A 117,712-nucleotide genomic window follows, 5' to 3' on the forward strand; every position below is an offset into this window, starting at 1 on the left:
TTCAAGTTAGCCCTTTAATTTCTTTATTAGTTTAAGACATACATAGATCTTTTAAGTTAGACATTGAAATCTTTATCTTCCATAGCGTCTCTTGCTTTCTAAAGCCATCCTCAAGGTGAGGCTTTCTTCTAATTGTTTATAGGCATGTAATGCTCAAACAATCTTTCGAGTTAGAATTTGAAATCTTTATCTTCCATAAAGTCTCTTGCTTTCTAAAAACATGCTCCATGTGAGGCTCAAACTCATAACCTCGGCATTGCTCAGCTGCTCGTACTGCCTTGTAAGTACCGCGCGCTAACCAATTGAGCCACTGGAGCTTCTAAACCCAAACATAATCCAAAATCCATGTGGGGTTTATAGCCACTGGAGCTATTATGATGAGGCTGATTCAGTTTTAAAACAATCTTTCAAGCTAGCCCTTTAATACTTTAAGATATACATAACAACGGAACAATAAATGTTTGTTTTTTTTGCATTATTTCATGATCATTCTTCGAATGGATGACGGCAACTTGATGCTCGGACAAACTTTTAAGGTAGACACTGAAATCTTTAACTTCCATAACGTTTCTTGCTTTCAAAAACCATGCTCCAAGTGAGGCCCGAACTCACAACCTAGGCATTGCTCAGCTGCGTACTGCCTTATAAATACCGCGTGCTCACCGATTCCGTCACTGGAACTTCTAAACAGGAACATATACCAAATTTCATGTGTAGATTATAGCCACTGGAGATTTTATCATGAGGGTGAATCAGTTTCAAAACTTTCAAATTAGCCCTTTAATACTTTACAAGTTAAAGACATACTAATGGATGACGGCAATGTGATGTTCAGATGAACTTTTAAGTTTGACATTGAAAAAGTTATCTTCCATAGCGTCTCTTGCTTTTTAAATGCATGCACCAGACACAGCTTGAACTCTCAACCGCGGCATTGCTCAGCTGTGTACTGCCTTATAAGTACCGCACGCTAACCAATTGGGCCACTGGAGCTTTACCGAAATCCGTGTGTAGATTATAGCCGCTGGAGCTATTATCATGAGGGTGAATCATTTTTAGAACAATATTTCAAGTTAGCCCTTTAATACTTTAAGACATAGGCCTACATAGAACATTATATGTGTTTTTTGGATTATTCCGTGATCATTCTTCTAATGGATGACGGCAATGTGATGTTCAGATGATCTTTTAAGTTAGACATTGAAATCTTTATTTTCCATACCGTCTCTTGCTTTCTAAAGTCATCCTCCAGGTGAGGCTTGAATTTCTGTGAATTCTTCTAATTGTTTAAAGCCATGTAATGATCAAACATCTTTCTAGTTAGAATTTGAAATGTTTATCTACCATAATATGGAGGTAGTTTTGTTTCTTTATTATTCAATCAAAAAATATATTTTCAATTAAAAAAACCTTCACTTCAATAAAAGAAAAACTTTTCAATCAAAGAAAAAAAGTATTTGAATCCAAAAATATATTTGAGAGTCAAAAAAATACATTTGAACACTGCTTTTCTTTGATTGAAAATGTTTTCTTTGATAGAAGTCCGTTTTGTTTTGTTTAAAGCAACCTTTTTAATTGAAGTACATTTTTTTTTTGATTGGACCATATAATAGGTAGGACATTTGCTTCTTTATCATTCAATCAAAATAGAAGTTGCTTCAAACAAACAAACAACAGAATCAATAAAAAAGTCACTTCAATGAAAAGATAAACATTTTCAAATATAGAAAATCGTTTTTGAATGCAAATAAAATATTTGAGACTCCAAAAATTGCATTTGAACACTTTTTTTTTTTAATTGAAAATGTTCTCTTTGATTGAAGTAATCTTTTTTGTGCTTGGGCCATACATGGGTAGGACATTTGTGTCTTACTCATTCAATTCCAAAAAAGTTGTTTCAATCAAAAAAAATATTTTCAATCAAAGAAAAAACTGTTCAAATGCAAAAAAAAATTACCCCGTGAATATAAAAATGATGTAATGTTTATTTAACCAGGAATATTAGACATGAATTTACATTTGATTTATTAAAATAAATTTTCTTTTAAACTCAAAAAGACTTTGCCTTCTCATTTCAGAACACCACTGATACAGATTGTGCCTTTCCATTGAAGATATTCATTTAAGTCTCCTTAGAGAGAAGATTAGCACACATGCTACAGATTGTGCACCTCAACGGAAGATGGCCATCCAATGTCATATCAGATAATTTTCTAAAAAGAAACAGATACATAAACAGATAATGACTTTGCTGTACACCTCTTTGCATGATAACAGACCGAATAACATTTACTTTAGAAATGAACAAATAAAATATTATTTTACCATTATTCTAGTCAGTATTTCCTGACTGAGAGTGTAAAAATTCTACCCTGCATATTGCATTTCTTCAAGATAATCATGTACCTGCAGCAAAACAATCCAAGGTTTTGAGGACAAACTATTCATTGTCTCTGGATACATAAACATTTTAGTCCACATTATGTTCTCCATTTTTCATCTTTTCTCTGGCAAATGTGTTCCCACACTACTTGATTTATGTTGACGTCAGGGCTGTATGGTGGCATTATGATACTGGTTGTTACATCTCCAGATGTCTGCTTTAAGCAGGCTTTATAAATGTGTTTTCAGTGTGCTTGGGGTCACTGTCATTATAATTGATAAAGTTTTCAGACATTTTTTAGACAGATGTAATGTAGAATAAAATATATTTATATTTTATAGCATTAATCTTTGTAATAGAACACAACTATGTATCACATAAACTATTGATTGACATCAGTGTACTTCATAGCACTTTCTGCCAGGTGCAATATTTAATAGACTTCTTATAGTGGTAACTTGTGCATTGATGATTTTCTCTAGTTTGACCATCACTTTTTTTGCAATTATTTGTGACCGGACGAAGAAGGAGATGATTTGAAATACAGTCTTTAGTACAATAGCAAACTCAGGAATAATAACCATGTTCAAAACAAACAATAACCGAGCAAGGACTGAACTGAACAGGGAGTAGCCTATATATATATATATATATACTGTTACCTCCGAAGACATATTGCTGTTTTTTTTTCTCTTTCCCTGTGTGTGAGGATGTGCGTGCTACTGTTTTCTTTCCCCCCAATCTCTCTTTCTCTCTTGCAAGTGGTTCCGCCTTGATTGGACGAGTTTGAGACGTACCCACGGATTGGCAGACTGGAGTGGAGCATCCAATTGAAATATGCCAGGGATGCTGACGTGGCAGACAGAGATGTTGTTTGTGTGTTGTAGTTACTGAGAGAGTGTACTGGTGTAGTTGGTTTGTGATCAGTGATCTGTAAATTGTGTATATGCTTGGCATGATTTTTTCTCCAAACAAGTTCAGCGGAAATGCCGCCTTGCAGCTAATTCTAAAGATTTCATTGGTCATGTCATTCACTGTACTGATTGGCTACACCAAACACTGATCCCTAAACCTACACATCACTGTAACATTAACCAATGAAATTAGCTGCAGGGTGGTATTTCCGCTGAACTGGTTTAGGATGGAAATCACGCAAATGCTTACCAATTATTATTTACTTTTGAAAAGCATCTTAATTTTTACCTCGTCCCTAGTGTTTTCATCCGTTTATAGTGTTCCTTTAGTTTCTTTATTGTGTCAGTTGTGTTGTAGCCTGGCTCCACCTTCCTAAGTACTTCTGCTCAATAGTCATTTTCCTTCAGTACTTCGTCTGGGTTTGTGGTATATTCGCGTGTTTTCTCTGGCCAATTTTTTACCGGTCCAATCAGCGAACAGAGGGAGTGGCTGAGAATGATGACGTTGAGGTCATGCGCTAGTTTGCATCGTCATGCGTAACGACCAAACGTTAGCGATTGGTTATGGCAGACCAGAGTGGCTCTGGGCAGATCCAATAGTTTTAAACTTCAACAGAGTACCCGCCTTCATGGAAGTTAACGCTTGTCAATGGGGAGTGGCCAGACTCTGTACAAATTAAATGTAGGAGAGTCTGGTAGGACCAGGCTAGTTGTGGCGCCCTTTTTCTGTAAATATTGTGGTAGGGGTTGGGTGCCATTTTTCTTTTTTGTATTTCTCCTGTGTTTTGGATAGCCAGGGAGTGAGATAAGACAAGTATTTAATTTTTTATATATATTTTTATATTTAGTTGTAATTGGGTTCAGTCAGTGGCCGTTTTATTCGTTGTTTTGGCCTTGCCAAAACCTGAAGATTTAGCTTCATTTTTGTTCTTGATGAAATTGAAAAAAAAAAAACTGAAAAAAAAAGACCCAGTTTGATCGGATTTTCAGACCTTTTTATTAATGTCTCCTCCCTGACCTTAGACCAGGGTCGTAACAATACACAGTAAACGAGGGAACTAAACAGAAACAACTGAACAATGATAAACTAATCAGTAACCATAGAAACTAACGAGAACTCATACAGACAGGAGAGGAACTAACTAAACAGAAGATAATCATGACAACCGCGACCTGAGCTGATGACCCGAGACAAATAATTTTTTTACAGGTCAAGCATGCAGTGTACAGACAGGGGCATTAAATTAATGCAGGGTCCTATGACCCATTTTACATCTACTATTTTTCATTTACAATTAAATTACAGACCATAAAAATAAGCATATCTGCCTTGTTTGATATCACCATTGAAAATCACATGCAAATATCATAGCTGTATAGATAACATACATGTAACTGACTGTATTATCAACTGCCAAACATTTAATAAATCCAACTTGATTCTTTGGTGAGTTTTTACCATTGCAACTATCCAATCACACACTGCTCACCATAATGGTGAATTCAAAATTACCACAAAATTTTCCCACATTGTTTTGAACTATGCTGTATTTTTATTTTTTGTTTTGTTTTGTGCATATTGCAAATAGCATAATTAATAAAAATAAATATGTCATTTTATATGGAAAGGTTAATGATTTATTGACAATGTATTTTAGTTTTGTTTGTGTTTCGTTTTCATTCTTTTTCTGTTTGCTACTTATCTCCATTAGTTACTGATTACATTCACCTGTTGTGCATTTAGTTTCCTCATTACTCCCTGTGGATTTAAGCTCTTAGTTTCCTCACTTCATTGTTCTGTATCATTTCAGTTTGCATGGTTGTCTATATGTCTCCTGAGATTTGTGATTCTTTTGAATATCCCAATTCGTTATGCGCCTGCAGTCAGAAAAAATTGGGTAAGGTTAATTTGTAATAATTTATTGTGAAGAATTTTACTGGAACATTGACACATTGATTTTACATTGAGCACTAGTTTTGACTCATTTCAATCATAATCAGATTTATTCCACTGTTGGAATTAATCTAGAAAATTTTATGTATTTCTGGGGACATCTCTGACTTCACCTGCATCGTACAACAGCGTAGTGCTGGCATTCTAAGATTTGTCAGAGTGATTCAGAATCTTGTAACATTAAATATAAACAAGTTCAATCTAAAAAACTGGGAAAATGTCAGAATTGTGCAATTTTTTTCTCTGCAGATAAGGACCATTTGAAATCCAGTTACTGTTTACAAAAGTTGTGCATGACACAGCAGACTAAAACTCATTATGAGGCAATATGACCACTCCTGTGTTTGCAGTAGAATCCTGATTCCAACAACAGCCCAATATAAACTCTTAAATGCCCAAGTCTTAAATGCTTGACATGTTTACAGTTGTTTTCCTCTCTGTACATGAACTCAAACTATAAGTGATTGCAGTTATTGCTGACAAAGCTCACCAGGGTCATTTAGACTGTGTATTTTCCTACTTAAAGTTGAGTATGTCCTCGGGGCAAATGTGATTTTATTGAGTATTCTTAATGAAGAACAATAATCTGTAAACACTCTGATGGAGTCATTATCTGGCAAGATAAATAATCATTCACATATCATTCACAGGGTCTTGATCAAGCTTTTACTAGTAAACTCTGTATTTAAATATGCTGTTGAGGATATCTACTGTTAGCAACATGTAGTAATAATGGAGAAATTTTAAAATCGGAAAATTGCTATGAGAATGGGACCCAACACTAAAACACTTAAACTAAAGCCTCTTTCACACAGAGATTCCGGAAAATACACGGATAAAGTGACCCGGGATTTGACCCGGGTTCGTTTGATTTTGGTTCATTCACACTGCCAATGATTTTCCGGAATCAGAGAGTGCGTTCACACACAACCCGTAAAAATCCCGTAAAGACCCGTGACATCAATGTGACATGTAATGTCTCAGCAGCCTCTATAGTTTGCTTATGAGCTGCGAAACCACGCTTGTGCATTTTTTTCTCTGATTCGCAGTGCTTTAAGTCGGCCGGTACGCGCCGGTACTCCCCAGCTAACAGGGAACGTTCCCAGAACATTGGCTAACGTTCTCTGAAGGTTCTCTCAAAGTTATCAAAAAACGTTCTTGCAGTAACGTTATTATAACGTTGTGCTAACGTTATATGTTATTGATAAACGTTCTAAAAACGTTAGCAATAAAACGTTATATTCTACCGTTGTTAGTGGAACGTTTTAAAAACGTTATTACATTAAAAAACATATTATTCATTACAAATTTTTCATACATCTTTTTCTTAAGCAAATCAACTTCAGAAACATAATTTGTATATCCAGTGACACAATAAACTGAAAAACTGTTTTTCGTTAAAATATTTTTTATGGTCAGAAAAAAAACAGATTTTAAAATAATTATGTATTCAACAGGAAATAATTCAACAACTACAGTCAATTATAAATGTGGTTTTACCTTAAAAAATAAAATAATAAGATGTCAAAAAACAAAACAAAATCACCATTATTTATTAGGCTATATTTTACTTAATTGTGCAATATTTAAAAAGTAGATAAGGCTAATAGGAAAATAAACTTAGGGCTTTAAAAACATATAAGAAACAGTGTTTTTAATAACTTTTGGGATTACAGTAAAGGAAAAAACACGGAATATGTTTTATCTGATCATTCCCCATCCGTAGCGTGATAGGATGGGCGTGGTTTTGGAGTGCACGGCCCATCAATCAATCACAGCTGAACAGACGGACAACTTAGACGGCAGCTTTCATGCAAGTTGAGTGCATTTTGCTTGTTATATGAATTAAACACTTTTATCACAATGCTGATTAACTTATTTGCATGTTTCTAACATTCTAATGTTGCTAACATTCTCTCAAAGTTCTATCAAAGTTACCTAAAACGTTAGCATGTGCCAACGTTATATGTCATTGATAAACGTTCTAAAAACGTTAGCATTAAAACGTTATTCTTACTTGTTAGTGGAACGTTTTAAAAACGTTACTAAATTAAAAAAATATTAGTAATTACAAATTAGTCATACAGCTTTTTTCTTCTGCAAAACAACTTAAGAAATTTGTATATATAGTGACACAATGCACTGAAAAACTTTTTTTTGTTGTTAAAATATTAGTTTATGGGCAGAAAAAAAATCCCAGGTATAAAATAATTATGTATTCAAAAGGAAATGAATAAAAGTCAATTATAAATGTGGTTTTGCCTTTAAAAAAAGTATATTATATTGCATATAATATACTTACATATATTTATATTTATATATTTATATTTATATATTTATATTTATATTTTTATATTTATATTTTTATATTTTTTTATATTATATAACATATATTTATATTTATATATTTTTATATTTATAATATACATTTATATTTATATTATAAATTATATTTATAATATACTTATATATATTTATATATATACTTTTTATAGTATATATATAATATACTATAAAAAAGTATATTATATTATATTATATTATATAATTAATTGTGCAATACTTAAAAAGTAGAAAATACAATAGGAAAATAAACTTAGGGGCTTTCAAAATATTAAAAACAGCGTTTTTAATAACTTTTGCAATTACAGTAAAGGAGAAAACACGGAATGTGTTATATCCATAGACTGTATGGTTATATCTGATCATTCCTCACATCCGTACGTTTAGCCTGATAGGATGGGCGTGGTTTTGCAGCGCACGGCCCGTCAATCAATCACAGCTGAATAGGACAGGCGTTGGAACTCTATCAGAGACGGAGACGGCAGCTTTGAGGTAAGTTGGATGAATTTCGCGAGTTGTATGAATAAAATACTGTTATTAGTGTTGCTACCGTTACTGTGTTATTAAAGTTAACTAGATCAATATTAAAAATTACATTTGATGTAACGTTATTTATTTAGATTAACTTTTTCGCAGTGTCCTTTAGTTCACTTTTTCAATATAAGTTAGCTAAACTGATTTTCATTAGAACGCATTCTTGAGATTCAAAAGTAAATCAGCTAATGTTAGCTCGATTAGCCAAGCATTTTCCCCTCCAGTTTTCGGTTTCATGGGTCAAGTTCGTCCTATTGAAATCTGTATTTGTAATTTTATCGTGTAAGTTGGCCGTAGTGTTTGCAAGCTCAGACGGCATCTTGAACACTGCGTTCTTCCCTCCATGCAATCAAGTCTGGCGCCTCCTGTTTGTGCCGCGGATTCCCAAAATGCTTTGCGTTCACCACTGGCAATACGTCACGATGACGTCACATTAGCAATCTCTATAGGGAAACAAGAGGGTTAAACTCAAGAAAAACATTAATGTTGTCTCTACATCACTCCCCAGAATAAAATGCTCCAGTAAATGTCGTCTTTGCACATTATGCGTTAATATTTAGCAGAAATTGCTGCGAATATAATGACATTGTCCTGCTTAAACTCATTTAGTTCAAAAGATTGAGCGCAGAGTTGTTTCGAAAATTGAGAGCTACATGAACCACGTGATCAAAGTTCGTCGCAACTTTCGCTTTCAACGGCTCTGCCATCACTGCAGCTGCAGAGGCTCCGGTAACCATAGAAACTCGCGCCTAGAACTGCACCAAGCCACACAAATACAAATTATAACGCAATTTGAGCAAGTGAGACAACAGTGTTGTTTGAAATATGCTATTTAACTGAGTTCGTTAAGCAGTTTTTGAGATTTCAGTATTTCCCAATTCAAATAGATAGTACTTAGTCTTCGATGCGAAATACTGACGATTGTCCATTAAATTTACGTTACTGTTGTCAAGTGCTGATCCAAAGACCAAGCTTGGAGATATCCTTCCGTTTTTAAAAGGTCACATATATGTGACCCAGCTAACAATTTTAGGTTATTAGAACGTTTCCATAACGTTCCCATTAAGTTATGAAAACGTTATTTCTGAATGTTCTAGGAACGTTAAAAACGTCCAGTTTTTTAGACGTTGTATTAACGTTATTTCTTGGTTAGGAGAACGTTATTAAAAACGTTATTAGAACGTTCAATTATTTCATTATATAAACGTTGTATTAACGTTATTGATTTGTTATAGAACGTTATTCAAAACGTTATTAGAACGTTCAATTATCTCGTTATATAAACGTTGCATTAACGTTATTGCTTGGTTATAAGAACATTATTCAAAACGTTATTAGAACGTTCAATTATCTTGTTATATAAACATTGTATTAACGTTCTTGCTTGGTTATAATAACGTTATTCAAACGGTATTAGAACGTTCAATTATCCCGTTATATAAACGTTATCTTAATGTTTTCTAAGATTATGAAAAACGTTCTTAAAACGTTCCATTCACTTATTTAAACTCTCAATGTTTTTGCATATAATGTATATCATACATGATAATCATTTTATGAAAGCACCTTAAACGTAAGAACCATTCAGATTTTAAAATTAAGACAAAAAGATAATTATTGTAAAAACAAAAAGACCTATGAATCATGTCTATAATATGTGTAATGTAGTCCACTGAAGGCGAGATGAAGTGAACCAAAGTGTAGTTTATTCCAAGATACAGACACAAATGAAACAGACTTGGGTTTAATTGAAAAATGAAATTAACATGAAAATAAACCTGGACTAAACATAGAACAAACTGTGATTAAACTTCAAAATAATGAAACATGAAACAAAACCTAAAACTAGACATGACAATAAAAAAATAAAAACTATTTAAATGGCATTATCCACGTCAGCTCCACTTCCGCCACATCGGACTGGACTGGAATGAACCCTGAGAGAAACTCTGGAGATATTGCAGGGAGAAAAGAAAACAGTGTTGTATTAAAGTGTGGCAAGATTAGTATAAAATCACTGGGATGCTGTACTTGCTCATGCAGAAGATCTCACTTGATTTTCTTACCATTTACAAACAGTTTAATTTGCTTTGGAATATTGGGAGAAAACATGAAGATATGAGACAAGCTCTCTGCTCTTTGTCCCAAAGCCCTCTCAAAGCTCAGAGTCAGATGCTACTAAATTTCTATTGCTTTCCAAGGACTCAAGGACTTTTTATTGTTTCTATTTTAACGCACTCTTAAAGTTTGAATTACATTAATGAGCCAAAACTTCAATCTAATGATAACCTTGTTTAAATCAACCATTTATAAGTTTTATTGTTTAAATTTAAGGCTGGTTTCTGCTGTAAAACATGGACTCACGATGCCTTGACAGTGAACAATACTGGCTTTTGTGACAAAACGTGTTTAGGGTTCAGAACGTGCAATATGTGGAGAATAATGCACGGTTCAGTTCATTTTTTTTTTAAACATGGCATTTATCAGTTTTTGCAAATTAACTCTTCAAATAAACTAGTGTTTTCTGAGTTTTGGCTGTAAAGATGAAGCTGATCTCCGCAGTATAGTGGCTGCGCCTTTAGAGAGAAATGTACCCTTCATACAGATTACATAATCAGAGAGTATTTATTTTCTATTCAAATTGGTTCATTTAAAAGTAGACATTTCAAGATTTCTATAGATATATTTCTCGTGTCTGTGAGGCAAGCAGCCTATAAGCTGAGTTTCGGTTCATTTATGTGACGCACTGCAGTTCAGAGACCAAGACGACAGAGATCAGATCCTGTTTGTTTACTTTATATTACAAAAGCACAGCGTTTTGTTATTGTCAATGTGCACAAATAAAAGTACTGTAACTGTTTCGAATGATGTCTATACGACCAAAAATTAGTATTTTAAGTTCTTTCCAATTTTATCAGGAAAAAATGCAAGTGATCTGCATGAACACTTGGATATGCGCCAATAATACTGCACATTTATCAAGGTTAACATTAGAGTGAATGGCCATGTAAAGTTGCTAACTAGAGGCTACTAGTTTCAAATAAGCCAAATTTGAGGTTGGTGAATGATAGCTGAAGGTTTGGATTTCCTGGATTTGACTTTGCCACTTCCTGTGGACCTTTTTTTCAGTGACTAACAGATGAATTAAAGTTTAGTCGACTATTAGGGGGCATGAGTTACATACAACTTGTTTATCCATAAGCATGAGTCTACAGGTTTTCCCCCCGCTTGCCTTTACATGTATTAACATAATCCTCCCAACAATTTTGCACATTTGCATTTTATAAACTATACATTGATTGAAAACAGAAAGACACCGACCTGTGATAAGACTGATCACTGACCTGATCACGTTGATGTGGTGCAAATTTAAGCGTCTCCGATATCAGCTCCTCAAATAGTCTGTCTTCTCCAACCTTAGAATGTGTGTGATGACAGGCATCTAAAAAAGTCACACATACATACAAGATCAATTTAAGATACACTGGTTAACAGAGTATACATTGTTTCAATTTAATCTATTAAAAATGATTCACATTACAATAACTTAACCTAATTCTCCCTCTGAGAGCTGTTTAAAAAGTCAGGGCTCATAAATTTTAGGTGATTTATAACGCCTCTTAAGTAGACTTATTTTTTTTTCTTTATAAAAATGCTCATAAAACTCCAAAAGACAACACAAAGTCACTAAAAATATTAATTTAGCCATCATATACTACACAAATTGTAATATAATTAATAAACATTAGAAAAAATATTTTAAATGGTCATTAATGGATCAGAATTATCGCACAAATATTATTAAGTAAAAAATAATAAATTTGAAAAATAATAAAAATAAAAATAAAAATATATTAAAAAAATATTGAACTAAAATAAAGTAACTTACATTTATTGAATTGATGAAAAGGTACACTTAAGGTGTTTGGTCACTTGACCACCAAGGAGTATGAGTGTTTGACCCAATTATCGTATAGAGATCGCTAAGACATGTGACCAACTGGGCGCCGACGTCATCAGAACGCAAAGAATTATGGGTATGTTTGGCCCGTTAACATGGGCTGGCATAGCAGGCTAGTGTTCTGGCATGAAAAAATAAAAATAGCGTGAAAAACAGAATAGGCTAATCCTACTAAATGCAGCGGGCTAAAGAAAACATTGTCGGACCATACCAGAAAACTGTCGTCCGTTCAAAAGTAATGTTTAAAGCACCACACTCCTCGCTCTCTCTCATCTATCTGCATGCAGTCAGAATTCATGTCAAGAGAGACGCGATCGAACTGTGTGTGTGTGTGTGTGTGTGTGTGTGTGAGAGAGAGAGAGAGAGAGAGAGAGAGAGAGAGAGAGAGAGGCACGGGCGCGATCGAACAGTTGAAACATAAAAAAACATACTCCGTCATTTTGTTCATAGAGGTTATCATTCAAACTGCAAAGTGTTTACTTATATTTGTGTAACTTACACTCGCAAAAAAACACAACATTGTGCTTTTCTCACACTCTAAACTCTTGTCAAACTGTAACCTACAACTGTCACCCAACCAAACACACAGTTTTAAAAGCAAAATATTTATCCAACCCCATTTCAAAACAGTCTGTGGGTTACATCTTTTGGACATTAATCATATCGGATTGGTTTTCATTTCTTTTCTTCAGAGCAGTTACATATTCTACATTGATTAAAAAAAATCAAATGTGTTTTTAATGGTTGTATAATTTTATACTGTTAGAAATGGAAATGAAATGGTCCAAACGAAAAGTGCCCCAAATCTTGGTCCTTTATTATGAACAGATAATACAATACACCAGCGCTGGTTGGAGTAGAAGCTCAACCCAATATCCTTTGTCTAGGGTTTATATAGTGAAAGTCTTAAACAAAAGAATACAAGTCTAACCAATAAAATCAAACATTACATCATAGATATCATAGACGTTATATAACAGCTTCTTAATATGGGCCATATCCTGTTAGATTTCCACAGGATCCTTAGGATCCTAGGAGCTTTTCAAACACACAATGTATAGAAGTGGAACGAACATAGAGAGAGAAAAAGAGAGAGAAAGAGAAAGGAGGGGTGAGCAATCTTCTATTAATGAATACCAGATGTTTAACATACACACAAAAGGAAAGATGTACAGACGTGGCAGTTTTGCTGCCTAGTATAAAAATCATACATAGTTTGATACATTGTTTTGTATGCTGAAGGAGAAAGATATTTCTAACATATACGAAAATCAATTATTTAGCATTCAGATGAGAATAAAGTTAGGGTTCATTAAAATTAAGGAAAACAAATATATTGATCCGTTCTTATAGGATAATTCAGGTATTTAGCACTTTGAGTCTATTTTCTAGTTTGTTTTGGATGAACTAAGTTAGAGTGATGGGTAGAATGTTGACGATGGGTCCTGTCTCGACTTTTTGAATCTTTTAGAATCGCCTCTGACCGCTTCAGAGTGAGTGTCTACGAGCATACACAAACATGTCCTTAAAACAACACTTAACGCTGGTTTTCAAAACTGTGCAAGAAGGACTATTGCAATTTATATAACACAGCAGGTATCAGCACCGCCACTTCCAAATATAGCTCTTGAGCGTACCGCCACCTTTCCGTGCGCCCAGAACGTGCTTTTAGCGTACCGGTACGCTCATTTGCACATCTGTTTTAATCCTTTGGCTGCGCTGTCGCTTTTCAGAGCGCCCTTCACAATGCACGCTTCCTAATTCATCCCACCGAGAGCAAAGACTACATTACCCATACACCCTTGAGTTTTTCAAGTGAAAAGAGCATGCGTCGCTTTTGCCGCTGTCAGTAGCTACGTTTACATGGACACAATTGGAATGAAATCAATACGATTGATGAATCTGAACAAGGTGTTTACATGAATGATAAATAAAGTAATCGGGTTGATGTGCGCGTTTATATGTCACAAGTTTCAAATCGGATCTGATTTTTTGACATGCACAAACTGCACGAATATACAGAGTTTCCCGCTGTTCGCGCATAAATATTCTCCTCTATAGGTTCTTTATTTGTTTTAAATAGCAGACGTAATATTAATTCGTCTCTGGTCATAATTTAGAGCATATTAACCGTTTTGCCGTGCTGATCACGAAGTAAAAATGCCCCTCCCCGCGGCCAAAACCAGGCGGATGAGATGATCTGTGGATGAGAATCCACAACAAGGACTGGTGGGACGTTGTCCTGCTTCACTTCACATACGCGCGAGTAAAATGAGAATTTTAGAATGACGGGAAGCTTATTAATATGACACTTTATTCAACAGGAAAAACAGCTCGTTCCGCGCGTTATAGGATACTCATTATGTTTATTTAACGTCATTGCACATGTGCAGTCCTTTCAGTTTCGGTTTTCAATCAAGTGTTTATGTTCTCTCGATCGGATTACATAAGGGATAAACGACCCCTTTCAATCCGATCGAAATGTCATTCGGATCGAGCTCAATCGGATCGATTAAGGTTACATGAGGGGTTTTTAGTCCGATCAAGCAGTCAATCCATTATAAGTGTTCATGTGTCAATCATGGTGTCAACTCAACGTGGTCCGGAGAGGGTGTGTGAAACGGGTAAAGAAATGAATGAACCATAGCAAGACTCATGTTTATGTTCTACTGTTCTATGGTTATTATGTTATTATGTTTAATAATTAATTTTATGTAGCCTACATTTTGTTCAAAATGTTTTCAATACCCTTTTGCACATTTTATTTATGTTCAGTAGCTCTTTCTAGCTCAAGCAAATCCACAATTAAATTATTGTTTATAAGGTCGTCTGTTGACTGTGTATATATATATATATATATATATATATATATATATATATATATATATATATATATATATAACCCCTTCAATATAGTTGTTGTTACCTCAGGGGAGGAGGGGAGTCAGCAAAAAAAATAAAAATAATAATAATAATAATAGAGTACCGGCACCTGTTTTTGGCCACTTAAAGCACTGCTGATTCGTTCATAAACTAGCACATTACGTACCGTTTCACTAGCTTGCTTTCACTTCACTTCAGCGTCATCATTAGGACACGGCATAGGTTACGGCTTATGTTCACACAGCGCGCGTTCCGGGACTGATCCCGGCAATGTTACTAGGTCCCCAACCCGGGATCAATCCCGGCATCAATCCCGGGTCGTGTTTGCGTTCACACAGAAGGTGTTCTGGCAATTTCCCGGCATTTTCCCTGGATCAACGTGCTGTGTGAAAGGGGCTTAAGAGTTCAAAGATAAACTCAACATGAACATGACTTGAATAGCCATAACTTTATTTTTTGCATTAATCAGTGATGCTTTACAATTGGCCTCACTGCCTCTAGCAGCCGTTTCATAGTCTGATGGTTCTTGATTGGATCCTCTGATATGTTTGCCAGATGGTTAGAGTGAAAAGAGTCTGTGATGGGTGAATGTGGTCCTTAAGGAATGATCCATCTTCATCTACATCGAGTAGATGTCCTGGGTGCAGAATCTGCTACAATTTGCATTTCAAAATGAAACATCTGCCTTTAGAAGCTGTGATAAAACCACTTGTTGAAGTTGGCTATTTGTTAGCTTGCTAAGCCTTTTGTGGAGAAAAAAGAGGCACTGCCATTCTTTTTCGAGTATGAAGCTAATGGTGACTTTTTTCTGGTTATTTAACAATAATTGAATCCAGATCATTTACTTGAGAAGAAAATTTACTTGAGACTTTTCTTAGAACGTGTCTTTAATGTCAGTATATATTTTTTCTTACTGCAAGTGAAAAAAATATGTCAGTGTAGAATAAGAAATAATTATTCATATATAGTATAGGATCTGTTGAAAACATAAAAACGCATGCAGTGTTGCCTAATTTATCATGGTTTAAGGAATTTTAGCTAAAAAAAAATGTATTGCAGTGTGTTGACTGAACAGCAGGAATATTAAGTGTCAATAAAGACAGCTGGCAGCGGATTGGCATGTGCCTTCAGATGAATGTCTCCATGAGTATCCTTATGGCCCCATGTAATTCAACCAGTGTCCTCAACATTTTCTCTGGCAGTAGAATATACTGTACACCAATGAGACAAGCTCACTCAAAACAGACATTTTACTTTCAGACGTTACAGTGAAAGGAGTTGCAGAACGTTTGGAGCCGCATGTGACATCTGACATCAATTATATTCTGTACTATATTCACGCTGTTTGGGTCATGCACCTTTGGAATATGGTCAGAACAACCAAACATCTTCACAATTTTTGCACATTTCATAATTAATTTTTACCCAACACAATGTCTTTATTAAAAAAAAATGTAAAGTACAAAATAAATAAAGTATGTCTATATGGTTGTTCCTGGAATAATGAACCAATAATTTATACATAATCTGATACAGACATAAGCAAATATTTTTTCTAGTTTCCAATTACGTCTCAAACTGATACTAGAAAGAACAGTCTGCGTATTTAACTGATAAAACTGAAAAAGGAAATTAAAATGAAAATGAAAAAATATTACCAAAGCTGAGTGGAAAAATATAAGCAGACATGAGTCTCACTCAGCCAGTGGCGGTTCTAGAGGGGGGGCCAGGGGGGCCCGTGCCCCTGTGACAACAAGCTTGGCCCCCCTTGTGGCCCCCCTAAATGTGGAGTGTGAAATAATTTTTACAAAACTGTTTTTTTTTTTGCTATCGTTGTTTTCGTTGTATGCATATTATTTTTTTATTATTCTATCTTTGTGGATTTGCTTGTTCACGTGACAATTCGCATCACATTCGCGGGAATCGCGGCAGAATAACGTCTGTCTCCTGCATGCGAGAGAGGAGAGAAGGAGAAAGCTGGTAAATGTCAGTTCAGTTGCAAGTTCATTCTTTATGTGCGTATCGGGTGTGCGATGTGTATTGTCTATTATGAAATTGTAATCAATGTTTTAACTGTATACGATGCACTGTGAGCTGACATCGCATCAGTGGCGGTTCTAGACCATTTCAACTGGGGGGGCCAAGCTGGGGCCAGTTGTACTGTTAGAGGGGCCAGTTACATTTAGACCTTATTGTTGTCATATAATTTTCTGCACTGCACTGCAGGCATTAACAGGCAAAATACCATGTTTATAATCATTCAACAATGTATTTGCTTTCCATTATATTTTTACATTTGCATTACATATTCAGTATTAGTCACAGTAACTGTAATTGACATGATGTCCTTCTTTCTCTTCATTTTGGTGAGAACTATAGAGCAAAAGCAATGGGGACCAAGAAGCTTATTAATTCATTTACTGAAAATAACTGACTTGCTAGGTAACTGTCTAACCGTTTACAGGGTTCCTGCACACTTTTCAAAGTCAAATTTAAGGCTTTTTAAGACCTGAAGAAATCAAAATTCATACCGTACATTAGGGGTGTGCAATATTGACAAAAATATTTCTCAATATTTTCAATGTTTTGTTGATAATTAGATGATATTTTACTGATTGTGTTTTTGTGCTGGTGCCATGGCTGGTTTAGCCCTGTTGTTGACAGCAGACTCACAAAGATATTCATATTTTTTAATATTCTATGCAGTGGTCAGTTAACAGCAGGGACCGAAATTCATTTTTTAATTAATTTTTAATTAATTTAATTTGCCACCTTAAATCGATTTCCAGGGGCATTTTCACCTATATATGGACATTCTTTCTGAACTTATTTAGAGTTATGAATCACCTTTTATGTCAAATACTAACATTCAAATTATACAGTAATTATACTTATTTATAGAATAATACTTAATTATACAATAATTATACAGTACCACTGTTACCAGTCAAATTAATTCATTCAATCAAAATCCATGTTTGCAGTGCAGAGGTGACACAGAAGCGGCATTAATATATTTACACTCCATTTACAATTGCATAAATAAAGCTATGAGATTTTTTTTAAATCAATATTTAAACATGAAATGATTTCTAATTTTAACGTTTTAATTAAAGGGTACTTTAAATATGAAACTAAAACCGCCAGTAGGCGGCGGAAAGTCACATAAGTGAGTTGAGGGATTCATTCATTCAACCGATTCGTTCAAACGGCTGATTCATTCGGTAAAGGAGCAAGTGATTCGTTCAAAACGCGGATTTCAGTCAATAAATCATCGCTGTCTGTTGCATTGAGACTCTGCTACGGTTTCATTTTGAAATTCTAGTCGGCGAAATAAAGGGAAAACAAACAATATTGACAATATTGTGTCTAAAAAGTAACTCATGTTAACTTAATTTAACTGTTGTATAACATCAATATCACAGTTGCAATTGTGCACGGGAAAACAGCACTCTTGCTGATTTGATATTCTAATATAAGAACATAATATGATATAAATATAAGACATAAACTAATTTGGGGACATAGCCTACCTATGAACCGCACACAGCAGTGAAAGGACGAGAGACAAATGCGATGACAGCTCACAGTGCCTCGTACATAGTTAAAACAAGTATTACAATATTTTAATAGACAATACACATCGCACACCCGATACGCACATAAAGAATGAACTTGCAACTGACCAGCTTTCTCCTTCTCTCCTCTCTCGCGTGCAGGAGACAGGCGTTATTCTGCCGCGATTCCCGCGAATGTGATGCAAATTGTCACGTGAACAAGCAAATCCACAAAGATAGAATAATAAAAAAAATTATATGCATATAACGATAACAAAGATAGCAAAAAACAGTTTTGTAAAAATTATTTCACACTCCACATTTAGGGGGGCCACAAGGGGGGCCAAACTTGTTGTCACAGGGGCACGGGCCCCCCTGGCCCCCCCTCTAGAACCGCCACTGCATCGCATTTGTCTCTCTTCCTTTCACTGCTGTGTGCGGTTCATAGATAGGTAGGCTATGTCCCCAAATTAGTTTATGTCTTATATTTATATCATATTATGTTCTTATATTAGAATATCACATCAGCAAGAGTGCTGTTTTCCCGTGCACAATTGCAACTTTGATATTGATCTTATACAACAGTTAAATTAACAATAAGTTAACATTGGGCGTTACATTTTAGACACAATATTGTCAATATTGTTTGTTTTCCCTTTATTTCGCCGACTAGAATTTCAAAATGAAATCGTAGCAGAGTCTCAATGCAACAGACAGCGATGATTTCTTGACTGAAATCCGCGTTTTGAAGGAATCACTTGCTTCTTTCCCGAATGAATCAGCCGTTTGAACGAATCGGTTGAATGAATGAATCCTTCAACTCACTTATTACAGTGACTTGCCGCCGCCTACTGGCGGTTTTAGTTTCATATTTAAAGTACCCTTTAATTAAAACGTTAAAATTTGAAATAATTTCATGTTTAAATATTGATTTTAAAAAAATCTCATAGCTTTATTTATGCAATTGTGAATGGAGTGTAAATATATTAATGCCACTTCTGTGTCTCCTTTAGACTGCAAAGATGGATTTTGATTAAATGATTTAATTTGACTGGTAACAGTGGTACGGTATAATTATTGTATAATTAAGTATTATTGTATAAATAAGTATAATTACTGTCTAATTTGTATGTTAGTATTTGACATAAAAGGTGATTCATAACTCTAAATACGTTTAGAAAGAATGTCCATATATAGGTGAAAATGCCCCTGGAAATCAATTTAAGGTGGCAAATTAAATTAATTAAAAATTAATTAAAAAATGAATTTCGGTCCCTGCTGTTAACTGACCACTGCATAGAATATTAAAAAATATGAATATCTTTGTGAGTCTGCTGTCAACAACAGGGCTAAACCAGCCATGGCACCAGCACAAAAACACAATCAGTAAAATATCATCTAATCATCAAAAAAACATTGAAAATATTGAGATATATTTTTGTCAATATTGCACACTAATGTACGGTATGAATTTTGATTTCTTCAGGTTTTAAAAAGCCTTAAATTCGATTTTACAAAATTGAGAAAGAAGGACATCATGTCAGTTACTGTGACTAATACTGAATATGTAATGCAAATGTAAAAATATAATGGAAATGCAAATACATTGTTGAATGATTATAAACATGGTATTTTGCCTGTTAATGCCTGCAGTGCAGTGCAGAAAATGATATGACAACAATAAGGTCTAAATGCAACTGGCCCCTCTAACAGCACAACTGGCCCCAGCTTGGCCCCCCCAGTTGAAATGGTCTAGAACCGCCACTGCACTCAGCCTTGGCTTTGTTCACACTGGTGTTTTGACTTTTCATCTCCCTCCCACCAGACAAGAACCACACTATTTATTAAAGCTGTATGCCGTTCTTATTTACAAACAAACACCCGCATGCTCAATGATGATGATGTGATGGTCAGATTTTCAGAGACAAAATCTTATCGAATGACATGGTCATCAGTTGTAAAGTATGAAAACAACAAATATACTACACACCATCTGTCTGACGTGTCTCGCTGGGATGACACCAGGGTCACCTTCAGAAGTAGTGCGGGAAAACCACTGAAACATTCACTGAATTTACCTGATCTGAATCATTTACATTTATCGTTACTGTTCAAAGTGACTTATGAGGAATACAAGTGATTCTTTTTTTTTAGGTTGATTTAATATTATTTAATAATATTTAATAATTATAATAAAAATAATAGGCTACTTAATTGAATAAAATCAGTTAAATTATGTTACCACATGAAGAATAGATTTATCAATCGCAAAAACAAAAATGTATGTTTTACAGTATTGTTCAAGACCCTGTGATGAGGGAAACCCAATAAACCCCACCACCAGAAAAAAATCTGAGCCCCTGTACAGATTATGTTGTTTTTTTGTTTTGTACTGGTATTACCAGTTTAGCTCACCTCCAAAACAAGTTTTCTTGCCGCCTATCTTTCAATCTTCTCAGGTCTTTAACTCTATGAGGCTAAGAGGCATGACAGTAAAACAGTGAAATATGATCAGTGGGATGCAGTGGTGGCAGATGGATGAGCTAGTGTCCAGTCAGGTGGACATACGAGATTGGAGGCGACAGGAGGAGTTGGGCTCCATGATTTAAAGATGAGTGTTAAAGTAAGATTCCAAGAAGTCCAGCTTATTCTCCAGAGGTATCACTTATTATTGCACTGTCGAGAAGAACACCTGGGAACAAACCTGTGAAGTTGAAGAAAGGACAGACAGAAAAAAAAGTGAGAGAGAGGGAGAGCTAGTCTGAGTTAATTTCCAGGAGAATAAAGTTGCCAAAAAAGTGACTATTTCAGGTTTTCCGAACACTCCCTCTTCTTCCATTGTTTAACAAACAGTTTGTCATGTTTTAGCAGTGCTTAAATGCTCCATGGTTAAGCCAATCATTGTCATCCTGTCATTTTCCTCCAGAGCGATTAGTCACCCGACATATACGACAATAACGTATACCAGACAAGAAATGTTCTTCATGAGCATAATCAAATGCTTTCAATATTTTTTTATATAATTAAAATATGGGAACAAATAACACTGCACTAACCTTTTTTCCGGCTTTCTCACATCTTCAAAAATTTCATGTTGATTTTATTAAATGTTGATACATTTAGATTATAAATATATATATGGAATATTGAATATATAATTTTGCACTTTAAACAAGTTATTTTTTCGCCAACTAAAATTTTATTAAATTGAGTAAAATTGCCTGAAAATAATACAATATTGACTAAATATATTTTTATCAAAATGAAAAAATATATAACTACAAAAAAAAATGAACACTAAATCTGGGAAATAAAAACTTTTTTAACAGAAAAAAATACAAGGCACAAACGCTCAAAAGCTCATTTAGCCTCTGGGTCATCTGAGGGCCGCTTTCTCTGAAAGAAAAGACAGCTGACCTCCTGTTGGTTTACCTCTGAGAGAAATACCAATTACCGAACATATCACCGTCCATATAACAGCGCCGTCAACACCCTAAGCCTCATGACATCAGCATGTTAACTCCGTTTTCCATTATACCCTGAGCTACACAAGCACACACATAAGCCCACACTACCAAAGGTGCCATGTTTATGATGCTATTGTGACCCAGGGGTCTCAAAGGATTCTTCAAAAGCGTGCATGGGGGAGGGAGGGAATTAGAGCAGATAGAACTGAAGTACTTCATCTCCTGTGTCTAACCACACCACTGTGAAAGGAGCTATGAAAAACCCAACACTAATCAAAGTGCATCGACTGTACGTGCTGCATTAATGCACACTGCAAATTGCCCTGAGAAATTATAGATTTGAAAATAGGCTCTTTCACTGCCACTAGAAACAAAGGGGAGAGAAATGAAAGAGGGCTATTTTCTGAGGATGAGGCTTTTTTGATTGCTGTCAGTGGGCAGGAAGGGTCTTGGTTTGATTCATGACTGGCATAAAACAGTGGCAAATTCACACGAAATACCTGATATTTCATTACAGTGCGATAAGTTTAACCCCTGTGGTGACTATAAATGAAACATGCTGTTGACATTCTATAGTCACAATTAAAGTGTGGAAAAAATAAGAAAATTTATGGAAATGCAAATTGAAGGTATAGGAAATTGTGCATTGCTGTTGTGCTTGTGGTAGATTTTTCCCTAAACCTAACTAGGTACCTGGAACCTAATTACCTGGGGCGTCAAGTCGACACCCAAGCGTCTTCAAGTCGACACTTAATACTTTATACTCTAGCTCTGGGTCTCCAAGTCGACAACTGGCCTCGAGTCCTGAACCTCTCACGTCTTGCTTCTCTAACTAACTTGTTTTATCTAACCTGCTGCGCAGCAGTAATAAACAAACAGACTTAAGCAAATTTCCTTTAAATGCTTTAATAATGCATAATTAGTTTTCAACTAAAGGGGAAACATACATCTCAAATTCAAAAGCATATGAATGTTGTTCCTGCAAGAAAAACAAATAAAAAAATCCATCAGGGGGTCCATTTATGGAGCTTCCTGTTTTCCACTGTAAATGTTTCTCTTTGTAAGCTTTGGATAGGGGGGCTGAAATGCAAATTTATGCACAACTGTCTGCCTGCATGCAGAGGTTCTTGGTTCTAGGTTCGACTCCAGCGGCCTCAAATACCTGTTTGCTGCTCAACGGTGCCTTTTTTTATAGCTGCCTTTTTTTATAGCTGCCTTTTTAACACAATTAAATTGTTTGACAGAAATTTCCATATTGTATGAGAACTGTGACTTGCTTAATAATGTGGAACATTATTTTCCCGTCAAACAGGGAATTCCAGTCATTTATTTTCCCGTATTTTGAATTACGCATTGCAACATCATTAATATTTATGAACAACAGTAGAACTGATATATTTATGAACAACAGTAGAACTGATATATTTATGAACAACAGTAGAACTGATATTTTTCTGACATTAATTTTTTATATTATTTTGAAGGGCATTATGACAAATACGATTGTTTACGTATACATGCAACATTTAGCTGTAAATTAATCATGAATGTAAGCTAGCTAACAATGTACATTTATGTTGAAATATAATTAAATTACGGGTTGTTTTTTCAAAACATCTATTGCGTGTCATTATATGAGTTGGCGTGATATATGTTTCACACTGCAACATAGTGAGCATCGATGCTCCCTGGTTTTCAAGGGTGCATTGTGGGACTTTTTAGGGAGCAAACATTTCAGTGCATAGGAAGGATTTTCAGATTGAGACAGTGCCCTAAGGAGCTGATTTAGATGCACCGCATTTATGATTCATATAATTGGGCATATAGTGAATTAGCTAAATCAACACAGGCAGCATATAAAACTAAATGGTGCAATCAGCAGGCACAATTGATAATGAATTCCTCCTCTGTCTGCTTTACAATACCCCTGCCAAAAGGTCAAACCTAAATGGACATTTTTTTTCATCTTCCACCTAAAAAACATTAGTTATTATGACTAGACAGGGAGACAATTAGCTGTCAAAATTAGTCTAATGCAGAGCACAAATACTTTTCTACTAGAAATTAATGTCAGCACACTTTCTCTACCTTAGCCTCCCCTTCTATTAAAACAAATTAAATTGCTTTTGTATTAACCAGTGAATATGAGTCATCATGGACGTCTGCACACCATCTCTCTGTGTCTCTCTCTCTCTCTCTCTCTCTCTCTCTCTCTCTCTCTCTCTCTCTCTCTCTCTCTCTCTCTCTCTCTCTCTCTCTCTCTCTGTCTGTCAGACATACTATGCTCAAAAGAATATCACTAATTATCACCTTAATTTATGACTAAGTATAAAGAAAGTTTGATCCAAAACAAAAAGTAATTCATTTACTCTTTCATTTAAGACATATTCAATTCCAATGGCAATAAATGTGGCATGTGGATAAAAATAAATTCACATTCAATCCTTTCCAAGAACTATCGAGCTGTTATTTTTCACTCCTTATCTCTTGCACATCAAGTGTGAAGTTTTATACTGAAGTCAGAGTTATTACAGTATAGAACAATTTTTCAATCCCTCATTATCTTCTTTCAGACCATTTCCTTTATTCTGCAACTAATATATTATTGTAGTCATTTATTTAAATATTATTGTAGTCATTTATTTTAAAACTGACAAAAATATTTGTAAAGTAAGAACAACAACTTTTCTCTTTTTTTCATTGAACACACAGGGATGGTAAATGTTAAAGGAATAGTTCACCCAAAAATGAAGCTCTTCCAAGCTTTATAATGGCAGTGAATAGCTGTTTCTGTTTTGAAGTCCATATAAGTGCGAACATCCATCATAAAAGTGCTCCACACGGCTCCAGGGGGTTAATAAAGGCCTTATAAAGTGAAGCTATGCATTTAAGGAAAATATCCATTTTTAAAACTTTATAAAGTAAAATAACTAGCTTCTAGCCAAACAAACATACAGATTCGACTTAAGTCTAAGCGCAACTTATGCGAGCAATGTGATGTACTGCTGAATGTGATGTACTAGTCACAAGTTGCGTAAGTTGCGCATTAGAGGCAAGTAGAGTGTGTATGGCCATTTGGCCAGAAGCTAGAATTTTACTTTGTAATGTGTTAAAAATTAATATTTTTCTTACACAAACACTTTGCTTCATTAACCCCCCAAGAGCTGTGTGGAGCACTCTTATGATGGATGGATGCACTTTTATGGACTTCAAAACAGAAACAGCAATTCATTGCCATTATAAAGCTGGGAAGAGCCAGGATATTTTTAATTTAAATACAATTGTATTCGTCTGAAATAAGAATGTCATATAAACCTATGACTTGAGGGTGAGTTAATCATGGTCTAATTTTCTTTTTTGGGTGAACTATCCCTTTAAGTAGTAAAAAGGTTTTGTCTCATTACCAAAATTTTACAATGGACATTAAGTGTCAACCAAACAAAGAGTCAACCATTTGAGAGCGCTCAAATCACTCACACATGCACCGTCGTCGTACGAACATAAATATTGGGCTGCACGCAGACGTCCATAGACCCTCCTGATGACAAAAACTATGTAACGAGGACTCGAACCATCGTGGAACGAAGGTGGCTGAAGTATAGCTGGGGCTTAATATTACATTGTTAATGCATAAATATGCTATCTGTGACATGACCAGACTAGACCAGTTACTCATTTTGGGCCAAGCCACACCAGTTGAGAACCCCTGCTATTAATTATTTATGGTTTGTCATTAACAGGTTTACTTGCTCAAAAATAAGAAGACCATGTCCAGACTAATGCGATAAGAAAGTTTCAAATCGCTGTAACACATTGTTGCATCTTCCTTGACCTTGTAGATTAGTTTAATAAGGTCATGACATTGAAACTCCACCTGGCTGATTCTAGTAACATTATTGCTTGTCTTTCTAATGTAGTAGGCTATATCAGTTATACATTTCCTTGAATCAGTTTCCTGAGAAACAGTTCATAATAAGGAACAGACATTTCCAGACCAACAAAGGTGGAGACATAGAAGATGTGATATTGTGTTTGAAGAGGCCAACTTTCAAGAGGAGAAGAAATGACCACTTCTGATGAAAGCAGAATGGGTGGCTTTTTTACTGAAAAAGGATGGGGAAATATGTGTTTATGGATTTACACTCCCTATCCAGTAAAGCATGATGACATTTAGCCTTTATGAAAAAAGACCACCACAGAAATTTGTGTGATTGTTTGTAACACACTGAGACATGTGTTGTGAACGAAAATCTGTTTGGTTTTCATTTTCACATTATAAACTGTTGCTGGGGATCGAAATTCACATTAATTGAAAATTCCAATAGCCATTCGTTATTTCAAACTATGGTAAACATGTATACTGTAACCTTGATGCTGGACTGACTGTTGAAATGTCAACTGTTGAGATTAATTACCATGGAAATTCAGGTTTAACAGAACTGACATTCAACATCACATATTACATTCATTGTAAAAAAAAAAGAAAAAAAGATGTGCTTCTGACAACAACACAGTGAAGATTAGAAGACCTAAAACATTTGGTTATTCAATTAAACAGTGTGATAAGCGCCACATGAAAAAAATATTTCAAAATTTTAATTAATCAAAGGACTGTATGTACATCCTTTCTTTCCACTGAGTTGATAAGAGAACACGCATTTATAGATTTTGATTGCTTTACATGTGCTTTATAAAGGCACGGACCAAATAGAGCCTTTCATGCAGAGAGGAAGGTGGCATGAAAAAAGAGCAAACAAAGATTTTAACAAAAAAAATGAGATGTTTGAGTTTCTCAAAAGACTTGACATCAAAAGAAAGAGTCAAGGAGAAGAGAATGAGATATTGAGAGAGGGCAAGTGATTATTACACCTCTCTGGGGTTCTGACTGACTTCAGAACTGACTTCATTTTAACACCATGTCAGTCATTGTTCATACGTTCACTCTCCTTTATTTCTTTCAAGTCTTAATCTTATTTTAATTCCTGAAGATTTCCATTGACAGACAATGACCGACAATATTAGACAGCCACAATTAACCAGAGACACAGAGAGGATCAATGCAAGTGATCAAAGCAGATATTTTTACAATCTCCTGTCAGCTCTTGAGCCTGATGAAAGAGCTCGGAACATTGTCACCGGCTCTTTCTTGTTTGACCTGAAAATTGAAGTGAAGCAGATAAATTCACCCAGTACTTTGAAAATGTCATTGAGTGATTGCCTAACTATATTATAGCCCTGTTCCTTCCTAACACCACTTTTTCCAGCATTTCTGTGGGAAACTCAGTGGGAATGCTTTTTAGCCCATGCACCACTCAAGTGTATGTTTTATATTTTTAGCTCATTTTTATTCCTGGCCAAGTGTTTCAAGGCTGGTTTCTCAGTGTTCAGCAATGCATTCAAGATCTTACCTTGTGCAAACATTTCAAAAAAGTTTGAATATCTGCAGATCAGCCTTTGTGCTGTACATCAGCAGAGAGATTTTATTCAAATTTCTTAGCAATTTCTTAGCTGTTCGCTATAATTCTCTGCCATGTTCTTTTTAACTTTTTACTAGAATTATTTCAGGATGTAAGCACCAGTGAAATCATGAATCTTTCAAAGGCAAATATGTTATATTGTAGTTTTAAATGGCTTACAGAACAGATTAAATTATGGGTAATAATCTTTGGAAAACCCTCTCAACCAAATGTTTGAGATGTCTCCAAATCTGAGGGGGGAAAGACCATTTCAATTTGCTCTAAGTTTTGTCTCACTGCTGTCTAGAAAAATATTAAACAATAACCTTGAGAAGAAAGGGTTAAAATATTCAATAAATAAGTAAAAAGTCAAAGATCTGTATTTCTCTTTTAATATGATTATAATATTACCAAGTCATGTGTAAACAAACTTTGTGTTTAGTTAAAATTCTGACCTCCCAGCTCTCACCACAGCTGCAGACTCAATTCATACTTTGCCTTGTTTAAAATAAAATTGTATTTATGGCATGTATTTCACAGCTTTAATGAACTGTGCTGCCCTTTGCATAGCTATCATTTTCGCAGTAAACATAAGATGACATTCACAAAAAATGTGTAATAACTGAGAAAATTGACATCAAATAGACATAAAACAAACACTTTTGTAAAAAGCAAACAATGGCTATGTTCACATAATCATTGTTCAGAAATGACAACTATACACTTTACTTGTCCTGTGCATACAACAGCAGACAGGAGTGGATCAAATAATGTAACCAAAGTCAATCCTCTTATCTAACTCGCAATAATGCCAGTAACTATTCCGATAGAGTTCTTAGGGGTGGGCAAAATGGCAAAAATATCATATCATGATTTTTTCAGGAAAATCACGATTCACGATTTTTATCAGGATTCTTTTTCATGTTGGTTTTACTATTTTGCAAGTGACTGAGCATTCAAGCCAAACTAATGCCCCTATTTTAAAAACAAAGGTACAACATATAATGGTATCAAAATACAACAAAAAAAAAAGGAATGGCAGACATTTAGGCTGAATGATTTAGGCCAAAAAAATGTGTCATTTTCTTTGTTATTAAAAGATAAGAACAAAGATACACATTACATATACACAACACAACATATAATATGCAAATGAAATAAACAGTGCAGACGGCATGGACATGGACACCGGCACGGACTCTGGCACGGACACCGGCACCAGCATGGGCACACCGGCACAGACATTGACACGGACACAACGGTAAGGACACACTGTCACCGCCAACAACTTCGACACATCAAAAGAATGAAAACATGAGGGATATTTATACACTAAGGCTAATGACTAACGAGAAACACTTGTGAACAATCAAGACAGTCAACCAATAAGAATATGACACAAAAGACTATAGAGTGTTTGCACTTACGTCACGATTTCGTTAGTTACCCGAATGCGTGGCCATACTGGAGATACTCGGATGTAAACAACAGCATGGACTGCACTATTTATGAACTACTGAACACATTGTTACTCTAATTTATGATGTCTAAACTACGGGAAAAACACATGGAAGCTGCGGAATCATATAGAGAAGGACTTAGTAAGCAGAAAAGAGCGCAGAATTTTGACGAACTAAAGTTAATATGAGGTAAAGATCCGAACAAGCTAGCTTCTCTAGCCCTTACCGCTATTCCTCCTTCTATTTCTTATCCCGACATAGGCTACGTTCAGATTGTCAGTCCAAAAAAAGCACATGAAATCTGTTTCAAGCTACATCCATATGTGGTTTGAAATCCTATTCAAATCACATATCAGGAAATCCGTTTCAGTCTGAACGTTCTGATCGGATTTCGCGTGGTATGTGACTTTCTCACGCCACGTAAAATGTAAACGTCAGAGGTTGTTAAAGGGAACATGCTGAAAGTCGCTGTCGAAAACGGCGCAGATAAGAGCGTGGAAAAAAAGCTTTACATACCAGCCTCCTACAGTTCTACAGCTCAAGACACAGGAGTCCAGCGCGGCGGCTACACATTTCCATGTTGTAAATAAGACAACATCTCTATTGCAAATGCAAACCCCTCCATCAACGCAACATCATTGCCATATTGCCAAAGAGCTGCATGAACACACGACTCGGAACTGAACAGTTGCGATACACGGTGTGGACATCATTTTAGATCAGATTCCAATCGGATACAAAGATATTCGACTTTAAACTGACAGTGTGAATGTAGCCATAGTTAACTACTTTACGTCAACATTTTAGCCATAGTCAACGCTTCATTTACACATGTGGCTGATGCTGTGCTTCTCTCAACCACAAACGCCTTCTTTCATCCGTTTTTTGCACTCTTCTCTTTAACTTTTGGCAGTCTAAAGAACTCAAAATGTTTTTTACCGGTCTGACCGATTAGTACAGACCAAAACACAACCATTTTTCAGCAGCAATAATTGATGTTTTATTAACAAGGTTCGGGAGGAACACGTTCTAATGATCAAACAATCAAGTCATTCCATCCAGCTGTCAGCAATCAGTAATCAACAGGTCCACTCAATCAGCACGAGAAAAGCCTATAAATATACTCAGTCGACTCACCCATATTCCTCGACAGTTTTCAGCATTTGGTTTACCGCTTTGCTACGATGTCCCAAATGCAGCTTTCACCATCCGATGACGAGCTTAACCATGTTCCGGTTTCTCCGGCGCCATCAGCTGGCCCCAGGACAACCTCTCCACCTGATACCGCCTACGAGCCCCACGTTTCATCTCGCGGGCGCCGGTCTGCGCAAGCAACCCCTCGCACGCCAAGACGCCGAGGTTTACCCTCACCTCCACCGGCAAGGACTCCAGCTTCCTCCCCGGCGTCCTCCTATCGTTCGGCCGTACAAACGATAACGCCTATTGGGAAGTGGACAGTTTTGAGTCTGAGACAAGCTCTGATAAACTCTGATATTCAGCCCTCGCGCAGGATGACTAAAGCACAACTATACAACTTATACGTTACCTTGCAATCATCAAATCTCTCTCCTAAATCCACCCCAGGTTCCAAGGCGGCCAGCAGGCCGGGAAATTCTCGTGAGGCCCCGAATTCGCCTCGCCCGACTCCGCCACCTTCCCGTGCAAGATTCGGTTTGCCGCGCCCTTCAGCCCGCAGCGCCAGGATTTCTGCGAGCCTGGGTCGCACTCCAGATTCCACCGCCACGAGACCTCACTCGCCTCCCGCTTCAGCTGAGCTTTTCAGCACGGCGCTTCCCGCCGCAGCACCATACACATCTGGGTGCCGGCTCACCCTCTGCCTCCCAGTTTTTTCCTCCTGCTGTTTCTAACTCTTTTTCTCTGCAGTGGCCTCCGGCTCCCGTAGCAGACGCTAGCGTGAGGCTGCCTCCGCTAGCGGTGCAGGCTCAAACTTTCCACCATCTTCCTGCGACTACTGCTAACCCCTCCCATTTTCAGTGGCCTGCAGCTCAAGCAAGTGTGAGACCGCATCCGCTTGCAACACAAGCTCAGGCTTCTCATTCATTTCCTCCTTTTCCCCCTCATGCTTTTCTCAATTTCCATTCTCAAGCCCCACAGGCCGACCTAAGCGTGAGGCTGCCTCCACCGATAGTCGCAGCCCAGGCTTCTCTCCAATACAGCTCTGTCTTAAATGCCAAATCACAATATTCTCTTTTCACAGCTACCCCGATGCCAGTCCCACCAAACGCCGTCGCTCTGGAGCCTCCCCCAGTGACTCAAAACATCCGAGCACAGATTCTGGCAGGTGCGGATGTAGACCTTTCACATTTACTTTCTCTGCTTCCCGTATCCGATTCTAACCGTCAGTTAGACTGCCACGACGTAGATCCCGCAGTCGACCTGATAAAAAACGTGGGTCGGGGTGCCTGGCTCGCAAAAATTGACATCACTTCAGCTTTTAAAGTGATGCCCATCCACCCGGATTCATGGCACTTATTCGGAGTGCGCTGGCATGGGAAATTCTAATTCGCCGTACGCTTAACTTTTGGATGCAAAAGCATCCCCAAAATTTTTGACATGCTATCTGAAGCCATTTGCTGGATCTTGTCAAACAATTACGCAATTCCTCACCTCATTCACCTGCTGGACGATTTTCTAATAATTTCGCCTCCCGGTTGCATTCCAGCAGCCCAAATCCTCACAGTTCAAAGAGTATTTTCCAAGCTCGGAATCCCCATCGCCCAGGAAAAAACCATGGGTCCCGCCACATCCATCGAGTTCCTTGGCATTAATCTAGATTCAGTTAAATACCAGGCCTCCCTGCCCAAGGAGAAAATCGATAGAATAATCCTCATCTCATCTACCCTCGTAGACAGTTCAAAGTTTTCCAAACGCGAACTCCTATCCATGCTCGGCCACTTAAACTTCGTCATGCGCATTATTCCACAAGGCCGCCCTTTCATTTCTCATCTCCTCTCTCTCGCGTCTTCAGTTCACGCACTAGAGGATCTCATTTCCCTAACTCCAGCATGCCGCGACGAACTCAGGCTATGGATAACTTTCCTTAAACAGTGGAATGGCCTATCCTTTTTCTATAAAAGGATCTAATTTCCTCCCCCATCGACATCCAGCTGTTCACAGATGCAGCCCCCTCAGTCGGCTTTGGGGGGTTCTGCCAAGGACGCTGGTTCGCGTCTACGTGCCCCCCCCCCCCCAAATACAGGACACACTACAGTCCTCCGCATTATTCGAGCTCTACCCTCTCGTAGTAGCAGCCTTCCTGTGGGGGAAAGAATGGACTGCTAGCAGTATCGTAGTGCATTGTGACAATGAAGCTACAGTCCAGTGCATTAATAAAGGCCGTTCCCATTCACACGCACTGATGCCACTTCTAAGACGTCTAATCTGGATTTCAGCATGTGATCAATTTATCTTAATTGCTAAACACATCCCCGGGTCAAAAAACCAAATTGCCGACTCTCTGTCTCGCTTTATGTTTCAGAAATTCATGATGCTGGCTCCAGAGGCAGACAAGCTACCAACTCCAGTACCTCATTATTCGAAATTAATATTCCCATAACCCACCCGCAAAAATCCCTCCTCAACATATCGCTCGACACCATTCTCCAAGCAGTTTCCCCCAGAACTCTTCAATCCTATGTGACCGCATGGAGATGTTTTAAAGCCTTCCACCTTTCTTATAACACGCCATTCCCTGATTTTTCCCTCCTTACAATTACCTCCTTCATCTCTTACCTTAACAGCGTTAAGATCCTCCAAGTCGGGTCCATCAAAAGTTACTTAAGCGGCATCCAATTTTTTCACAAATTGATTCAAGGCGCCCCCTCACCGGAGATAAATAATTCACAAACCTCCCTCTTAATTAAAGGCATCCAACGATCCCAACACACCCGCCCGGACACCAGACAACCCATAACGTTAAATATTCTTACTAAATGCATTCATACCCTCCGCACAGGCTACCGATCCCTTAATACCTCTCGCACACTCGACGCCATGTTTATTCTAGCTTTTTTTTTGGTTTCCTAAGAAGCTCTGAACTGGCTATCACTTCCAGATTCGACCCAAAAATCCACCCAAGCATCTCAGATCTGTCAGTGCTTGACAGCGAAACTATCTCTTTTCTGATCAAACAAAGCAAAACAGACCAAACCAAAAAAGGCCACTTCATATATATTTTCAACCTCTCGTCACCAATTCAACCTTTCCGAACCATACTAGCATACCTCCAACTGAGAAACTCTCATGCTAAATAACATCTTGAACCCCTGTTCATAGACGACTGTAACAAACCCATGACACGCTTTTGGTTCCAAAAACACCTAAAATCTGTTCTCCAACTATCAGGCATCCCAGCAGAGAATTTCTCCAGCCATTCCTTCCGCATCGGGGCAGCAACCTCAGCAGCCCAAAAAGGCCTCTCCCAGCAACAGATCCAAGCGCTTGGAAGATGGTCCTCAGACGCGTTCCAAACCTATATCAGAACTAATCGTTTCCATATCAAAAAAGCCCACCAAATCCTCATTGGTAAAAAAAAATGTTTTTAAAAATTGAGTATCCATGTCTTCTCTTTCTCCATCCAGCGAGTATTGATCTCCCAGCGGACACAGCGAGAGCCTTCCAGGTCGAGCATTCATGTCTTCTCTTTCTCCGTCCAGCGAGTATTGATCTCCCAGCGGACACACCGAGAGCCTTCCCGGTCGAGCTTCTATGTCTTCTCTTTCTCCGTCCAGCGAGTATTGATCTCCCAGCGGACACAGAGAGAGACTTCCCGGTCGAGCATCCATGTCTTCAATTTCTCCGTCCAGCGAGTATTGATCTCCCAGCGGACCCAGAGACAGCCTTCCCAGTCGAGTATTTATATTTTCTCTTTCTCCGTCCAGCTTGTATTGATCTCCCAGCGGACCCAGAGACAGCCTTCCCGGTCGAATATTTATTTCGTCTCTTTCTCCGTCCAGCGAGTATTGATCTCCCAGCGGACCCAGAGACAGCCTTCCCGATCGAGTACTTATATCTTCTCTTTCTCCGTCCAGCGAGTATTGATCTCCCAGCGTACACAGCGAGAGTTCCCCAGGTCAAGCATCTTCATCTCCTCCTCCTCCGTCTAGTGAGTATTGATCTCCCAGCGGACGTAGCCAAACCCTCCCAGTCAAGCATCTATGCTTTTCTCTTTCCTGACTGGTGAGGCTTACCCTTTCCGATGCCGTGACCATTGCCACAAGAACCCTCCCGTTCGAACATCCATACTTACCCGTCCGACACCGTTAGCATTGAACTCTCGTCGGACACTGCGGGAGCTCTCCCAGCCAAACAACCAGGCTCTCCTTGAAATGCCAGCCCACCAATCTCTGCTCGGAGCTCGGAGCCCTCCCCCCGGACAGCACGCCAAATACGCATAACCATTTATTCTCTGATCATTTGTATGTGTGAACTAGTGAATTGATGTTTTATTAACAAGGTTCGGGAGGAACACGTCCTAATGATCAAACAATCAAGTCATTCCAGCCTGCTGTCAGCAATCAGTAATCAACAGGTCCACTCAATCAGCACGAGTAAAGCCTATAAATATACTCAGTCGACTCGTCCATATTCCTCGACAGTTTTCAGCATCCCTCCACCACCCCATCTCCTCACACTTGCCTAGTTATCTTCCTAAACAGAGATACGGGGGGAGTGCTCTGGGTTCGGGCCCAATTTCCGAGCTCGGAGCCCTCCCCCGGACAGCACGCCAAATACGCATAACCATTTATTCTCTGATCATTTGTAAGTGTGAACTCGTGAATCAGCCAAATATGCAAGTCCGTTCAGTTCAGTGTCATTGTTTATGTTCAGTGCCTCCAAAATGTCCGACTTCCGGATTGATGACGTGTAGTGAAAACCCTCTATAGGGAAGCACAAGACATAATCACATGATGGCAAGGGAAGCACATGGCAAACAGAAAAGATGTCTAAGAGAATTTGAACTGTGGTGTAGATCTAGGCACTGTCCCAAATGGCGCACTTCATGTGGACTTTCGGTCTCGTGGACTTAAATTACGCGTGCTCGCTGAGTGTGCGAGTCTGTCGGCCGTCCCATTCATAATTTTAATGCTCTGAAGTGTGCCCAGCAGCGCCCCCTTTCTACCCTTGAAGCGGTCTTCCACGAAGCTCCACACACTTTAACTACCCAGGAATCCTTGCGAAAGGCCAGACAACGGATGGGAGAAGATTTCGCTCATGTACATTTTACCAGTTATTACCTACAGTTTATGCAAACATTATGGTCATCGACCAGTGGTTGATGTCTCAAACATAGGCCACTAATAGCGCGCTGAATAATACGATCGCATTAAGAATCATTAAATAAATAGAACTGAATGTCAGGGTTTTACTGAGTCATATGTAACAACAACAATAGGCAGTTCCTGTCCATAACAACAACCAGACCGTCTTCTTATTTCCGGCGTGACGATCGAGTCTGTCCCAAAAATACCTCTCAATGTGCCCTCGTGGACTCGCGCCAAGGGCCCTATAGGTCTGCACTACATGATGTCACCAAAGTGTGGACTCTGAGGAAGTCCACAAGTCCGGAGTGTGCCATCTGGGACAGGGCCCTAATAGTGACAGGGACACCAGCACAGACATCGACACGAACTCTGACACGGACACCGACATGGACACGGATCATTTAGTCTCTTAAGAATTTTTAAACCCAAATAAGTTTCTTTTTTCTGTTGAACAAAATTAACTTTTGTGAATTGCATCCCGTGAGTGTGACTCGATCTCTGCGATAACGTGATGTGAATGTACGTTGCGAATGTTGGGACGGAGGCACCATAACTGCAACTGATATAATGCACACGATACTACGATATTTCTTCATTTTTATTGTCCATGATCAAAAATCGTGATTTCGCACACCCCTAGATAAAATAATACCTAATTAATAATTTAATAATAATTTGGTTCTATTTTTTTCTATTACTTTATTTTCCCAAACATAATTTTGTCTCATTCTACTATTGACGGCTAAGTGTGCTGTTATTAAAATCTTTTATTAAACATAATCCATAACATGTCACTGTAAAAATATATATGATCAATAAGTTATGACAACATATGTTTTACATTGCTTTAACTCATCAAAATAAGTTAAGTCATGTAGGTAACTGTCTGGGTTAGACAGGTCAATTTAGCTCAAAAGGAATTATTAATTAATTTATAGGGAATCTTAAAAGAATCACTTAAACGGCTCGCAAATGACTCGTCTAGCGTTCATTTGAACGGGCCGTAACTATCAGCTCTAAAACGGACATAAATATCCAAACTATAGTGAAACACTATTTGTTAGCAAGGTAACTTAGATCAGCAGTTTAAGACATTAAATCTGTAAGCACATAACACAAGACAATTATCTTTAAAATATAAACAAAACTTTATTTATTATTCTAAAACATAAAACTAATATCTAAAAAAAAAACACGCACTCACACTTTCATACGAGTTGCAGAAAGAAAGATAGTGAGGAAAGAAAATGAGTTCAAGATAGTGAAATCCCAAGTTTCTATATGCACTTATAAGACATGACCTGAACGAACCATCAATCATTAATTTAACCCTTCTATCGTTTCTTAGGCGGGTTATTCAATTTTATCTCAATGTGCCAGTTAAGCTAAGAGTCTGGAGGTATACTTGCGTTTGTCTGTGCGTTTCTTTGGGATTCCTTTTGTCGGCGTAAAAGGGTGTTTCCCGGGTTCGTTGACTGGCGGGTTCTCGTGCCTGAATAGATGTCTCTGGGCAGCCAATCACGTGGTGTGTTGGCGATGGATGAAAGTCTTTGAAGTTGGAAAGCGGGCTTTGCAGTCGAATCATTTAAACGAAACTTTGCAGCAAAACTTAACTTAGAATCGAGACTTTCAACGGAAAAGAAAGATAAAGCTAAGAACAGAAAGAAAAATGAGACGAGAGTAGTTATAGATGGCTTGAATGAAGCTGTTTAACCCATGGATGTTCTTCTGATCTTGTTTGGGTTCTTTTGTCTGCTGGTCTACATGGTTACTCGTCTGTCCGGTTGATCATGGCTTCTCCATGACTTCTGTAAATCTGCTCTAGCGAACAAATTCACAAACCAAACCTCAACCCAACTTAACAAAACTCTACAACAAAACTTTACTTGCTTTTTCGGGTCCTAAGATTTTAAACTCAATGGTTTGTCCAACCTCTTAGATGAGTTCTGACCAATTAGGCACTGTCTTTATTTGGGAGGTGGCATTCTCTTCACCTCTCATCGTAAATCATGCGTTATCTGTGATCTCCTTACTCTTCAGCTCTAGCAGAGATTTCGGGGGGAACAGTTTAGACATTATTCCTATTATTAAAAAACACAAAACATTATACACAGATTTCAATCAAGCCATCTTCTGAATTAAGAACATATGATCGTATTGATAGGAATCAAGACACACTTTCATTCATACGTCTAATAGTTATAACAATTACATGACTTGTATGTGATCTAAGCCTAATAGACACATACAGAGGTTGTAGATACAATATAGGATTATGTAGTTGAACAATGTTTGATTAGAAGTCCGTCAATAATTGTTTTGGGATGATTTTATGTATTTTTAAATGTAAAGTCTCGGTCTCTGTGGTTTTAAGAGATTTCACCCTGGTGTCGTTCAGGGGTCCTTAAGAAGGAGGTGGTCTGTTTTAAATCCTTTGTCTTGGGATCAAACAATCTCTGCTGTTATCTTGGTGGGTCCCGAGCCGTGCCGTCACTGAATCAATCAGTCTTTTTCAAACTATCTAACTTTGACCAATTCTTCCTCTATTTGAGCTCTCTTTGAAACTTTCATGGTCGTAAAGTTTTTTAGCTGTGACTGGCTGGAGCCCACTCCATTTATGGCCCGAGATTAGACTGGTGTTTTGGGGATCTGGAATGTTGAGTTTTGTGTGGAATTATATTTGAATGAATCACCTGGATGATTGTGTTTGGTTTGCCCTCAATTCCTACAGTCATTTTCAACTTTTTTTATATGTTATACAAAATTGGGCATAAATTGATGTTTTAATGCAAGATTTATTAATATGTCACACTTAGTTTCCATAAGTACAGTTCTCAGATTAGTGACACACTTACTGTATGTCAAACACTTAACAATAACAAACTAGTTGTCGACTGTTTCACTCACACAGCACATACTAACCAATCTCGCTCTTCCTCAAAATTTGGTTGTGAATTCATTATGGTTACACAATGCAATTCACCCGTTCAAAACTAACCAAACTGTGTCTGGACATAAGCACATTACACTCCAAACAGGACTTATGACTGTATTATTCATCTGTAAACATAGCAATGAGGGTTCAGTTCATCATTAATGAAATCTAGTGCATCATCAGAAAGATGCATTATGGGACATGCAGGAGCCTTGATTCTCTCAATATAAAAGCTTGGACAGAATTGGTGTGGAAAATTCAAATAGCTCTTATGACATCAAAACACATAACTCCCTCCAAGCATGAAATTGAACAAGTCATTATGTATTGTATACGGCCCGTTAAATAGCGGAAATACAGGATGAATATACAATAGGGTAAATTGGGAAGAGCAACAAATTCTACAGAGTTGCATGAGTGAGAGGAATGTGGTTCCTTCCTGCTTGTAGTATAGTTATAAATAATATATTCATTCTGACTAAAATGTTTAAAGCAACCTGAGAAAGCTATAACACTGAGAAGTTGATTTAGTGGTATTTCCAGCTGTGAAAGGCTTTGTAGAAAAGTAGCGAAATCAAATTTGTTTTGCTATTCTATTTGTTTTCCCACTCATTGCTCTGTTATCAGAGATATGACAGAACTCACAAGAGCTAAATCAATAGAAGGATAGATCAAACTTCACAGAAGAATTAAATTGTTTATTTGACATCCTTTCTTTGATCTAAAGTTCATTTCACCCACTGCTTTTCAGCAGACCATGAACCCCTGACTTTGAACCCCTGATTGTTTGTTTATTCCATTTTTTAAGTAATTTTTAAGTACTATTTTAAAAATATGCAAATAAAAAAATTCAACACAAGGTTTTAGCCAATCAAGGCTTCTAACTTGACGTAAACTCCTGTAAACTATGCACATTTCAGAAAGATAAAAGCAAGGCAAGGCAATTTTATTTATATAGCACATTTCAGCAGAAGATCAATCCAAGGTGCTTTACAAAAACATAAAATATGAAAACAACATTTAAACAGATTAAATAAAAGAATAAAAGTTACAATACCATACAAGGAATAAATGAATTAAGAATAAGAAACATTAAAAAGATAGGTCTTCAACCTTGATTTGAAAGAGCTAAGAGTTGTTGCGGACTTACAGTTATCAGGGAGTTTGTTCCAAATATATGGAGCATAATAACTGAACGCTGCTTCCCCCTTTTTAGTTCTAATTCTGGGGACAGCAAGCAAACCTTTCCCAGATGATCTGAGAGGTCTAGGTGTCTATAGCTATAGGAGGTCTATAGCTTACAAGCAGATCCGAAAAGTAGCAAGGTCCTAAGCCATTTAGTGATTTGTAAACCAGCAGAAGTACTTTAAAATCAATTCTTTGTGACACAGGAAGCCAGTGCAAAGATCTTAAAACCGGAGTAATGTGATCCATCCTCCTGGTTCTTGTTAGGACCCGAGGAGTGGCATTTTGAATAAGCTGCAACTGTCTAATAGACTCTTTCGAGAGGCCTATAAAAACACTGTTACAATAGTCCAGTCTACTAAAAATAAAGGCATGGACAAGTTTTTCCAAATCATGTTGGCACATAAGTCCTTTAACCCTTGATATATTTTTAAGATGGTAGTAAGCAGACTTTGTTACTGGCTTAATATGATGGTTAAAATTCAGGTCTGGGTCTATAATTACACCCAGATTTCTGGCTTTATCAGTTGTTTTGAGCATTATTGTTTTTTCAAGATAAGTGCTGACTTTTAGGCATTCGTCTTTTGCTCCAAAAACAATCACCTCAGTTTTATTCTCATTTAATTTAAAAAAACATCCAATATTTAATTTGCTCAATGCACCTACCCATATCTTGTATTGGCCTATAATCCCCGGGTGACAAGGTTATGTAGAGTTGTGTATCGTCCGCATAGCTGTGATAGCTAATATTGTTATCTTCCATAATTTTAGCAAGGGGAAGCATGTAGATATTGAACAGTAGAGGTCCCAGGATGGAACCTTGGGGAACATCCACACATCATACTTGTATGCTCAGACGCAAAACTACCTATGGACACATAGTAGTTTCTGTTCTTTAAGTAGGATTCAAACCACTTTAGTACTGAGCCGGATAGGCCTATCCAGTTTTCTAATCGGTTTAATAGAATGTCATGATCGACGGTATCAAAAGCGGCACTGAAATCTAGCAAAACTAGAACTGAGGTTTTGCCACTATCTTTGTTTAGGTGAATATCATTAAAAACCCTAACAAGAGCTGTACTATGTACTATGATGTGGTCGGAAGCCCGACTGGAAGGCATCTAAGATATTGTTAACGGAGAAAAATAGGTTTAGTTTTTGAAAAAACACTTTTTCAATTATTTTACTTAAAAATGGAAGATTTGATATCGTTCGATAGTTATCCATTAGTGACATATCTAAGTTGTTCTGTTTACGAGTGGCTTAATTACTGCAGTTTTTAGGGCCTGTGGGAAGATACCTGCCTGAAGAGACATAATCTGTAGAAGGTCAGAAACCAAACAGTTTGAGACATTTTTAAAAAGGTTTGAAATTCTGTCATATGAGAGTTGATTTCGCCAGGGTAGTTAGAAATAACATACTCTACATTTGATAAGGAGGCACTAACTGATTGTCTGATTTTCTGAATTTTTTCACTGAAAAATGTGGCAAAGTCATTGCAGGCCTTGGTGGATAATAGGTAAGGTGCTATTGCTATAGGGGGGTTTGTTAATCTATCGACTGTAGCAAACAAAGCACATGCATTGTTATTGTTTTTTGCAATAGTATCAGAGAAGAAAGACCGCCTTGCATTCCTAAGTTCCAGATTATAAATGTGAAGTCTCTCTTTATAGGCACCAAATTGGGCTTGGAGATTTGTTTTCCGCCATTTGCGTTCTGCTATTCGACACTCTCGTTTTCCAGATCTTAGGGGTGGGTCATTTCTCCATGGAGATCTTTTTTTACTTTTTTACTAGACACAACTTTGACCCTAATGGGGGCAATTGCATCAATAACACTTGTAACTTTACAATTAAAATTATCAACAAATTCAGTGATTGAGGTCCCAGACACGGCGGGAGTGTTGGAGAAAAGGTGAGTGAATGATTCACTTGTACTTTCAGTGATGTATAGTTTTCTTACTGTCTTTGTTTGAACGCAGTTACACACCGAAATAACAGTGTTGACAAAAACACAGAAATGATCGGAGAGAGCAACATCTGTCACTACAACCTTGGGAGTGTTCAAACCTTTAGATATAATCAAATCAAGAGTGTGACCTTTAATGTGAGTGGGCTCTGCCACATGCTAAAGAGCATGTAAAGCTCTGTATATCATGCCTGTTTCTCTGATGCCCGAAAAGACAACGAATAATATGCAGTATAAGACACCTATTCTTCTAGGGGGAATAAATAAAAAAATGACTAATGCAAAGATAAAAACAAATAGATTAGCAGATCATATTTCATGCTTTTAAGAAAAACACATCTCAGTTCATTTCTATAGCTTTTCCCTGGCTTTATATATCAATTATATAGATTTCATTCACCAAATATAATAGTAATAGGTTTATTTTAAGTAAACTGTCAGCTTGAATGACAACTAAGTGTTGAGCGATATTTGAGTTCTGTGTTTGGTACAAACACTGAACTCAATCCTTCAAATGTTGACTACCATCTGCTGGTCATGGTAGTATATAACAAGACAACCTCTCTTGCCAAAAGCCAGACCACAAAAATAGGGGTGAGAGCAAACAAACAAAACAATAAAAAGAAATACATCTTTAGTTGACATAATAATGCAACAATTATACAATAAGAATACATTGTTACAGAAATTATGCCATGTCAATTTAATATTGTCTGCTTAAAAAAGCAGTGTGATTTCATATTGTATTACTCTTTTTGTAACTGAATGTTGCATGTTTTGCGGTTTCAAGCACTCCATTTGTAGGGCAGTATTTGTATGCCTGGCCTGTCAAATTCAATTTAATAATGTGAGCAGAGTTTTTACTGTCCAATCTCTCTTTTCTGTCATGAAGGTATAGCAAAAAACAAACAAAAAAACTAATTTTCTTTCTTATATTTTATCGCACAAAACAATAATTATATCATATTTTTATATGTTATTGCACAAAACAATAATTGTATCATATTTTAATTGTCATTCTAATTAAATTATATTTTAATTTATGCTGATTTGGCATCCATTCTGCTGATTAATAGCATGAGTTATTACTGATTATGAGTTTAAAACACTTTTTTGCAGCAGCTGAACTCTTGTTGTATTTGCAAGAGTAGATCTGATTTATCAGAATAAAATATCCATGACAGTCTGGCACACTAAGTAAAAGATAAATTAACCCTTTTTTTAAGAAGTGTCTACCGTAGGCCTACATCAGAAATATTTCATTCTATTCTTGAAGATGGTTCATCAGTGCCCAATTATTTGCAAGGTTATTAAAAAGTGGATGAAAAGAGCTTGCTCGCCTCCAAAAGGTTTGTCTTTGGGCCAATGCAGCATTCTCAATGTTCTGCTAGCCGTGGCATTGAGGCCATTTCGTTTCATTTCATATAATATCCAATATTAAAATTACTCTTAAACTACTATCCTCTACGAAAAGAAGTTTATTCAAGTGTGCTATATACTCCCTTTAAACTAAAAATAAGAAATTATACTTTCAGTCTACTTTTTATGTACTTCTCAGAAATATATGTAATTCTCAGAAATATACTTAAAATTGCACTTAAATTTTTTTCACACTCTTGAAAGATAGACCTTTAGATAGAGATAAAGATAGACCTTTAAAAATTATGGAAAAATGTCAATCTCTGTGTAAAATTGCACAAATACCTACCTAAAGACACACTGTCAGTTGATGTTGGAAATATCAGTAATATCTATATCTATCACAGAGCCTTTAAAAGAGTATGATAAGACTAAGTAATAAATATGCTAATAAAAAATAAAAATAAAGGGGCTAGTGTATGGTTATTGCAACATAAAATTGCAACATAACCCGTTTGTTACAGAAAATTAGAGCATAAACCCAACAGCTAAATTTTGAGTGCAGAATTTTAACATTTTGTAAATTCGGTATGACTGAGCAAACAAAATAAAGAATGTGTAAATACTTAATCACAAAAGAGAGTCACAAATTCACTGATGATGACTAGCTTTAATTGAGTCTGCTGAGTCAACATCAGCATCTGTCTTTAGGTATCTTCAGGTGACTCTCACAAGCCTCTGTGTCTTGTGGTGTCCATCACCAGTCCCAGTGTCTTCAGGTGACCCACACCGTACCCAAGGTCTTCCGGTGACCCTCACCGTCCACAGCGTCTTCCGGTGACCTTCACCTGCCCTAGTGTCTTCTGGTGACCCACACCGTCCACAGCATCTTCCGGTGACCCAAACCGTCCCCAGCGTCTTCCGGTGACCCACACCGTCCACAGCATCTTCCGGTGACCCGCACCTGCCCCAGCATCTTCCGGTGACTCACACCGTACCCAGCGTCTTCCGGTAACCCACACCGTCCACAGCATCTTCCGGTGACCCAAACCGTCCCCAGCGTCTTCCGGTAACTCACACCGTACCCAGCGTCTTCTGGTGACCCACACCTTCCACATCATCTTTCAGTGACCCAAACCGTCCCCAGCGTCTTCCGGTGACTCACACCGTACCCAACGTCGTCCGGTGACCCACACCGTCCACAGCATCTTCCGGTGACCCAAACCGTCCCCAGCGTCTTCCGGTGACCTTCACCTGCCCCAGCGTCTTCCGGTGACCCAAACCATCCCCAGCGTCTTCCGGTAACTCACACCGTCCCCAGCGTCTTCCGGTGACCTTCACCCGCCCCAGCGTCTTCCGGTGACCCAAACCATCCCCAGCGTCTTCCGGTAACTCACACCGTACCCAGCGTCTTCCGGTGACCCTCACCTTCCACATCATCTTCCGGTGACCCAAACTGTCCCCAGCGTCTTCTGGTGACTCACACCGTACCCAACGTCGTCCGGTGACCCACACCGTCCACAGCATCTTCCGGTGACCCAAACCGTCCCCAGCGTCTTCCGGTGACCTTCACCTGCCCCAGCATCTTCCGGTGACCCAAACCGTCCACAGCACCTTCCGGTAACTCACACCGTACCCATCGTCTTCCGGTGACCTTCACCTGCCCCAGCGTCTTCCGGTGACCCGCACCATACCCATCGTCTTCCGGTGACCTTCACCTGCCCCAGCGTCTTCCGGTGACCCGCACCATACCCAGCGTCTTCCGGTGACCCAAACCTTCCCTAGCATCTTCCAGTGACTCACACTGTACCCAGCGTCTTCCGGTGACTCACATCATTCACAGCATCTTCCGGTGACCCACACCATACCCAGCTTTGTATATTTACACTATAGCTTTATTAACGGTTTACAGAATTAAGCAGAAGAGTGAGTATATACACACTTCTGCTCTCTTCATCCCTCTGACAAAGAATTTTCGACCTCAAGTCTTTCACTTGTTGCTCTAAGCACTGCAGCATTACACACATCGCCAAATCCATCCTCAACAACCAAACAATTGTTGAGTTTTTTTTTTAATAATTAAATGTCAGTCCTTATATGTTAAAAAAAGTCAAAAAGCTTTTCTTGGTTTTTAATTTTATTTGACCGTTTTAATAAAAAAAAAAAGAGTTTTAATGTTAATTTTTATATGGCCCATTCACTCAAAATCAAACAGCAAAACATGTACTTGAAAACAAATAAAATTAAACAAAACAATTACTGACTGTGACAAACAGGGGGTGTATCACAGAAAGATCCTAACTTTGAAATCTTATATGTTTGGTAACAATGGCAATTTCAGTTAGAACCTCAATTTGGAAAAAAGCTATTACAGAATGACATTTCTTAAGTGCATAATTGTATACAGATATGGAAAGGGTATTACAGACGCTTTAACTGTCTTAACTTTAGGACAAACCCACTGGTGTCCTAACTTTAGAATTATGTGAAAGCCAACAGTAAAATTCACATAATAGCCCTGTCCGAGAATGGTGTCACATTTATTAATGTAACAAAGATGAAGAACAGCGATGTTTGATAGTGGAAAGACTTTTTAAACACTCAAATGATGTGCTGCACTTTGACTTCTGTACGAATACGAATTTGTAATATATCCTAAATTAACCTGTCAGATCTTAACTAAAGACTTAATACGCCCCTGCAGAAGATTTACTTAGATAATAATCCAAATAATTACAAATAAAAGAAAAACAAATGAGATATTGCTGAAGTATACAAAAGTACAAAACAAACATGGGCAAAAAGTGACTTTGTATAAAAATAAAAATAAATTGTAGATGCATGTTAATGAAGTTGAGCTTGAAAAGGACTGGTCACCTAAGTCTGAGGTGTGGTGACATCAGCAACACCTGATACTGTCCATCAGCCAATCCCAGCTCTTCATCACACACATTCTTTTTCATTTCTGTTTCACACTTCATTTCTTTTTTTTTTTTTTTTTTTTTCTTTTTTTGCAGATGATGGCTGGGAAGTTTTGCTTTCTTTACACTTAAGGAAATAGTCCGAAAAATCAGATAGTTATACAATGTGGAAAATGCACTTTAAGAAAACAGACATCCACAAAGTAAAAGACTAGCTTCAGGCTCAGGAGCAGCAGACACCGGCTCAGGAGCAGCAGACACCGGCTCAGGAGCAGCAGACACCGGCTCAGGAGCAGCCACAAGAACTGTAGTAGTCACAAATACAGAAACAAACACAGGCACTGGCTCTGGAACAGGCACTGGCTCTGGAACAGGCACTGGCTCTGGAACAGGCACTGGCTCTGGAACAGGCACTGGCTCTCGAACAGGCACTGGCTCTCGAACAGGCACTGGCTCTCGAACAGGCACTGGCTCTGGAACAGGCACTGGCTCTGGAACAGGCACTGGCTCTCGAACAGGCACTGGCTCTCGAACAGGCACTGGCTCTCGAACAGGCACTGGCTCTCGAACAGGCACTGGCTCTCGAACAGGCATTGGCTCAGCCTCCGGCTCTGGAACAGGCATTGGCTCAGCCTCCGGCTCTGGAACAGGCATTGGCTCAGCCTCCGGCTCTGGAACGGCCATTGGCTCTGCCTCAAGCTCCGGCTCTGGAACAGCAGACACTGGTTCCGGCTCTGGAACAGCAGACACGGGCATGTCCAGGATCCGAGCCAGACGCTCCAGATAGTCCAGGTCCAGGAAGGCGGACGGAACGTGAACAGACTCTCGCTGGGCGGACGGAACGTGAACAGACTCTCGCTGGGCGGACGGAACGTGAACAGACTCTCGCTGGGCAGACGGAACGTGAACAGACTCTCGCTGGGCAGACGGAACGTGAACAGACTCTCGCTGGGCAGACGTGACGTGAACAGACTCTCGCTGGGCAGACGTGACGTGAGCAGTCTCTCGCTGGGCAGACGTGAGCAGTCTCTCGCTGGGCAGACGTGAGCAGTCTCTCGCTGGGCAGACGTGAGCAGTCTCTCGCTGGGCAGACGTGAGCAGTCTCTCGCTGGGCAGACGTGAGCAGTCTCTCGCTGGGCAGACGTGAGCAGTCTCTCGCTGGGCAGACGTGAGCAGTCTCTCGCTGGGCAGACGTGAGCAGTCTCTCGCTGGGCAGACGTGAGCAGTCTCTCGCTGGGCAGACGTGAGCAGTCTCTCGCTGGGCAGACGTGAGCAGTCTCTCGCTGGGCAGACGTGAGCAGTCTCTCGCTGGGCAGACGTGAGCAGTCTCTCGCTGGGCAGACGTGAGCAGTCTCTCGCTGGGCAGACGTGAGCAGTCTCTCGCTGGGCAGACGTGAGCAGTCTCTCGCTGGGCAGACGTGAGCAGTCTCTCGCTGGGCAGACGTGAGCAGTCTCTCGCTGGGCAGACGTGAGCAGTCTCTCGCTGGGCAGACGTGAGCAGTCTCTCGCTGGGCAGACGTGAGCAGTCTCTCGCTGGGCAGACGTGAGCAGTCTCTCGCTGGGCAGACGTGAGCAGTCTCTCGCTGGGCAGACGTGAGCAGTCTCTCGCTGGGCAGACGTGAGCAGTCTCTCGCTGGGCAGACGTGAGCAGTCTCTCGCTGGGCAGACGTGAGCAGTCTCTCGCTGGGCAGACGTGAGCAGTCTCTCGCTGGGCAGACGTGAGCAGTCTCTCGCTGGGCAGACGTGAGCAGTCTCTCGCTGGGCAGACGTGAGCAGTCTCTCGCTGGGCAGACGTGAGCAGTCTCTCGCTGGGCAGACGTGAGCAGTCTCTCGCTGGGCAGACGTGAGCAGTCTCTCGCTGGGCAGACGTGAGCAGTCTCTCGCTGGGCAGACGTGAGCAGTCTCTCGCTGGGCAGACGTGAGCAGTCTCTCGCTGGGCAGACGTGAGCAGTCTCTCGCTGGGCAGACGTGAGCAGTCTCTCGCTGGGCAGACGTGAGCAGTCTCTCGCTGGGCAGACGTGAGCAGTCTCTCGCTGGGCAGACGTGAGCAGTCTCTCGCTGGGCAGACGTGAGCAGTCTCTCGCTGGGCAGACGTGAGCAGTCTCTCGCTGGGCAGACGTGAGCAGTCTCTCGCTGGGCAGACGTGAGCAGTCTCTCGCTGGGCAGACGTGAGCAGTCTCTCGCTGGGCAGACGTGAGCAGTCTCTCGCTGGGCAGACGTGACGTGAACAGTCTCTCGCTGGGCAGACGTGAACAGTCTCTCGCTGGGCAGACGTGAACAGTCTCTCGCTGGGCAGACGTGAACAGTCTCTCGCTGGGCAGACGTGAACAGTCTCTCGCTGGGCAGACGTGAACAGTCTCTCGCTGGGCAGACGTGAACAGTCTCTCGCTGGGCAGACGTGAACAGTCTCTCGCTGGGCAGACGTGAACAGTCTCTCGCTGGGCAGACGTGAACAGTCTCTCGCTGGGCAGACGTGAACAGTCTCTCGCTGGGCAGACGTGAACAGTCTCTCGCTGGGCAGACGTGAACAGTCTCTCGCTGGGCAGACGTGAACAGTCTCTCGCTGGGCAGACGTGAACAGTCTCTCGCTGGGCAGACGTGAACAGTCTCTCGCTGGGCAGACGTGAACAGTCTCTCGCTGGGCAGACGTGAACAGTCTCTCGCTGGGCAGACGTGAACAGTCTCTCGCTGGGCAGACGTGAACAGTCTCTCGCTGGGCAGACGTGAACAGTCTCTCGCTGGGCAGACGTGAACAGTCTCTCGCTGGGCAGACGTGAACAGTCTCTCGCTGGGCAGACGTGAACAGTCTCTCGCTGGGCAGACGTGAACAGTCTCTCGCTGGGCAGACGTGAACAGTCTCTCGCTGGGCAGACGTGAACAGTCTCTCGCTGGGCAGACGTGAACAGTCTCTCGCTGGGCAGACGTGAACAGTCTCTCGCTGGGCAGACGTGAACAGTCTCTCGCTGGGCAGACGTGAACAGTCTCTCGCTGGGCAGACGTGAACAGTCTCTCTCTGGGCAGACGTGAACAGTCTCTCGCTGGGCAGACGTGAACAGTCTCTCGCTGGGCAGACGTGAACAGTCTCTCGCTGGGCAGACGTGAACTGTCTCTCGCTGGGCAGACGTGAACAGTCTCTCGCTGGGCAGACGTGAACAGTCTCTCGCTGGGCAGACGTGAACAGTCTCTCGCTGGGCAGACGTGAACAGTCTCTCGCTGGGCAGACGTGAACAGTCTCTCGCTGGGCAGACGTGAACAGTCTCTCGCTGGGCAGACGTGAACAGTCTCTCGCTGGGCAGACGGAACGTGAACAGTCTCTCGCTGGGCAGACGGAACGTGAACAGTCTCTCGCTGGGCAGACGGAACGTGAACAGTCTCTCGCTGGGCAGACGGAACGTGAACAGTCTCTCGCTGGGCAGACGGAACGTGAACAGTCTCTCGCTGGGCAGACGGAACGTGAACAGTCTCTCGCTGGGCAGACGGAACGTGAACAGTCTCTCGCTGGGCAGACGGAACGTGAACAGTCTCTCGCTGGGCAGACGGAACGTGAACAGTCTCTCGCTGGGCAGACGGAACGTGAACAGTCTCTCGCTGGGCAGACGGAACGTGAACAGTCTCTCGCTGGGCAGACGGAACGTGAACAGTCTCTCGCTTGGCAGACGGAACGTGAACAGTCTCTCGCTGGGCAGACGGAACGTGAACAGTCTCTCGCTGGGCAGACGGAACGTGAACAGTCTCTCGCTGGGCAGACGGAACGTGAACAGTCTCTCGCTGGGCAGACGGAACGTGAACAGTCTCTCGCTGGGCAGACGGAACGTGAACAGTCTCTCGCTGGGCAGACGGAACGTGAACAGTCTCTCGCTGGGCAGACGGAACGTGAACAGTCTCTCGCTGGGCAGACGGAACGTGAACAGTCTCTCGCTGGGCAGACGGAACGTGAACAGTCTCTGACTGGGCAGACGGAACGTGAACATTCTCTGACTGGGCAGACGGGACGTGAACAGTCTCTGACTGGGTAGACGGGACGTGAACAGGCTCTCGACCACCTCCTCCACTGCGACCTCCACGGGTCCCGCGAAACTTGACTAATCGGGTCCCCTTAAAAAACTCCCTTCTCTCCCACTCGGTGGCTGGGGAAGAGATATTGAGAAACATACCGCTGGATCTTGTGACGACGGAGTCCTTCTGTCACGACAAGCACACACAAGGAATTCAGTGATCCAATAGCGGCCTTTATTTAAAGGGTAATCCGTACTCACAACAGTCCAGGCAAAGGTCAAAATCCAGAAAAGGCAATCCAATAACAAGAAGACATACACAAGGAACCGACTCGAACAGCAAACAGAAGTGTGGGGACAATAACAAGGACTCCGTGATACATACTGAAACAGACAGGGTTATATACACAGGGAATCGACAATGATAATGGGGAATTGGCTGAGTGCAATGATCAGTGATAAGGAACAGCTGAGTGCAATGATGAGACAAAGGATCGTGGGAAATGTAGTTCATAAGTGAAGGACACCGTGGGAAAGGAGGACATCTAGTGGACATCAGGGGAACACAAGCCCAACACTGTGACAGTTTTCAAGTCAATTTGGAACAAGAAACCTAAATATCTTTCTCTCGTTTTCCTCCAAAATAAAAGCTTGTTGGTTAATGCATGACAGTGAAGAAATAAAGATAGAAATTAAATATATTGCTACCTTATTAATAGTGTATTTTAAGATAAGATGATAATAATAATAATAATAATAATAATAACTGAACTGAGCAAAGTGAATTAAGTAATATTCTCAAGAATATAGAGCGTGAACAAAACATTCAATTTGAGAAATACAAGGTGTTTTTGGACTGTATGCGTAAGTAATTGGCCAAGTATATGTTATAATGTTAATCATATGGCAGTTCAAATTGCAATTTGACTAATAATCGCAATCGCAATTTTAACTTTTGGCCAAATCGAGCAAATATGGGTTTTAAGAGCGACAGAGCTTGCTCTATAACATAACATAAAATAACATAACATAACATAACATCAAACAAGCTTTATCGCCGCCTATCATACTGGGCCAATCAATGAGAAGAGAGTGGAGCGCTGTCCGTGGTGCTGAAAGGGCCACTCTCTTGTGGAATATCAATTTCTCCTGTTTCTCTACTGCTCGAAGACTGTCAGATGATATCTTATTAGGCGTAGCATGCATGAAGCAAACTAGAGTTCCATGGTATGCTTGTTAATTTAGATTGGGTTATTATTTTGAGGGTTACCTTGAATCGTTCTATTTAACATATTTGTTTCCATCCATTTACTTTGTCTCAATCATTTCTTTTTTATGGGTTTTGGCAGTTTCAGAGATTTCCTCTTTAGTAATTTGCACAGTGATGTCCAATGAACTTATCTGCCGGTTGTAAACTACTTTGATTTTACTTTTAAAATATGTAGACAGACCATAAAGTGTGTTTGAAGGGAGGGGGAGGTGTTAAATAGGCCTATTTCTATAGCGCAATGAGCACAAAACATCACTAACATGCTGTTTATTTATAATATAAAATTTAGATAATCAAATTTTTTTTTTAAGTTTACCCTAGGAAATAATTAAACGGAAACAGGAAAACAAAGCACCACATGTCCTCTGCAGAACTTGGCGTGGTCCCTTTTAGATCTTCGTAATATTACGCATCTGCTTTCATATCAACGCTCGTCCTCCCTCACGAGGCTCTCAAACAAACCTCACGCACCAGAATCCCTCTCACTATCAGCAGCAGTATCAGCATCAGCAGCACCAGCACCAGCACACGCCCCGTCGATTCGACTCGCCCTCCCGAGCAGCGGAGCACCGCTGTGGCGGAGTCCTTGACGGGGACGAGCACGGATAAACACGGCAAAACACTGTTGTTTACATGAAGGCAAGCTGATTCGCGCCGGAAGGCTGCTTTACGGTAAATGTAAAACGTTTTTTTATTGCAGTATGTCATGCAAATCGTGCTGCATCTTTGTAGCGAAGGACTCCTTGTGTATTTCCCGTGTGTAGGACACACCAAGGACTGTGACGCGCCAGGTGCACGGTTTTTATGATATCTGGATGTACCGAGCAAAAGGATATCTTACATTCGCACGCTAAATGATGTTTATCTGCACCGTGTTTGCACACATCTTTTTTTCGGTGTTTATATGTGCGCGCGCACAACAGATGATTCACTGCAGCGAGCATGCGTGTGTATTTTGCGTTTGTTATGGTTTTGCCTCTATTGCGCTTTCATACTGTGCTAATACTAGGACTGTGTTTCATAACTTGAAAGGTTTCGTTTCCTAGACCTGTAAATTGGTTTAATTTCTGATTTGGTTTGAGCACCTCTCGTGCGCTGTGAGTCGTGACAGGGACAGTGTAGTTTGTACGGCCTAGGGTGCAGTATGACCTTGCATTCCCTGTAAGGACTTGGCAAATTGCAGAGAAAGTGTGCCTAAAAGTGGATTTGTGAGGATCTAGAAAGATCATCATATGTAGTCTTCATCACATCCAAGAAAGTTTACATAATTTAGAACATATCAAACTGTACAGAATGTCTCAAGGTGCATCACTATTAATCTTTTTACTCTCTCTCTTTCTCTCTCTCTCTGGTATCACAATAATTATCGCCTTCTTCTTTGCAGGATGCTATTTGTTGCTCATTGACTTGCCATTGAGCCTGCTTGCCTTGCGGCTGTGGCTGTGTAATGTTAGCATCCCGTCTGTCTGTCTCACCACATACACACCAGCAAGGAAAGCCAATCACACCACTTGTGGAGCTCACGTTCTAGAATAGTGGCTGTCTCCATGGTGACTGCTCTACATCCTCTCAGCATTCAAGCCAATCTTCCAAAACATTTCCTTACCGCATTGGTTTCAGCCTACAAAGAGAACACTCAATATATTTCACTCTGTAAGCCAGTGAAAACAAGTCACATACTAAAAATATATATTTCATTTAACATTTTACTTTTAAAAAAATATTAATTAAAAACGAAGCTAAAATAAATATAAATATTAGATGAAAAACTTTTAAAGGGGTCATGACATGAGAAATCAAATTTGCCTTTGTTTGCCTTTGCCTAATCTTTGTTAAAATATCCTGCAAGTTTCAGAGCTTAAAGTCCTACTAATTATAGAACAAAGTATTTATTTAATCAAGCTCCAACAGCTTTATTAACATTATAAGTGAACCTCATGGAACATATTAAAATAATTTTTTAAAGAAATCCATGTCATTCGATTATAACTATTTACAAATATTAGTCTAGCTCCCCATAATATAAATTATTTTATAATTATTTATATATTATTATATACTAATATTTTGAATTATCTTTTATTTAAAGATTTTCCATTTTCTTTTTCATTTTAGTTTAAGCCTTAGTATTTTAATGTTGTTTTGCCATTTTATTGTATTATTATATTTAATTATTCAAGTACAACATATTATATTTCAATTAGTTAACATTTCTGAAGTTGTCCATCTAACATTTAAAGTTCAAGATTTTCCATCCAATATTTATATTTTATTTCAGCTTTATTTCAATTAATTAAAATATTCTTTATAGTTTTAGGTATCAATAACATCACTGAAATAATTACTTAAATTTCTGTCTGTTCCTCACATGTGACTCCAAAAGTCTTGTAGAGCATTTATGGATTACTTTATGGTGCTGCTTTTATATTTTGTTTTGTTGTTTTGCTGCTGGACAGTCATGGTCTCTGTAAACTGTTTTTGTATGAAAAAGACCTGCATGAAGAACTACGTTGACAAACAGATCTTCTGTTGTGCTGCTTTGTTTTTTTCCATTATCACATATACTTTATGTTCAAGTCATAATCTGCTTGAGAGAAGCAAGCCACCAGTGTATGATATTTGGTTGTTGGAATTTTTTGAGAGGTAAACATTCTTTCTGCAGTGATACTCTGGCCCAGTGTCACAGACAGAGCTTAGATTAAGCCAGGATTAGGCCTTAGTTCAATGGCATTCAAGTAGCTTTTATAAACGTGCCTTGGAAAAAAATCTTACTGGTGTGCATCTTGAGACAAAACAATGGAACTGACAAATTTTGCAAGTGCAAGTTGCTTTCAGTTAAACATATCAAACATGCATTTTAGTCAGAGCCTAGCTTAAGCCTCGTCTGTGAAACCGGGGGTAAAAGGCTTGAATGTTGGCTGTGAAAGAGAGAAGAAATGCTGGGTCATAATAAGTTCTGCACATTTCATTCGACAGCAGACAGAGGTCGTCCAGTGCTGATGACACTGTAGCAGGAGCATGACGCAGCAGATTTCAACATCAAAATGTAACTGAATCACCAGTGAGCTGATTATTCATTATCTTTATTAAGCCTAATAAAAGTAGTTTAAAAAAAATTCTCGCATAAAATAGACAAAAAAAGTAATTACGTATTTCATGCATTATGCTGCTACTATCTGTATAAGCTACGCTAATATTCACCTATGATATTTATGTTAGTTTGCAGTTGTGTATTTGATAAGAAAGAGATAACTTTACTGACGGAATAAACTTTGTAAGAGACTGAGACTCTAGTCTTCTGCATCGGTGATATGATAGGATAGATTTAGCTGCTGCGCTCTACATTATGACTCACACTGCGTCTGAGGGAGACCACACTGTCCCGATACTGACTCATCGGTTGCACATTTTACAGCAAAATGTACTAGGTTTCTGTTGTTTTGTTCATTTTTGTCACCCAGCCAACCCCAAGTCTTTGAAAGGTCATGTCATCAAAGTGAAGGATTGAGTTGCTTATTTTTGTCAGTATATTGCTGTGTATTGCTGCTGATACTGAGCTGTGCCAATGGCTTTTTCATTATTTAGATCTTTAATCCCTCTTCTCTTCACCATGTGTCTCTGGGTGCACTCTGTATCAGAAACATCTTCTATATAGAGGCCCTGTTTTACTTTTTTACACATTCAACTTTCTTTAATGTGTAATGTTGCTGTTTGAGCACGAAAAAGGTCTGTAAAGTGAAAAAGCACAAAGTTCAGTCCAAATGGAATTATTCTCTACATAAGTAAGCACTGCATCTGAACTCCCTAAAACTCCATTATTTAAACCCCCCCTCCATCCTTCCCTCGCACTTAGTAACAAATCCTTCCCTTGTGGGTCAAAATGACCCGAAGCCCTAAAATTATGCTTAGTTATTTTTAAGTCCAGAAAGCTCATTTCATTTCACTTTTGATAATAGTATTTTGAAAGTGAGAGTATTCATTATTTAAATAATTCCTGCTCAAGGCATGTGCAAAACAGAGACATGGCCAAATTGAGTTGTATTAGTAGTATATTGAAACTCGTGGTTATGTCAAGGGGCATGACATTTCCAAAACACACTCGAAGCGGACCAATCACAACACATTTTCGGAAGGACTTCGCTTTTCGGAAGGAGGGGCTTCATAGAGACCGGAACTAAACATAGCGTTACTGACTGACTGGGAAGAGAGATGCTGCAATAGTGGGAAATAATGTAAAAAATGATGTGGTTTTTGAACATTCAAGCATGAAAATCTGTTCTAGTATACCCCAAAAACAAAATTACGACTTTGAAAAAGGGCATAATAGGTCTCCTTAAAGGGTTATTTCAGGCGCTTTATATATCAAACCTTTAAAGGGTAAGTTCACACAAAAATGAAAATTATCCCATAATTTACTCGCCTTCAAGCCATCCTAGGTGTACTTTATTCTTTCAGCCAAACAAAATCGGAGTTATATAAAAAATATACTGGCTCTTCCAAGCTTTATAATGGGAGTGAATGGTACCTAAGCGCATACATCCATCATTAAAGTAATCCATACGGCTCCAGGGTTTTAATAAAGGCCTTCTGAAGTAAAGAGATGCGTTTTTGTAAGAAAAATATCTATATTTATAACTTTATAAACTATAATCACTGGTTTACGGTAACGGCCACACTCGAGTCTAGCGGAAGAGTGACCTCTGACCCAACGCATGACGTATTGACGAATGCGGAAGCACAGAGGATAGAGCAAAACAAAACACCATTAAGAATCTAAAATGAGAATTTTAAAATAGAAATGTTAAGTTTGTTGCCCAGCCATTACCGAAAGCCAGTGATTATAGTTTATAAAGTTGTAAATATGGATATTTTTCTTCTTGTTGGGCATCAAAATCTAGGGTACCATTCACTCCCATTTTAAAGCTTAGAAGAGCCAGGATATTTTTTAATATAACTTTGATTGTGTTTGGCTGAAAGAGGAAAGTCATACATCTAGGATTGCTTGAGGGTGAGTAAATTATGGGGATCATTTCTTTTTTAGGTGAACAAACCCTTTAAAGGGACAATGTGTAGTTTTTTAGGTATTTTATTATCTAAAATCAATATTTGTATTCATAAATATGTCCTCAATGGTGTACAAATACCTCTGTCAATTATCTGACTTGATCCTCTTAAACGAAGAATTTATTATCATTATATACATGTGACGGGTAGGTCCACGGAGGCTTCCATGTCGTTCCGCCATCTTGAAAAACTATAATAGCAGAGAGGGTTAAAAAGTACTAGGCCAACATGTTTTCGTTCAGAGCCAGCGTCACGTAACTGAAGGCAGCAGAAACGAAGTGCTATTAGAAGACATCCTGTCATAGCTTTTTGGTACATAACAGCTTCATTCGGGTCACATGACGTCACTGTAGCTTTGCGCCGCCATTTTTACGACTGACTGTCTCAGTAATGTCTGCAATATGTTGTGCAGTTGGCTGCAACAACAGCCGAAAGAGGAACCCCGAACTGGTGTTTTATTCTATACCAAAAGAAAAGGACAGAAGAAATGTCTCATATTGTATGAATGTCTCATATTGTATCATGTCTCATATTTCTGTGTGTGCACAGACCCGACCCGAAGCGTGCAGCCATAGACCCCTATACAGTGCGCTAGTAATGAATTGAGCTCTGTTTTGTGTCTGAATGGACAAATACACACAACATAATGTTTAAATGTCTGTTTTAGAGATTATTGACGTAAAATATGTCAGTTATGTCTTAAACAGAGTTGTCATCCAGTCTCTTTGGTAGAGAGAGAGAGAGAGAGAGAGAGAGAGAGAGACAACGAAACAAACAAGCATGCAAATGGAAATTATCACGGCCGGAAAAATTATCGAGCTAATTTTTTTATCGTGCGATTAATTGATTTATTGACTATCGCGACAGGCCTAATCCAGATTAATGACAGCTAGCCGTGAGCCGTGGCTAACAGCTGGCAAGCTACCAGCAGTTAGCCACTTAGCTAGCTAACAACTCGCTACCTAGTCAGAGCAAAATACTTACATTTCCCATGATTAAATATAAATCCTTGGTGGTCAGGTGCCGCACTTTTACGTCTTTCACCCATCCAGCCACAGCATATTGATATGCATCTATACTCTTGAAAGCCTTCAAGCGATCCCCACTGTATGGAGAGGGGTTATGCACAAGATATATATATATATATATATATATATATATATTTATTTATTTATTTATTTATTTATATATATATATATCATGGAAGGCAAATCTGGGGCAGATAATAATGGACAAAAGAAAACTGGGGGTAACAAATAAGGATCGGAGCTTAAAATTAAAATTTTCTCAAGGTATCTCTGTCTCTCTCTCTCATTCAAATGGGCAGTTATACCGGGCGAGATCGGTCGTAAATATGGCGGCGCTCTATATGGTAGTGACGTAGGTGGCATCTATGAATTCGTTTGAATGCCAAATACAATTTCACCGCTAGATGGGAGGAATTCCTTCACAATGTCCTTTTAAGGGTTTTATTTTATGGATTTAGTTGCCAAACATGTTAAACAAGGTTAAACATCAAAATATTATGCAATCATTTAAGACTCCTTAAATAACCTTTTTGGCATAAAGGTTCTTTTAAAACTGAGTCAAGAACTGGTTCTATATTGAACCCCACTGAACCTTTTTTTCTCAAAAGCTTGTTTGTCTGGTTCTCTCAATTTAAAAATGCTTGCTGCGTCAGGAATGAAAACATTTTTAGAGCTTCAGCCAGACCATGATATCTCTGAGTAGTCCGAATGTGAAAGTTATATCTCTACTGTATTTCTGTTGTCTGGCTTAGCACCAGCGCAGAGTCAGAGACCAGCAAGTCCGTGTCAGCACAATGTTAAATTTATTACAGCTCCGCAAGCAATGCTGCTGCCAGGTCTGCTGAGTATGAAGAGGTCAGATAGATTAAATGAAATGGGCAGATTGTTATGTTTCCTTTTGACTTTGATGGCATGATCTGCCTCCCTTGATCAGAGATAAAAAAAAAAGAGAATATGTGCAAACATTTAGTGGATGTCTCAAAGGGACAGTTCACCTAAAAGTGAAAAGTTTATGAAATCGTTTACTCATTCTTTCTAAATTAAAAACATAATTTTCATTTTTGGGTGAACTGTTTCTTTAATAGTATTATAAACTTTTTATTTCCTTTTTGACTGTACCTTCTTGTGACACTGCTGTTATTTAAATGAGATGAGGGTTAATTTATGGATTGTTATAGAGATAATTTCCTCTAGTCAAAATGACTTGATTGTCTGTGTTCTTGTATTTTATTCAGGCTGGCTGCAGCTGAGCGTTTCATCCTGTGTTGACAGGGAGGAGGACAGATCCAGCTGAAGAAAGAGAAAGAAGGGAGAGGACTGCTGACTCCATGTCTTCGCCTTCAAATAAAAGATCTGGTTCTGGATCACGCAAGTAAGGCACATTTTGTCTGTCATTAATCTTCTTTCGAACCAACATTCTTTCAAACTTGCAGCTGTGTTGGTGCTTTGCTGTAATATCTAACCCATGTAGCTGCTCCTAATCACTCGTTTCTCTGCTGCAGTTTAATGACCTTTTGAGCTTCAAGTGCTTCAATAATCTCTCTCTTCTGCTGCTGTCATTAATACATCAAATGTTTAGTTCTTTCAATTTATCTCCCTGCTGTCAAGAATTTTTAACTCTTCAACTACCAGGTTGTATGAAAATGTTTTAAAAGAAGTCACTGCAGAAGGCTGCATTTATTTGATCAAAGATACAGTAATATTCTGAAATGTTATTACAATTTAAAATAACTGTATGTAATGTAAGAAAAAAAAGTATTTGTTTCCATGATGACAAAGCTGAATTTTCAGCATCATTAATCCAGTCTTTAGTGTCACATGATCCTTCAGAAATCATTCTTATATGATGATTTGATGCTCAGGAAACATTTCATATTATTATCAGTGTTTAAAACAGTTTGCTGCTTATGATTAGTCTAATGCAACCTTTCTAAATAATAGTATTAATTTCTTCCCAAATATTTTTTAAGTCCATATACTGTAGCACCACAGATATAAGAATTTTCATTTCTTTGCACAGAGTAAAAAGTATTGCATAGACTGACTAAAACAAATAACAAATTCCACCAAAAAAAATTGTGTCAATCAGATTTTTCATGAAGCACAAGGATAAAACAATATTTTTAATCAACTTACATCAGTTCCTTTTAAAATAGTGTGCATCTCAGAAATGTTGTCATGGGTAACTTTAAACTGCAATACTACATACCGCTGTCTAACTTGCTGGCTTTATTTTTCTTTCTTTTTTTAAACTTGTTTTGCATTATTTTACATAACGGTTGTAATAAAAAACTATAAATGACAATTGTATGAATTATGCAACAATGGATAAATAGAAAAGTTTTAGTTTCCACACACTTTCGGTTAAAGCCAAGCCAATATCAGCTCTGTCTGAATACAGATCATTTTGTCACTGCAAAATATGTACAAGTATGGGCAGTGGGTATTCATGGAAACAATGCAGTAGAGCCCAGCTCTGTGCCTCTGTCTCATCTCTTTCCTCAGATTCAACCTGCTGAAGGCCCTACAGCCTAAGCACCGCTTGCAACAAATGCTGTCGTCTCCCACTGCATCCCCTGTGTGAGACTCTGATTCAGTACCCTACAGTAGGGCATGACTGTAGTAGACAACACTGCTGCACTGGGCATTCACACGCCCATGTAACACCAGTTTATCAGACCTACAATGAATGTGATATATTCACAGTGATTCTAATGAGTGTGTGGCAATGCAGTGCACATATTCACTACACCCCATTACCCAACTTTCCCTCAATAAGTCCATATCACTGGAAACATGATGGACGTACCTGGCCTGTCCAACTACCCTAGCTGCTTTTCAGTTTCCCTTCTTTTCCTTGCTATCATTATTGATAGCAGAGTCCTCTTTTTTCTCACTCTCTCTTTTCTCAAGCACGCTTTGTTTGTTTCAGCTGTTTCAATTTACTTTTATTTTCTCTGCTTTGCTCTCACCTTAACCATGACCTTGGCTTGCTTTCATGGTTAGGTAGTTCAGCTAACCTCTTACAGCCCACCAGTGGTGGTCCTGGTGGACAGTATAAAGTGACTTGTCACTGTAAATGTGCTGTTATGATTGGTCTGTTTTTATATTTTAAATCTATTTTAAAATTATATTTGCACCAGTGTTGTTTGAGCATTATTCAAATATTACTGTATTTATTTATATTTAAAATTATTTTTATATTTATTTTATTTTTCGGTTTTAAGTTTTTCATCTAATGTTTATATTTTATATTATTTTATCCTTATTTCAATTAACAAAAATGAAAATTAACATTTTATATACTTTTAACTTAACTAATGCATATGGACATTTATGACCTGGTTTTGTCTAACAATTATTGCTGATTTTTCTGTTTAATATTGCTTTGATAGGATTTTTAAAGCCTCTGCTGAAACTATAGCTTTAAAAGGTGGTCAACTGACTTTTTCAGCAGTTAATGCTGATAACGATATTTACTCAAAACTCAATTACAAAATTGAAATGACACTGACCAAATATCAGCTGATTAATACCAGACTATCACTATATCCCCAGTTATCCATCATGAACGCACCACTCTGCACCACAAAACCACAAGAATTGCTTTCATTCAGTGCTGCTAACCTACTTGTTCCCAAAAGAGAATGTTTCTGGGAGATTAAAGAGTCATTATGCTCTAAGCTACCCATGATCCATTGTTCCAGAATTTGACAGGTGATTGTGTACTGTTTTGCCTCAGCTTTATGATTTTGTTAGGCTATGTGAGATAAGCATAAAGCTTGAAACTGCATGTTCAAGAGGTCTTGAAAACAGTCATTTTTTTGTTTTACCCAATGCCTGTAATGCTAGTAAAGATGAAGGAAACAGTGTGATTCTGTCAAAAATAATCTAGTAAGACTTTGTACAATATGTCCAGCATGTCTTTTATTCTCTTAAGTGTAGCAAACCGGCTATAATCCTAGCCAGCCCTTTGCTAGTGTTTCTTATTAACCAGAATTAATTATAACAAGCTCCCTTTTATCTATCTGGCTGTCAATGACTCAATTAATTAGTCAGACAATCTGTTAAATAATCTGTCAGATCTGCAACCTCATGTTTCATGGACATAAAAAAAAAACTTTCATCTAAATGTTAATTTTAATTGGATGTTTTATTTGGACTTTAGAATGATGCCTACCCAGAGGTTGCTTTAACCAAATATTTTGTACATTTAAATGATTTACGTTATCAAAAAGACCAAATCTGCATGTCTATGTATTTTTTCGGGAAAGTAAAAAAATGTGATAGAAATAGAGTGTAATTGTTACAACCCAGTGTGTAAAAGTGCTGCATAATGACTTTTTGTAACACAACCTCTACTTCTACCCAAATCCATCCCATGAATTCATCCTAAGCACAGATTTCAAGAAAATGTCCACAGAAACATTCATTTGAATATCTACAATACAGGTCAAGCTATTAAGGTGAACTTTAGGTGTGTGCTACCCTGTGTAATGATTCCATCTTGTTTCTGGGTCAGTTTTGACTATTGCAGGTTTATAGAGCTAGACTACACACCCATGGAGTCAGGCATTATGGTCTCTATGAGACAGAGCAGAGGATTTCTGACACCAAAGTCCCCGGAACGCCACTGTCGGTCAGCGCTCCATCATCCCTCTTTCTTTCATCAGTGCTGTCTCTTTCTCCTCCTTTTTTCTCTTCAGTTCTTCACTTTACTTTGTTGTTTGTTGTGGCATTGTGTCAGCATGGATTCAAACTCTTCAACCACTGCACAATATCCCTATAATATCCAACTTTTGATTTTATTGGGGGGTGTTAAAGCTTGAATTGCATATGTGTGTCAAAATTAACGATGATTTCATATTTGTGGTGTGCAAAGTAAATCTTTGCTCTCATCAGATCATCATAATGGAGCTGCTGTCAGTTCCTGCTTATTCAGCTACAAGATTCTTTCTCATAATTGATTCATGATTGATATTTATCATGATCTGTGCCTCAGCTTATAATACAACTGCTTGTATTACTATGCAATTTGTGCCATTTTTTGTAGTTTTATGTGAGCTGGTTGTCTTTTTCTTTTTACATCCATAAAAGGTGTTTTCTCCCAACTGTATCTTTAGAGGCATGTTAGTGATTTTGTATCGGTGGGCATGTTTTGTTTTGTGTTTCGTGAAATTGTACTTTTTGTTTGTTCATGTAAGTGTGTGTTAGTGCACTCTGTTTATACCTTGTCTTGGGTCCTCTTAAGTGGCTTTGAAGGTGACACTGAGTTTGTGATTCTGTTATGGCACAGACGAAGTCCAGCACCTGTCAGTAACCGCGATCCCTATGGAAATGCCTCTCTTAGCAGCAGTAGCAATTCAGGGTCATGCAAGGGCAGTGATGGAAGCCCAACCCATAGGTGAGACACAACTCACCCAGAGATCAATGATGCATTGCTCCTTTTCAAACATCTTCTTTCTTGTTTGTTTATATATTGTGTTGTTTTTCTACGTACCTATTTTCTCATTCATATCAGGCGTCACATGAAATACACCGCCTGCAATGACAACCATGGTATCCGGCCCCCTCCACCTGAGCAATATCTAACTCCACTGCAACAGAAAGAGGTGTGTATCAGACACCTGAGAGCACGGCTTAAAGAGACCATCGACAGACTGCAGGAGAGGTAAAGCATGCATCATTCAAATGAGGACAAATGCACTAATGATCTCATCAGTCTATGATGAAATTAGTTTTTATCTTTAAGCAGCAGCTTTGAGGAGCAGTTAATTAAACTGTTTTTTTTAAAACTGTTATGCAAATTTGCACTTGGTTGATGATTTCCAGACCACGTAACAATTACAAAGACTGATTTACGTTTCAAGTTGCTTACCATTGTATATTACCATTTAGACTGTGCAATTTGTCATTTATTTCCCTCTAATGCAAGGCCTCTAAACTAAATATTTATTAGTTCTAAACTGTTTTTTTAATGTGAGCCCCCATTTGTCTAATAGCAATGGTCATGTAAGTGGTAATGAATACTTAAAGCTGATGTGTGTAATGAGTTAATCACTTGAGCCATAAAGGCCACATTAGTAATTACTGTCGAGCCACAGAAAAATTCACAACAACAATGCTGATTGGCTGGTGGCATCACAAGAACATGCAGTGGCAAACGGCGTTCAATGGAGAACGTTGTTGTTGTTTTGCACCATGCTAAACAGACAACCCCTGACCCCTGGCTCTTTTCAAATAGGTTTCCTTGGCACACTCCCCTTCTGCCACTGGTCAGACAAACATAGTCCCATTCCAAACTCACACAAAAAAAACAGGATTAAGCCAGGATGTTGCTGTGTTGGGCCACTGTGTTGAGACCAGTGTTGAAACTGCCACAGAGCCATGTTGTTTACAATTTTCAAGTAAAGCCAACTATCTGTGACTGACATATAGTTGGCAAATTTAGATGAAGTTGAGCTAAGACAAAGTATTTTCAGTTGCACTTTATTTTACAGTTTGTGCACCTACGTGTACTTAAAGTTGTAAGGAATCTAGTTATATGAAATATTAATAATCAATAATAACTTGTTATTATTAATTATGAATATTTGGGTCAGTTAATTGGATTAAATTGATGTGGCTGCATTAATATTAGAATCAATTAATCAGTTCGTCTGACGAACTATTTTGATTATTAATTTATTCTAAGAAAAGGGTATCTTACATGGCCACATAAGAATAATTATTTCTTAACATGTACAGCACTTTGAGCAAGTAGCAAAAACTGCGATCGTAAAAGTGACTTTGTATTGCAAACAAAACAGAACCAAATACATATTATGTACAACTTTTATTAATATAGATATTAATATAGATATTTATATGAATATAAATAAACTAAACAACATACACACATGAATACATAAATATGTGAGTGATAGATCGAAACCGAAAACGGAACTATTGAGAAGTTCCATGTAACTATATGAGAAGAACATCAGCATTTCATTTTCACATTTCATTGAATTGAATACTTGCATTTGTAGTGGGAACAATTCTTGAAGTTGTTGAAAATTTAAGTCGTTGATGGTTCCGGCAGTGTCAAGTGGAAGTTGGTTGAGAGTTCTCTTTCTCCAGGAACGCATGGCTGGTTTGTTCAAGGCCTGAGGCCCTGTTGAGGGCACGCGGAGCACCCAGGAGAACTGAGGAAGTCAGAAGAGTGGGTGATTGGAGTCGTTGTTACAAACTCCTGAGATTGTCCTTGGTTCTTTGTGAGAGAGTGTCCTCTCTCTTCCATGAGGCCGGATCTGGTTGGGATCCAGGCCTGCTGGGAGGCCTCTGGGCCCCCATGGAGGGGGGCAGGGGGTTCCCCCCGTATCACCTGAAACAATGTTTGTGGCAGGATGAAAACTACCAAGAGAGGGCGGTCACTGTTGCCTGCCTCTGATATAGCCTGAGAAAGAACCAACCCCTAAGGTTTGAATGGACCAATGAGTAAGGTGACATGTCCGAGAGGGGAACCGGCTCTTAGTTGATTTATGGTCTTTGTCCCCCGCGTGCTTAGATTGTTCATTCAAGCTTGAATAGACATAACAAATTCACATTGCATTCTAAGAGAAGGTGATGTACATCAAAGTGTGTGTCATTAAATGAGGATTAATTAGGTAGGAAGCATGATACAGGTGAGGTTATATTGCCCGTTGGGTGGTTGTGCAACCACATAGACCCCAATCAAACATACCATGTTGTTATACATAAAAGAACACGAGACAGTAAATCATCACAGTTTCTGTGAGGCATGTTCCTTCATAGATCAGAGTAATACTGAAAAGTTTATTTAATTCAAGATTGTCTCTCTCTCTTAAGCGGTGCGCATGTGGCCACATTCCTTTGAGGTCGTAAAAGTCTGTTATCAGTCTTAAAGTGTTCTGTAACCGGACACCCGGCTGACAAAGTAACTTCATTTGTGAGGTTAGTTTTGGGGGAGAGTTTCATAGACCTTTATATTCATTAAATATAATGAATATGAATAATTAGTGTGTGTCTGATTGGTCCAGATCCTACACAGTGTACTTACCTAAGAAAGTACTGGGTAATATAAGGTAACTACAGGGACTAAGGTTTAGGGGTAGATTCAGGGTGAGTACCTAGTTATTGTAATTACTATAATAAATACATAGTATGTACATGGGGAACAGGACTGTAAAATAAATTGCTACCGTATTATTAAATTGAAAACCTTTCACACAACACATTTAATTTTGGTCTTTTCTCCACCTGCTGGTCACTACTTTTGAACATGTGTGCCTTCCTTTTCTCTTTTGACATCCTCTGTTTCTTTCTCACTTTTTCTTCCTCCTTCATAGGGACACTGAGATTGATGAGTTGCGTACTCAGCTGTCTCGTATGCAAGAAGACTGGATTGAAGAGGAGTGCCACCGTGTAGAGGCCCAGCTGGCTCTAAAGGAGGCTCGCAGGGAGATCCAGCAGCTTAAACAGGTTGTAGATGTTGTCTCAACCAGTCTGGGAGACACCGACACTGGGGTGCAGAAGTGCTTCCAAGACATAAACCTCCAGAACCACAAGCTGGAGTCTTTATTGCAAAGCATGGAGCTGGCTCAGGTCGGGACCACCAATGCAGGTGAAGCTCTAGTGGGTGGAGGGGTGGTGGGGGCAGGGCTGGAGGTCAGCGAGGGCCTGGAGGAGTCTTTAGAAGGCTCCCCAGCTCGCTCGCTTACCCGCAGCTCTACCTACACCAAGCTGAGTGACCAAACCGGCCCGGAACGTGGGGGTAATGAAAACGGGTGTGATATTCCATGTTTGTCAGGCGAGGGCACGCAGGACAGCGGGTTTGTTTGCTGTGGAGACAGTGAAAGAGGAGCCAGCAAGGCAGACCTGCTCCTGGAGGCTGCATTTCTGTCCCAAGAAACTGCTTCGCTGCTCAATGCGTACTCCCGCCTGCCACACTCCTCCACCTATGAGGCGCTGTGCAACAGTGAGACGGGAGTTGTACCACTCCTCTGCAGTGGGATCGGAATGGGGACCAGTGTTAGCGTAAGTAATCCATGTCTGTCACATCATCATTTATACCTGCACCACCTGCGTGAGCAAGGCATTCAGACCGACCATTCTCCGGCTTCAGCGCCACCACATGGCCCCAGTACATCTTTTAACTCTGATCTTGACACTATTGCTGAGCGTACCTTCCGCTCTCAGGCCTGCAGCCCGAACTCTACCTGGATGTCTGATGAGGGAGATGATCTGGAGTTGGTATCTACAGAGTCAGCCATTACAGCAACAGCTTCCATTGTAACTGATTTTTCCACTAAGTCTGCACCGGTTGTTGCAATGGAGCCTCGTGCACCAACTGCATCAGTTCCAAAAGGACCTGCATCTTTAGCGTTGATCCCCATGGAGTCCCTGGTCAAGGAGACTACTGTTTCAGAATCCCTTACAGACTTGGCAATCACAACAACAGCTTTGACCACAGAGACCATTGGATCTCCAGTAACCAACTCTGTTCAACCTCAACTTCTAACAGACCCTTTAGCAAACCCTGGGACCTCCCCTTGCTCTGTGCAGACTTTGGTCGAGACAGAAGAGGACACCCTTCCACAGACCACTCAGCCTCGTAGTGTACTTACAGAGGCTGGGGTTGCAGGGGATAATGTAATCAATATAGGTTCAGATGATGAAGATGAGGTTGATGAGAGAGCTACGAACACAGATTCCAAGTCGTCTAGCTGCGGTTTACCTGTAAAGAACTACTGGAGCCGTCACTTCCTAGTGGATTTGCTTGCAGTGGTCGTGCCAGTGGTCCCCACAGTGGCATGGCTCTGTCGGGGTCCACACCGTGATGGTCAGCCAATGTACCATATTGGTTCTCTGTTGCGGGGTTGCTGCACTGTGGCCCTCCATTCCCTGCGTCGAGGAGGTGGTCTTCGTCACTACCCTGCAGGAGGAGGAGGTCCAGGAGGAATGAATATATGAGACCTTCTCTTCTGTCTTGGGAAGCCCTAAAGCCAGTGATATCACAAGATGTGCAATAAGAGAGTGGTTAAAACATAAAAATTAATTGAGGAAACCACTGGAAGCATAGTGTCTGGGCACAGCACCTTAATGCTGTGGTTCTCTATAGTCTATATTCAAGAGGAGATAAGAATGAGGAAGAAGAATCACTAGCATGTATTTACACCTACCAATAAGATGCTCATGAAGACTTGCGAGCTTTCACATTTCTCAACAACTGCTACACTGCAAAGAGGCAAGATTATGTGTTCTGAATGACTAACAAAATGACTCAACATTGTGAGTGACACTACAAGATCCCCTTTAATATGATTGTGTTACCCTTATTTCGAGTGAAGAGACGAAATAAGTAATGGGAAGGAAACTGACCTTTTGTGCGTCACTGTCACTGTGGGGAGTGTGTGTGCTGTATAAGTGAGTTGATTTATCTGAGCGAGTGTTTTTGTTGTGTTAATGTACAGTGCAGCCAAAGTACCTGGATTACTAATGACCATCATTGTTGTAGACGTAAGTGCAGTAGTTAGCTCTCCCACTACTTTTGCCTGTGTGGCTCAGAGCAGTCATCTTTTCCCCTTAAGGAGCCAGGCAAGCGCCTTCTCATCTATGTGCTTTGCATATACAACTAGTGTCCTAGATAAATGCTGTCACAAAATGATACTTAGTCCATCTGGAGTCTTTTAGAAAATGTATTCTTTATTTTAGGCTCAAATAAGTGGGAAAGTTTGATGGTTTAGAAATGCTCTGTATGGTTGAATGCTAAATTGTGTATTTAAGAAAAGCATTTTAAGTAATAATATTAACAGTAAAAAGATTCAGCGTTTAGACTATGATCAGGGTTAAATTACTCTAATCGGGTCATGGGAGCTTTTCACCAGAAAAGAATTTTATGATTTTCTTTCACTGTGTGATTTTTTTCACTGTGTAACCATCAAAATACTGTCATAGCCAAATGTTTTTTGGGATAAAAGATTAAGCTTTAATAATAGGTGTAACTTTAATGTTCACTGTTGGTCTAGGTTATATGATTAGCGATTTTGCTCTGCCCGCTCTGGGATGCGTTTCCCGTACAACGAGGTAACTCGCTGTTTAACTACCATAGTACGATGCATCGTTGAAGAAATCAACTACTGTAGCTAGTCACGACTGTTTCCCGAAACCATATTGTCACAAAGTGGTCGTTCAACCACGTTGGTTAAGGATGTCACGCACGTGGTGAAGTAATAACTTCTTTTAATGAATCTGTTTGAGATCGAATTAATGCTAGATGTTTTGCTATAAATTACGGACATGGCATCTGAGGACTATTTCTAATTTTTCTCAGTTATTTTGCTTTATATACAGATTCAATCATAAGCTCATTCGTACGTAGGCCTACTAGAGCACACACGCACCTGCGCACTCTTCAAAAATGACGCTTTAAATATCTTGACAAACTAAAAGACGTAAATGACATTTGTATGTATTCTAAATAAAAGACAGATAGTACTGAATGTCAGCTTGCTCATTTTGCTCAAGATAAGGATTTATTGAGTCCACATGTCATGCAAACATCAAAAAACTATGCTCCTAACCACAGGTCGAGAGCTGTCATTCCAACCACACAACTTCATTGACAGCTCACTTCCAAAGGGGTGTCACCAACGGACGTCGCTCAAATGCCTCTGGGCGCAATTGGATAGACCTTAAAACCAATCAGATCAATCGTCATCTTGTAAAGCCCGTCTCAACGTTTGTGATTGGTGCCTCGATTTGGAAAGATTGTAAATGAGCTTGAATAGGCTCTTCGCCAGACTAACTTGCGGAGCATAATACATTTTGCCAGAAGTTCGTCTGGGTTTTCCCAGGCTAGCGTTCCACTATAAAAACTGAAATTAATTTATCATTACACCTTACTAAACATTTTGTTGCTATGCTAATATGTATTGAGGTTATTTCAGAAATACTATGTAATATAGGCCTAATTACACAAAAAAGATCAAAGAAAAAAGTACTTGGTATTGTTACTTGGTGTGAAAAGTGGAATATAAAACTTGTTGAATGTAAAAAAAAAAATAGCATGCAGAAACAAATCTGATTTTAAACCTCTTTTTTCCCAACATTTGGCCATGACTGTATGTTCATGTTGACCATTTATTTGACTGACACTAAGGTGATGTCGATTGCACTATAATTCACTTTATAAGCAATTACTTGAAGTAAACTTGATTGTGTGTTTCTGTCTGTCCAAAGGCCAATGCATACATTTGGATTTGTGGTTCAGTTAGATTTCACCAACATCACCATTTCAAAGAATCATCACTGATTCACAAATTTACTTAAATATTTATACTTTGTGTATGTGACAGCTGGACTGATTAGCCAGAAAACAGTGTACCAGATAATCAGCCATTTGAACACTAATTGTAGTTATTTGCATCTCACATATCATCTTATCTTCTGTCCCTCGAAACCATTAAAGCCGCTGCCTTTCGGTCTACCTCCTCCCTGTGACATTGTGTACAGTATATGTAGTTTGATATAGTCTTTATTTGTAGTCTGTTTGAAAAGTTCTCTTTCAAATAATTTGCTGCTTTCCGTTGTGCCGATTTTGTGTGGCATCTGTAAGGTTTTCAGCGCTTGATATTTATTCTGCTTGACAATCTTAATTTGTGCTTTATGTGGTGTCAAGTGCATACAGATGTCTTTAATTTAGTCTAGTCCCTGCACTTTTTACCTCATTCCAACTAGGCGCTTATTAAAGAACCTTACAATAGATTATAAGAAAAGATGGCATATATGTTCCTATATTTTTGTTTTGTTTGTTTAAACTATGAATGTGTGTTTTTCAGATAGTTGTCTTTTGGCTTAACGGAATATGAGGTTAAATGAGATTGTAATCAAGCGCTACTCCAAGAACAGGAGGTTTCCTCCAAACTGCTACTGTCTGTTTGTCAATGAAATGTACGTAAATAACTATTGCATTAGTTATTTGACCAGATAAATGTTTTACGCTGATGTAAAGCTTTGTATAACTGCTGAAGTGACACACAAGGCCTTGATAAGATTTTCTTAAATTTTTTGAAGCCATATTACAAGCAAAGATGTGTATGTTGGCCCTATATGCAGGTAAATTTGAGTAATAATATTTCTGTCATATTATATATAGTTATTTTATATAAAAAAAGACTTTTGAACAGCATTCAACACTCTTCTTTTGGCAGAAATAGGAGCTGTGTAAGTGTGTGCTGGAGATTTGTGTTGCAGCATCAGTTAATTTTTATTTCTGCATTTGGATGGTAACTGATAATCACAGATTATTTGCTTTAAAATTTCAGATCCACCATTAAGAAGTCTACAGATATTAATACATGTTAGTTTACTAATAAAGTATTTGTTAATCATCTTCTGAGGTTAACAGGCTTTCCATAGAGGACTGAATTGTGTCTGAGCATTGTATGTGTCCGTTTCTTTTTATCACCTTTAAATATGGTTTGATGACTTTAGTACCACATATATTTTGCAAATTATTTGGTTTAATGAAAAGATTGAAAGTGGTTGTAAGCCATGTTTTTTTCTTTCAGAGTGAATATTGAAATGTAAAATTGGTGACAAACTGACACTCACATCAGTAGTTTAATGTCTGTTAAGCAGGATTATACGACTGTGCCTAGAAGATTAGATCTCAGAGAGGTAAATTTGTTAGAGAATTTTTCTTACATAGTAATTCAAATGACGTTTACATTTTTCATCTGGCACTTCAGTTTTGGCTCTGTATTGTCTAACAGCATCAGCACCCTAAGTGGAACCAGTCCTGTAAGTCTGGCAATGTTTCATATTGTCTATTGATATTTTTGTGTAGAATAATATTTTTTATGGTAATATTTGTGTGGACAGACATCACTGCAGCACATTGCTCTTGACCAACATCGCTCTGTAAAAGGATCTATATTAAACAGCATGGTGAACAAAGACTTGCTACTTTTGACGTTCTTACATCCGTTGTTTCAAGTTCCTAATCATCTGAAAAAGAACAAATGTGTAGACCATCTTAAAACATTTCGATATATATATATTTGAGCAATATATTCCAATGGTATCACCAGGATGATTATTTATTTTTGTAATAATTTCAGTCTTCAGGTTACATTCGTATATAAATTTTTAGAGACACTAAAACATTTACAGGATAATGACAGAATATCATCAAAGATTAAACACCTAAAAACATGTTCAAAATCAATAAGAAATGAGTTGTCAAATTACAACTTCTGGCCAATGATTCATTCTGGCAGAGTACAGCTGTCTTGGCGTATAGATGTTCAAAAAAACAAAGTGTTTGTGCATAGTGGGAGAAATGGAAAAGATAGGAGTGTTGAAGCTAATGCTTTTCAAAAAGGAAGCTCAGATTCAGTTTTTAACCACTTGCCTCCCAGCTAAATTAAAATAATCGGATAATAATAATACTCAATAAGACAATGGATTATTATATAACATGTAATGTGACAACAATTAAAGAATGGCAACAATGACATGAAGGACAGAATCAAGAACTAGAAGGCAAAACAATAACAGCCAACAAGTAAAATAAAAAAGGCCATTTGTACATGTTATAAATGAATGTGACTGAGGAGGTTTATCCCATCAGTGATAGATGACCCATGTGGTGGAAGGCTCCAATGGGAAGGCGAGAGATTGTAGGCATTTTGGAAGGGGGTGTGCGTGTTCTCCTGTGTTCAGACCTCAGGCACAGAGTGATCCATTGAGGACTTTAGCAGGCCGCTTGACATCCTGCAATACACAGATTAGAGCTGTCATCAGAACATTTTGCCTGACAATTATTTTTGATACAAATTCTTCAGATTATTGATGTCTGTTTTTGTTCATGTCACACTGTAAGCTTAATACACATTAAGAAGTAATTTATTAACAAGTATGATCACAGGGAACATTCAAATCTGTGTTGGCGCTACTGCTGACCCAGAGAGAGCAGTGGCCATGTACAGATATGAAACAGCTTTATAAACTGTCATTTCAACAACAAGGTATTGTTATTTCTGTTACAAACTCAAATTATCACCAAAGCACTGGGATAAAAGTTTATTAGTTCGGGTATAAACACTGATGACTACAGTAGCCATCAACATAGAGTAAATTGCCATTTGAAAGCTTCAAATAACTATTTTATCAGTTATACTGTTGCACCAGTAGATGGCGACAAGTGACTATTAAAAAATGCATTTGCAATTGAACCATTGATTCAAGAGATTTATTGAAAACGCTGATTCATGGGGTAATGAAAGTCTTTACGAGTGAGTCATTGAATCAATCATTTAAACCGATTTGTTGTAAATAATTTAAATTAACTAAAAACATTTTTTTTTAAATAGACTGCAGCAATTAACATTTTGTCAAAACCTTGAGTAAATTAGCCTATGTTATTTTGTTCAGTTGTCTATTCAGAATAAGGGGGAAAACGTGCTCCCTATTTTAAACCAACAAAAAAAGTTCATGATTCTCAATTTATCCTGAATCGTGCAGCTCTACTGGGTAGATTTGATGTTGGGTTAAGGTTTACGGGAAAGCTCAACAGTGAATTATAGATGTAAATACAGAAATTATTTACAGCTGTAATTACACGCAGATTTTTTTTAAATACAGGTACAATTTATTTGTATTATTTGTAACTGCTATATTACAATTATTAGATAATTTAGGAGTATAAAAAAAGCTGGGTCTCACTTCTTAATCATGTGGTCGTAGATGAACTTAGGCATGATGGTGATGGTCATGGCAGTAGGAGATGTGGTCAGGATGTCCTTGATCTGAGTGTCCTGGAGACAGAAAACAATACTCCACAAATCTCAAATTGATCAACTAATTTGATTTCTTACAGCAAGTGATAGATATGGATCTCAGTTTAATATTGAAATGCCTTTTTTAACATTGTATTTATGGGTTTGTGATTTTATTATAAAAACAATTGGTACAGAGACCACATTTAAAGGCATAACCTGAAAAAACTCACCTTGAGTCCAATGACGTTCTGCCCATTGATCTCGCAGATGTAGTGATCTGTGAGCAGGCCATTGCGGGCAGCAGAACCATCCTTCACTAGAGACGTGATGCGCCCGGATTTGAAGATGAAGCCCACGTGACCGGAGCTGTCCTTATGCATGGTGACTGTGCGCTGGAATGGTCTGGAACACAAAATATATAAATATATTCAAAAGTTGATCTCTATTTTACGGATCCCGGGAAGTCACCTGTTGGGAAAAAAAAAAAACTATCCATGGCGACGGTTTCTCAAACTGTTCCCTCGGTTTAGCAAATCGTGCCCACGGATTAATAAACCGTACCCACGAGTTTCTAATCCGTGCTCTCAGATTTGTAAACCGTGCCTTCAGTTTTGCAGTTTTTTGTGAGGAAAAGCTCAGTATAATAGAATAAGCAAAAAAAGACTTCACATATAAAAAATAAATATAATACAAACACAAGATTAGGTTATATAAAAAATAAAACATTCATAAATTATTTAATGATTGTCTTCAGTGAACTAATTTATAAACGTCATATTTATTCATGATTAATAACTAGTCTAAAATTAAGAAACCCCTAGAAAACAGTAAAAGACAACAACAAATAGATGTGTACATTTAAGATAGGCTACTTAATTTATTATTCTGATATCCAAATATGATACTAAATCACACAGAAAAAAGGACTTTTATTTGTGACGTGCAGTCTTTGCATTTGAACATTGCACATTTTAAACAGGACACGCATTAGCTGAATAAACGTTAGCCAATACAAACATATTTATAGAAAATAGTTGACAATGAATAGTCCTGTCACATGACCAATAATAGCAAAACGAATCACTTATTCTAAAAAGAATATCAAGTATAAGTTTAGATGAATCCGAAATATGGGGCTGTGTTAACAGTAAAACGTCTGTCTTTTAACGAATTTTAAAAACACGGATGGATAATACAAAATGCTTTCTGACATTTGGACAGAAAAAACACAACCAAAACAAAATTTAATCTTAGCCCGTCAATTTACAATTATCTTCTCTCTCTGTGCGCGCGGTCTGTTTTTGTGAGAGAGAGCTCGCGCAGCACTGATACAACGGTACTTTTAATCCATAATTAACTAATGCACTAGTTTTCATACAAAATAATTATGTAACATAATTAGGTACTTAGGTTATTATTAACACAATAACATTACACATGCAGACTACGTTTCTCAACACTGAGAATGATTAAATAAACTTCAGACTCACGCTTATCAGTAATCCACAAATTACAAATCTTTCATAATCACTAAGCCATAGCGATTTTAATTTTATTTAGATTTATTGTTCATTTAAATTTAAAATGCATAATTTAGCATTTTATAATTTGCATGGCTGAATGATTTCCTCTTATCTGAGTGACCATGAATGACGAAGTATTTTAATCCATGCGATCACTCCCGTGTGATCATCGAATCCAGATTAAGTTAACTAAAAACAATATTTCAACTTTCCACATCCACCCCAGCCCGTTTATCTTCAGGAGTCAGAAAAGCTGTGACTTCTACTGTCCTCGCTTATGAACTCAGTCAGACTGCGTGTGGGCCGCGGGAGTGGAAGCGGGATCGAGCGGGATTCTTTATTGCTGCCGATTTTAAGTCTCTTTTTAATGATAGGCCTTACGCATCTGTCAATCATCCCCGCTTGCTATTTGGGGAATGAACCCAGCGCTATGATTGGTCGAACTCCGCTTCATTTGCTGTTGCTACAACAACCGTTCATTTTTCGTTATTCGATTAGCCTACGGGTTAAAAAAAGAAAAACGAATGAACTCTGCACAAACACTTGGATATGCGCCAAAATCTTGTGTTTATTTGTGATAATCTTAGCCCTGTATTTTTATTGTCTAACCTGTATTATGACTGACATTTGACAAATTGCTTTGTTCTTTTTTTTTGGATAAAAGCGTCTTCTAAATATGTAGAATAAATGATCAATATTATTATTTGCGTTTATAACTATAAATGAGTTCACTGAAGACAGTAATATGTTTATCATAAAATGATTTATGAATGTTTTATTTTTATATAACCTAACCTTTTACAGTTTTGGAAATGTGTTATATTTCTTTTTTATATGTCTTTTTTTGCTTATTCTATTATACATCGTTTTTTAGAAAATTCAAGAAAGTATCCATTTAAAAAAAATGAAGTTTAAACATAATGAAATGCATCCCTAAACATGAGGCCTGGTTGAATCATCCGGCACAGACTGGGGGAGAGGCCACAAATCCGTGAGTACGGTTTACAAACCCGTGGGAACGGATTGCGAAAGCGTGGGCACGGTTTATGAATTTGTGGGTACAGATTGCAAAAACTACTTTACTTTGTGGTAATCCCACTATGTCACAGATGATACAGAGCTTAACTTGGATCCAATAGTAACTTTCCATCTTTTCATATTGAAGTCAAAAAAAAAATTCAACCACCAGGAGGCACCAAAGAACAACACAAATATAGTAATACACCTGTCATGCTTATTCTGTGAATTTCTATGAATATTTTGTTAGTGTTTATATTTATATATTTGATTTGATATATACACCTACACACATTATAAATTACAATACAATTTTACAATGTTACACTTTTTATGTATTTTTGATCAGCCTGTGTGAACATAAGAGACTACTTACTGAACCAAACATGTACTGTATTGAGAACATATACTTTATAGATGAAAATGACTGACCTGTCACGGACGATGAGCTCGATGCGTTGTTCAGCTGCTGCCTTCAGAGCTTTGTGGGCCTTATCTGAGTTCCAGCCAGCAACATTCTGCCCGTTGATCTGCAGAACCTGATCTCCAAAACGCAGACCACCCAAAGCCGCTGGAGAGTTCGCCTGCACTAGCTGGACAAACACTCCCTAAAGACAATGACATGGAAATGACATGCGTGAAGATAATGACATCTGGCTCCTGATGATGATAACAATAACACATATGCTGAGAATGATGGTGTAATGCCTTAGAAAATATTACCAATTAACCTACATACCAATTACTTACTCAAAACAATAAACAGTTTTGAGTAAGTAATTGGTATGTAGGTTAATTGGTAACAGCTACTTCCTGCTCAGCTACTGTTCGGACGCTCTCGCTTACTGCTCCGCGCTTTGCTCTATCGCTTTTATATTTCTATATTTTATCTCCTTTTATCACCTAATTTTTATCACCTTTTATCACCTAATTTTAACTTCAGCAAATCAGCACAGTGCTCAAACGTTTGGATTACTACAAAAAAAAGCAGAATTATTTTATTCAACCAGCCTCCCACTGAAAGCTTACATTCCGGGGAAGAGAAAACAAAACTGCCTACATTCATAAGGATAAGAAAATGCCTCCTCTGGAATCTACTTGCTGCTCCAACTGCCACAGACTTTTACAAAGGATTGCAATTCTTGAAACAAAGTTAATTGCGGGACCACCAAACCAGACGGAACACACAACAGAGCTTCGTCATGGACGTCCTCAGCATACAGCCGGTGAGTCCCATGAATCTAGTGCTTCTCGACAGGCCATACTGAGTGTAGAGAAACAAGCCGATCGTTTTACTAATCGATGGCACAAACAGGGTGCGAGACCCAAAGGCACTCGAGACATCAGATTGTCACGAGCATCACATATTACTGCAGTAGCATCCTCTACCCCAGATACGGCTCTGACAAGGACTGCAAACACTGGTCTCCTACCACCGCCTATACATCTTGAGAACAGATTTGAAGTATTAATGAATGAGGAATCCCCAAATTTGATGAATGTGATCACACACAGACAGAATCAGCCAGTAGCTAACACTGATGCTAACTGGGGCTCAAGGTCGAGCAGACAGCGGCACTCAGCTCACAGTGCAGCCGAGCCCAGGACTCTGATAGTGGGCGACTCCGTAATCAGAAACATTAATAGCAGGGATACAACAACGTGCTGCCTTCCACAAGCAACAACATCTGATGTAAACAGGGAACTTCAGAACATTCTGATGAAACATAAGACTGCAAATCGACTGATCATTCATGTGGGGAAGAATGATATTCATAAAGAGCAGTCGGAACTTCTTAAAAAGGATTTCAATGAACTTTTTGAAACACTTAAAAGACTGAAAGTTCAAACATTCATCAGTGGACCACTCCCAGCAAGAGGAACAAACAGGTTTTCACGGTTGCTTGGGCTTAATACATGGCTGCAAAAAACCTGCAATATAAAAGGAGTGAACTTTATTGACAACTTCAATCTTTTCTGGAGTCAGAGGCAACTGTTTCAACAGGATGGCCACCACCCAAACAAACTTGGTTCAAGAATGCTAAAGGACAATATCTACTTCTCCCTCCGTCATCCTTCTGCAATGTGTGCCAATCAACTCAACCTGAATGGCACACACACACCTGGATACAGTATGAATGACCACAGGATTTCACTTCAGCCCCTGAATGGACATGCGGTTGACACATCACACAAGGACAGTGATAACACCACTCAGCCACAACAACCTCTGCTCACGGACACAATCTCAGCTGAGCCCTGCCCACAGAGCTCACCACAGACAGACTGTGACATACCAGCACTGCTCCAATATACAGCACCCAAGGACGACTTTCTGGAATACAGCCAGGGAAACCAGGACAGCATATTACAGCCTCCAATAACACCAGAGCAAAAATCACTCTCACTGGAAACATTATCACTCTCTCCAGCATCTCCACTTCTGTGCTTCTCAGAGAAAATGGAACAACTGGTGCACGCTGGAACTAGACTATCCCACTCTTTTGCTGCGAGCCCCCAGATACCAACCAAAAAACGCCAGGCCCCACAACCACCAAAGCCTACGGGCCCAGCTCGCCCTCCCCCTCCCCCTGTGAGAGCTCTTCGGCCTCTGCCACAGCGCCAGGGCCCACACCCTCCTCCGGCGGCTCGAGGTGAACCAAAAACAACTGATACCAGCTCTCAGTGATATGTGTCGGGTCCCCGCTATGATAACAATAACTTTCTCAAATGTTTACAGAACAAGCGGGAACCCAGTGTGCCTGTATGTTTTTCTATTGCTGTTCAATTACATGATAGAAAGTCTAAGGCCTTCAAAAGCCGTACAGCAAACCCATCTAATCTGGTGCCTATTACACGACATACCAAGATTGCTGTGGGGACAAAAAGTAAGACTGTTAAGTTAGCACTTTTAAACATCCGCTCACTTAAAAATAAATCACTTTTAGTCAATGACTTAATAACCACATACAACCTGGATTTTATGTTGCTAAATGAAACTTGGCTAGAAGAAAGTTGCAGTGCAACAGTCCTCAATGAAACAGCCCCTCCTAACTTTACTTTTATGAGTGTCTGCAGAGGTGTCAGAAGAGGCGGAGGTTTAGCTGCTCTTTATAAAGATGTCTATCAATGTAAGCAAATATCATTTGGGAATTACCCGTCTTTCGAATATCTGGGTATTGTGTTAAAAGGTGCTCCACGCATTTTACTTATCATTGTTTACAGGCCTCCAAAATACTCTCCAGCTTTTGCTGAGAACTTAACAGAACTGTTAAGTTCTATTTCCTCAGAGTTTGACTGCTTTGCCATTGCTGGAGATTTTAACATTCACATAGATAATGCAGAAAACAATATGGCAAAAGAAATCAAAACTGTTTTAAAAACTTTTGATCTGACTCAGCATGTACATGGAGCCACACATAATCGTGGACACACTCTAGATTTACTTATCAGTAAGGGTCTAAACATTTCATCAATTGTTATTAAGGATGTAGCACTGTCTGATCATTTTTGTATTTTCTTTGATATATTGATCTCTCCTGCCATTGAAGCTAGATCTGTGTCTGTCAAGAAGAGATGCTTAAATGAGAATACTAGTGTACTATTTATGAAGGCTATATCTTTAACACCAAGCATATCTGCTGACTCTGTTGATTTTCTCCTTGATTCTTTTAACTCAAAAGTTAAGAGTGTAATTGATGATATTGCTCCTGTGAAAGTCAGGAAGAAGAGTGGCAGACAAAAAGCACCTTGGAGAAACTCAACAGCAGTGCAAAATATGAAAAGACAATGCAGAAAAGCAGAGCGCATGTGGCGGAAGACAAAACTTGTAGTCCATTATAACATCTACAAAGACAGCATCCATGCTTTCAATAAGGAACTAAGCAAAGCTAGACAGACTTTTTTCTCGAATATTATAAACAGCAATATAAACAACACGCGCACTCTTTTTGCTACTGTAGAGAGACTGACAAACCCCCCAAGCCAGATTCCCAGTGAAATGCTCTCAGTGAGAAAGTGCAGTGAGTTTGCTTCTTTCTTCTCTGAGAAAATCAATAATATCAGAAAGGTGATCAGCTCATCCTTGAGTTGCGCTGGGGTCAGGCAGATCAAACAACAGCACGAGAAAGTAGCAACTATGTCTGATTTCGAAGAAATTGATGGCAAAATTTTGGAAGAAACCGTACAGCAACTAAAAACATCAACCTGCGCCCTTGATGCACTTCCCACATCTTTTTTCAAAAATGTGTTACACAGCTTAGAAGCAGATCTCCTAGAAGTGGTAAATGCCTCACTTCTCTCTGGGAGTTTTCCGACCTCCCTGAAAACTGCTGTTGTCAAGCCCCTCCTGAAAAAGAGCAATCTGGATAAGACCATATTAAACAACTATAGACCGATCTCAAATCTTCCTTTCATAGGCAAGATCATTGAAAAAGTTGTCTTCAATCAGCTGAACAAATTCTTAAGCTCGAATGGATACTTTGACCATTTTCAATCTGGTTTCCGACCGCACCACAGTACAGAGACCGCGCTCATAAAGATAATAAATGATATTCGCTTAAATACTGATACAGGCAAATTATCAGTGCTGGTACTACTCGACCTCAGTGCTGCATTTGACACTGTCGATCACAAAATACTTCTTGACAGGCTGGAAAACTGGGTCGGGCTTTCTGGGATAGTCCTAAAATGGTTCAGGTCATACTTAGGAGGCAGAGGTTATTATGTGAGTATAGGAGACCATAAGTCTGAGTGGACATCCATGACATGCGGAGTCCCTCAAGGCTCAATTCTTGCGCCACTCCTATTCAACCTGTACATGCTCCCAATGAGCCAAATAATGAGAAAGAACCAAATCGCTTACCATAGCTATGCAGACGACACACAGCTCTACTTAGCCCTATCGCCTAACGATTACAGCCCCATTGACTCCCTTTGCCAATGCATTGATGAAGTAAACAATTGGATGTGCCAAAACTTTCTTCAGTTAAACAAAGACAAAACTGAAGTCATTGCGTTTGGAAACAAAGATGAAGTTCTCAAGGTGAACGCATACCTTCAGTCTAGGGGTCAAACAACTAAAAATCAAGTCAGGAATCTGGGTGTGTCTCTAGAGTCAGACCTTAGTTTCAGTAGTCATGTCAAAGCAATAACTAAATCAGCATATTATCACCTGAAAAATATTGCAAGAATTAGATGCTTTGTTTCCAGTCAAGACTTAGAAAAACTTGTGCATGCTTTCATCACCAGTAGGGTGGATTATTGTAATGGACTTCTCACTGGCCTTCCCAAAAAGACCATAAGACAGTTGCAGCTCATACAGAACGCTGCTGCTAGGATTCTGAGCAGAACCAGAAAATATGAACACATCACACCAGTCCTCAGGTCTTTACACTGGCTGCCAGTTACATTTAGGATTGATTTTAAAGTATTATTACTGGTATATAAATCATTCAATGGCCTAGGACCTCAATACATTGCAGATATGCTCACTGAATATAAACCCAACAGATCACTCAGATCATTAGGATCACATCGGCTAGAAATACCAAGGGTTCACTCTAAGCATGGCGAGTCTGCTTTTAGCTACTATGCCAGCCGCAGCTGGAACCAGCTTCCAGAAGAGATCAGATGTGCTCCTACAGTAGTCACATTCAAATCCAGACTCAAAACACATCTGTTTAGCTGTGCATTTACTGAATGAGCACTGTGCCACTGTTCGTCCGACTGTTTGCACTGTATTTTATTTTATGTTTTAATTATTCTGATTTCTGTATTTTATCTTTTATTCTAAACTGTTTTAATTATTCTGATTTCTTTTGATTATTTTAATTTCTTCTATGTAAAGCACTTTGAATTACCATTGTGTATGAAATGTGCTATATAAATAAACTTGCCTTGCCTTGCCTTAAACCACAACACCAGTCATGACTCTGAGGAAGTGTTTAATTCGAAAAGCTTTACTCACATTATCGATATCTTTGAGTCGGAGGCCGACCTTTCCTTCCTGGTCTTTGCAGATGATGATCTCCCGAAGACCTGGGCGAATCTCTGCCCTCCGAATACCCACATCTGCTCCAGTCACAGGCCGCACCATGCCACCCAGACAACTTGGCACCGCCACTTGCTGCCAGGAGAGAGACAACTATTTTAATTCATTCTCATATGTGTAAGTGTATTGGTCACATACAACACTAACAATTATTTCTGTAGAATCTGTTCGTGAAGTCTGACATCACGCATCATCTTTTACGGGTTAAAAACCCTGGTCCAGATACCAAAACGGAAAAACAAATGGAACTAATATACACTCATAGCGTGCTGTTAAACTACAGGGGGGGGGGGGGGGGGGGTTCACGATGTCATATGAATATAATTTCAAGGGTTTTATTTTTTTTCTAACGACAAATGATCGCGATGATCACGTTTACAAGCCAGTGTCATTATAGTAGCCTAGTCTATTGGTTACCATTTTACTGAATCTATAAGATACTTCAATGCAATGTTTGAGTGGTAGATAACCATATATCGTCAATATTATAATATCAAGCTACCATAAATAAAATCTGCAAATTTTACAAATCGATTTGCATTATAGCTTGAGGCAAGACAAATAATCATTACCTGATTCATGAAGATAAACGGAGGATAAGATAGCTTCCGTAACATAGTCAGGCAGACAAAAAACACCCCAGACTACGGGGTGTCATTGGTTGTTGAATTAAATGTTACCCAGATACAATAGTGCCATTTTCTGATTGGCTAACAACACCAGACGAACAACACCAGAGGAGACGCGCTTGAATTCATGCCTGTTCCACAGTGAGAGCGGCGCGGCCAGAGTTTTGGGCGCTGCGGCATATTAAATATATTACAAATAGTTTTTCAGCGTGAGAAATACAATGTGTGGCGGGAGAGCGTGACAAAAGACCGAAATGAGTGACTGTCACGCTCAATGTGTGACACTTGACAGCCCTGCGATTTTAAGGAAGTGGGGGTGTTGGTGGAAGTGACGTATATGCCGTAAAGCAGTCAAATTTTGTAGCTCTCTTTGTTTGCCGGTTACTACCCGAAACCCGAAGTTTAAAAGTACGATTAAAAACACTACAGACCCCGTCAGGCTATGGAAGACGTGTCATTCAACCTATTGTAAGTCGATGTACCATCACAAGAGACTTGGAAATAATTAACCAATTAGGTATAATATATATATGTCATGCCATAATTAATTCTTAAACAGAATTGTGCCTGTATCATATTTGTAATCAAAGTTTTGTATCGAAAAAATATCGTAGATGGTGAAAAAACGCTAATTTTGGATAGCTGTATGCTATATGCTACTATCTAAGCTAACTAAAAAAACACTAAGAACGAGAAATGTTTAATTTCACAATCAATAGCTTCGATTATATACTAGTATTTGAAACATATAAGTTAAAAGACATTAATGGTCGTTATAACGTAGTTCAAATGACTTGTATAATAAAGTGATATCTGATTTGTAACCAGGCACTAAAGCGATTACCCATAAAACATGCATTGAACCAATCAGATTGCTTGGGTCCTAAGCTGAGACTCATCTCTTCACCACACCGGGACTTGAACTCGGAATCGCTGCCCACAAGACTATGGCTCCAACTAATACTTTTTTTTGCGTGTAAAGTTACATAAATAAGAATTAGTTACATTGTATTATAAAAGAACAAAAATTAACAATGAATATACTGTTCATTGTTAATTTTTGTTCTTTTATAATACAATGTAACTAATTCTTATTTATGTAACTTTACACACGCAAAAAAAAGTGTGATATATTATATATTAAGAATATATTAACCTAAACCTAGATAAATACGAACTGTAGCTTATTGTTATTGATATCTAATGCAACTTACCAATTAAATGATTGTGATTAAATCTTGTGAGTCTGTTTTTCACCGACAGTAATGTTTTTTTAAGCAGCTTCAACAATATTAACAATAAAGCTGAATGTATGATATCAGCCGTATTAGTGAAGAGAAATGCATTTCTGGTTTGGTGTTGATAAATGGGTACTTGAGCCTTATTGATGGGGCTGTGATGGTACAAAAAAGATTGGGAGATGCTGGTCTAATGTTTAGTACTTGAACAGAACAGCGAGTATCATTTTAAGATGCCTTTAGAAAGCACCCTATTAGCAACACTCCAACACAGGCCTTATGGTGCATGAGTCATTCCTGAGCTCTGCTTCCAGGAATGATGCTGAAAAGAATTATGGGTTATGCTAAGACACCCTGTGGCCAGTTTGCACTATTCACAGAAAAAAAGAGGGGAAAAAGCACAAATGCTAACACGCATACATAGCTGCCGCCTTTTCAATGCTTACACAATTACCTTGGCTGCTTTAACAGAGAAAATATTGTACAAGGCAAGGTGGAAAGAGTGGTTTAGCTAGCACTGCTAGGAAAGCATTTGAGACTCTGAAATGTCATTATTTGCATACAACAAATATTTATTGATGAGTGGCAATCCTTAGAACAGGGAAGATAAACCCACACTGAACTCTAAAAGTAAATGTGTACTCAGAGACAATCAACTTTTGTGCTACCGTTTTGTCATTTGTACTTAACACATTTAAGTCATGCTAAAGCAACAGAAACATGCACATACTTACACTGTCAGCCACCGGGACCAGCGCGAGGTTTCTCTGGACCTCATCACTGTTCAGACTGAGGCCCATATAATCTCCCAGCTCCTCGAGATTCGGATACAGAGCTGGATGGAGAGACAGAAAGCATTACATATTGAAGTTTTGAATTCTCTATTATGATACAGAGCTAATAGCCAACATAGTAGCATAGTGATGATTTAGCCATGAACCTGTAGATTTTTTTTTTTTATTCTGTAGTTTTAAAAAAATCAGAGATTGCTTTATAACAGCATTAAGCAAGTGAAAAAAGCAAGTGAAAAACTGTGAAGAACAGAGTTCAAGTGTCAGTCATCTACAGTCGCCGGTTTCAGATTCTGGCCATGAATGTTTCCAACCAGTAATTATTTCCTGAGTTGAATCATGGCTACAATGCTCGTTTCTCTTTCTCCTGCTTTCCCCAGCGCTCAGATAGGAAAATGTCTGCCTGTGAAATATGTTAGTGTTAGGTTTACACAAACTAGCACAGCAGTCATTCTAGATTTCTACACTGTGTGATAAGGTCCAGACATACATAAAAAAATTAAAAAATCTACACTTTGAAAATAAATATGATTAGAAAGTTCAAATGAACAGCATAGATGGATAGCGGTACACACATATTCGTACTGAAAATGTTGAGTATGGGTCTTTCAGTTAGGTACGTTTGTGTACAAATAATAGTGTTTAATAATACACATACAATAATAGTACAAATGCAAATAATAGTATTGTATTAACCACTGCACAAGCAGAACCTTTGTGTGCGGAACATGATTTCAAACTTAAGGATGGGACAAAATCGTTATATACTTTGATGTTGTGAACACATCTGCCATCCATCAAATAGGAGCAATTACAATGGGAGCACAATCATTCTTATTCTAAAATATTAAGCTAACATATTTGCATCCAAAAGTTTAAGCACTTCAAATCTCTTCCCCCAATTAAAACAGCACCATGAACTGCAGTGCGTATTGCACTGCATTAACAGACTTTTTTGTTGTTTGTCAGTAAAACACAGTTTGTTTTTCCCCAGCTGTACCGAAAACACACCGAACCAAGGTATGTAAAGAACCGTCATTTTTGCGTACTGTTAGAATAGATAGTGTTACTTTTTCAGGATTCTATCAATATACATATATCACATTATATATGCATAACTTGGATATACTTTTACAGAACAGGAGGTTGTCAAGCACATTCTAAAAAAATATGGCCACCTTAAAAGCTATTTTTTAAAATTCTTGTTGTGTAATATCCTGGCAGTGTCCAGAGAGGCCTCAAACAGGGACACAATAGCCACCAGGGCTAACAACGTGCAGGGTGGGGCCAATAGCCTCGGACCTCAAGCACAGAGGCCAAAATTGCGGGAACTTGCAAAAATTGCGGGAACTTGCAAAATTGCAGGAACTTGCAAAAACTGTGGTTTGATGAAAAAGAGAAAAAAAGTGATTCCCCCAACACCCTGTTCTCACTAGGCTACTACCTTAATGTAAAGAGTCATTTCTTATTACTTCCAAGCAAGCATACTACATCTTAGAAAGTGCTGGGAATATTCAAATTCTCATCTTGTTTTATTTCAGACTGTAACGAGTGTAAATAAGGTGTGGCCCCTTTAAGAGCTGCGCGCTCCCTGTTGAACTGTCTGCAGTGTTATATTGTATCTGCGCCTCGAACACCCTATGTGTGCGGGTAATTTCTGTTTGATGCTACTTTTATCTTATTTTGTTTATTAAGTAACAATGTGACGGTAGAATGTGTGACAGACAGTTATACGAGTTAGATTTGGGAATAAAGAGCGAGTTGTGAGATATCAATCGCCTCGGTGAGTCTGTCTGGCCTCTGCAATAACTTCAGCTGTGAGCTATCCCGTCGCGCAATTGCGTCACTACATAAGGTTCCCATGGAAACAGGGGGAAATGGCTGCTCTTGTGTGAAGCAAACGCAACATTTTTCAACTTTCTGCTAGGATATATGTGACTTTTTTGCAACGAAAATTCGAGGATTATGAAATCATGCAAGCCCCGCATATTTTGCACGGAAATCGGCAATTTACACGGCGAAAGTGCGGCGTATTTGAAAAAATTCGACCCCCGCATGAATATGCGGACTTTGGGTGATTATGCACTAAATCATGCGATCGCATAATCGCGTTTTTCTGGAGGGACTGATTGCATATAAATACTGTATATTTCTGCCTCAAATGGTGATCAGAATCGCCACCGGATCGCGAGGAGGTTATTTCAAACACTCGCTGGTGTCTGAAAGTGAGTTATGAGCTGAAAATGGTTCAAAATGTCTTAAATGTTGAAGTTAGGTAGCCTGATATAATAACATGGGAAATGAGCCATGGTAATTACCCTCTCTGCCTTTGTTCATGACCACTCCTCAAGCCCCATTTGGCACGCTTTGGAGCAAGGTATTCGGCAGGCAAAAAAAAACCTGGCCGTTGGCCCTGATGAAGTCCCGGAAGTGACTGGCATTCACTAACATGCTTGCTTTTGGCCCGACAGTGGAAACACGGCTAATGAGAACATATAGATGGAAGGTAGTGCTGCCTCGAAAAGAGGGGTTCAACTTGAGCACTTGTTTTACACAAAGATAAAAAAAGGAAATAGGAAAGGCTTATGCACTGTTGTTGAATTGCTCCCAGATCCCCTAAGGCATGTCTTCATTTCCTGTTTGACAATCGCACAAAACACTAGCATGCCTTTCATCTCTATAAAAACAGATCTCACTCAGCACTCCAGAAATGAATGAGAGAATGGCATGATAAGGGAGAGGGAAGCAAGATAGACGATGTAAGAAGCATAAGACAGACAGGCAGGCAGAGCCCGGACTCACTGGAGCTTGGCATCCCCTGTATGGCAGGCTGTGGCTGGTAGGCCCCCTGAGTGATGGCTGGGGTACTGGAAGTGACATCTGCAAACTGGGATTGTGCCTAGAGGAGCAGACCACATGTGAACATTGAATTATACTTCAATCCTAAATCTTTTAAAGTGCCTTAATCATGGGGACGGCTACCAACCCTTTAAAAAGCATTTGTTTTTTTATTATAAAGCTGAAATAAAATAAATGAGATAGATTGGCTTGGCAAACTAACTGAAATAAGTTCAAGTACTGAAATAATGAAATAAAAATAATTTGAAAAATATATATAGAAAAATAAAGGTAATTCAAAATATTATTAGATAATATAATAGTATTTAAATAATACTAAAATAACACTGCTTACCCTAATGACCTTGTCCACTTTAAGGTCCTCTAGGGATGGGTACAATGACATCCTAGAAAACACACACAATTGTACCAACATGAAAATGGGGGAATAAGACACCGTGCATATGAAACACAAGAAACCATGCTTTCAGTGAGCTCAAATAGAGCCATATTGCCTGAGTTCATTTTTCAACTGACTAGCAACCACATGATTCCAGCAGGAATTGAAACCTATACCAATTAGATGGGATAGAGCAGGGAGTGTATTAGGAGCATACAGACAACGACTGCTGCTTTAATCAGGAACAAAAACACAGTGAATTCATCAGGATTCTCCATTCTGACTGACATCTTCACGACTGTGATTCTCTAAAAAAAAAATCAAACACCCCCCACCACCACACACACACACGGATGTCTCCAGGCATTAGCTCAGTGGTGGTGTTGCTTTCACGTTGTGAAATGATCCACCTCTGAGACCATCTGTGTCTTCTGCACAGTCATCCTCATTGACATGTCGATAAACCACCAGAAATTATAATAATTCCTACAATAACTCTGTCTGCACTTTCAGACATAGGAGCAAATTTCACTTCACAAGAGGAAGAGGCACACATAAAAACCTACAACACTCAGTCCATATGTGCAAATAAAAATACAATTATTTGATTTGACTTAAAATTATTTGATTGGACAGTCTTGCTCCAATAACTCAAACAGAAGAGTATGATGCTAGCAACATCAATAACCGTGAGTTAAGTCTATTTAATTGAATGAATGCTTACATAACAATATAATAAAAAATGCCATGTATAACAGATAAAATAGCAATAAAATTACACATTTAAAAAACTTCAGACTGTTACATCAAACCTAGTTTTTGAAATTTTTGTCTCAGGTTTATTAAAACTATAATTATATCTAATTATTAATATTATAATAATTAAAAATGTTACTATTATAATACTTTTTATTTTATGTTTATATATATTATATATTAATTCTTTTTTTAATATGTTACATTTGTATTATATATATATATATATATATATTTGATGATGATGATGATGATGATGGAATACTAATATATAATTTACATAATATTATATATTAGATTTCAGTCAAAAATAAAATTGGATAAATAGTTATTCACCCATTTTAGCATTAGTAAACATTCTGAAGATTCAAAAATCTTAGTGAACATTCTGAAATGGCATCTAGCTTTGACACTTTTAGAGTAGACCGACTCAAGCCATTACAGAAATGTGGGCATACTTCAATCCTTGAGATTTTTTGGTTGAGGACAGCAGCAACAATTTCAACAATTGCAACTAGTAACTTCCGCATCCAAAACATCCATAACACATCACTACCATACACGCATAACATAAACATACATTTCAGAACTATTCATTATAAACTGAACATTCTGGTACTTTACAATGTGACTTTATATCAAAAGGTTTACTTGCAAAATTAAATTGCCAAGCAAGAATAAAAAGCAGTTTAATGAGGAGGACTAAAGTTCATGATTAAAAAAATTAAGGACCTGAACATCCCGTCCACATTTAACTAGGAACATCCCACCAGAAATCATCACTACAGAGCCAAAGCACTACTAACTATGTCCAAGTCCAAACAGAATTAAATACGGCCTGACTGCGCTCTTCATCTTATAGTGGAAGATCAATGAGAAGTTAAGTGCTTTACTGAGAACAAATCCATTACTGGGAAGGGGAAGGGGGAGAAAAAAAGAGAATGAAGGGAAAGAGAATGAGCCAGTGATGTACAAAGAAATTAAACTACATAAAGAAAGAAAGGAAGACCCTGAATGGAAGATATGAGGGAGTGATTTACAAGTTACTAGAGGAAAGGCCAAGAAGCATGTGATTGATAGGCGCTGACATTAGTCATCATAATCATATGACAGTGATCACATGACGTATTGTGTATTTCAGTCAACAATACCACTGCATGTAGATCATCGGGTTACTGTACACGTCACGACAGCAGAAAGCAAGGAGCATGAAATGCTCAACAAGAGCCTAAAGCAACACCCTGTGGATCATATGGTTATACAGGCATTGGACAAAGCTAATCCAAAATACTAGTTTCTAGCAAGAAACATTAAGTAACAGCAAAAAGAAGCTATGCATGGTTGCATGTTGGGAAATGGGAGAAATTCCACATTGCCTCACTTCTCTAAAGAGACATCCCACATACTACTGGAAATAGTTAGTCGCTCATTATATGAACAAACTGAAATAGGAAACGGGAAGTATTTAGCTAGAATCTGTCCGACTGGAGCACTGCCAGTGACTGGAAATGAAACAAACAGCTCTCTAACGCATGTAGGAACATACAGGTTTACAACCAGATTAAAGAGACTGGAGTTGCTTATCCCGTAATGTCATATTCAAGACTAAAGCTAAAGCACATGCTCCTACACGCTGACATTTTGTACATATCTGAGAAACGTTCACAGACAGACATAACTACAAAAAGTACAAAAAGAAAACTCTCACCCACACTCTCATGAATAAACTCCCACACTAGTGCACACAGAACAGCTCATGCAAACCAACACATACGCCCTCTTCTCATCATACACAGACCGTGATATGTGAGAGCAAACATGCACTGAAATATCTGCTCTGACGATTCAACCGCAACCAACATGTCAGAAACGGCACTAAATCAGACAGGCTCCTACCACACAAACACAGTCTCTCAATCTCATCACATAAGAATGTCTCTGTGGTACAAAAGGGCCATTATTTCCTGGCAAGAGCACTCCACTAAAGTAGAGATGTCTCCAAATAGTGGCCTAATGGAGACAGTAAGCAATCTACAGACATGTGTGCCTCTATTGTTTGAAGCTTCTCGCCAGAAATCAAGTGAATCAACTGTGGACACAAAGTGTGTCAAATCCAGCAGGCATAAAGGACAGCTGGGAATCTCATTGCGAGTCATCTGATGTCAACACTTGTTATCAGTATTTTCATTCAGGTCACAAAGAAACAGAAGTAGCGGCAGATCGTTTTTTCCATATTACAACGTACTCTAGTGAAGGAATTTGTCAAAAAGAGAAGAAAGTGAATGGATGGAGTAGAATATGAATGTGAGCTTGCAGTCGATTGTAAGAAATGGGTGAGTTTTATGTGGAGAAAATGAATGGAGGTCTCTGGGATATGTCACTAGGATATCAATGATAGTTTAATTAAAAATGCTGAGGTGAAAAATAATAATAATTAAACGTGCACAGATGAATCATTCACAATAAAAGAGGTTAGAAAATAAATAGGCTGAATTATTTAATTCCGTCTTTAACAAAAACTCAAACATTTGTTAGACCTAACTGTTAAAATAAAATCATAAACATAATAAATATAAAACAAAAGGGAAACAGAACCTATGATTCCAAAATTCAAATAAAATTAAAATGAGCACAAGTTACTTTTAAGTTTCAGCTAAAAAAACAAAACAATACAAAAATAAAATACTAATAAATATATTAATAACCATGTTACCTTAGCTGAATAGATCAACCAACATTGGGGAAAGCATCACTAATGCAAAGATAATGCATTAGCAATAGAATGATTTCACACTGATTGAATCTGGTTTAGATGACATCTTTTACTAAATGTGGACTACTTTCCACGCAATTTATTAAAGAAAAATCACCAGAGCAAACTTAAGTCAGGGGCAAAGCCAGTGGATAACTGTCCGGTTGAGTGGATTAGGGGCCTTTGGTATGGGGGAGAAATGGGCAAAGCTGATTTTCAGGCAGACTGAATGAGTGCTGAGCATAATAAACGGATCTCCCATGGCAACAGTCTGCAACTCTATTGACTGAGACCAGCAAAGGATTCCTGTTGTAATATCCAATCCACGGCTTATGAGGAAATATAATACCGCTGTCATTAACTAAATAAGATATATTTTATTATGACTACTACACACTATCCTTCTGACATAAACGAAAATGATGAAATAAGTCCAGCTAACTGATGTCATTATGTGGGAAAGTCCCTTCATCCAACAAAAACAAGAACAAAAAAACAAAGGAAAACTAGGTTATAAGCCTTTAAAGGTTTCTCTGTCAGCATCACTATATTGTTTGTTTCTTTTAAGCTATTCAGTCATCAATAATTCAGTTCTTTCCATTATTGACTGAACATACAGGTATAATCGAAAGTAAAACTTGTTTCTCAACAAATGACTAGGTTTCATATGTCGGTGACACATATCCTGAAATTATCAACATTTAATGCACATTAACACACATGCGTCACCTGGAAATTTTGATTCAATGTTAACTTACGTGGCAAACATCAAATCGACGTCATGTTTGTCTGACGAACAATGCATGTTATAATCATGTTAACTGGCTAAACGTGTATTTAAAGAAAGTTGAGTTATAAATGTGCTTTTTCTTCCTCTCTCTCTCTCTATTATATAAAATCTAAGAGTTTAGCCTATCTGATAAAGACTTTATAAATATTGTCTCTTCTAAATTACCCAAAAACTGTAAACAAAGGCAATAAAAGCATGTCAATTGTTTTTTAATATAAACTGAGGTTTTACTCAATGTCACCATGAAGTAAACAAAATTAACTCAAAATATAAGCAGTCGAACTGTTTGACTGTTTTTGTTGTTTAGCTCTCGAGCTAGTCTCCGTTAGCAACCCACACAATCATGCTAATTACACGAATAAAGTTCGATTTCTTTCTCCTTAAAATAATGGCCAGGTAATGTGTTACAAAAAAATATACTTACTAACAAAACCTTAATATATACAACGGAATGACGAACACGGTAAAGTGAACACTAACACGTCTTTGTTCTACGTGTACGTTAGCAGCAGCAGCCTAGTTAAGTTTAGCTTCGGTTAGCCAGCGTGTCCCACATACCTGACTGACTGAATAAAACACTCTAAAGATCATTGAAACAACGATATTCAGATTAGAGAGGGTCGCGTCTTACCTTTCGGCTTTCAGACGAGTGACTTCTGAAGAAATGGGGTAAATGTAATGAGAAGGGATGTAAACAAGCTGAGCACAGTAGATGGGACCCTTTCCTCTTTAGGTTGGCGCAGAAGTGAGAGAGACAGAAAGTATGTGTGTGCGTACAGTTTCTATTATGCTTTGTAGCTCAGTTTACTTCCTGCTATAGACTTCATTTTTTTCATGACGTTGTTCGCTTCTCGTTGACACTGAGAGGCTGGGCTACAACTTCTGTTTATTCTTTTATTACTTATTAACTTTAGCTCAGGCACTCTGACTGCCAAAAACTAGCATGGTAACAGTTACTCCAGTTACTGTTAATACTGTACAATTATTGGACTGACCAGAGATTTCGATATGCTTGATGGTAGTGGTGGAATACCAAATTAACAGTTCCAAATTAACCAATATATCACATTTACTAGTTCATTAACTATAATCATTCAAATATGTTTTGGCTGATTCTGTCTATCTTGGTTCATTATGTATTAAGACTAAAGTGCTGAAAAACATCAGCTGTCAATCTCATTGTTGTAAAGCAACTTAACCTCTGTAATAATGTTTAAGGTAAAAGTCTCCTGCTCTTCAGCTTACATTAGGAGTGCCAGTCCTCTGAACACAAATAGGATTTGCAGTCATAAAAACAGTGAAGGTACTAATGTGAAATAACAGAAGCAAGCAACATTTTCCAAAACATGTAAATACACTTAGCACATTTGAATTATTTTATTGGGAGTTTTTGTCTGTATGACAATACATAAATATATAGAGCATCACAGAAATATTATTTGGCACTTGACCTGCAATCACAGAAATAAACAGCATCGACTCTTTATGCGTCTGCAGATTTCATTAGAATTAAAAATTATTTTCATGTCAATACAAAAAGTACTGTCACTGTATCTGCATCCAATAGCAATTGTCTATAGGCAGCACGGTCTAACAACAACAATAGACGGCTGCAAATAATTTTGCATCAAAATGTCTTAATGGTAAGTAGTATGATGAAAATATAGTAGAGTTTTTAGACATTGTCCATCTTTGAGAACAAATTGTTCCAGCTCAATGAGAACACAAAGTGCCCATCTTTTATATGTGTTAGCAAGCTAATTGTTTGTAAGATGAAGAGTGAAACATGAACACAAAATATTTAAGCACTAAATATGGCATGCATCCATTCCTACGCTGCCAAATGTGCCAGCTACTCAACTACACAACCTCAACATACACAGAACTAAGTAAACACATAAATAAAATTCTAATAGCTGCATGTTAATGAACACTTCTGATCACTTTATACAAAACCAGTGAAATTCTGTAAGGTGTAAAACACACAAGGAGGCACAAGGGTTGTTCAAGAATTATATTTTTTTGTACTAATCAAAACCAGTGAGCCTGTGTAAAGTCCATCAGTTCAAAGCTAACAATTCAAAACTGACTGAAAATTAGGTAACATTTTATTTTGATAGTCCAATTTAGACATTCTACTAACTATAAGTATATGCATGGCAAGCCATTAGAGTTATTAGTAGACTGTCTGGTTAAAGGGATAGTTCACCCAAAAATGAAAAATTTGTCATCGTTTACTCACCCTCAAGTTGTTCCAAATGTTGAGTTTCTTTCTTCTGTTGAACACAAAACCAGACAGTTGACGGGACCCATTGAGTTCCATATAGTATTTTTTTCCCCATACTATGGAAGTTAATGAGTGCCGACAACTGTCTGGTTACCGACATTCTTTAAAATATCTTCCTTTGTGTCCAGCAGAAGAAAGAAATTCATACAGGTTTGAAACAACTTGAGGATAAGTAATGACAAAATTTTCATTTCATTTCTGAACCCTCCCTTTAATATCTGCTAACACATTATTTTGATGCTCCCCAACAGACATTCGACTGATTATGAGTAACTTTGCAACCCTGACCCTAACAGTCTACTAATACTCTAGTGAGAGTTAGTTGACATGTAGTTGCAAAGTTAGGGTTAAGTCTAAAGTGGGCTATCGAAATAAAGTGTTTAAATACTTTAAATAATTTAAATTACTTTCTGTATTTTTTTAAATGTAAAAAAATATTACTTGTAATTTACTAATTTATTCAATGTAAAAAGTAGCAATGCAACAAATATTCAGATTTTTATATCTCAAACATAACATCTTTAAGGCAAATTTATGGGGTTTTTTTGTTGGGGGGGGGGGCTGAATTTTTCTACAGTCAATGTACTTGGTCTCAAGCCAACAACAATCACAGTGTGAGAAAAAGTCACAAGAGAAATGAGGTCTAAAGGCCAAATCACACTGCACCGACAGACGGCGACCAACGGCAATAGATGCGGTTGGGTTTTGTCGGATCAGTATGTTACCCTGTCAACATCTGTTTGCGTTGGTCACCAATTTAACATTCAAGTTCAAGATTAAGGACATTGCAAGGTTTTTGGTGATTTGGTTATATATCAATTACACAGGAAGAATTCTGGACTGAAATTAAAAGATGTAATGTGACCAAAGGGTGAAATGTGGATTTAGATCAAATTAAGCACAGATCTTTATATAATATGCCTTAAACTGTAAGAGTGGGATGCTGAATAAGATAAGATGCTTCTGGGAAGAATGGCTAAAAATACAGCCTGACAAAAAGAGAAACTGATTTAATTAAGTAATGTTAAGACTAAACTTGGTAACACTTTATTTTACAGGGTAATTGTTACATGTTACATGTAGTTAGTAATAACTATAAATGATGCATAATTACATGCAACTATCCCTACACCAAACCCTAATCCTTCCTAACCCTATGTAGTTTCTTAATATTACTCAGTCCTTAAATGTATAATTACAGTGTAACAATATAAAGTGTAACCCTAAACTTTTGACACTTGAAACATTTATAAAATAATGAAAAATTTAAAAAAAACAGTGAATAGCATTAAATCACTCCAAACTGAGAAGCTCCACGTCGAAGATGAGGGTGGCATTTGGGGGAATAATCCCAGGATGGCCTTTATTACCGTAGGCAAAATCAGGTGAACAGGTCAGCTTTGCGCGTTGGCCCACACTCATCTAAAAGTCACACAAATATAGCCATGAATTATCTTTTTTTTTTTTTTTATTGAAATATCATTCCTAGACAGACTGGATTTGGTAGTTCTTTATTAAGATATTATTTAAACTTCTTTAAATCAAAGTGTTACCTATGATTTTTCTGAGCAAGTAAAACATCATCACACACCTGCACAATACCTTCCTCCCAGCCACGGATCACTTCCTGTTTACCAATCTTGAACTTAAATGGCTTTTCACGGTCACGGGAAGAGTCAAACTTTCGTCCATCAGTCAGAGAGCCTGAAGATTTGAGAGGAAAAGGACGAGGCCATGGAAAACAGGAAGTGATGTTAGAGCATCAGATAAATGGGCGACTTTATTATTGTTCTGTTCTGTCAGGGGGATTTTCCGTCCCTCTAACCCATATCTAACAGCAGTAAAATATCAGGATATGAAACGATAACATGGAGTGGAGTGACATATGACATAAGACTGCTGAGTCAGTCAAGCAGAAAACACAAATCAGGGATCAGTTCAATTTATTCTGTGTGTATATACTGTATACAGCAACTGTTATAATGCTCTTTAACAACAATGGTTCTTGGCCTTATGACCTTTTGCTATGACTAATAAGCATAAATAGCATATCCAACAAAAACTAAATTCAGTCTCAGCTGTCAAATGAGAATCATGTGGGACAAATGCTGTGTGCAATCAATACACAACCAATGATGCATATTGGCTTGATTTTCTTCCTCGTTTGTTTCTAAATTTTTACTATATCTTTACGGCATTTCGATATTTATCGTTCTTAATACATTAATCTTTTTTTAATTAAACCATAATTTTACCATAAAGCTGCAAATATCAATATAAACACACAACGTGCAAACAGGGCAAGATTACAACATCCATAGCCTACTGTAGGCTACATCGACCAAAAGAAAATCTGAAATTCAACTCACCAACATAATGCACCACACATGTCTGTCCTTTTTTGGGAAAAGTCCTCCCTGTGATTGCAGCGCGAGGAGAAACAGGGAGCAAGAGACAGATAAATTATAAGCTACAAAGCTGTTGTTAAACGCATGCAGCGTGACGAATACTATGCTACTTTATATGATAGAGGCTGCACTGGGGTAATTTACCATCGCCTGGGGTAATGGTCTCGATCTCCACTCCCATTTTGTCCCGCTCGTGTGTATGCCTCTGAAGAGCCCTCCCGCACACTGTTTCGCTCACAGCTGTTTGCGGGCAGAGAGACTAGGGGGATGCTGTCGGGTCACGTGACTGCTACGAGAAGACGCGTTGTGCTGTGCGTCTGCTGGAAACTCAGAAGAGGGGAGAGGGTCCAATGGCATCGCACTACAACATGATGACTGATGTGGCCCGTCCCCTTTGCTATGAGTGTAAAATATAACTATTGTATTGGAGGACAAATAGTCATATTCAAAAGCAAATAATGGTGTCCTAAGGCCTATTATTCTTATTATCAACTATGATATTAGCATGCAAAAAGTGTTAGGATGGATGGATAGAAGACAGACAGGCTAGATAGATTGATAGATAGATACATAAACACAGAGGAAAACATATGGAGTTGTTGCAGATTTTCACCTCTCCTCCAGCGCTCCCATTTGAATCCTCCAGCTCATTGTAATGTACCTGTTATATAACATGTTCTCAACACTCACTGTATAGTGGTGTAATGTGGGTGACTGCAGTAGCACATATCCACCTCCCACATCCCCTCCATGAACAACTTGACAGTCAACCAACACATGCTGATCTTAAAGGGATATAGTTCAACTAAAAATTCTGCACTATTAATTCACATACATGTCGCCCCAAAACTGTTTATTTTTCTTCTGTGGAACGTATTTTGCCAATGGAATGGATACAATGGAACTCAATGGGCATCAAAACTCTACCAACATTCTTCAAAATATCTTATTTTGTGTCCATAGAAAGTCATGGTGGTTTGGAGTGAGCAAATTATAACAGAATTTTCATTTTTGAATGAACTGTTAATTTAAAATTGGTGAAAAAACAAGAACTTTGTCAACTTTGATTTCATGGTGACTTTAAGGCCTAATAACTATTGGCCACAAGAGGGCGTTGAACCGTTTTCTGCAAGGTAAGACGACAAAAAGATGACCTTGGACATATTTACACATGGCTGTTTATTTATACACTTTTACATTATTATCATAATTACTATTTCTGAGCAAAAATACTGATACAAGTACATACATACACGACACGCTGTGTGTATCTTTTCAATGTTATAATACTCTCTCAGCTTAATAATAATAATAGACAGTTATCAGCAAGCCTTTCATTGGTTGAATTTTCTGAAGAGTGTAACCACTTTGCAGCAACATTGGCTTCACAAGTGGTCTAGGTTTTGGGCGGGACTATTTGTTTGTCTGGATATGGAGCAGAAATTACACATTGCACCTTTAAGTCTAGCCTAATGTTTCTCAATTCTGTGGACGGTTGCAAACTTCTCAGACTAGTCTTACAAGTTACTCATGTAATTTTTTACTTTAACACTGGCCATAGGGTTTTTTATGTCAGTAACATAAAACAGTAAATTGCTCTAATTTGAATTTAAAAAAAAAAAGACTGGTTACACCTTGACTAACTCTCTAAAAAATCTTGGGTTCTTTTTTCTACAAAATCCTGCGTTGAGCCTTTTGGGTAAATTTTGTCAGTGTTTAGGTAGTTTTGTGTTACCCAGCTCCTGGGTCAGACATAACAACCCAATGTTTGGGTAGTTTTGTGTTACCCAGATACTGGGTCAGATATAACAACCCAGGGGCTGAAATATTTATCGCAGGCTTTTTGCGACTTTCTTCAGGAGAGAGCAGTACAGCTCCGTCAAATTGGTGCGTGTCTTCAGTAAAATACAGGTTTGTGTACATTTTTTTTATCTATAAATTCGTTGTTTTTCTATATATCGTTTCATTTTATGAAAAGCAACATACAACATACTTTATTCATCTCGAGTGTGTAAGATTTGTGAGATTCCTAAACAGTGTTGGGGTCCCTCCAGAACAGGATTGAGAAATATTCACCATGCACAATACAAAGCCTTTCCACTGAGATGGAAAACAAAACATGTTCATTATTAACAGTTCCACAACCTGTAAATGTTACAAAAGTAGTGGAATCCTTATCTGACATAGGCTACTGAGTGATTACTTCATAAGGCTCAGTTCTTCTTCTCCTTTCATGCTGGTCTCTGTCCTGTACATGTCAAGAAAACAGGAAGTGAAGGCACAGTTTAAACAGTTATTACAACCTAATGCAAAACTTGAACACGGTATAAGAACATGAAGACATCACTGAATATGTTACTTAACATAGTAGTGTTGAAATGAATGCAAAGACTAAAATAAAATTAACCTTTTGTAAGTTTGAAAGAAGTTGCTTCCGTATAGCAGGAAGATGTGGCAACAAAATGTCACTAGTTCACTAAGAACATTGCTTGCATCTGTCATTATTTTATTAGTATGTATAGAAAGAATAATGTATCACACATGAACCCCTCAACCCAGCCAGTTATTCCCGAAAAATAAACCTCTCAATGTTATACAAACAGAAACACATACCCTGCTTTCCTTAAATCTTTCTGGATTTTCTGCCGTCGCTTTTCATTGATGGGATAGAAGCAAAAAATCACCAAGCTGATGAGCAACAGGCAGATGGGCACAGGAGCGAAGAGTATCCGCAGCGAGTTGATCACCTCTGGATTATGTTTACAAGCACCAGGCTTGTATCCTGCAAAGCTGCAGAGTTAAGGATGAATGTTAACAAGGTATTGTGTCAGTCACAGAAGGTTTTTGGGGGTTCAAATAAAAACTTTGTGCACAGGTGTTTAAAAATAACATTTCTTACCATTGTTAACAAACAAAAAACAAATTGATTGAAGGAAGCTCTTACTGTAGTACCAAAGTTGAGATTCCAACAGACATGCCTCCACCAAATTTGTTGAAGAAAACATAACAGGAGTAGAATAATGGTTCTAGATCCTGGCAAGATGGGTTCTTGACTTTGAAGTCATCCACTACATCTGGCAGCATTGACCTAAAATAAACAATGTATCTGGTTTTATAGCATGCCTATGGCATGTTCAATATATATAATTTAACCAAAAATACTGAAAAACATTATTATTATTAATATTAATATTAATTAATTAATACAATTAATATTATCGTGAAAGGTTCTATTTTCAGCAGCAATTGCTCCAGTTTTCAGTGTCACATGATCCTTCATAAATCATTCTAATAAGATGATTTGTTGCTCAAGAAACATTTCTTATTATCAATGTTGAAAACAGTTTTTGTGGAATGATTAATTTTTGATCAATAAAAAGTTCAACCGTAAAGCATTTATTTGGAATAGAAATCTTTGTAACAATGTAAAAGTCGTTACGTTCACTTTTGATGAATTTAATGTGTCCTTGATGAATAAAAGTATTCATTTCTTCTTACTTATAGCTTGACTATGTCCATTACAGCATGGGAAAGTATTCCTAGTCATGGGGGAACAGACTCTGGATAATATCATTTGGAATTGGCCCAATCACTGGCAAGCATATCATAGAATAATTCCCAGCTGACCACTATCTGGGTTATCGCAATGTCTCAATAATGCAAGAGGAGCTGGTGTGGAGTATGTGTTGGAGCAAGTAAGGGCTTTAACAATGAAGAAGAAATATTTTATAAGGGTTACATTACCAAGGGAGTAAAAAGAGGGCTGCCATACTTGTGCCGGCTAATATGGACATGAAAATGAAGACGGGAAAATTACTTTTCACTAGGGATATCACAATTAGAGCTGGAATGTAAATCTGCAGAGGGGAGGAGAAAGAAAGACGAAACTGTAGAAACAAATATACAGGTTTAATTGTTAAAGCCATTAAAAAACAATTAACAAAAAGGGGTGCTCACTGAAAGGCCGATGAATATAGTGGTCTTCTTGCCTATTTTGACCAATAATGTCTGCCACATTGGGATTGATATTGTGGCTGCTGTCTGTAGAAGAGCAGAAAGTATAACATTTCTAATTATCCCTTCAAATGAACAGCTAAACCTGCCTGAATATTGTAGAATTTTACATGTGTTTAAGATAAAAAATTCTAAAACATATAATATGTTGTGCTTTAATTTAATTTTAAAAATGGAATTAATATAGGCTAATTCAAGCCAGGTTTAGTCAAACATTTTATTTACTATTTAATTTGATATTATTTTACAGGTAAAGCAGCCTGACACCATTTTTAGATCCTGCAGAAATAGCTACTTGCAGTACTTCATACTATACACTTTTGAAATAATGGATACCTCACCAATAATATGAGAACTAGATGCTGAAAATATGCTCCCATTTCAGCTGCATGAGTACAGAAGAGGGCGAAATTTCCCTGAGCCATCTGAAACAAATATTCTCATCATCACGACTACAGACATACTTTATAAATTCCATTTGTTGTTTCAACTGTATGACTAATATAAAAACTATAATACATAACAGGGTATCTTTTTAGGCAATACAAACATGTTCATTTTGGTAGATTAACTACAAACACCTCAAAATAAAGTCATGATTTAAACAGAAAAACGTCTGACCTGGAAGGCAAGTGAAGCAAAGAGGAAGCCAAATACAAGCCGCACATATGGAGTGTGTCCCCATATCATCTTCATACCAGTAAGATAGGAGACATTTATGCGGTCCAGTTTACTCAGAGGGGCTAAAGTAAAATGTAGACACATCCAAATCATTGAATTACTCTAGACGTCACTGCATCTAGTCATTTGTCCCTTAAAATAAATAAATATAGCTATAGAGTGTTTGAAACTGATGTGGTACTATTGGTGAAGCTTGAAAGAACATGTGGCATGGTATTTGAACACATGTTAATTCATTTGGACTTACCCAACTGCTCCTTTACTCCAAGAAAAAGCACAAGGCAGCACAGAAAGTACAGCATTCCTAATATCAGTGCACCAGTCATATAGGCTGTTCTCTGTAGAAATTACAAGACAAACGGCACTATTCCCTTTCAAAACACTTTAATTCTGCATGTACACATTAAATTGATCAAATGTAAGAGTAAATACATTTTCTAAAATTACAAAAGATTTATATTTCAAATAAATGTTGTTTTAAAATTCCCATCAGTCCAGGAATACTGAAAAAAGTGTATGATGGTGTATACACAAATATTAAGCAGCTATTTTCAAGATTGATATTAAGAAGAAATGTTTTGAAGCATCAAATCATCATATTAGAATGATTTCAGAAGCACACTGAAGACTGGAGTAATGATGCTGAAAATTCACAGGAATAAGATAGAAAACTGTTATTTTACTGTTAATTTTATAGTTATGTTTTTACTGTATTTTGATCAAATAAATGCTGCCTTAGTAAGCATAAGAGAATGCTCTCAAAAACATAAAAAAAATCTTACTGACCCCAAACTTTAAAATAGTGTTAATTCAACTAAATCTTCAAAGTCTAAAATATCTTGTCTAAAGAGTCTAATTCCTGTTCCTGGAAATAAAACAGAAGATACTTTGTTGCTGAATATAGAATATGATATTTAAATCCTATTGGAGGCATACATTGCACAGGTACTGCAGTCTCTGGTACAACACTTCCAGAGAAAGGCCCAACGTTTGCTCAAAACAGGAAGCATCTTATCTTCTACACATGACTGAATTATGGATTTAAGAAAAACAGTTGCCTTGATAGTTCGTAGTCAATATGTGTGTGGCACAATATGTGGCATTGTGCATTTCACAAACAATAACTAATAAGAACTTTCACTATATCTGTTAATGTGCTTGACACAATGGTAAAAGGGTATTTTCTGTGCCTCACTGTATTTTGTAGAGATATAGAGATTTTGTCATCTGTGTGGTTCCCAGAAGGCCCATCCGTGCCATTCTGTAAGCTGCAGACGTCTGTTTTTTTGGCATGGTGCACCCCCACTATCTGACCCTGAATGGCAGCTCCCGCCAGGGTGGCGAACACTTCCATTCCCATTCCTGTATCGTGACAGAGAGCAAAGGACTTGATTGTTTTCTCTTTTAAACAGGAAACAGATTTCAGTTAAAGGGACACTCCACCCATTTGCATTAAAGGGTAACTAAACACTAAAACAACTTTTTTTAGTTAATGATCTGTAAGAATGGAGCTTCATAAATGCTGTTCATTGATTCCAGTAAATTTTTTGACATTTGGGTTTAAAGTGTTTTAATTCTACAATATATGGTTTAAAAACATCTGAGTGCTGCCCTCTTCAGGTTGAACGGTGGCTACTGCAGTTGAATTTTCCTATTGGTGGTTGCGGTGGTTTGTGACATAGCGGTTGTTGGTGATGTAGGCAGGTTCCATACAAAGAGATGCATCTCAGGTGCACGCCCCCCTCCGCTGGGCTCTGCCCACTTTTCCAGCATTTTTCAAATATTGCCAGTGGATGGAGTCAGGCTCTGACCAGAGGTTTAGTAACCCTTTAAGCTTTCCACTGTTAGAAACCCAGTCATACTATTGAATGGTCGTGCAACAATCTCTCATTTTCCCCTGAGACGAGACAAATCCGCTATTAACTTTTTCACTTCCTCCCACAATGACGCAAAAATCGTCATTTTACGTCATTGTCGAGGACGTGTAAGAGGGGGGGATTTCTGTGAAGACTACAAGCACTAGTTCCCACCCTTTCAAACCCGCCCATAGGGGGCGGGATCTCACTCACAGAAAGTAAAGATAGTGTCAGCCATCTTTCTGTAGAAGCTAAGCTAACAGGCTCTTGCTCTGTGTAGAAAGTTTGTATAGTAGTCTAATCATGATTTACGAGTTTTGAAGTTAAAATGGCAGAAGGGGATTTCGAATATCTGTTGCGCGAATCTGAAGCTCGCGGCTACCTGTACGAACCGCAATACAGCGATGAACAGTTGCGGGAGATGGAGGAACAAGAGGCGGCCGGAGCAGCTGCTGCAGCAGGGGAGCAAGACCTGACTCGAGCCCGGCCAGACTCCAGCTGGGGCGGACTGGTGGTGTCAGTGCTCTCGCTGTGTGCCTATGGAAACAGATAGAGAGTCCTGCTGTTGCGAATTTCAGCGATGTCATTACCGGAGTAAAGATAGTTTGCGGTTTGATCTTCAGATTTCGTTTCGCTGTGGTCCCGCCAGTGCGGTGTCGTAAACATGCAAATAATATCTCATGTCGTTATTTATGATTTGTGAATTCGTGTAACGGTGTTACTCCGGTCCAAAATCAGTTTTTTTTCTTCTGAATTTTAATTTTAAATTGGGTATAACTCCAAAAGTCGGTCACTTAGAAGTCTGAACCCAGTGTCATCTTGACATGCTAGATTTGTGAATTTTTTCACAGCAAAGCTCTTGTCTGTAAACCGGTCGCTAAGTCCGGTTAGACGGGAATGTGGAAAATAGGCGTTTTTAATGTTTAACAATGTATAATAACAATTTATAATAAACACAAACACCGCTAGTTTACAAAAACACTTGTTTTAGATTGAGCCTGATTTTTGAAAACTTCCACAGATCAGTTTGGGTCAGTTAACCCTTCCCTGAAGGGTTAACTAGGTCAATCTGATTTGTGAAAACCTTCACAGGTCAGTTTGGGTCAGTTAACCCTTCCCTGAGTGTTTAACTAGGTTAACCAGGTTTCTGAAATGTAAGTTAAGCTTCATTTGCTCTTTAGTCGTTATTTAAGATGCTGAACCTGCTGATGATATAATGTGTTTGCGGTCATTTCATTTGTGTGTGTATACGCACATAAGAAAGTGGTGTAAAGAGATTTGCAACAGTAATTTGAGGAGGTGAAATGTGATTATTTGGAAAATTCCTGTCATGACTGCTTAAAGAAAAATGCCAGCAGGCATTTGCCTCCTGCATAAACTTTAATATTGTTGACATTTTGGGCACACGAGCGTTGCGCACTATTTGCGTTATATGTAGGCCTATGGCTTATTGGTCTTTGTGTGTTGTTGCTGGTTTTGCGTTATATGTATATGGCATATTGGTCTTTGTGTGTTGTTGCTGGTTTTGCGTTATATGTACATATGGCAATTGGTCTTTGTGTGTTGTTGCTGGTTTTGCGTTACATGTAGGCTATATGGCATTATTGGTCTTTGTGTGTTGTTGCTGGTACGTTGCAAATAGAGGGGCAGCACAATTGTTTTTCGCCTAGTGCGGCAGAAGTGCACTCATTCGATGTGCAAAAAAAGCTGTAGAGCACAGGGGGGAGCTTTACAGGGGGTATGGCTTATCTAAATGAGATGTAAATGAGCCCTATTGTCACTCCCAGCAGCAGAGACAGGTGAGAACTGCACAATCTTTAGAGGTCGTTTTCTCATCTTTGAGCTTTTTTAAGTGCCTAGCTTCAAATGGCCACAACTTCTCCAAATATTATCAGATTTCCACATGTTACACATCGTTGGAAAGCTTGGAGATTACACTTTCAGAATCTATGAATAACTCAAAATGCCCCAGAACCGACTTGTGTCCCTAGTTTCCGTGACCGGTTACAAATGATTTGTAATTGGCCTATTTGTTTTGAATGCTTTTAAATATATCCAATCTTTGGAAATTTCTAGGTTATCAGCCTTTTTTTTACTGTAAATGACGGATGGATGAAGGCTGTAATACTAATGATGTCCACTAGAGACAGCCACGGGATATGAAAAGTTAAGATGCTTGGCAATTATATCAACTTGCCCCACACTTATCTCCTACAAAAGCTATTGGTGCTTGAACCACAATGATTGTCATTTGAGGCTATATTTTCTTACTGTAACCAGTGGCTGAGTCTCTGTCCTTCTCATTCCCCCCCAGAAACATGTTGAGGGAAGAATACGGCACATGGTAGCACTGAGCAAGACAGAAAGAGAAAGAAATGGTTCAGATTGTAAACTTGTGAATCATATAACACGTTATATTAGCAAACATAGCTGTTTGAAAACTAAAGTAGGCTAATGAGTACTATATCACCATAAGTACTTCAGAGGAAAGAGCTGATAGTGACATGTATTTTTGTTTGCAATGTAAAATGAATTCACTAAAGCATTATTACCTCAATTCAAAAACAAATTTAAATTGGGTCATCCCCCTAGGCAGGAAATGTCCTTAACAGCTGAACGTTTTTGACGCTGAATGTTGTAAATAACTGAAAACTGTGGGCAGATAATAGAAATAGTGGGCTTACACTCATGAAGGTGTCAAACAGACAGCACCATATGAAGTACCAGCTGAAACTGAAGGCAGAGGACATGGTGTCCTGTGGGGTATACCAGAGCATGACATACGATAGGACCCCAAGTGGCATAGAGAAAACAATCCTGTGTAAAGAGGGTGGATAACATAATGATGCACATTAGGCATATTAAGAAAAACTAATTTACAAAAAAGACAGAATCCTCATTTATATGCTCAAAATATGTCGTATAAATGTAAACTCTGGTCTGATTTTAGGAAATGCTTTACACTTAGTCAGATATTAACCAGTATACTCACTCACCAAGGAATGAGTTTACCAATTCTGGTCCGGTCACTCTTGCTCACAGCATATCCAATCAGAGGATCCGTAATGGCATCCCAAGCTCGACCGAGGAAGAGGATAATGGATGCAGAGAAAGCTTCCATCTATGAAAAACATTTGGCCAGAAGAATATAACTTATTCCTTATAAAATGTAAATACTTTTGTAATTAAAATATCAAACAATAAACAATGTTTTACCAAGTTGATAAAGTACAACATATATTAACTGTCACAGGATATTTCACATACTCTATTTTTGACTTCCTGTGCTAACAGTTCAGTAAAAAGTGTTGAGTGTGTGGCATGCAAACATGACATGCAAATTGAGGAAGAGTTGAGATGGACAATGATGAAACCTCATCCGTTTAATAAATGCTCAGTTGTTCTAACTTTCCAGAAACTACAGCTCACACAGTGATTGTCTCTCACGAAAACCCCTAAGCTCCCTCAAATAGCCCATACAGGTAAAACTCGAAAAATTATAATATCGTGCAAAAGTTTTTGATGAATTTTGATGATCATGGCTTACAGCTTATCAAAACCCCAAATTCAAAATCCCAGAAAATTTGAATATTACATGAAATCAATAAAAAAAAGGATTTTAAATACAGAAATATCGGCCCTCTGAAAAGTATAATCATGCATATTTATATAGTTATATATACTAAATATATTAGTTGCACCTTTTAATTTGAATTGCTGAAATACATGAACTGTTGCATGATATTCTAATTTTTCGAGTTTCACCTGCAAGGTGCAATGAGCTGAGGAAAGCAGACGAAGACGAGGATCTAAACGCGTAGTTATTTAATAAAGTAACACATAAAATAGAGAACACTGAACTCGAAGAACAAAGGAACAAAACCAGGGGGATCACAGAGGCAACCATTAAACTTACAACAACTGACAAATTAACAAGTGAAACACAAGGGCTATAAATACACAGGGACAAACAAGCTTAACTAAGTAATTAGGAAACAAGATACACCTGGGAACAATCAGGAACTAATCAACAGGAAAAACTACAAAGGATTATAAAAACATGGTACAAAACAGGAAATAATAAAAGTCCACACAAGACAAGGGAAACACAAGACAGGAATCATTACATAAGGAAAGTGAATGTACAGAGTTTGAACCTACAACCTTTAATGTATCAGCCTAGATCCTTTAACAACAACGGGATGTTTTTATTGTTTGTATTAACTATCATTTTTTGGTTAGATTTTAATGGAAAATAATGCTCAGTTAAGTTAAACAGCAGACTGGATTATATTTAGTTCAAAAGTAATCAAACAATAACATGTCACACATTCACACATTGAAAAAGCCAACAAATCATAATTATTATGTAAACAATTGGGCATTTTGGATTTTTAAACAAATAACATTCATATTACTGTTGTATAGGGTGATTTCCTGCATCACTAACCAAACTGATGGGTGTGGTAGTGTTAAAAATCTAAATGTTTTTCCTTTATGTATAATTTATTTAATTATTTTCAGAGGGTCAATGTATTAGGTATATCATATTTTACCAAGAGTGTCTGACAGTCTGCTGTGAAAGTGAATTTGTACAGAGGACATCTATTTATATGGTGTTCAGCACTGACAGCTGCTGAAGTAGATCACATCTTCAATTCTTTTATACTCACCTTCACAACATCCAGTAAAAAGATCTGCATGAAAAAGCCCTTGGTGGTTGCAGTCATTTGATAAGGCATTCCTCCAATGGCATAGCACAGTTTCCTGGACAAAGGGATGCCTGGAGTTTTCTGCACAAGATTAACATGTAAGCATCAATTTCACATGTGAACACATTAGTGAATGATGTGAATTACTTATTCTCATGTCGTTCTAAACCCGTAAGATTTTCGTTTATCTAGGAAACAGAAGATTGCAGATCTTTTTGATGAAATCTGAGAGCTTTCTGTCCCTTCATAGACAGCTACGCAACCATCAATTTGACACTTCAAAAAGTTCATAAAGAGATCTTAAAACTAATCCATATGAATAGACAGGGCGGGGGATGGAGCCATGGGAATGGAGCGAGACCGGTGGTGCGATTGCTATCGCTGTGTGAATTCCGCGTTGCTATCGAGCTGAGCCGACTCTACTGCAATAGACACTCAAGGTGGTGGGCTGGAGTGACTTGCCGGGGAGATGGACAAACTCTATGCCAGCTGCCTGGGTTACGAAGGGGTGGCAGCAGTCAGAGAGGGAGCGGAGTAGTGGCCGCCATTTGCTGAGGCCGGAGCCTGCTGCCGCCCGCCATGATGGGGAGGAGAAGGGAACGGGAGATTCCTGCCGGTGGAGGCTTCGGCGTCCACCAGGCGGTTGATGAGTCAGCGGGCTGTCCACTTTGGGCTATCCAGAGCCACTGCAGGTAATCGTGCAGAAGTTCACCCAGCTAGTGGAGGATAATTTTTTTCTTTCTCCCCTCTGTCTCTCATTCTTCCGCCTCCTTTTGTTTCGCCTCGTCTGTCCTTACCGCCAGGTGCCGCGGCCGCCATGATAGGCCCCCGGAAGGGGAGTAGAGCACAGTCTCGTAGGTACCCCCTTGCCTGCGAGGGCTGATGGTAAGTGGAGTGATTGATAATGAGCGTCACCTGCGCACCACACCAGTCTCGAGTGGCTTTCGGATTGAGAAAAGGAGTGACGACAGTGAAGGATGTCCATGCCTGGACTATTTACTTTGTGTTTTAACAATGTTTTATGCGGCAGCCGTCCATGAGGGGCTGCCGCTTTACTTTCGCTTTGTGTTTATTTATTTTGATATTAAAGTGTGTTGAACATTCACCGTTTTCCGCCATCTTCTTCCCTGAACATTAACCTTGCTACAGAGCGGTTCAGTCAAAATTGTCTTAAGAGACTCAATTCCTTTATATGATTAACAGATTTAATTTAGGCTTTTATTAACATTTAAACATTGATCAGAAAACATTAACATGCAAGAACAAACCTCATTGATTCTTACGGAAGCTTAAACGTGCTGCATAACACATGAGAATGAACCTCATTGGTTCTTGCTGAAGCTCAAACGTGTTGCGTAACACATGAGATTGAACCCCTGGTTCTTGCAGAAACTTAAACGTGCTGCGTAACACACGAGACACGAGGTAACACCCTATATAGGTCACTAACTCTAGAGCCCACAAAACACCCCATACCATAACGCATCCGCCTCCATGCTTGACAGTTGGTACTACAAAGTCTGGTATCATCTTCTCACCCGTTCTGCGATGCACGTAAAATCTTCATTTTAGACCCAAAAATATCAAACTTTGATCCATCAGACCACAAGACATTAGTCTAGTCAGCAACAAGTCCAATTTTTGTGTTCCTTTGCCCAAAGAAGACTTTTGATCTTGTTCTGCATTCTCAGCAGGGGTTTCTTAGCAGCTACACGCCCTATCAAGCCAGCTTCCCGAAGTCCCCTCTGCACAGTCAAAGTTGACACATTCTTCCCTGTTTCTGCATACCTCTTAATGGTGTATGCTACAGTACTCACTGGTATTTTTAGTTTCTGGGCAATTTTTCTGCAGGGAATACCTTCATTCTCAAATGTAACAATAGCTTGCCTATACTCTCTTGTTAGTTCATGTTTGCCTCCCATGGTTGCCACTGAATGTTATAAAAACATGCAAATATGACCCTAACCCAACGGTGGCCGAGAGAGCTCTAAGCGCTGCAACTGAAGAAAACATATGCAAATAGAAAAAACACCCGCAAATTAAGAAACATCTTCATCAGTTTCACAACGCATGTGTGCTCCAAATACTCACAACACAACCAAATACAAAAAAGCGCTGCAAAAGTTCACAAAACAACCAAATACAGAAACGCGCTGCAAATAACACAGAACACAACGGAAATGTTTCTAGGGACCCCAATAAGTGACGACCCCGGCTAGGACGTGCTTACAGTTCAAAATTCTAGGCTACTTTATTTTATTTTAATTTATTTATTTTAACTTTTTTGTTGTTTTTTTGCAAAACATACAGAGATGACATTTTATGACATACAACTTTGTATAGGCTACAATATACAATATGTTCAATGTCATCAGAATACAAATGAGAAAAGTACAATGAGTTGAAAACTAAAATAAATAAATAAATAAAAAAGATAGAGAAACAGAACAAGAGGGGAAAGATATATATATATATATCATTTTGTCATGTTATGTTTAAATTTTCATAAAGAAAAGTCTCATAAGAAATGTTCCCAGGTGAAAACATACCAGGTGAAAATAACAAGGAAATTACGTTGGCAAATGGCTCTGCCGTCTGCCCTACGAAGGGAGTAGGGCATAGGGATGCTTGCTCACGAGCAATAAGCACGTCTCAGCGGAGTTCGTCACTAATTGGGGTCCCTTGGAAACATTGTGTTCTGTGTTATTTGCAGCTAGTTTCTGTATTTGTTTGTGTTGTGTACTTTAGCAGTGCGTTTCAGTATTTGATTGTGTTCTGTGTTATTTGCAGCTTGTTTCTGTATTTGGTTGTGTAGTGAACTTTTGCAGCGTGCTGCTGTATTTGGTTGTGTTGTGAGTATTTGGAGCACACATTGTGTTGTGAAACTGATTAAGGTGTTTTGTTAATTTGTGGGTGTTCTTCTATTTGCGTGTGTTTCAGTTCCAGCGCATTGAGCTCTCTCAGCCACCTTACTACCCTGGGGCAAAACACACCCACTATTTGACAAACCATTAAGCCCTAATTAAAATCAGCTGGACAGCACAGTCAGTCAACTGTGACTGAGACACTTCACTTTTATAGCATTATACCTGTGTACAGGTAGGCCTACATCCAGTCATTTACAAACAAAATTTAGGCCATCAGTGGAAAAGTTGAAGAGTTATGCTGTTCATGTTATTTCATTTCAAATAGCAGAGCAAATCATTTTCTGTTGTGCTGTAGTATAATATATTACTTATTTTCAATACAATATTTGCAAAATTTTGTAATATAGGCCTACCTATATGAAAAACATGGGGTGTCCAAAAACTTTTGACTGGTAGTGTATGTGAATAAAACCCTAAATTGAATCTGTTCATCATATAAAACGATCGTGTCTCTAAACTTTTGACTGGTAGTGTATGTGAATAAAACCCTAAATTGAATCTGTTCATCATATAAAACGATCGTGTCTCTTCATAAAAATATTGGACTAAACTATTAGTTTAACGATCTCTTTATGAACTTTTTGAAGCGTCAAAGTGTCCGTTGCGTAGCTGCCACTGGAGGTACAGTGGCAGTCTTTTTTTATTCAAAAAGATCTTCATTTGTGTTTAGAAGATGAACTTGGTTTTAGGGTTTGAGACGACATGAGGTTGCGTAATTAATGACAGAATTAATGACAGAATCTGACTAAGAGAAAAAAGTCAGAAAATATAAATAGGCTATTTGATATTTTGGTAACACTTTATTTTACAGTGTCCTTGTTACACGTTGCATATAAATTGTGCATAATTACATGCAACCAACCCTAAATCACACCTAATCATATCCTATAGCCTAGTAACTATAGGCTAAATTAAATATATTACTCAGTACTTAGGCTATAAAGTTACACTGTAACACGGACACCTTAAAATAAAGTGTAACCGATTTTTTTAAAGTCACCAGCAAAATGAGCATAGACTCACATGCCAAGTGGCAAACTGTTTTTAGATTTGTTCCAACATATTTTAGAGTTTCAATGTCGCCGAAGTCATGTAAGTTATTTACATACCAAACCCATTGATGTTTACAAATTCTCTCAAAAAGTGATGTGTCATACCTGCTGATTGTCGTCATTTTCTATCGGACAGTTTATGCTGTCATCTATTCGATTGTTCAGTATATTCCCATTATTGTTCGCCATCCTTCAGTTATCGTGAAAAAGAGTTGTAGCTATTTGAGATTTCTAGCGCATTAGTACTTGATGCAAAGTAGGCGCGGTTTAAGTTTCTCTACGAAAGCAGTTGAGAATGCCCATTGCCCAGAAAGTTTCTCAATATTAGCCTACATAGCGACAATTTTTATTCTCTCTGGCTTACAATAATTGTTCTGATACAAATACCGAGTCAACAGTTGTTTTCTCTAAGAGTGTTTTATTGTTGTTGTTGTTTTGAAATCTCTTCATTTAGAATAGGCTATTTCGAATATTCTAACGCTCTACTCCAAATGTTTAATCGCATTGCTGTTGAATCAATACTCTAATTGTATCCAAAGGTAGAACTGCGTTCTCATGGCAAGCATATATTTTTTTCTTAAATGTCAGGTTGGGGCAAGTTGTCACGTGTATCATCTTTATCTTTCTTTCTTGGGCAACTGTATCTTCTTTCCTAGAAATCAGATTGAAATAGTATGACATGCCATTCTTGGAGTGATCACAGATCATTATAACATACCTTAAATGTATAGCATTTATTTCATTATGACCATGAATTGAGCAATCTCTATATTTGATATTTGGGTGGTTCTTCAACTACCTGCACTTTTGGCCTTGTGAACTTGAAGGGGGAAAGAGTGTTCAGATCAGAATTGTCACAGTCTAACAATTAATAACTAGTCTAGTTTAATGATCCATAAGATAACGCACTTACATTATAAGACAAATTGGTGTTTTTTTTTACATATTTTCTGATCCGCACTGAACAAATGTCATTTTGTTGAACATTGGTGACCTTGAATGTGCTCTTATTATGACTGTTGACTAATGGGTTGTGAGTCTAAGGGGTGTGGTTCGTTCATTATGTTTTTCAGGTGTTGCAATTTAATAAACGACTGCATGCTCCTGTGTGAAGACAGTCAAGTACGAAACCCGATGGCTACGTGAGTTTATTCCTCCGTCATGTTTTAGCCGGTTTTCTATATGGCGGCAAATCAATGCCAATAATAATCGAGCGCAAAACTGATGTTGGCGCGCGCGGTAAATGACTTTCGCGAGAGAATAACAGATCTACACGCGAGGAAACGGGAACTCGCGAGCTCATTCATACTCTGCGCGCGCTCATGACATCTCCTTGTACGCAATACAAGCCCTCCCGCGCCCGCATGATCATTTCACACGCTCTCGCGCGCACGCATGATCATTCCACACGCTCTCGCGCTTGATCTGCTCTCGCATGCTGCTTTTGCTCGCTCGAACAATTTTATTTTTGACAGTCGAGGGGTGGGACTTCCTGTTTTAATAACCTCAAATGTCATTGGTTACTTCCCATTTTCCGGAAGTCAGTTGTGATTGGACGCCTGTCCAATGACTCGTAATTCACTTGATTTGAGACATCACTTAATTTGTCTTTTATTGTGGTTTATTAATGTGTAATGTGATTTAATGCATTGTTAATGTAGAATATATTCTTACCAGATACTTTATTAACAGAAAGTCTTACTAGTGATTGCATTGTGTTGTTAAGAGATATTTACAGACTGTAACAACGCATTTCCATGGTTATTGGCATTATAGGTTATAGGAACCCTTACAACACTACCGGAAGGTAAAAATATAGTGGGGGGCAGATGGGTCTACACATTGAAGGAAAACCCAGTTGGGACAACATACAAAGCTCGGTATGTGGCGAAGGGGTATAGTCAAGTTGCAGGCATTGATTATAAAGAAACTTTTTCTCCAACTGCTGACATGACATCAATACGTAGTTTAATGCAAATTGCAGCTCAATATGGTTAAGAAGTGCACCAAATGGATGTAAAGACTGCACGCCACATATTTGCACGCCCCTATTGATACTGAATTATATATGGAACAGCCAGAAGGATTTGAGGTCAAGTCAGAAACAAGTGAGAGGCTTGTCTGTAGACTTAACAAATCACTCTATGGTTTGAAACAGTCAGGGCGGAATTGGAATAAAATGCTAGATGATTTTCTGATTCAAAATGATTTTATTCAAAATCCTGCTGATCATTGTAATTGTCAATAAACAAATTGGAGGTGAGAGAGTCATACTGATAGTCTGGGTTGATGATCTTCTTATTACAGGAAGTGATAGTCAGATACTCAGAAATGTGAAAAGAATGTTGGAGGAAAGATTTAAAATGAAAGATCTTGGTAAACTTACACATTTCCGGGGTATTGGTTTTGCACAAGGAGATGGTGTGATAAAAATGAACCAGAAAAAGTTCATTATTAAGATTTTGGAGAGGTTTGATATGATTAATTGTAAACCAAGGTCAACTTCATGCGAAAACAGAATGCAATTTGATAATGAAGGTGAACGTGTTGATCCAAAGCGGTATCGAGAAGTGGTTGGTAGCTTGATCTATCTAATGACTTGTACTAGACCAGATCTATGTTTCATTGTCAGTAAGCTGTCACAACACTTTTCTGAACCAAAGAACCAACACTGGGTAGCTGCTAAGCATGTATTGCGATATTTAAAAGGAACTATGAACAAGGAATTGTGTTATAGGAGAAATTATGTAAATCTTAATCTCTTTGCATTTAGTGATGCTGATTGGGCAGCAGACCAAAATGATAGAAGTACAACTGGTTACTGTTTTAGTTTGTCTGCCACTGGTCCTTTTATTTCTTGGAGATCTAGGAAACAATCCACAGTTGCTCTTTCCACATGTGAGGCAGAGTATATGGCTTTGGCAGCTACTGCACAGGAAAGCCTATATCTTGTCCAGTTATTAAACAAAATGGACAATGAATGTATTTACACACCAGTGACAATTTATGAGGACAATCAAGGGGCAATTGCTTTGTCAAAGAACCCTATATGCCGTCAAAGGTGTAAACATGTTGACATTAAGTATCATTTTGTTCGATCTGCACTTGAAGATGGAAAGATAACTATTGAATATTGTCCTACAGCAGCCATGGTTGCAGATATTCTGACCAAACCTGTAACCAAAGTCATGCTTGATAGATTTGTGTGTTTTATTTTTGGTGTGATGTAAGTGTACATGATAACTGTTTCAGCCTGTTATTCAGCTTAAGAGCAAGTGGGGGTGTTGAACATTGGTGACCTTGAATGTGCTCTTATTATGACTGTTGACTAATGGGGTTTGAGTCTAAGGGGTGTGGTTCATTCATTATGTTTTTCAGGTGTTGCAATTTAATAAACGACTGCATGCTCCTGTGTGAGTGTGCACGACAGTCAAACGAAACCCGATGGCTACGTGAGTTTATTCCTCAGTCATGTTTTAGCCGGTTTTCTACCCTTTATGTTATGATGGCAAGCTCAACAACTTTCCATCACATGTAAATATTTGATTATTATTTTAAAATATTATTATATAGATCATTTCTTAATAGTGTAAGACCACTTTCACACATAGTATGGATTAAGTAAATTAATTGTCATGAGGCCCAAACACAAAGCTTACATCCCCCACAACCTGAGATATATTATTGGATTGGTTAGATACATTTAAGAAAAATAACTACTTGTGTTATTACATTAAGTGGACCATTATCCCATAAACTATGGAGAAGTTTTGAATGAGTGATTAGAATTTTGTAAATATTTTTTAAAAAGTTATGAGGGGGTGGAAATGACTGTGTTGTGGAAATGGCAATGAATGGATGTCCATGTAGAAAAACAGAAGACATTTATTTGAAACTTTCGGAATCAGACAATTCCATTTAACATATCATTAATCTCATTAGTCATTAGTTTGTTTGGTTCTGTTTTGGTATAGGACTGAGACCTTTCTGCATTGACTTCTGCGGCATCTTAAAAATAGATGAAAAGGCATTTCAACAAATATATATTTGAATAAATACATTAGCATTGTACATTTCAATAAATAAAATATACATAGACCTATGTAGCCACAGAATCTATGAATTGCACCTTGTAAGCATATGTCATTTCCACCTCACCTTTGTCATTTCCACCCAAGAAGGTATGTGTTGGAAATGATGGTGTTGGAAATGACAATCCTGCAGTAGCCTATTTTGTAAAAAAAAAATCCAAGCTAGTATTACAGATTATCTACGAATCTGTAGCTAGCATTGCATGCATGCAAAATACATCTATTTACAGGGCTCTCAAGTGTCACGCATTGAGCGTGACAGTCACTCATATAGACTCATTTCGGTCTTTTGTCACACTCTCCCGCCACACATTGTATTTCTCACGCTGAAAAACTATTTGTAACATTTTTAATATGCCGCAGCGCCGAAAACTCTGTCCGCGCCGCTCTCACTGTGGAACCGGCAGGAATCAAGCGCGTCTCCTCTCGTGTTGTTCGTCGTTCGTACACAATAGCCAATCAGAAAATAGCACTATTGTATCTGGGTAAAATTTAACGCAACAACCAATGACAAAAATTTATCCAACCCCCGTATATATGTGTGTGTGTAATTAATTCAAATTGCATTACAAATCAGAGCAAAGCTTGTCCAGCTAATGTAATTATAAACTGCCTAAGCATGCATGTGACAGACAGTTGAGGGATCACCTGGCACAGAATATTTGTTCGGGTCACATGACGTCACTGTAGCTTTTGCGCCGCCATCTTGACGACCGATGGTCTCCCAGACAGCAAGCCAACATTGAATAAACATTGTTTTTCCATTTGAATCATCATTTTGGTTGATATTGAAATTTCAATGCAAAATTAATGTTGAATCACTATTACCCTGTCGATGAAAACCTGATGTTATTAATGTTGATGGCAACGATATTGGAACAACATTGATCTATAGTTTTCTTTATGATTGATTAAGCATTGATATTTGGTTTACCGGGCAATCGCTGAATGTGTTAAAGTCATTGATTTATAGTTGACCGGGAAACAACGCTGTTGTTGAAAAGTCATCGACATATAGTTGACCGGGAAATATGATTGAAAATCAATAGATTTTTGGTTGACCGGGAGATCAACGGGTGTTATACCAACGTACTGCACTGGACACAGCTCATTTCTGGACCCTTGGCACAAGCCTAAAGGTAAGCTTGCTTAATGTTTGATATGAATGAATTGTACCAAATCAAATACTGTTATGCTGATCGTTAACATGACGGTTAGTAACCGACGCAGTGCTGCAGGAAATAGATTTTTGTTTTACCACTGTGTCAAAATCTGACACAGTAGCCTAGGCCTACTTTGTAGTTCTCTTCTAGGTTATAAAGTTAGCAAAACCTCCGAGTCCAATCTATTTTTGTGATATTTAGCTCAAAATACATGTCTGTAGCCTACCCATTGCTTGTGTCGTGAAATCTATTAACACAGCACCGCTATTTCTTCTGACCGCCGGAGAACACCGGCGGAACCAACGCTAGCAGTGCTCCACCTAGCGCTACCCACAGAAGTGACCGCAGCGGGCCAGAATTACACAGAAGACATGACTTGCATTACTTTATTCAATGCAGAACTGTCTCGAGTTGTAACTGGGAATGCCGATTAGACCATCTCATCATACAAATCCAAAATATGAATGTACTAGTGCTTATGCGATATCACGATTTTTGCGCGCACTGTTATAGCGTCTGACAACCAGGCCTGGCGTCAAGGGGGGGCTTGGGAGGGTTTAGCCCCACGTTACCTACTTAATCTCGAGGCAAGAATGTACCAATACAAATAAATATAATCTCCTGTTTAACTTAAATGCAAATTTTTTGCATTGTGATTTTATTTTCTGTTTTAGGTGCTCTTACTCAGCAGATGGGCACAGCCGCCGTCACCCAATTCACATGTGCCAGACCGGGCAGGAGGGACTGGACGACAAAATATTCAGGCATCAGAGGACATTGAAGTGTAAATAAAGAGTTGCCTACAATTAATTAAATAAAAAGGCTAATAAAAATGAATTTGTTTGTGTGGTGTGTTGTGTGGTGTGTTGTGTGGTGTGTTCAGTGTTTTATACAAGATTTCAAATGTTCCATTACTTTTTAACATCCTGGCTGTAGATAAAGCAGGCTATTTAATTTATGGCATTACATTTAAAATGAACATTCAAAAACGATTGAAATTCCATTGAAATCACGTTGATCCTTAGT

General features: G+C 38.4%; 4 protein-coding genes across 10 annotated transcripts; 1 reads left to right on the forward strand and 3 right to left on the reverse strand.

The window, feature by feature from the left end:
* The first annotated feature begins 51,196 nt into the window (after positions 1 to 51,196).
* On the forward strand, positions 51,197 to 70,883 carry snphb (syntaphilin b). 4 transcript variants are annotated; one of them, XM_077214264.1, is made up of 7 exons: positions 51,197 to 51,501; positions 58,157 to 58,293; positions 59,427 to 59,501; positions 61,444 to 61,560; positions 62,218 to 62,325; positions 62,443 to 62,592; positions 65,273 to 70,883. In XM_077214264.1, the coding sequence occupies exons 2-7, from the start codon at positions 58,250 to 58,252 to the stop codon at positions 66,894 to 66,896; spliced, it is 2,118 nt and encodes a 705-aa protein (XP_077070379.1). In that variant the 5' UTR covers positions 51,197 to 51,501; positions 58,157 to 58,249; the 3' UTR covers positions 66,897 to 70,883. The 4 variants fall into 4 exon arrangements, with proteins under 4 accessions (XP_077070379.1, XP_077070381.1, XP_077070380.1 ...); XM_077214266.1 differs by lacking the exon at positions 61,444 to 61,560 and having other exon boundaries at positions 51,281 to 51,501; XM_077214265.1 differs by lacking the exon at positions 59,427 to 59,501 and having other exon boundaries at positions 51,281 to 51,501.
* Positions 70,884 to 70,999: 116 nt separating this feature from the next.
* sdcbp2 (syndecan binding protein (syntenin) 2) lies at positions 71,000 to 92,352 on the reverse strand. Its single transcript, XM_077214303.1, has 9 exons — positions 92,127 to 92,352; positions 87,153 to 87,204; positions 86,762 to 86,858; positions 83,903 to 84,003; positions 81,218 to 81,376; positions 75,682 to 75,857; positions 72,940 to 73,111; positions 72,654 to 72,745; positions 71,000 to 71,702 (listed from the first exon to the last, which is right to left on the reverse strand). The coding sequence occupies exons 2-9, from the start codon at positions 87,201 to 87,203 to the stop codon at positions 71,648 to 71,650; spliced, it is 903 nt and encodes a 300-aa protein (XP_077070418.1). The 5' UTR covers position 87,204; positions 92,127 to 92,352; the 3' UTR covers positions 71,000 to 71,647.
* Positions 92,353 to 92,857: 505 nt separating this feature from the next.
* On the reverse strand, positions 92,858 to 96,684 carry fkbp1ab (FKBP prolyl isomerase 1Ab). Its single transcript, XM_077214216.1, has 4 exons — positions 96,335 to 96,684; positions 96,152 to 96,199; positions 95,374 to 95,486; positions 92,858 to 95,204 (listed from the first exon to the last, which is right to left on the reverse strand). Exons 1-4 carry the CDS (start codon positions 96,369 to 96,371, stop codon positions 95,076 to 95,078), a joined length of 327 nt encoding a protein of 108 aa, XP_077070331.1. The 5' UTR covers positions 96,372 to 96,684; the 3' UTR covers positions 92,858 to 95,075.
* A 656-nt stretch (positions 96,685 to 97,340) lies between these two features.
* On the reverse strand, positions 97,341 to 111,713 carry LOC143722718 (sodium-dependent lysophosphatidylcholine symporter 1). Of its 4 annotated transcripts, none has more exons than XR_013196983.1 (14): positions 111,538 to 111,682; positions 107,415 to 107,534; positions 105,738 to 105,862; positions 105,426 to 105,558; positions 105,013 to 105,091; positions 102,081 to 102,247; positions 101,133 to 101,223; positions 100,826 to 100,947; positions 100,546 to 100,629; positions 100,148 to 100,231; positions 99,935 to 100,077; positions 99,143 to 99,278; positions 98,804 to 98,980; positions 97,341 to 98,438 (listed from the first exon to the last, which is right to left on the reverse strand). XR_013196983.1 is itself a non-coding variant. In XM_077214214.1 (14 exons), exons 1-14 carry the CDS (start codon positions 111,619 to 111,621, stop codon positions 98,390 to 98,392), a joined length of 1,572 nt encoding a protein of 523 aa, XP_077070329.1. In that variant the 5' UTR covers positions 111,622 to 111,713; the 3' UTR covers positions 97,341 to 98,389. The 4 variants fall into 4 exon arrangements, 3 of the variants coding, with proteins under 3 accessions (XP_077070329.1, XP_077070328.1, XP_077070330.1); XM_077214214.1 differs by having other exon boundaries at positions 99,135 to 99,278; positions 99,935 to 100,047; positions 111,538 to 111,713; XM_077214213.1 differs by having other exon boundaries at positions 99,135 to 99,278.
* Between the last annotated feature and the right edge of the window lie 5,999 nt (positions 111,714 to 117,712).

Source organism: Siphateles boraxobius, unplaced genomic scaffold (genome assembly GCF_051911475.1).
Source record: "Siphateles boraxobius isolate OS27281-9 unplaced genomic scaffold, OSU_SipBor_1 68, whole genome shotgun sequence".
NCBI lineage: Eukaryota > Metazoa > Chordata > Actinopteri > Cypriniformes > Leuciscidae > Siphateles > Siphateles boraxobius.

What these genes read in the sequence shown, in the direction of transcription:
- fkbp1ab (XM_077214216.1), bottom strand. Translation starts at nt 96,371, where the DNA reads ATGGGAGTGGAGATCGAGACCATTACCCCAGGCGATG. An exon ending in GACCATTACCCCAGGCGATG is followed by an intron (nt 96,200 to 96,334) that starts GTAAATTACCCC and finishes CTGCAATCACAG; the next exon opens with GGAGGACTTTTCCCAAAAAA. An exon ending in ATGTGTGGTGCATTATGTTG is followed by an intron (nt 95,487 to 96,151) that starts GTGAGTTGAATT and finishes TCAAATCTTCAG; the next exon opens with GCTCTCTGACTGATGGACGA.
- LOC143722718 (XM_077214213.1), bottom strand. Translation starts at nt 111,621, where the DNA reads ATGGCGAACAATAATGGGAATATACTGAACAATCGAATAGATGACAGC. An exon ending in ATCTAGTTCTCATATTATTG is followed by an intron (nt 100,232 to 100,545) that starts GTGAGGTATCCA and finishes GCTCTTCTACAG; the next exon opens with ACAGCAGCCACAATATCAAT. An exon ending in CTATATTCATCGGCCTTTCA is followed by an intron (nt 100,078 to 100,147) that starts GTGAGCACCCCT and finishes TTGTTTCTACAG; the next exon opens with TTTCGTCTTTCTTTCTCCTC.
- sdcbp2 (XM_077214303.1), bottom strand. Translation starts at nt 87,203, where the DNA reads ATGTCATTGTACCCATCCCTAGAGGACCTTAAAGTGGACAAGGTCATT. An exon ending in GACTCAAAGATATCGATAAT is followed by an intron (nt 75,858 to 81,217) that starts GTGAGTAAAGCT and finishes CATTGTCTTTAG; the next exon opens with GGAGTGTTTGTCCAGCTAGT. An exon ending in AGAACGTCATTGGACTCAAG is followed by an intron (nt 72,746 to 72,939) that starts GTGAGTTTTTTC and finishes TTCTGTCTCCAG; the next exon opens with GACACTCAGATCAAGGACAT.
- snphb (XM_077214264.1), top strand. Translation starts at nt 58,250, where the DNA reads ATGTCTTCGCCTTCAAATAAAAGATCTGGTTCTGGATCACGCAA. An exon ending in TCTCCCACTGCATCCCCTGT is followed by an intron (nt 59,502 to 61,443) that starts GTGAGACTCTGA and finishes TTTCTGGGTCAG; the next exon opens with TTTTGACTATTGCAGGTTTA. An exon ending in GATGGAAGCCCAACCCATAG is followed by an intron (nt 62,326 to 62,442) that starts GTGAGACACAAC and finishes CATTCATATCAG; the next exon opens with GCGTCACATGAAATACACCG.